General features: G+C 40.7%; 2 protein-coding genes, 1 long non-coding RNA gene and 1 other non-coding gene across 10 annotated transcripts; 1 reads left to right on the top strand and 3 right to left on the bottom strand.

The window, feature by feature from the left end:
* Positions 1–15174: 15174 nt before the first annotated feature.
* Positions 15175–34477, bottom strand: ZCCHC10 (zinc finger CCHC-type containing 10). Its single transcript, XM_027097774.1, has 4 exons — positions 34150–34477; positions 20170–20331; positions 16459–16500; positions 15175–15806 (listed from the first exon to the last, which is right to left on the bottom strand). The coding sequence occupies exons 1-4, from the start codon at positions 34188–34190 to the stop codon at positions 15539–15541; spliced, it is 513 nt and encodes a 170-aa protein (XP_026953575.1). The 5' UTR covers positions 34191–34477; the 3' UTR covers positions 15175–15538.
* A 275-nt stretch (positions 34478–34752) lies between these two features.
* LOC113615391 (uncharacterized) lies at positions 34753–57122 on the bottom strand. Of its 5 annotated transcripts, none has more exons than XR_003430996.1 (5): positions 56532–56832; positions 51704–51838; positions 49950–50004; positions 42951–43030; positions 34753–34796 (listed from the first exon to the last, which is right to left on the bottom strand). It is a non-coding gene; the product is annotated as an uncharacterized LOC113615391 (long non-coding RNA). The 5 variants fall into 5 exon arrangements; XR_003430988.1 differs by lacking the exon at positions 34753–34796 and adding an exon at positions 41783–42432; XR_003430994.1 differs by lacking the exon at positions 34753–34796 and adding an exon at positions 56841–57122 and having other exon boundaries at positions 42624–43030; positions 56532–56695.
* TRNAG-CCC (transfer RNA glycine (anticodon CCC)) lies at positions 48290–48362 on the bottom strand. The gene has a single exon. It is a non-coding gene; the product is annotated as a tRNA-Gly (tRNA).
* Positions 57123–57251: 129 nt separating the features above from the next.
* On the top strand, positions 57252–99944 carry HSPA4 (heat shock protein family A (Hsp70) member 4). Of its 3 annotated transcripts, none has more exons than XM_027097722.1 (19): positions 57252–57640; positions 68095–68152; positions 70214–70354; positions 72192–72314; positions 77314–77413; positions 78054–78187; positions 80866–81110; positions 85043–85119; positions 86610–86761; positions 87255–87361; positions 87781–87914; positions 89135–89316; positions 90353–90442; positions 92191–92343; positions 93230–93355; positions 94148–94255; positions 95962–96081; positions 97393–97554; positions 97737–99944. In XM_027097722.1, exons 1-19 carry the CDS (start codon positions 57534–57536, stop codon positions 97938–97940), a joined length of 2523 nt encoding a protein of 840 aa, XP_026953523.1. In that variant the 5' UTR covers positions 57252–57533; the 3' UTR covers positions 97941–99944. The 3 variants fall into 3 exon arrangements, with proteins under 3 accessions (XP_026953523.1, XP_026953532.1, XP_026953539.1); XM_027097731.1 differs by lacking the exon at positions 57252–57640 and adding an exon at positions 61892–61995 and having other exon boundaries at positions 97737–97981; XM_027097738.1 differs by lacking the exons at positions 57252–57640; positions 68095–68152; positions 70214–70354; positions 72192–72314 and adding an exon at positions 77164–77213 and having other exon boundaries at positions 97737–97981.
* Positions 99945–122923: the final 22979 nt, after the last annotated feature.

Here is a 122923-nt window from a genome sequence, read left to right as displayed (position 1 = left end):
GAGAATAATAATTTTTCTTTTTCGGCAGGGAGCGGGGATAACATTTCACTTACTTGGGATTCAAAGTTAATATTTCCTATCATCAAGTGTGATTTCAGATATTCTTCTGTTAATGTTTATCTGTTGTAAAGTTTTATGTATTTAATTTTGAAAACATCTTTTCACACAGATAGGTACTGCCAAATACTGATATCAATACACTGGCATGTGATATTAGTTAAGAATATTCATTGCTGGGAATTCCCTGGTGGTCCAGTGGTTAGGACTCCATGCTTTCACTGCCACAAAGTCCAGAAACCTCCATGGGCACTGTAGTTCAAGCTTAGAAAAAATATATGCTGCAAATCTGTATGGTAATAGACATTTTACTTATAACTTTGAACAGCACAGGAAGTATACAAAACAACTTGATATTGTGATTCAAAAAAAGTTGTTGCTGAAATGACTTGTCTGCAGTAAAATTTCACATATAAACAGTTTGCCTTGTAACTTAGGTTGAACTTGTTAATAAGCATTATTGAGTCTTCAGTAAAAGTTAATTTCCAAGCCATTTAGTGTTCAACAGTCGTTGAGGGCACTTCTTCACAAAAACTTCCATCTGACAACATTATTCCCAATAGCCAAAAGGTGGAAGCAACCCAAGTGTCCATTGATGGATGAATGGATAAGCAAAATGTGGTATATTCATTAACAAAATATTATTCAACCTTAAAAAGGAAGAGAAATTTGCATGTGCTACAACATGAATGAACCTTGAGGATATTATGCTAGGTGAAATAAGCCAGTCACAAAAAGACAAACACTGTATGATTCCACTTATAAGAGATACCAAGAGTAGTTAAATTCATAGAGACAGATAGGAGAATACAGTTGTCAGGGGCTGGGGTGGAGGAAATGAGGAATTATTGTTTAATGGGTATAGAGTTTCAGTTTTGCAAGATGAAACAAGTTTTGGAGATGGATAGTGGTGATGGTTGCACAATAATGTGCATGTACTTAATACCACTGAACTGTACATTAAAAATCGGTTAAGATGTTAAATTTTATTTTATATGTATTCTACCACAATTTAAAAAATTTCTATCTCAGTCCAGAGCTCAAATAATCACAATAATACTTTACCATTACTAAGCCATCAAACTGCTGTGTGGTACAGCAAGTCAGAATATTCAGGTTTATTTCTAAAAAAATTCCTGGGACACGTGGTGGTTAAGTCCAGAAGAGCAAATGAAATTCACTGTTGATAATGTTGGTCTGATGACACATGATAAATTCAAGTATTTGCAACAGGCTTTAAACACCTTACATTTTCAAAAGCTTTGTAAATCTGTCCAACTAAGCGTTTTCTCCTCCACACATATTGGTACCACCATCAATTATAACACATCTTATTCAGCTCAACGGCAGGTTATACTGAATTAGGGTTTCCTCAACTTCTTTGAAAATATTCTCATGTGTAGTTGTCCCACACAGACTACTCTTAGTGGTAATTCTTCAAACTCAACATTGATTTCTTGAATAAGCAACTGACTGGTATCAGTAACTTCTGTGTACTCATCAAGAGTCAAGTACATATATATGAATGGAATAGGATTGAAAGTCTAGACATAAGTCCTCATACTTATGGCCAGTTGATTTTCAACAAGGATTCTAAGACAATTCAATTGGCAAACAATAGTCTTTTCAACAACTTGTGCTGGGACAACTGGATACCCATATACAAAAGAATGACATTGGACTCCTACTTCACAACATACAAAAATCAGCTCAAAATGAATCCAAGCCCTAATTGTAAAAGCTAAAACTATAAAACTCTTAAAAGAAAACATAGGCATAAATCTTCAATGGTTTATTAGATTAGATATGACACCAAAAGTACAAGCAACAAAAGAAAAACATAAACTGGACTTCAACAAAATTAAAAAGTTTTGTGCTTCAAAGGACAACATCAACAAAGTGAAAAGACAAAAGACAAATACCCAGTTTTTGAAAAATGCACAGAGGTTTTGTTTTGTTTTGTTTTGGCTTTCCTCAAAAGGTTAAGCATAAAGTTACCATATAACCCAGAGTTTTAAGAATACACCCAAGAGAATTTTTAAAAGTCCTCAAAAAACTTGCACATGAATGTCCATGGCAATATTATTCATAATAGCCAAAAGATGGAAAACAACATCAATGTCCAACTAATGAATGGATAAACAATGTGGCATGTCCATACAATAGAATATTATTTGGCAATAAAAAGAAATGAAATACTGATATATGCTACACTATAGATGAACCTTGAAAACTTTATGCTGACTGAGAGAAGTCAGCACAAAGGACAATACACAGTATGCTTCCATTTATATGAAATGTTCATAATAGGCAAATCTACAGAGACCGAAACAGATTAGTGGTTACCTACGGCTGGGTGCCTGGGGGCGAAATGGGTAAGGACTGCTAATGGGTACAAGGTCTCTTTTGAGGGTGATAAAAATGTTCAAAAATAGATTCTGTTGTTGGTTGTACAGCTCTGAATTGTATAGTTTCAATGGGTGAATTGTATGGCATGTTCATTATATCTCAAGAAGCTATTACAAAAACATTAAAGAGTCAAGGAAAACCAGTCGATATGACTTAGCTTGTGTCTTAATTGACTATTGATGTTGCTCTCAATGTCTTCAGCTCTGAGTAACTGTTCTCACAGAAAGGCTAATAATCTTAAGTTTATTTTCTGTGGATATATTTCTTTGGCTGCTACAATCAAACATGATGTAATGAACCTGCCATCAGTCAATGACTTTCCTTGCTTGCATAATGAGTCACTCAGAAACTTGGGTTAAAGCCTCTTTTTCATTTTTTAAATTGTTTGAAGAAATTCATTTGGAATGAGATATTCCATTTAAAATTTCCAATGTCTTTTATGATCAGAAGTCCCATTCATTTCTGCAATATTCTATTGGTTGCACAAGTCAGCCCTATCCAGTGTGAGAGGGGACTGTACAAGGACATGAATACCAGGACTCAAAAGTCATTGGGAGCCATTTTAGAGGCTGCCTATGACAATGCCTTGTTAAGAAAAGGGGATCAACAAAAAATGTTGCTGTAAAAATGATCCTAATTCAAACATTAAGAAAAGTAGTTAGTACAAATTCACACATTGCTCATAGTCTCTATACATATCTGCATCCCCAAAATAAAATCCAAGTATACTATTAAGGCAAATGAGAATGTTAATGATTTTGTTATTATTAATTTATTCATTCTTTCAACAATTATTGGTAGAGTGCCTATGATACACCAGGTAGCGTTCTAAGCACTCTCGGTCTTAGGGGCAGTAGTGAACAAATAGTCCTTGTTCTCATGGGGCTTCCATTTTAGTGGAGAAGAAAGACACACACACAAACACACACACACACACACACACACAACTCTAAATTTCTGGGTATAAATGTAAAGAACAAAAAGCAGAGCAAAGGGATAGAATGAGTTCAGGGGTTATTTCAGCTAGGTTGTCTAGGAAAAACTTCTCAAAGGAGATGAGCGGAAGCTTGAATGTGGTCTTTGAATAAATGTTTACTCTAAAATATATGAGCATTAGGTTTTTAAAATTATTGCATAACAAATTGCTCAAAACTTAGTGGCTTAACACAACAATAACCAATTATTATCTCTCACAATTTCTGTGGGTCAGGAATTCAGGTGTGGCTTTGCTAGACAGTTCTGGCTTGGGTCTCTTAAGAGGCTGTAGTCATATGAAGACTTAACTCCGGATGGAGGACCTCCTTCCCAGGTGGCTCCTGGATGTGACTGGCAGGTTGTTGCTGGTTGTTGCTTGGAGGACTCAGTTCCTCTCCATATGGGTCTTTCTACAAGGTTGCTTGAGTATCCTCATACCACAGAGGCTGGTTCATCCTAGAGTGAATGTTTCAAGAGACAAGGCAGAAACTGCAATGCCTTTTATGACCTAGCCTCTGAAGTCACACACTGTCACTTTTGTACTGTTCTACTGGTCACAGAGATTAGCCCTTATTCTTTTTTTTTTTTTTTTTTTTTTGGTTAGCCTTTATTCAGTGTGGGAAGGGACTATACAAGGCCATAAACAACAGGAAATAGGATCTTTGGGAACCATCTAGGAGGGTAGTTATACCAATCCAAACCATAGTTTTCCTTCATATGATTTCAAGCAATTTACACAGGAAAAAAAACTCACTAATGAACAGTAAAGTCTACATTTTTTTTATATTGGTTCAATTTCATTTCCAGTCCTTATCCACATGCATAACCTGTGTACAATAACACTTATAGAAGACTCCACCCAACAATAGCAGAATATACATTCTTTTCATAGGGCACTCAGAACATTTACTAAAGTGTATTTACTAATGTAGTCCATATTCCAGATTGTAAAACAAGTCTCAATAAAGGTAAAAGAATTCAAGTCATACAAGATATTTCCAGGTATTATATCTGACCACAGTGGAATTAAACTAGAAATCAGTAACAGAAACATCTCTGGAAAATCCCCTAATATATGGAAACTGAATAATACACTCTATATAACCCATGGGTCAAAGAAGAATTCCAAAGGAAAAATTAGACAATATTTTCTATTTCATGTATAAATTTAAATGTTTATAAAAGTACGAAATCACATTTTTGAAAATGTGAGTTCTCTTTGTGGGAAATTTTTTAACTAAAAATTCAATTCCTTTATAAATATACAAGTATTTAGTTCATCTGTTTATTCTTGAGTGAAACTTGTTAGTTCGGGTTTCAAGGAATTTTTCCATTTTACCTAATTTATTTTATTATTTATTTATTTATTTTGGGGTATGTGGGCCTCTCACTCTGTTGTGGCCTCTCCCGTTGTGGAGCACAGGCTCAACGGCCATGGCTCACATGCTCCGTGGCATGTGGGATCTTCCCGGACTGGGGCACGAACCCGTGTCCCCTGCATCGGCAGGTGGACTCTCAACCACTGTGCCACCAGGGAAGCCCTTACCTAATTTATTAAATGAGTAAAGTTGTCTTACTATTCCCTTAGTGTCTTTTTAATATATGTGGAATCTGTAGTGATAGCATCTCTCTATTTCTGATATTGGTAATTTGCCTCTTCTCTCTTTTTGTTCTGAGCTGTCAGGCTAGAGATTTATTGATTTTATTAATCTTCTCTTAGAACTACCTTTTATGTTATTTTATTTTATCTCATTTTATTTATTTATTGGCCACACCGAGGGGCTTGTGAGATCTTATTTCCCTGACTAGGGATCAAACCCAGGCCCTCGGCAGTGAGAGCGAGGAGTCCTTACCACTGGACTGCCAGGGAATTCCCATAGAACTACCTTTTAGATTCATTGACTTTCTCTATGGTTTGTTTTCTATTTCATTGATCTCTGCTCTTGATCTTTATTATTTCCTTTCTTCTGTTTGTTTTGGGATTTATTCGCTCTTCTTTTTCTAGTTTCTTAAGGTGCAAGCTGAAGTCGTTGTTTTGAGAACTTTCTTTTTCTCTAATATTTAGTGCTATTAGTTTTCCCTAAGTATGCATCAGAAGCATCCCACAAATGTTCTGCTTTCATCTTTGGTTAGTTAAAAGTATTTTTGGGAAAAAAAAAAGTATTTGGGGGACTTCCCTGGTTGTCCAATGGTTAAGACTCTGTGCTTTCACTGCTGAGGTCCCAGGTTCGATCCCTGGTCAGGGAACTAGTATCCCACAAGCTGGGCGGAGTGGCATATATATATATATATATATATATATATATCCCACAAAAGATATATATATATATGTAATATTCCTTTTGAGTTTATGAGTTCTTTTTTTAAATTAATTTATTATTTATTTTTGGTTGCATTGGGTCTTCGTTGCTGCACATGGGCTTTCTCTAGTTGCGGTGAGCGGGGGCTGCTCTTCATTGCGGTGCATGGGCTTAATTGCGGTGCGCGGGCTTCTCTTTGTGGTACGTAGGCTTCTCATTGCAGTGGCTTCTCTTGTGGCAGAGCACGGGCTCTAGGCACTTGGGCTTCAGTAGTTGCGGCACGAGGGCTCAGTAGTCCTGGCTTGTGGGCTCTAGAGTGCAGGCTTAGTAGCTGTGGCGCACGGGCTTAGCTGCTAGGCAGCATGTGGGATCTTCCCGGATCAGGGATCGAACCCATGTCCCCTGCATTGGCAGGCGGATTCTTAACCACTGTGCCACCAGGGAAGTATGAATGAGTTCATTTTTGATCCGTGAGTTATATAGAAGTGTTGTTATTCAGTTTCCATATATTGGGGAATTATCTAGAGATGTTTCTGATATTGGTTTCTAGTTTAATTCCACTGTGGTCAGATAAACCTTGTCTGTACTGTAAACAAAGAAAAACAAAAGAGCATTTTTGCTCACCACCCAATTCTATAGGGATTAACCTGCTGCAGACACTCATAGACAGTGCAGTCCGTGCTTCAGACAGAGGAAATGACGATATCAGGATGCTCTGCACTTTTGACAAGGAGGCCCCTTAGATGTATATCTCAGGAAGAATTTTAATGAACTCAGATTCTTGCATCTTCCCACACATAGGAAAGCACTAAAATCATATAGACATCATGAGATATCTATCTTTTACCAAGATGTATACTTGAGTGCTAAAAATATCACATATAAACTGGCTTCTCTCCCACCTCTTCGGAGCAGTTTACTCAGAGGTACTGAGTAGCTGTCTGCTGGGCTATAGTCCTCAGTAAGACCTTGAATAAAACTCATAACTCTGACTCACTTTGCTGTACAGCAGAAACTAACACAACATTGTAAATCAACTATACCCCAATAAAAGTTAATTTAAAAAATTTCTTTCAGGGACCTCCCTGGTGGTCCAGGGGTTAAGTGTCTGCCTTCCAATGCAGGGGACGCAGGTTCAATCTCTGGTGAGGAAACTAGGATCCCACATGCCGTAGGGCAAGTAAGCTCAAGAGCTCTAGAGAGCAGCAACTGGAGAGCCCTCATGCCGCAACGAAAGATCCTGCATGCCACAGCAAAGATGCCGTGTGCTGCAACTAAGACCTGACACAGCCAAATAAATAAATATTCAAAAAAATTCTTTCAGTTGACTTGAATCCTTTTAGCTTTATTGAGACTTGTTTTACAATCTGGAATATGGGCTTACCTTAGTAAATATTCTGGATGCACTTTCAAAAGAATGTGTATTCTGCTATTGTTGGATGGAGTGTTCTATAAATGCTAATTATGTCAAATTGGTTGGTTGAATTGTTCAAGTCTTCTATACCCTTAGTGATTTTCTGTCTACTTGTTCTGCCAGTTACTGAGTATCGGTATTGAAATCTTTGACTATACTTGTGGATTTGTCTATTTCTCATTTTATTATTTCCATCAGTTTTACTTCACATATTTTAAAAATCTGTTATTATGTATAAATGTTTAGGATCATTATGTCCTCCTGATGAATTGACCACATTGTCATACACAGTGACTTTCTTTGGCCCTGGTAATATTCTTTCTTCTGAAATCTACTGGTCTGATATTAATATAGTCTCTCTAGTTTTCCTTTTATTAGTGTTAGTATACCTATGTGTGTGTTTATATTTAAGGTGCATTTCTGGTTGGCAGCGTGTCTTGCTCTTTTATCCAATCCAATAATCCCTAACTTTTAATTGGAGTGCTTAGATCATTTATATATAATGCGATTACAGACATGATTAGGTTTAAATCTGTCATGTTGATATTGTCTATTTGTCCCATTTGAATTTGTTTTCTTTTCCTCTTTTACTTTTTTTTTTTTTGAATTCCATTTATTTCCTTTGTTGGGTTATTAGCTATAGTGCTTCCTTTTGTTATTTTATTGGTTTATAGGGTTCATAGTATATTTAATAATTCCCCGCTAGGACTTTCCCCGAGAGAAATGAAAGCATATATCCACACAAAGACTTATACATGAATGTTCATAGCAGCTTTATTTGTAATAGCCAAAAACTAGAAACAGTCTAAATGTCCATCAATACATGAATGGAAAAACGAATCTGGTATATCCATACAGTGGAATACTACTATCAATAAAAAGGAATGAACTGTTGACAGCCATAAGAACAAGAATGATTCCCAAAATAATTATGCTGAAAGAAGGCAGACCAAAAATGTACATACTATATAATTCTATTTATATAAATTCAAAAAATGCAAACTATTCCATAGTTAAATAAACTATATTTGTGGTTGTCTGGGGATTGGTGGGGGATAGGGTAAGCAAAGAGGAATGGGTGGGAAGGATTCCAAAAGGGCACATGGACACTTTGTGGGGCAAGGTTTAATTATCTCGCTTGCGGTGATGATTTCATGAGTGTATACATATGTCAAAATCCATCAAATTATACACTTTAAACATGTGCAGATTATTGTAGGTCAAGTGCATCTCATAAAGTTTTAAAAAGAAAATTGAAGAGAATTTCCTGGCGGCCCAGTGGTTAGGCCTCGGCACTCACTGCCGTGGCCGAGGTTCAATCCCTCTTTGGGGACCTGCAAGCCACACAAGAAAGAAAAAGAGAGAGAGAGAGAGAAGGAAAGAAAGAAAGAAGGAAAGAAAGGAAGGAAGGAAGGAAGGGAGGAAGGAAGGAAGGAAGGAAGGAAGGAAGGAAGGAAGGAAGGAAGAAGGAAAGGAAGAAAGAAGGAAAGGAAGAAGGAAAGAAAGAAAATAAAATTGGAAAGTAAGGAAATAAAAAGTGTAATTTATAATCTTACCACCCAAATATGATAACTATTAGCAACTTGTTCACTATCAAACTCTATAGACACATTTTCAGATACCCAAGTGGTATCTGAAAATTTTCACAAACTGTAATATTCCATTATGTTAAAAATAGTTTGACGTTTCTCCCATTGCTAGCGTCAGTTTATATTTGCCAAGGTAGTAGTTGCTATTATTGTTATAATTATACTGAAATGAATACTTTTATTATACAGTCATCCAGACAACAGATCTTGAAACCTTCCTAGGTATACCTCTCTTACCACCAAAATCAACTGATCGCTAAATTCTGTCATTTCTACCTTCTCAATATCTCTCATATGTCACCTCCTTTCCACTCTCATCTTTAATGTGTTAAGTTAGTATAATTGTGTTAGGCTTGCATAAATTACAAACAAGAACACAAAAATCATACAACAGAGACTCTACTGTAAGGGGATGTGTTCCCTCTGGCCTTGCAGAGAGTGATGGGGATGAGTAGCTGTATCAAGGCTCTGAGGACCAACGTCCCCAGGAGTGACCCTCATTATTCTTCTGAAAAAATGAAATAATATCTCTCATTCTTTTATCATAATGTTAAAGATATTAAACCAATAAATCTAGTAAAATGTGAAAAAATCAATTTTTCTTGGACATTTAAATGTTGATTACAAGCTGATCAATTAACTATATTTTATATATCTGAGTATTAATCACACACATATATATATTTGCATGGGCTCAACAACTCTTTCTCAGCCAAATACACCTCCCTTGAAAGGCTTTACCGAACTCTCCCTGCAATTTTCTACTCTAAGCTCTCTAGTGACTTAAGTTTGCACCACTTAAGACATGTCTATAAGTGTTTAATAGCCTATGAATCCTCAGAGGACAAAGACAGGTACTTAATACTAGCTGTTAAATTTTATGTGAATGAGTGTTTTCTCCTTTGTCCACATACACACTGATTCCCCTCAAGGCAGCTAACTAGTTAGGGATGATTTTCTTTGTGCAAGTATCTAGTTGTATTGGCTTATATGTTTAGTGATCCTATGGATTTGCCTAGTACAGAACCAATCTTTTCAGAGTACCCTCAGGACTTCTTAAGGAAGGGAATTGTTTTATCAAGTGTATACCACAATGTCCATGTAAAAATGTTACCCAATAGTTCCATGGTTTTTCATTCTTGATTTTGTCCAGAATTTTGGGGAGAGTAAGATCCAGTGCTGGGGATTTATCAACGAGGTTTAATAGCATTTATTATCTATAACCCAAGTGGCTTGTAGCATATGGCAACTTGTCCTATGTCTTATTTAATTTTAAATTAACATAGTATTCATTAATCATAGCAGGTTGAACCCAGGTGTATACTACTGCTAACTCACAGTATGTCACATTCAAGTAATAAAAAATAATAATAATAAAAATAAACCCACTGAAACAGCACAAACAGGAGAGGAGTACACAGGGGCACAGTTTCTTACATAAACTTAGCACCACTCTTTCTGTCTTCGAGCACTCCCTGCACCTTGGCTGATGAGTGTATTGTACCATCAAGTTTGGAGCCTTTGCAAAGTTCTGTGGCATAAATTGGTTTGCTTACTGTTGACTTTCTGTCACTGTAGACCAACAATTTGGCCTTGTTTTGTTGTTTAAGTTGGCATTCAGGATTCTATCAACTTTCCAGCTTCCAAAAGAGTTGCAATTTCTCATGTTTCATCTCCTCTACTTTTCTCTTTGCCTTATGGGTTTATGCTGTTTGTTTCTTTTCTACCATTTTAGTTAGGTGTGTAATAAACATGGGTTCAATTTGCTATGTTTCAATGAAAGTCTTCTTTCCGTTGCTCTCAATGATTTTGTGTGTGTCTCCCCAACGGATAGTGAACTCCAAGGAAATCACTGTTGAAGTGTTATTTATACATCGTGGTACAGTACCTTCCAAATAGGAGTTATACTGTTTGTGTTTATTACTGATTACCTTGAATAGCAGGTACAAGTGTCTTTGGGGGTACACAAAAGACTTTTCAAGGACATTGGCAATTTCCAGGTCCTCAACTTCCATCTGTAACCTCTCCTAAAATTCATCTGAGAATGTCTGCAACCCAGGTATTGTACTGGCTTTCCTTTCTCTCTTCCTCTCTCACACTGCCTTTCTCCCTCTTTCACACACACCACCACCACCACCACCACCACACCTACATCTTTTTATTTATTTATTTATGGCTGCCTTGGGTTTTCGCTGCCGCGTGCAGGCTTTTCCCACTTGCGGAGAGTGGGGGCTACTCTTCGTTGCGGTGCGCGGGCTTCTCATTGAAGTGGCTTCTCTTGTTGCGGAGCACGGGCTCTAGATGCGTGGGCTTCAGTAGTTGTGGCAAGTGGGCTCAGTAGTTGTGGCTCGTGGGCTCTAGAGTGCGGGCTCAGAAGCTGTGGTGCACGGGCTTAGTTGCTCCGTGGCATGTGGGAATCTTCCCAGACCAGGGATCAAACCAATGTCCTCTGCACTGGCATGCGGATTCTTAACCACTGCGCCACCAGGAAAGTCCCCACACCTAAATCGTTTTAGGGCACAATTTTCGCAGGATGTATAAACCCACAGGACAGTATATAAAAATACAATTTGAAACATTACTTTGGGCCAATTTCTTTCAATTAAGGCACCATAACCCAAGGTCTGAATATGGATATATATTTGGCCTATGTCTCAATTTAGATATACTGTAGAGTGGGGGATGGGAGGAAGTAATGACAAAATTTTTTTTTTTTTTTGACTGCACGGTGCAGAATGTGGGATTTTAGTTTCCCCGACCAGGGATCGAAACCTCGTCCTCCGTCCTCTGCATTGGAACCACGGAGTCTTAACCACTGGACCACCAGGGAAGTCTCTAATGGCAATTTTTAATTAAAGACTTTGTCTCTTCCACCTGTTGTCAAAGAGCTTTGCTGCTGAGGAAGAGTCCTGTGAAAGTAAAAAAAGCTAAGCTGAGAAATGTTGAATTAACTAATTTCTTCCTGCTAATGGCAGGTCTCCACGTCTTAACTACCTACCTTAGAACACTATTATACAAAATGTATAAGAAACCTACTAAGACAGCACCCAGATCATGGATTCTAAACACCATTCTCCAATTAAAAACCAGGGCAGGCCCCTTGGAGAAGTGGTTGCTTCCAAAGATGGGGCAAGGAGTCCACAAGATGAACCCGGAACATCTTGTGGTCCCACAAAGTAAGGAAGTCCTAACAAAAAGATGAGGATTTGTTGAAAGAATGAAGGAGCCTACGTGAAGGAACTCTTCTAATAGCCAAAGGTGTAAGAATTTGAGCAACAAAGGAACACTATTATTGAATTTTAACCCACAGAACAAAATAAACATCCAGGAGTCCACAGTACCATTGATTAAATGAATGGGGGAGAAGAGGCAGCTCTTCCTTAGAGTATAATTCCAATTAGTGTAGAAGTAAAGAGGGAAATGGAAAATCACCATTTGCAAAACATCACAGTAATAATTGTTCTAGACAAGATCCACTAAAAGTAGTGGCTGACTGTAAGGACAATTTGCAAAGTCTCAAAGTATCTCCTCCAAGATATCTATCAACTAAAAGGGGAAAGACAGTAACTTTGCAATGGAGAAACCTGATGAAACCACCTTCACCAAGTAATCAAGGTCAACATCACCAATAATAAATGACTTATTGACATTGGGAATTCATTTCTGTGATATTCTTCCAAAAAGCATAACATGAGTTCAGTCATGAGAAAACACTAGGCAAACCCAAATTGAGGGACATTAGACAAAATAACTGATCAATACTCTTCAAAAGTGACAAGGGCATGAAAGACAAGGAAAGACTAAGGAACTCAGCCGCAGACTTAGAAGTAACTAAATGTACTTTCTGGGTAATATAATGGAACAGAAATAGAACATTACTGGGAAAGCTGATGAAATATGAGTAAGGCTTTTGATTTAATTAACAGTAGTTTATCAAATATTAATTTCTTGGTTCTGATCATTGTACTATGGTTATATAAGATGCTAACATTAGGGGAAGCTAGGTGAGGTATACACGGAAATTGTAATATTTTTACAAATTTTCTGTAAATCTACAGTCAGTTCAAAATAGCAAGTTAAAAAAGTAAATAGCGGGGCTTCCCTGGTGGTGCAGTGGTTGAGAATCTGCCTGCCGATGCAGGGGACACGGGTTCGTGCTCTGGTCCGGGAAGATCCCACATGCCGCGGAGCGGCTGGGCCCGTGAGCCATGGCCGCTGAGCCTGCGCGTCCGGAGCCTGTGCTCTGTAACGAGAGAGGCCCCAACAGTGAGAGGCCTGCATACCGCAATTAAAAAAAAAAAAAAAGTAAATAAAACCATGACTATAAAGTACACCTTCTCTGTATTTTTTTCCATTTCCAGTGCTAACTTGGCCTAATGCCATCTTTTGATCCCAAGACAAATTTACTATATTATATAGTCATACTAACAAATGTTTGTGGAGTGAAACCTATCATCTAATTATGTCTCCTTTTGATATGTTTGTGGTTGTGGTTGAGAAATAATACATTTATTACATTTGCCAGGGATTCAACATCCAGAGTTCTGCTTTTAGGCAGGATGGAGAGAAACTCTTTGGAAGTTACTCTCCACTTTGCCATTGATTCTGCTTTTTTGAGTAAACTGTGTGACTAGAATAAAGTTCCTGTCCTCTGTACTTTCCCAGGTATACCTTTTAACATCTGTAATAGTAAAAATAATTAGAATTTAAATGCTCTTACCATGTAAATAGATAAGAAGTGGCATTAAGTAAAACAGCAAAGAGATAAAAGCAGCTTATTAAGCTCGTCAGCACAAACTGAGCTTTATTTAACTGCAAGTGATGTAACCTATGTACACATTTGTTTCCCTTCCAAGTTTAACTGCTAAAATTGCCCTTACAGAGATTACATTGTAAACTGTATTTCGTTAGTAATTTATTAAATTTGCCTGTCAATTGACACATTCTGTATGGAGCCTTAAAATGATGTTTTGAGAGTTTATTTACAATCATTGAAAGCAACGGTTCTGTAAAACAGGTAATTACAGCTCTTTAAGCTCACAACATACATATACTTAAACATTTAAATAGAAGTCCATTTTCTTCAAAAGTAATTTTCTACTGCTTTTTCATAAAAATATAAAAAGACAACATCTGTAGTTTTAAAAAACCTATATTTAACCCAAATTAAGATTTTTCTACAAATGATACCTCTTTCCAAAAAGTTTAAAAGACATCACAAAATAATGTGATGTTAAACCAAATAATTTCACCATGGCCTGGTACTTTACTTTTAAGAAATACTGTGCAGTATTTCTTTTTAAACTTTCATGCTAGATGTCAACTGTGTATATGCTATGTCAACACACCAGATTAATCCAAGTCATTCATATTTATGCAGTAGACTGTCATATACGACCAGTTACCATATGAACTGTCATACCACAATTGCAAAATGGTAAAAGGCAATCTTTATGAAAACTTAATATTTTAGTAAAAGGCAACCAACATCACTCTAATTTTCTGTAAAAATTACCTCTCTTCCTCCTACCATTTTTTTTCCCCTTTGAATGGTACCTTTTATAGCATATCAACACACAAAGGTATTTATATCACTTTTACTTAAGTTAGCTTTTTTTTTCCCCGTATGCGGGCCTCTCACTGTTGTGGCCTCTCCCATTGCGGAGCACAGGCTCTGGACGCGCAGGCTCAGCGGCCATGGCTCACGGGCCCAGCCGCTCCGCGGCATGTGGGATCTTCCCGGACCGGAGCACGAACCCGTGTCCCCTGCATCGGCAGGAGGACTCTCAACCACTGCGCCACCAGGGAAGCCCTAAGTTAGCTTTTTAAATGACTGTTTTCTTTTCTGATACAATGAATTTATCAAAAGGCACCAAGATTAGAGTCCTATGTAGTTTCAGAATTTTGTTCCTTTTTAAGTTCCTCTAGAATAATTTTTGTCATAAAAGGGTAACTCTAAGAACCAGAAGAAAATGAATGATACAACACAGTAACTTAAAACTTGTACCATCAAAAAGGTATAAATTTATTAATAGATTCCTTGAACTTTTCACTTAGAAGAAGAAGTCAGAAGAACTTTCTGAACATAAACATAAAAATAGAGCACATGTATTAACAGTAGGAAAACTCTAAGCTTATAGAGGTATTAAATCTTACATAGTAACATACAGCCAAAAGCATTAGAAATTCACCGCCAGATAGATATTCTGATGCATTATCCTGAAAACGTGTCTGATACATAGCACTAACATGTAACAAAGTATGGCATTTATTTCACAGGGAGAAAAGATAGGTTTCATCACAAAAAGATTTACTAGAGGGGCCTCCCTGGTGGCACAGTGGTTGAGAGTCCGCCTGCCGATGCAGGGGACACGGGTTCGTGCCCCGGTCCGGGAGGATCCCACATGCCGCAGAGCGGCTGGGCCCGTGAGCCATGGCCGCTGAGCCTGCGCGTCCGGAGCCTGTGCTCTGCAACGGGAGAGGCCACAGCAGTGAGGCCTGCGTATCGCCAAAAAAAAAAAAAAAAAAAGATTTACTAGATTTCAGCTTTGATTAATTTTAGAGATATATTTTAAAGATAAAAAAAAAAAGATTCACCCCTAAAATAAAAAAGTCTTTATATATATAATCCATTATTAATACTCTTTATGCTCCTACAATGTAAAACATTTAGAAACTTTTGAACTCTAAAAGTTTTGATCAGTTAACCTATTTGGTCTTAACACATTCTAAATTCCCTTCTGAGAATCGCATTAACGTTTTTAGTCCATCAGTCCAACATGGATGGAACAATTCTATTTCTTTTTCTTCTTCTTTGGTGGTTCATCCTCAGAGCTACTATTTGTGCTGCTGCTGCTGCTACTGGAAGAGCTGGAATCTGAGTCTGAATCGGAGGACGAGGAAGAGCTTGTGGAGGAGGCTGAAGATGATGAACTGGAGGAGCTTTCATCAGAGTCACTGTCCTCTGAGGAGGATGAGGTAGAGGTCTCTTCACTCTCTGACGAAGAATCACTGGCTGAACTGTCACTGCTATTGCTACTGGAACTAGTTACACTCTTAGACCTATTAGACAATTATATGCATGAGAAGCTGACATTTAATAGAATGTTTAAAAGCAATTTCACTTGAGTATTATGTATATATATATACACTGAAGCTTTGCTAGCATGTTATCTCTAGATCTGATGTTTTGAGGATTCCCTAACTGTAATAACCCCACCGTGCCCACCCTCTCCCCTCAACCACAAGGTCTTTTACTACAGCAATTTAACTCTCTTGGATGGAGTCTGAGATAAGTGTATCTACTATACTATGCTCCAGAGTGAATGATGTTAGAATAAAGTTGCAGTTTAACAACTGGGTTTATTTAAACCTCATGTAGAGTGGTAAATGCTTCATAACCTTAACTACTTTATACCAGATACAGCTGGTCAATAATTTCTTACCACTCTAATAACATTTCCTAATCTAAGACAAGAGAAATTACTATTTCCAGGTATAAGGACTCTAGAAAGTTGGAGAAAAAGGATAAATGAAGGAAGAAACTCCAGATAGGTAAACAGAGGAACATATCAGAAAACAGGATGATATTTAATCATGAATTGCAAACAAGAGACTTCAGATCCAAATCTTTTAACTATTATTTTAAAATCACACACCCCATCCCTCCAACTAGTATTATATATTATCTATATAATACTAAAGCCACACATACCTTTTTTTCTTGGTCTTTCTTTCTACATTAGTTTCTCCAATGCTGATAAATGTGAAGGGGGGAAAAAGCTCCTGTTAATACAGTGATTATAAACAGCTCAAATGCTTCTGCTATCCCCAAAACTTTTTTCATTGGAAAAACACTTTGTCTTTTATAACATGTACTGAGAGTCCAGTGTTTATTGCTATAATCAAGAGGAAAGTTTCCTGTTGCAGGTGTATATGGTACATACAGTCAACTTAACCAGCACTTAAGCAAGACAAATGTTATCAACTGTACTTTAGAAGCGAGGTTAAGTTAGTAGTTAAGATGACCAAACGCACCAATTTGATTGTTTTTTAGTTTTTTCCCAACTCATCTATTTTATTTATTCATTCTTGGCTGCACTGGGTCTCCGTTGCTGTGCACAGGCCCTCACCAGTTGCAGCGAGCAGGGACCACTCTTCTTTGCTGTGTGCGGGCCCCTCACCACGGTGGCCTCCCCTGTTGCGGAGCATGGGCTCTAGGTGCGTGGGCCCCAGCAGCCATAGCACACAGGCCCAGTAGTTGTGGCTCACAGGCTCCAGAGCACAGGCTCAGCAGCTGTGGCGCACAGGCCCAGCTGCTCCGTGGCATGTGGGATCCTCCCAGACCAGGGCTCGAACCCGTGCCCCCTGCATTGGCAGGCGGACTTCCAACCACTGTGGCACCAGGGAAGCCCCTCTTTTTTAGTTTTGAACTTAGATTGACATGGCTAAATCGACTATTTAGTGAACAACAGAACAAAGCAAGTAATAGCACAACAGCTGTAATTTATAATTTGGGTTTCTAGAATGGTATTATAAATGGCCATTTCATATTAAAAAAAAGCAACCTTTAATTTAAAAAACCATTTCTTAATTGATTCACTTTGCTGTACACCTGAAACGAACACAACATTGTAAATCAACTATACTCCAATAAAAATAAAAAGTAAAAATAATTAAAAAATAATTAAAAACTATTTCTTGTGACTTCCTTGGCAGTCTAGTAGTTAAGACTCTGTGCTTCCACTGCAGGAAGCCCGGGTTTGATCCCTGGTCTGGGAACTAAGATCCTGCATGCCGCGAGGAAAGGCCAAAAAACAAAAACAAACAAACAAACAAAATACTTCTTTTTCTGCATGTCCCCCAAACGTTCAGTTATTTACTGCTTAAGAACCAGAGACTTAATACTTCAAGACTGTGTTCCCTCACATTATTTATAAAGAACAAAGTCTGGAGATTTCTGAGTGAAATACACAAATGGCTTGCTGCTATACAGCTGCCAAACAACATGCATAGTAAATCAGGCTTTCAAATTACAGATTTACTTCTATTACTATATACTGTCCTGTAAATTTAACATTTTTATATTCTGAACTTCTCTATATTTCCTAGATAACATTATATCCTTATTTCCTGGGTCCTCAAATATAAATATGTATTTATGTAAAGCTGTTTTACACGATGGAATTACTTACTGGAGAATTGTAATTTTTGCAGTAAAATAAGTGGTAGAAGTACATTTGTTAAGTCACACCACAAGAATGCAAGATCACTGAAATTCACACACTTCCGTAATTTTATCATTGAACCAAAAAATCAGCAGTCTTTACGTAACAGAGCCAAAACTAAAATTCATGTAGTTCTATGTATTTTTAAGACCAAGATAGTTGTGTAATACAACTAGAAAAACAAAAGTAAATGTTGAAATGAAATTATTCATAACTCTTGTATTTTATTCTTTAGGACAGAGGTCTTCAAACATTTTTTGCTTACATTCCTAATAAAAGAAGTTTGAAAAATTATGTTTTTCCCCTCAAAGGTTATAAAGTCTGGCATATTATATATTAAATATTGATATTTTAAAAAGAAAATCGTTACATCATTTTGGTAACTGTAAATACCACAAAATTTGATATGTATCATAATTAATTTTAAAAAAATAAATGAACAAGCTTATCTTTAACAATTGGTACTTTTACACTGTCCTTTTTCCTCTTTGAACTTGAATTTTTATTCTCCTTTCCCCACAGAATGTATCCTAATATATTTTCATGCCTGAAAATTTTAGTGATCACTTACATTTCTCTGCAGTAAAAATATAGACATAACTTAATATTGTATCTTTTAATTACTTGTGATCATAAGGTTTTAAAAGTGTTTAAAAATTCTGAGTTGAATTACTATTATCATTACTACTATACAAATTGATTAAAACAATGTAAAATATATTATAACTTTTTGTAACTATTATACATAAAAAAATTTCACTGGAACTGTACCTCTTAATGACATGGATTTTTTTTTCTAGCTTATGTATCCATGGATCTTATTGCTTGACTATGACAGGGTTCAGTATCAATTTAATTCCTATATATTTTTTTTTTGATTTAATTCCTATATTTAACTTTTACAGATTGCACCCTGAGAAAGCTTGTTAACCTGAACAGGTAGATGGGAATAGAAAGAGTTTTGCTGTAGCAATGTCACTCAGTTCTCTGAATTCCTCCCATGTTATATTCCACAAGTCACGTAACGATGTATCATTAAAATATACTTTTAAATTGACAACTCAATTAGATCCTCCTTCAATTTTGCTGAGAAAAAAAATTACAAAAGAACTTGCTCCCAATAATTTGGGCCTTTTACTTTCTTACAAACACCAGTATTTTGAAAAGTCTCTAGGATTTTATACATGAGCACAATATACCAAGGTAAGATTAGAGATAGGCGAGAGGTATGCCTTTCTTTTGTGAAATTAGAGAGGGGTAGGCAAGGTCTCATACAGATTTATCTTTGGAAGAAACATATATGAATATTGATAATCTAGAAACTGATTACCTGTCTATTCCTGTATAACCCTTGAAGAGCCTTCCTGTCCACAAACTGGAAGACTGTTGCCTGGAAAATCCAGATGTTTAAGACACTATTATATTGCTAACGGTCCTCATGAAGGTGCTACTTCTAATATGCAGCACTAAGTAGACCTGACACCTTCCTGTTTCAGTTACTCTGAAACACATAAGCTTACTTATTTCATGGGAATTTGAAAAGCTTTATTCAAAGGGCATAAAAGGATAAATAACAATTTTTCCCTCCTACCCAGTTCTCCTTCTAGAAAAGAACCACTATTATCAACCACTTATATTCCCCCCCCCAAAAAAAGCTCCATTATTCCTTTTTTCTTCCTTTTTAACATAAATGATAGTATATTATATATACTGTTCTCTACCTTGTTTATATACTTAGTATAAGTATCTTGGGTACTTACTTTGGATATCTTTCCATATCAGTTCATATAATCTACCTCATAGTATTCTGCTGTCATTTCATTGGCAGTTGAGGCAAGAAGAGCAAAGTGATTAAGAGCATGGACTCTGGAGACTGGCTAGTTGGTTTAACACTTAACTTTTCCACTCACTTGCTGTGTGACACTGAGCATGTTACTGAATCTCTCCATGCCTCAGCTTCTTCATATGTAAAATGGGAATTATAATAGTACTTACCTTAACGGTATAGATGTGATGCTGAAATAAGCTAATACTTGTAAAGACCTTAGTACGGTGCCTGGCACACAGTAACACTCATTAAACATTAGCTAATATTACAATATAATCTAAATCTGGATAACCACCGTGAGATATTTAGTCCCTTAATAAATTTTATAAATACAAATAAATACTCCTTTGGATACCATATGTAACCTTACCTTTGCTGTAATAATAATCTGTTTTCTTTTTCTTTTAAAGCTTTCTTTAGTTCTGCTGTTCTTGAAGGCCTATGTAGGTACTTTCTTTTTCCTGTGCATTCATAAGTCCAATGCCCAAATTCCAAGCATTTCTGACATCTTACATGTTGTTTATTTGCTTCACTGCAGAGTAAAAAATAGAATACAGGCCTTAAATTTTTGACCTGACATTTTCTGTCATGAGAAGCATAAACAATATAAGCATAAAATGATGCTTATGTAAAGGTACAATCCAAAAATAAGCATCATTTTACACTTTAAATTATTTGTTAGATTTAATCACAAAGCAATATAGTAAGTGGTTAAGAGCATGGACCTGGGAGTTAGACAGAACTGAGTACAAATCTTCTTTCCTCAATTCCATTCCAGTAATGGCAGACCAGGTAACTCAGACCAACTCTTCAGCTCAGAACTAGAAAAGACAGTCAAAACATTTTTAACAATGTGCTCGAGGTATCAGAGAACTAACAAGAGATTAAAGAATAACCAAGCCAAGATATGGAAGAAGCTGGAAACCCAGAGTGGTCAGTCCTACGTTTAAGTCAACTCTGGGTTTTTTTCCCAACTCAGGAGGGTAAGCAAGCATCACTTACAAGGAGCAAGGGAGACAAATTATGCATTCAGAGTTGGGACTCTGAAGGGCTTTACTCTAAGAATAAAGCAACTGCTTATCAAGTGCAGCCCAGATTCTAGTCACCTAGGAGACTAAGAAAAATCTCAGTCCCTGAAATTGAATTAAGGTGTGGCAAGTGAAGAAAAACAGATAAAGGAATTAGAAAGGAAGAAATAAAATTGTCATTCCTTACTGATGATGTATCATGTAAATGGCAAATCCAACAGACTCTACAGATAAAAAAAATTTTTTTTGGCCCTACCATGCGGCATGTGGGATCTTACTTCCCCAACCAGGGATCAAACCCTTGCGCCCTGCATTAGGAGCGTGGAGTCCTAATCGCTGGATTGCCGGGGGAGTCCCAAAACATTTTTCAATAATTAGAATTCATAAGTGAGTTTAGGAAGGTTTTATATTGGGGTCAGTAAACTTTGTCTATAAAGTGTCAGAGAGTCAATATTTTAGGCTTTGCAGACCAAGAGGCAAAATTTAATATATTACAAAGGTATTTATATCACAAGAGAGAAAACAAATTTCTACAAATATTTTATTAATGAAAATATTTCAAATAAAAGAGGTTTATTAATGAGAAGAATGGAATTCTTTTCTATAACATTTCACTCAATTGAGGTTCAAAATTAGTGTTCTCTATCATCAAATTGATCATATATATACAAACATATGTAAAAAGCATTCTTGGTTTGCAAGCCTACAACAGGCAGCAGGCAGGATTCAGTGGACTATCGTTTGCCAAACTTTCTATTAGATATTAGGTCAACACATAAAAATCAATTGAGTTTCTACTTAACAAAAACAGTTAAAAATAAAAATTTAAAAGGTGGTATTTATGGGCTTCCCTGATGGCGCAGTGGTTGAGAGTCCGCCTGCCGATGCAGGGAACACGGGTTTGTGCCCCAGTCCGGGAAGACCCCACATGCAGCAGAGCGGCCAGGCCCGTGAGCCATGGCCGCTGAGGCTGCGCGCCCGGAGCCTGTGCTCCGCAGCGGGAGAGGCCACAACAGTGAGAGGCCCGCGTACCGCAAAAAAAAAAAAAAAAAGGTGGTATTTATAACATTCTGAAAAATAACAAGCACTTATAAATAAGTGAAAGAAAATATGTGCAAGAATTCTATGCAGAAAACAAACATTACTGAGAGAAATTAAACATCTAAATAAGTAGCTAAGTAAAAGGATTACCATGTTCATAGACTGAAAGACTCAATATTGTAAAAACTGTCCATTCTCCCCAAACTGATCTATAGATTCAAAGCAATGCCAATCAGAATCTCAACAGGTGTTTGTTTGGTATGGAACTTAAACTTATTCCCTAAAATGTATATGGACATTCAAAAGGCCAAGAATAGCCAAAATACCCTTATAAAGGAACAAGTAGGGAAGACTTAGATTAAAATAAATTGACTTGTGGTGATCATTTTGTAATGTACAGAAATATTGAATCTCTTTGTTGTACACCTGGAACTAACGTAGTGTTGTAGGTAAATGATATTTCAAAAACAAACAAAAAAATCATAAAAAAAGAGTTCAGATTTGTGGTTAACAGAGGTGGGGGATAGGGGGAGCAGCAACCAGATGAAGGCAGTCAAAGTACAAACTTCTAGTTATAAGATAAATAAGTACTAGGGATGTAATGTACAACACGATTAATGAAATTAACAGCTGTATGTTATACGTGAAAATTGTTAAGAGTAAATCTTAAAAGTTCTCATCACAAGAAAAAAACTTTTTTCTTCTGTTTCTTTAATTTTGTATCTATATGAGATGATGGATGTTCACTAAACTTATTGTTAACAGTGACTTCATGACGTATGTAAATCAAATCATTATCCTTAAACTTATACAGTGCTGTACGTCAACTATATCTCAATAAGACTGAAAGAAAAAAATAAAAGACAGTGACTTATGATACAGCTATAATAACTTAGAATGTGAGACTGGAGCAAATATATACAAATATGCCAGTGGAACAGAACAGAATGTCCAGAAATAGACTAATGTATACATGAACAATTTATGACAACCATGGCATTAAAGAGCAGTGGGGGGAAAGGTTAGATTATAAATGATGTAGGGACAACTGGTTATGCACATGGTAAAAATAAGACTTAACCATAAGCCCAAAATGATTACAAACTTGGTCAAACAATAAGGTTTAAAAGATAGTATAAAAAAAGTGACATATTTGAGTTAGGAATTCTTAAGAAACAAAAACAAAGCACTAAGACTTCCCTGGTGGTGCAGTGGTTAAGAATCCGCCTGCCAATGCAGGGGATACGGGTTCGAGCTCTGGTACAGGAAGATCCCACATGCTGCGAAGCAACTAAGCCCGTGCGCCACAACTACTGAGCCTGCACTCTAGAGCCTGCAAGCCACAACTACTGAGCCCATGTGCCACAACTACTGAAGCCCACGTGCCTAGAGCCCGTGCTCCACAACAAGAGAAGCCACCGCAGTGAGAACCCTGCGTACCGCAATGGAGAGTAGCCCCCGCTCACCGCAACTAGAGAAAGCCCGCGTGCAGCAACGAAGACCCAACGCAGCCAAAAATAATAAATAAATACATTAATTTTACAAAAAGCACTAATCATAAAAGATTGATAAATTAGAATTACTAAAATTAAGAATTTTCAAAAATTAAGAATTTCTGTTCATCAAAATATACTATAAAGAGAGTAAAAAGAGAAGCCAAAGAGTGGGAGAAGATATTTGTAACACATTTTGCCAACAGCTTCATCTTAAGTATACAAAGAACTCTTATGAATCATTAAGGAAATGATGTACAATAGAAAAATAAGATAAAGTGGAAGATGGAAAGGCAGTACAAAAATGGGATTGGGAAACAAATTAATAAACACATGAAAAGGTGCTCATTACTAACATAAGAAAAAGCAAAAACCACTATAGTTGAAGAAATGCATACCCCACAGTCCAGCAATTCCACTTGCAGGTACTTACACAACAGAAATCTACAAAAAACTATACCAGATAACATGTGTAAGAATATTGGAATATTGCTTTCCTTTACGTAGCTTTTAAAAGTTTTGAAATAGTCACAACCTTATAGAAAAGCTGTTAAGTACAGTTCAAAGAACTATTTTTCCTAAATCATTTGTGAACTGTTTTTGCTGAGCCATTTGTAAGTTGCCAACCTGATGCCTCATCAAACCAGAATACTTTACTGCATGTTTTCTATAAACTAGGACATTCTCATATATACAATGTAACCATCAAAATCAAGAAGTTAATGTTGATACCTTCAAGATCCCATTTAAGTTTAATCTTCAGACCCCATTTAAGTTTCATCAAATGTCCCAAAAACATTCTCTCTAGCAAAATCCAGTTCTGCATCAATGTTGCACATGTTGTCATGTCTCTTCCTTCTTCTGGAAGAGTTCCTCAGTCCTGTGTCTTGCTTTACATGACCTTGACACTTTTTGATGATTACAGCCAGTTATTTTGTAGAATGTGCTTCAATTTGAGTTGGAGGATTTGCTTCCAAGTTCACTCATGTGGCTAACGGGAGGCTTCAGTTCCTTACCTGCTGGCCTCTCCATCGGGCTGCTTACAACATGGTTTTACCCAGGGAGAGTAACCAAGATAACTCAAGAAAGAAGTCAGTCTTTTATCACCCAATCTTGGAAATGACATACCATTACTTTTGCTATATTCTACTGGTCATACAGACCAACTCTGGTACTCTCTGGAAGAGAGTACACATGAAGCAGGGATCACTGGAGATCATCTTGGAGGCTGGCTACAACATCTGATATCTCTATATGATTAGATTCAAGCCATGTATTTTTGGCAGGAATATAACAGAAATGTGCCGTGTTCTTCTCACTGTATTCCTGTCAGGTGACACAAGACTACAATTTGTCTTGTTACTGATGATGTTCGTTTTGATCCCTTCATTATGGAGGGTCAACCAGATTTTGCAATATAAAGGTATTTTTTGTCCTTTTGTAATTGAGGTGGTTTTAAATTATGTCCACAAATTCTATGATATCCTTACTTCAAGGGTTGGAGCCTAACTACCCTCCCCTTAAGTGTGGCTAAGACTTAGTGACTTGGTTCTAACTAACTAACTTGCTTCTAACTAAAGCAGGGTGATGGAGCGTGACTTTAAAGATTAGCTCATGTAGCTGCCATGTCATGAAAACACTCAAGCAGCCTCTAGGGAGGCCCACGTAGTGAGGAACTGAGGCTTCCTGCCAACAGCCCTGTGAATAGCTATCTTGGAAGCAGATCCTCCAGTTGTGGTCAAGTCTTCAGATGACTGCAGCCCCTGGCAACATCCTGACCACAAACATGTGGGGAGAACCTAAGTCAGAACCACTCAGCTGGGACTTCCCTGGTGGTCCAGCGGTAAAGAAGCCGCTTTACAATGCAGGGTACGCGGGTTCGATCCCTGATTGGGAAACTAAGATCCCACATGCCGCAGGGCAACTAAGCCCGCGCGCCACAACTACTGAGCTCCTGCGCCTCAACTAGAGTTCGCGAGCCGCAAACTACATAGCCCATGTGCTCTGGAACCCACGTGCCACACTACAGAGCCCATGTGCCCTGGAGCCTGCGTGCCACAACTAGAAAAGAGAAAACCCACATGCCAATAGAGAGAAGCTCACACGCCACAACAAAAGATCACGCATGCCTCAATGAAGATCCCGCGTGCCACAACTAACACCTGAGGCAGCCCCCCCTACAAAAAAAAAAAAGAAGAAAGAAAAAAGAACTACACAGCTAAGTCACTCCTGAATTCCTGACCACAGAACTGAGATGTTTATTGTTAGAAGTCACTAAATTCTGGGGTAATTTGTTATACAACTATAATTAATATCTAATAAAGCAATTAATAAGTATTTTGTGGGTTGGTATTTGAAAGTACATAAATATCCTGCTCATTAAATTTTTAGTTCATTTATTCATCTATCAGTATGAAGTCTATTTTTCTATTTTATTGAATGAGTTACTATCCATTACCATGATTTATTTTGATGCTCAGATTGCCCTAGATTTGGTCAGTGGGAATCCCTCCAAGTTGGATTCTGTGTTCTTTTGACATGGTTCCTTCATTCTTTGAGCACTTCCTTGCTTTCTGGTACAACAAAAAATTCCAGGCTCATCTTATACTTTCCCTGTCCTAAAATCAGGCCTTTCCAGGCCTGAAATCAGCCTGATGGAACCCTGATGACATTCAGAGTCAAGATCAGGGCACACATGTGCTCACTGTAACTGGAATGTTGCTGCTCCCAGTTACCCTCAGTGGACAGAGCTAGGGAACAACACACACATTACTATCCATGTATCAAATACACACATCTACAGCTATATTTAACTATATATTTTGAAAACCATGAATTCATACCGATACCTTTAATTCCAATTCAACTTCACAGAATTTACTCTATTTTCTCCTTCCCCATACCTCCTCCTCCTTCAGTGAGAAATCTGGCTCCCATTATCCTTAACAGATTTAGTTATTTGGTCAATCTGTCTTATGAAACCAATTGCCCATTGTTGCCCCCTCCCCCTTACAGATGCCCTCTTTACTCCATGTGGGCTCTGGTACTCTGCCCTTTGCTGTCCTCCCACACTCCCCATGTGAACACGCTCCTCACCCTGCTTGGGCTCTGACTTCCACTGCCGGGCCAGTCCACCTCACATGAACTCATTTCTCTTTCTATTTAGACTGTGCCACCCCACATCAAATTATACCTCCCCTCCCCCATGGAGACATTCTCCCCACTAGGGTGTCAACTTGTGTTAAATGGCCCTCCCTGTGTGGAAACCCCCCTCACTCTGCTTGGGATCTGGTGCCCTGCATTGGACCTTCACTCAACTGGATGCCCTCTGCACCCTGCTGGCACTGCACGCCAGTTCACGTCCCTATGTGGATGCCCTAGTTACTCCCCTTCAGCTCTAATACTCCAGTGCCAAGTCAGTCCTCTGCATGGATCTATACCACCTCATGGCTTTAGGACTGACTTGTTCAAGTAGGGAAGAGGAAAAGGAAGAACTATAGTAATATTCTTAACAACAAGATTTGTAAAATCCTCTAAATTGGAAATAATATCAAAGAAGAATGGATGATCTGTGGTATAGAATACACTGGAATACTTCATAGTGATAAAAATGAACAAATTCCAGCTTAATATAACTCAGATGGAGCTTAGATATAAGAAGCTAAACTCAAAAGAATCTAAATTGTCTGATTCTGTGTAAAGGTTAAAGACAGGCAAAATTAAACTCTAGTGAATAGTTAGATGGTAAAAGCACAGAACAGAAGCAAGTTAGTAATTACCATAAATGTTGGGATAGTGGTTACTTTAGGAAGGAGGGAGGAGGTTGTGATTGGGAAAGCTTGGTGGCATCTAGTATATTGGCAATTTTTTATTAAATACTTGATCTGGGTAGTGGTTACATGGGTTAAGAATTATAAAAATTGAAAAAAAAAGAATTATAAACATTACCTATTAAGGACATATTTATGTTGTCTGAACTTTTTTGTAGATGTGTTATAGTTCACAACAATAAAATTTTTTTAAAATCTTGGCTCTTTCACTACACAGCTTTAGGCTCATTAGCAAGCTAGTTTTTGAACTTCAGTTTCTATTCTAAAAAATGGGATAATATCTACTTCACTAGGTTATTGTGAGAATTAGATAAGACTATAACCGTGGTTTATACTTACTGTGTGCCAGGAATTTAGCTAAGTAGTATTTATACATAAATACATCTAATCCCCATGATAACCCAATGAGTTTGAGAACAATATCCCCATTCTACAGACTGGGATGTTTGTATAGAAAGCAGTAAGGAATCTGGCATAAAGTAATAGACAAATAAATGGGAGTTGTGAATATCAATCCACACATTAGGCTAATCAATTATCTGGACTAACGAAACATGGCAATTTAAATTTTCTCAAAACATGGTTGCATGATAGGATGCTAGATTCTTAATTTCGACCTAGAGCAGTCACCTTTTTATCCCTGGAGAACACATAATTGGTGTTCAGTAAATGTTTCTAAAATGACTGACTGTTTAAATAGGCAAGGGTTTAAGAGGACATATATTGTTTATAGTATGCTTTTCATTAATGAATTCCCACATCATCAGCCAGCTTCTGTAATTTTGACAGTAATTTATTTTTAGCGTTTGTTCAAAAATTAAGCCAATCCTAACATGAAGAACTAATGTTTCAAGCAAGGAAATACTACTCAGTAGTAGTTTCTTTTTTTAAATAAATTTATTTATTTTTGACTGCATTGGGTCTTCGTTGCTGAGCAGGGACTACTCTTCGTTGTGGTGTGCAGGCTTCTCATTGAGGTGGCTTCTCTTGTTGCGAGCACGGGCTCTAGGTGCACAGGCTTCAATAGTTGTGGCACGTGAGCTCAAGTAGTTGTGGCTCGCTGGCTCTAGAGCGCAGGCTCAGTAGTTGTGGCGCACGGGCTTAGTTGCTCCGCGGCATGTGGGATCTTCCCGGACCAGGGCTCGAACCCGCGTTCCCTGCATTGGCAGGCGGATTCTTAACCACTGCGCCACCAGGGAAGTCCTGAGTGGTAGTATTGAAAGATAATAAAGAAGAGTCAGCTTTTTACCATAATAGTAATAGTTCATAAATTTCAGTAAGCAACTGCCAGAACCACGACTATAACTTCAGAGCTTATCTGAATGTGTAATGTAGCAAATTGTTAAGGCTATCAATAATAAAACACTCTATGGACTTAATATTAAGTTGCCCACTTTTCAGGCAAAAAGAACCACTAACACACTTAATATATACACAATTGTGATATGCATTCCAGAAATAATAAATTCAAAAACATTAAAGGATAATTAGTAAAAAATGTAAAATCATGACTCTCATATAAATATAAAGTGAACACATGTCAAAGGTTTTATTTAATCATTAATTAATAAGGGAACCAGTAAGATGTTGCAGTTGGTTCAAAACAGAATCCAAACAACACACATATATGAGCAATCAGGAACACAGGAAACGAATTTACAGATAGCTAAAAACTGGTCAAAAAAAAACCAAACAAAACTGGTCAATAGACACAGGGCAAGAATCAGTTGTACTGTCTTTTCATAGGTAAGAATCTTTTCTACCAGCTTTCTACAATTTACAGAGTCATTTTAAAATAGCTCACAGAGGGCTTCCCTGGTGGCGCAGCGGTTAAGAATCCGCCTGCCAATGCAAGGAACACGGATTCGAGCCCTGGTCTGCAAAGATGCCACATGCCGCGGAGCAACCAAGCCCGTGAGTCTGGGAAGATCCCACATGCCGCGGAGCAACTAAGCCCGTGGGCCACAATTACTGAGCCTGCGCTCTAGAGCCCGTGAGCCTCAACTACTGAAGCCCACGTGCTTAGAGCCCGTGCTCCACAACAAGAGAAGCCACCGCAATGAGAAGTCCGCGCACCGCAACGAAGAGTAGCCCCCGCTCGCCGCAACTAGAGAAAGCCTGCGCGCAGCAACAAAGACCCAACTCAGCCAAAAATAAATTAAAAAACAAAACAAAAAACAAAACATATATATATATATCAAAGACAGTGAGGCACAGGCCCTCACAGAGTCACTAGCCAGGACAGGGAATTAGACAAATCAGCCAGTAATCTTTATTTTTTAATCCATTTCAAAGCCTTTCACAATATTTCCTAACAATGAAAATATGGAGGAGTGTGGAAGCCTCTCAGAATCAAGGAAATGAAGTCTTCTCCAACTCATAGTTTGTTTTCCCAATATTAAGAAACTTATAACCTGAGATCACAGCCATTAAAAATATTATCTACCAGCACTGTGGAGTTTCCTTTTTGTTGTTATAAACAAAACATTCACCAATACCTAAAGCCCACCTATGATGTTCTAAACATTAACACCCCTAAAAATACTTAAATCTTCCAGATAGAATACTGAATGAGGCACACCTATAATTTCAAAATAAACACAAGACCAGCATTTATTTCTTTTCAAATGAATACCCTATTTTTTTTTTTTTTTTTTTTTTTTTTGGTGGTACGCGGGCCTCTCACTGTTGTGGCCTCTCCCGTTGCGGAGCACAGGCTCCAGACGCGCAGGCTCAGCGGCCATGGCTCACGGGCCCAGCCACTCCGTGGCATGCGGGATCCTCCTGGACCAGGTCACGAACCCGTGTCCCCTGCATCGGCAGGCAGACTCTCAACCACTGCGCCACCAGGGAAGCCCTGAATACCCTATTTAATAATATTCCATTTCTATATTCTAAGCTAAGGCTTAAGGAAGTGTTTTAATGGTACAGCCTTTTTGGGTGAAACCACCTTCTTTGATACCATTTCTGTCAGATTGGCAAAGCTGTTTTTTAAGCCGATTGTTGGCAAAGATGGAGAATGGGCACCCTAAATGTAGTAAGATACACATTCTTAATTGCTGGTAAGAATGTAAGTTGCAGATACTTTCTGAAGGGCTATTTGGTAATATGCAACAAAAATCTTAAAAATGTACATACCAAATAAACAAAAAATATAATATAAATGATGATTATCTACCTAGAAAATCCCTAAGAATCCAAAATGGAGCTATTAGGACTACTAAATGAGTTTAATAAGGTCACAGGATACAAGGTCAACATACAAAAGTCAATATACTAGCAACAAACAGTTGGACATGGAAATTTTTTAAAAATACTATTACAATACTTACTTTTACCCTTGTTAAATTTCTTCTTGTTAGACTCAACATAGAGTTCCAGCCTGTCAAGACCTTTCTGGATTGGGATTGCGTCATCCATTGTATTAGTTATCCCTCTCAGCTTTGTGTTAACTGCAGGTTTGATAAACACGCACATGTGTCCTCATCCAAGTCATTTATAAAAATGTTGACAAGACCAAACTGAGGACCAAACTCTGCAGGCCACCATGGGATACCTCTATATATTTACTTAAACCCATTAAACAATACTCGTTGTCCATGATGTTCAACTGATGTACCTAATTGTTCTGTTTTCACAAGAATATTGTGAGAGACTTTTCAAGATGGCTTTTTGAAATCCAAATACCTAAAAGGCAAAAAGGGTATCAATCTGTAATGACTTGATACCTGATGATCTTGGCTTTTCTTTCTGCACGTATTTAATAAATCGAGCCAGAATTTTGGCTGGAATGGATATCAAGTTCACTGGTCTGGTTTGTGGAATCTACCCTTCTCACTTTGAAAATCAAAACAGCATTTGCCTACTTCCAGTCCTTAAGCACCACTCCTGTTTGCCAGGGATTCTCAGATTACCAGCAGCAGTACAGCCATGTCACCTGGAAAATCTCTGTTATGCTGGGGAGCAATCACATGGGTCAAGTGCCTTAAACACATTCAGAGTGGAATAGGGCTCTATAACTCACTCCTATCTTCTCATGCTGCATATAATTATATGTGAGTGAAATCTGATTCAAAGTTAAGTCCCTGAAAGATCTGCTGAATGAAAAGTTCAAATTTCCCCCCTTTCCTCCTTTAGTCCAAAGACTTTTAAAAACAATGTCAATAGTACTTTCTCACTTCTCATAACTTGTAGTTTAAGACTTGTTCTTATGGAAGTGCTATATGCTCTTTATAAATAAAATTAAATCTTTTTGATGAATATAAAATGAAAAGTAAAGGCTCCTCGTCTGCTTTCCCCCCCCAAAATATTCCAAATTCTCCTGGACTCCCCTTGCCTCTAAAGGCCCTCCCTCTCCAACTCCCTGGGAATTGTCCCGACAGTCTGCAAACCATGACAGGTTTCATTATACACCATGTTTTCTTTCCAGTAAGACTAGAAGCTCCTAAAGCTAAGATTGTCTTTTACTTCTGTGTAGCTCATGTACCAAATACAAGCATACTGCAGAAATAGAACATTTGTTTAACTGTGTGATACTCCAAAACTTATGTTAAAAGCACCAGAAGTCTTACTTTCAGCTTCATATTTAAGTGGACATTGGTTGGTTTTGTCAATCTAGCAATCATTACCTCCTCTGACCTACCCACCCATTCATTTATTTTTATTTTATTTTTTTACCACCCATTGGTTTATAAGGATCCATTCAATTATCCTGGGAAGAGAATGAGGTCCAAGTCAATCAAAGCTTCATAATCCCATAGACATGGTTCAGGGTAGGGTATGTAACCCAACCTAGACAATGAGATGCTATCAACTTGAAGCTGAAAGGATATAAAGGACCCTAGATACTGCAGCCATCTTAGGACCAAAGGAGTGATCTAACCAAGTATGGAACCAACACCCAAAAGGGCAAACCTGAGAGAGATTAGACCCTGGTGACATCATTTACTGCACATCTATTAAGTATTACTGTTACTCCATTCTTGATCTCAGAACCATGACTTCAAAGCCTTCTTCCTCCACCAAGCATACTACTAATTCATTCTGATTCCTTAAGTCTTTATCCTTATGTTCAAGGAACCTCATCAGGCATAAGAGGTAGTCTGATGAAAGGGAGAAGAGAAGGATCAGGGCTCTTAGAATAAAAAATATAAATATAAAAAGAAATACAGGGCTTCCCTGGTGGTGCAGTGGTTGAGAATCTGCCTGCTAATACAGGGGACACGGGTTCGAGCCCTGGTCTGGGAAGATCCCATATGCCACGGAGCAACTAGGCCCGTGAGCCACAACTACTGAGCCTGCGCGTCTGGAGCCTGTGCTCCGCAACAAGAGAGGCCGCGATAGTGAGAGGCCCGCGCACCGCGATGAAGAGTGGCCCCCGCTTGCCACAACTAGAGAAAGCCCTCGCACAGAAACGAAGACCCAACACAGTCAAAAATAAATAAATTAATTAAAAAAAAAGAAATACAGGGGTTTCCCTGGTGGAGCAGTGGTTAAGAATCTGCCTGCCAATGCAGGGGAAACGGGTTTGAGCCCTGGGTCCGGGAAGATCCCTCATGCCATGGAGCAACTAAGCCCGTGCGCCAACAACTACTGAGCCTGCGCTCTAGAACCCGTGAGCCACAACTACTGGGCCCACATGCCACAACTACTGAAGCCCTCACACCTATAGCCTGTGCTCTCCAACCAGACATGCCACCGCAATGAGAAGCCCGCGCACCACAAGGAAGAGTAGCCCTCACTCGCCGCAACTAGAGAAAGCCCGCGCGCAGCAACGAAGACCCAATGCAGCCAAAAATAAATAAATAAATTTATTTAAAAAGAAATATAAATATACACATTAGAGCAGACTGTGAGCGATATATTATTAACGGGCAAATGGTGATGCCATGAAAAGCTGACAGAGTGAAAAAGTGTCGGACGTTGTTTGGGTATGCAGACTGATAGAAGAAAAAAAGGTTTCACAAGAAAGGGACATCTGGCACAAACTCCTGCATTATCTGTTCACAGAAAACCTCTTGTGCTATTCTCTCTCGCTCATTATCCACAATGGCCATCCTTCTTTTCTTAAAAACTAAGTTCTTTGCTGTCTCAAAACAATTATGCTAGTCTGGGTGCTCTTTCCCCAAATCCTCTCATGACTGGTTCCTTTCTCACATTTCCGATCTCTGTTCAAATACCATCTCTTCAGAGATGCCTTTCCAGTCCAACCAACCTAACCTGTACCTTTTTCTCTTTCCATCACCTCTTATTTCCTTCAAAGCTCTTATCATCAACTGTATTTACTTAAAATGCTTAGTTTATCGACTCTTTCCACCAATAGAATGTAAGCTTCCTGAAAGCAGGGATTCCGTCTTGAACACCTCTTTTTACTTACACCCAAATACCGGCATAGAGCGATAGGTAATGCATAAATTAATATTTGTTGGAGAATGAATGGCAGAAAGTGAGAAGAGAGCTTGACAGAAAAGTCAGGCTGTTCCTAGGGAAGGCGATAGGAATGGGGCAGGAAAAGCCAGTGGGCTGGAGGCTGCACAGGAAGCTGAAGGTTTACGTCGGCGAGAGTAGGCGGTGTTGGACGAGGGCTACAGGCTTCGCCCGGTCACGCGTGGGGTGGGCGGCCGGGTTGGCAAAGGGGCATAGAACTCTTAGCGACCAACTCCTGGGCGTTCCCTTCGCGGGAACCAAACACGAGACTCTCTTCAGGCACCCCCTAGGTCCCGCCCAGCGGTCTTACGCAGCCGTCTTCCACGAAATCGCTAATCCACAGACATCAAACTTACCGCCCCGGCCCGAGCCCCTCGCGGGCAGGCGACGTGTGAGAAAAACGGCCAACCTCCGCCTGACCACGCTGAGGATCCCACACCGACCCCGCATACCGTCGCCCGCTCACTAGCCGGCTGACGCGCTTCTCCCCGCCCCCAGCCCGCCCAGCGGCCCGACTCCGGCCCTAACTTACGCTTGTCTCCGGGCTATGAGGCGATGCATGGGAGTCGCCATCTTAGCGCGGCTGAGGCCTGCCGCGCTGGGTTTTGGGAAACTCCTCGGAGGGGGCGGGGACTTAGAACCCCGGAGGCCGTAGGCGTGGGCGGGACCAGTCGGGCCTGGAGAGTTAATGGGTCAGCTTTTGGGGCAAGTAGTGGTTAGGGCCTGGTCTGTTGTGTTTCCTGTGTGCGTCTGTAGTTTGAGGGAGAGGAATGAGGCAGGTTGATCGGTCAGAATGAGGGATTTTAAGGATGGGTCCACGTATATTGCGTGGAGAGTCAGAGAAGAACATTCTCGAATGAGGGATCCATCTATCCATCTTTATATACAAATGAATTTATATATATATATAAATATAAATATAAATGAATAAAACTGCATTGTTCAGGACACTAGAAGTAGTTTGGATAGCAAAATGAAAAGGAATGAGTTCAACAAGATTGGGACCATCAATTGAAAAAGAATGACTTTAGGACTTACCTGGTGGCGCAGTGGTTGAGAGTCCACCTGCCGATGCAGGGGACACAGGTTCGTGCCCCTCTCCGGGAAGATCCCACATCCCACATGCCGCGGAGCGGCTGGGCCCGTGAGCCATGGCCGCTGAGCCTGCGCGTCTGGAGCCTGTGCTCCGCAACGGGAGAGGCCACAACAGCGAGAGGCCCGCGTACCGCAAAAAAAAAAGAAAGAAAAAGAAAAAGAATGACTTTAGCAAATTATAAAATGCAAATATATGTTGTTTATATTTTTCATAATGGTGTTATAAGGCTATATAGGTAAAACTGCTTTTTCAACTGGAAAAAGATTATACAAATATTAATTAAGGATATTTTAGTATTTAGTGTCAGTCATAGAAATTTATTCTCTTAAATCCAGTCTTTGAAATATAGATAACTTTTTTTTAACATCTTTATTGGAGTATAATTGCTTTACAATGGTGTGTCAGTTTCTGCTTTATAACAAAGTTAATCAGTTATACATATACATATATCCCCATATCTCTTCCCTCTTGCGTCTCCCTGCCTCCCACCCTCCCTATCCCACCCCTCTAGGTGGTCACAAAGCACTGAGCTGATCTCCCTGTGCCATGCGGCTGCTTCCCACTAGCTATGGGTTTTACATTTGGTGGTGTATATATGACCATGCCACTCTCTCACTTTGTCCCAGCTTTCCCTTCCCCCTCCCCGTGTCCTCAAGTCCATTCTCCAGTAGGTCTGCGTATAGATAACTTTTTGAAATATATATATGTATGTATGTTTCTGTGTCTCCATTCATTTTTTTTAATTTATGTTTTTCAATTAAAATGTTTGAGGAACTGAAGGCAGAGCATTGAACAAATAAAGTCGTTGTACACACGGAGCTTTCTACAGACAATAAACAAACGCAATGTCCAACGTGTGTGAATACTCTAAAGAAAAATAATTTAGCGTAAGGGGTAAAGAGTGATTCAGCAATGGGAGTTAGAGAAGGTGATGTCATGCAACCTTTGTGCACATCTTGTTCCTTAAAAAGTGGAATCTTACTCTCTGTTCTGTTCCTCAGCTTGCTTTGTTCATTCCTCACTGTGTTTATGGACATCTTTTCCCATATCAGCACATGCAGATCCAATTCATTCTTTTCATGTATTATGTTATATGGATTACATGGATATTCCACAATTTATCCAACCAGTATCCTGTTGTTGAACAATTACATCATTTAACACAAAGATGGAATGAACAGATTTTTAAGCACTCACCCATGTTTCTGTAACTTGACTTCCTAGAAGTAAAAGTGCTGGGTCAAAGGATATGTGTATTTTAAATTTTGATAGATTATACATTTTGCTCTTTTTAAAAAAATATTTATTTAGGCTGCCCCGGTCTTAGATGCTGCATGCAGGATATTTTAGATGCAGCACATGGACGCTTAGTTGCAACACGCGGACTTCCTAGTTGCAGCATGCATGTGGGATCTAGTTCCCTGACCAGGGATCGAACTCAGGTCCCCTGCATTGGGAGTGCAGAGTCTTAGCCACTGGACCACCAGGGAAGTCCCTATGGCTATATATATATATTTTTGTTTGTTTGTTTGTTTGTTTGTTTTGCGGTTCACGGGCCTCTCACTGTTGTGGCCTCTCCCGTTGTGGAGCATAGGCTCTGGACGTGCAGGCTCAGTGGCCATGGCTCACGGGCCCAGCCACTCCGCAGTATGTGGGATCTTCCCGGACCGGGGCACGAACCTGTGTCCCCTGCATCGGCAGGCAGACTCTCTACCACTGCGCCACCAGGGAAGCCCTATCACTTCTTTATTGACTTGAAATGCCACTCCTTCATAACTAAATATGTACAAATTTAATTTGTTTGGACATTCTGTTTTCTTCCAAAGATCTGTTTGTGCCAGAATTTGTACTGCTTTAATTTCCATAATTTTATAGAATATTTAGATATCTGGTAGGGCAAGTCCCTCCTAAATATTCTTCTTTTCCTCAGTTTTCTTTATTGCTCCTAGGTATTTATTTTTCTAGATGAACTTTATTCACAAACTTTCAAGTTTTCCACAAAACGATATTAAGATGTATTTGTCAGGTAACTTTAAAAAAAAAAAATTTTTTTTTTTTTTTGGTCACACTGTGCAGCTTGCAGGATCTTAGTTCCCTGAACTGGGATCAAACCCTGGCCCTTGGCATTGAAAGCGCAGAGTTTCTGGACCGCCAGGGAATTCCCATTTGTCAGCTAACTTTAAAAGAAATTGCACTGCAGGGACTTCCCTGGTGGTCCAGTGGTTAAGACTCCCCACTCCCAATGCAGGGGGCCCAGGTTCAACCCCAGGTTGGGGAACTAAGATCCCACATACCGCAACTAAGCACGCATGCCGCAACTACTGAGCCCTTGCACTCTAGAGCCCATGCACCACAACTAGAGAAGCCCTAGGGCTGCAATGAAGAGCCCTCGTGCCACAGTGAAGACCCACAGCAGCTAAAATAATTAATTAATTAATTTTAAAAAAAGGAAACAAATGGCTCAGGAAGAGCTTTAAAAAAAAAAAGAAAGAAATTGCACTACAGCAAATGTAAAATGGCAAGAGACAGAATAAGATATAAGAAATAGAGAGGAGGAAGCAAATGACATTTTTTGTGGTGATTTGGTTTGCACACCTGGAAAACCTACAAGAGTTAACTGAAAGCATCTAGATACAGGGGCCAGATACACACACACACACACAATACAATAATGTTTTGCTTTTTCAGGACTTCCCTGGTGGTCCAGTGGTTAAGAATCTGCCTTCCAATGCAGGGGACAAGGGTTCAATCCCTGGTCAGGGAACTAAGATCCCACATGCAGGGCAACTAATCCCATGCGCCGCAAGTAAGACCCGACACAGCCAAAAAAAAAAAAAAAAATCTTTTTTTTCAACGGCAAGACCAAGCCAATGTAGCTCTTTCCCATTGAGGCCCATGGACTTGAGGGACTCACAACTTTGTCCAGAGGGCCCAGGCTAAAATTCAGACACTAAGTACTGTAAACCTTAATGGGTAGAAGCTGAGAAAAATTTAAAATTCTTGTGAAAGTTGCAAGTAATTTCTAGCTGGCAAAAATGAACACTTTAGGAGGGAAGGGGGGAAGGGCAAGATAGAGGTAGGGGATTAAGAGGCACAAACTATTAGGTTTGCTACAAGGATATATTGTACGGGACTTCCCTAGTGGTCCAGTGGTTAAGAATCCACCTGCCAATGCAGGGGACATGGGTTCGATCCCTAGTCTGGAAAGATCCCACATGCCTCGGAGCAACGAAGCCCGTGCACCACAACTATTGAGGTTGCGTGCTGCAACTACTGAAGCCCGCGCCTAGGGCCCGTGCTCCACAACAACAGAAGCCACCACAATAAGAAGCCTGTGCACTGCAACGAAGAGTAGCCCCCACTCGCCACAACTAGAGAAAGCCCGCGTGCAGCAACGAAGACACAACGCAGCCAAAAAAAAAAGGATATATTGTACAACAGGAGGAATATAGAAAATACTTTATAATAAGTATAAATGGAATATAACCTTCAAAATTTGTGAATCACTATACTGTACACCTGTAACATATAATATTGTATATCAACTATACGTCAATTAAAAAAAAGGAAAAAAATGAACACTACTAAGACTTAAGCAGACTATCCTTTTATCCTAGGAAAGCTTCCACCAAGTGTCTTATAGTTATGTAAGATGTGGGGGGAAAGGGGGGTTGGGATGAATTGGGAGATTGGGATTGACACATATACACTAATATGTATAGAACAGATAACTGATAAGAACCTGCTGTATAGCACAGGGAACTCTACTTCACATCACTGAACAGTAGAAACTAACACAACATTGTAAAACAACTATACCCCAATAAAAAAAAAATTAAAAAACAAAAAAAAGAAAAGGAAACTGAAATTGAAGGACTGGTTTTGAGAATTAAACCTTACCTCAGCTAATGATTTTAATTGACACTATGCTGCTGTGAAACAAAGTTGGATTTATTTCATAACTCAATGTTAGAAAACAGTAGGAGACATAGACAAAAGGCACATTTTATTATGTGGTATTTATTTTCCATGATACATTCATTTTGGGACAATACACTTTTTTAAAGCTTTATTGAGGTTTGGTATACAATAACTTGCATATATTTATAGTGTATGAAGATGAGATTTGATATTTATAAAATATTTTATATATTATAAGCTTTTTATAAGGCTGAAATCATCACCACAATCATGATCATGAACATATCTATCACCACCAAAAGTTTCTTAATGCAACACTGTAATTCCTGATTACCACCCCTCTGTCACCATCCTTCAGAAACCACTGATCAGCTTTTTGTCACTGTAGATACTTTGCAATGGGTTAAAATTTATATGAATGGAATAATACAGTGTTCTTTTTAACAATGCTTTTTTCACTCAATCATATTGAGATCCACCCAAGTTATTACAATTATAGATAGTTTAATTCTTTTTTTTTTTTCTGTGGTACGCGTGCCTCTCACTGTTGTGGTCTCCCCTGTTGCGGAGCACGGGCTCCGGACGCGCAGGCTCAGCAGCCATGGCTCACGGGCCTAGCCGCTCCGCGGCATGTGGTATCTTCCTGGACCGGGGCACAAACCCGTGTTCCCTGCATTGGCAGGCGGACTCCCAACCACTGCGCCACCAGGGAAGCCCCAATAGTTTAATTCTTAATGCTAACTTGTACTCAACTTTATTGCTATTCGACAACTTGCTTATCCATTAACTTGTTGATGTGCCATAGAGCATGCCCAGTTGTTGGTTGTTATAAATAAAGCTATGAACTTTTGACTAAAAAAAAAAAAAAAGATGTGGGGGAAAGGTGGATGTAAAAGGATGGATGTGCTGGAGGGAGATTTGCATCTCTGAACTGGGTTGCTTTTGGTCAGGATGGTTGTTTCCTGCCCTGACCCTGACTGGTTCATGAGCATCTGTGGTTAGAGAGCTGAGCACAGAACATAGCTTGCCACCTCATGAGCAGGGAAACGATACACTCCACAGGGACCTGTGCTTAGAAAAGTCCCACACTTGGCTTAATGCTTTGCTATTGCTGTCTTGAAATTCTTAATAACTTTTGAACAGGGAGTCTCACATTTTAATTTTGTACTGGGCCCTATATATTATGTAGCTGATCCTGTTACCAAGTCCAAGCTCACTCTGCTCGCCGCACGGCATGCCAATAAATCGGGAGATGAGGTGTTGAGGCAAGGAACAGTGACTGTATTCGGAAAGCCGGCACACCAAGAATACTGCAGACTAGGGTCTCCCCAAAACCATCTTATCGGGGTCTGGATGCCAGTTTCTTTTATAGAACAGAGAGGGGGAGGAGGTGAGGAAGTAAAGTAAAAAGGTAATGCATTAGTTTTATCTGGCTTGGCCATCATCGAGAAGGGGATGTGTTAATTTCTTCTTTTCTGCAGCCATTCACAGGTGGGCAGGGTCAGATTGTCTCCCTGTGACCTGAACAAAGGCACTTTAACATTCAGGCAGAGGGGCAGGGTTCCCTGTGGCAGGTCATTATGTATGATTATAATAACAAAAGCAACAGAGAGCAAAGGTTACAGTCAAAGAAACAGATCCAACATGGAGTCCGATTTAGTTCTTCCCTGTTACAATCCTGCACCAGAAGTTGGTGAATGTGTTTTCATAAGAATGTGAGACTAACCACAATGGAAACTAGCTCCACCAGCATCAGGAAGAGGGGAGAGAACAGATCCACCAACTTTAAAGGTTTTTGCCCTTTCATTATGTTTTACAACTAGTTATTGCAACTATTCAGGAAAAAGTGCTGTAAAATTGGACCCTGGTGCAAAATCAAATGTGGGTTCTTCCTTCATATGCCTTTGCGTACCACAAAAAGAGCTCTTCTCCTTCCAGTAGGATAAGAGAATTTGACTAACTTGGTTAAGTAAGGGAGAGGTTCAGAGCAGGGAGACCATTTGTTTTGTAAAGGGGAGTGGCCATGCAAGGGGACTGGTGGAAAGCCATTCGGGCCTCTGTGGATATGAGGCTCTGGTTCTCCAAATGAAAAAAAGGATGGCCCTTCCATCCACCTCTGGGCTTGTGGGTGAGAGTGGTGCCTAAAGCTCCCTGGAGTGGGCTAAGAGCTGCCTTCCTCAATTATTTCCACTTTCCAAGGGGGCTTGAAAACTAAATACTCAAAAATTGTATCGTATTCTCTCATCTTCATACACAGCTGCTCGGGTCCTTGGGCCTTGATGACATGCCTTGCTGTGATATAAAGCTGTGTGCTTTTGAGTCCAGGATTTGCTGGTTTAGGAGAAACGGAAGTTGACATGCTGAGAGAAGTAGAGAAGAGAGACAGAAAGACCTACCTAGACTTGATTGCCTTTTCCTTTGATTCTTTGGGTTATCACAGCCTTCCTTCAGTAAATCTCTTTTGTGATTAAGATGGTTCAAGTCAAGTTTCTGTGCCTTGCCCCCAGAGGATCCCCGTTTTACAAATTAAGGGACTGAGACTCAGACCTCTTTGTTAAGTGATTTATCCAAGGCCCACTGCCCTGAGCTTTTTCCATTATACAACTCTCCTTCCCCTCTAGCCAGTTTTGTTTATAGTCAGCCCTCCTTATCTGCAGGTTGGGTATCTATGGATTCAATCAACCATAGAATGAAAATATTTGGGGAAAAAATTCCAGAAAGTTCCAAAAAGCAAAACTTGAATTTGCACTGGCAACTGTTTACATAGTATTTACATGTATTTACAATGTATATTTATATAGCATTTACATTTATATAAATGTATAAATGCATAAATTTATACATTTATAATGTATAAATGTATAAATTTATATAAATGTATATATTTATATAGCATTTACATTGTATTAGGTATTACAAATAATCTACGAATGATTTAAAGTACACAGGAGGATGTGTGTAGGTTTTATGCAAATACTGCACTGGTTTGTATAAGGAACTTGAGCATCCACGGATTTTTCGGGGGCGTTGGAAAGTGTCCTGGAACCAAGCCCCTGAGGATACTGAGGAATGACTGTATTTTGCGATAATATAGAATGAATGCCCTTATATATTTTAGGATTCAATTGCAAGAAACACAAAACAAAACTTTGGCTAAATAAACAAAGACTTTATTAGTAGTTTATTGGCTGGCTCATAATTTAGAAAGAGGAAGTACAGCCTTGAGAAGGCCTTGAACCAGAAAAGTCCAGATCTTAGTCATAGGAGCTTGTGTGCTACCTTTTTAGGCAATTGCCAGCAGATGATCAGGTCCAACCCCCTGTGGTACCTGTGTGCCTCATTTCAACAGTGAAGTTCCATTGTAGGAGTTTGCTTGGCTTCTTAGTGAGATGTGCCCATCCCTCTGGTAGGGGGTGGGATCCCACAGTTAGCAAGCCACCAGAATGAAGAAGATCAGAGGAATACTTTAAGGAATGAATGCTGAGCAGAAAAAACAAAAGCTGTACATTATATCCTATAACAGGACCTCTTCATAAGATATTTCCATGTAAAATTTTTCACAAGTAGACAACAGTGGGAGAGGTAACGTGTTTTACAAAGGCCTACAGGTGGCCAAACATTTAGAAATGTCATATAGGCACTTCCCTGGTGGTCCAGTGGGTAAGACTCCGTGCTCCCAGGTCCGGGTTCGACCCCTGGTTGGGGAACTAGATCCTGCATGCATGCCACAACTAAGAGCTCACATGTCACAATTAAAAGATCCTGTGTGGGGAGATCAGCTTGGTGCTTTGTGACCACCTAGAGGGGTGGGATAGGGAGGGTGGGAGGGAGAGAGATGCAAGAGGGAAGAGATATGGGAACGTATGTATATGGATGACTGATTCACTTTGTTATAAAGCAGAGACTAACACACCATTGTAAAGCAATTATACTGTAATAAAGATGTTAAAAAAAAAAAAGGTCCTGTGTGCTACAACTAAGACCCAGAGCAGCAAATATAAATAAATAAATATTTAAATATTTTTTAAAAATAGAAATGTCATATAGCAAAAACAAAGGAAAAAAAAAAACAAAAAAAACACAAAGGAAACTAGCTGAAATGAAAATACCCATCTCAGCTCTCTTTCTCTCTCCCTTTTCTGGTGAGGAGGATATAAACTTCTGTGCTCTAAATCCAAACATTTTAATTGCAAGGTCAGATATATGATGGTTGATTTATTAAAGTTCATGTGAAATTTGGAATGATGATCTAATATTTCTTCCAGACATACCCTCATTCATCGAATGTCTCTGGTCGCCTACCCCCTCTAGTGTACCTTTTCTGCGACGTGGGTCCTGAGGCAAAAATGACTTTATCCCGGTTTGAGCTCGAGTCTTGAAACCACACCCCTCCTGCCTTTATTAAAACACAAATGATCCATTTTCATTACGGAAAAACTTAAAATAGAGATTTAGAAAACAATGCATGTTACTTTCCACTATCTACGTATAGAGATGTTTGAGGTTTTCTTTTTTAAAAAAAAAAAATTATTTATTTATTTTTGGCTGTGTTGGGTCTTTGTTGCTGTGTGCAGGCTTTCTCTAGTGGCAGCGAGCGGGGGCTACTCTTTGTTGCGATGCGTGGGCCCGTGGGCTCCAGTAATTGCAGCTCGTGAGCTGTAGAGCACAGGCTCAGTAGTTGTGGCACACAGGCTTAGCCACTCTGCGGCATGTGGGATCTTCCTGGACCAGGGCTCGAACCCGTGTCCCCTGCATTGGCAGGCAGATTCTTAACCACTGCACCACCAGGGAAGTCCCACAACTGAAACTTAACTAATTCTAACACATTTTAAAATATCATGGACAATGTTTCTCGAGAATTTTATTTATTTATTTATTTAGCTGTGTCGGGTCTTAACTGCAGCATGTGGGATTTAGTTGATGTGGCATGCAAACTCTTAGTTGTGGCAGAATTATTTCTAGACAGAATTGTTTCTTAAGTTTTTGACTTTTAAAGAAAAGTTTTACTTCTGGTAAATGTAAAAAATATGGAAAAACACAGAATTTACTTTTAGGTCCTTATGTGTACATAGATTAAACATTTGTAAAAATTTAGTATTGTCTTTGAATGTATATCTTAAGGTTTAAAAAATATGAAGTGAGTAATATTTTACCATACCAAACACTCCTTTCTGTGATAGATAAAACAACTGATAAAAGCTTTTTAAATTTTTTTCCACGTTACTAGTGCTACTAGTGAAAAAACCCAAGTTGGCCAAAATACTTAAAAATAAATACCTCTAAATCATTTTTCATTAGAATGCTAATCAGAAAAATACTAAATCAAGATTCAGTTTATGTGGTGTCTAAAGCAAAACAGAAAATAGTAATTACATTTTTTTTAATGAATAAGAGCGGCAAGATAGCCTCTTTCTAAAAAAAGCAGGTACATCCTAAGAGCACTTAAATTTTTTGTGAGAAGCACTTTATATAGTGCTTCAAGTTCAAGACGGCTCTGGAGTTGTCAACAGATCCTTTTCTTGTACTTGCTATGGGTAAATTTGCTATAAAGATTTTCTTTTTGCACCATCTGGTTTTTAGCCATCTTTTGAGAATTTGGAAAATTTGAATCAACTCCAGACATTGTTAAGAGTTGCTTCAAATTTCCAAGTATTACCAGCATTTGTGAATCTTCTCCATTTTAGGTATTATACACCTTTCCATTCATTACATGTTGAACCAGGATTATTTTTGTGACAAAACATTTATGCCCTGTCTCTGCATTTTAAAAATTCTAACTGTTGGGAGTTCCCTGTGGTCTAGTGGTTAGGATTCAGCGCTTTCACTGCCATGGCCTGGGTTCAATCCTGCAAGGTACATGTCATGGTCAAACAAACAAACAAATAAAAAAACTAACTATTCTGTTTCTTTTCCATTTTCTTCAGTGAAGTTTCATGAATCCATTTAAAAATAGATGTCATGAAGGACTTTTTTTGGGAGGTATAATTGACACGTATTACTTTCAGGTGTACAACATAATGACTTGTATTTTTATATAGTACTAAATGATCACCCCAGTAAGTCTGTTTAGCATCCATATGAAGGGCTTTTTATCATTGCTAAATCCTCAAAGTGAATTTTTTTTTTCCTTTTTGGCTGCGCTGCGCAGCTTGTGGGATCTCAGTTCCCCGACCACAGATTGAACCCGGGCAACAGCAGTGAAAGCCTGAAATCCTAACCACTAGGCCTCCAGGGAACTCCCTCAAAGTGAATTTTAATCCCAATAATTTTTACATGAAGATACTTATTGCATTTAGAAAGTGGGGCTGTTTTTAAATTATATCTCTGATTTTCTTCTTTTTTAAAAAAATTATTTTATTTTTGGCTGCATTGGGTCTTCGTTGCTGCGCGAGGGCTTTCTCTAGTTGCAGCGAGTGGGGGCTGCTCTTCGTTGCGGTGCACGGGCTTCTCATTGCGGTGGCTTCTCTTGTTGCGGAGCACGGGCTCTAGGCACGCAGGCTTCAGTAGTTGTGGCTCGCGGGCTTCAGTAATTGTGGCGCTTGGGGTTAGTTGCTCCGTGGCATATGGGATCTTCCTGCACCAGGGATCGAACCCACGTCCCCTGCATTGGCAGGCAGATTCTTAACCACTGCGACACCAGGGAAGTCCCTTCATTCTGTTTTCGACAACTTTTTTCAGAGTACTTGGCACTTCTCCCATTCTCCCTCAAAGCCCAATTTGCCTTAATGTGGGCTAGAGGTCACAGAAATCCCTGCTCCCACCATCTAAGAGCTTTAAGGCTTGAAGGTATATGAATCAGTATGGTAAGAAAATAGACCATTGTAATAAAGTTCCAGGGAAATTTGATTCCAAAGAAGCAAATATAGACTAGAAGTCTTAGAATCTAAAGAACATCCGCGAGTTTTGAAATTCCTCACTGCTCCATTTCACCAGGCCAACTGCAGAAAAAGCACAGAAGCCCCATCCTGTGAAGGATCAGGATTCTAACTTGTATTGATAGTTAGCCAGATTTAATTTAATCACAGGTTATTTAATCACGCTGCTATTGGTGAAATCTTTTGTGGTTTCCTTCTTTTTCCCTGCCATTAAAATCGTAACCCAGTTGTCACCTAGAGGCTTCAGTGCACTTAGAGAATTGGGTAAACCTGGCTTTGATATCCAGGGTCTGGGGTAATTCAAAGACTACTCTACTCTTCTAGCGGTTTAATTCCTCTTAGGTTCCTGCCCCAGGTCACACCTGGTTACGAAGTTGCATTCCCCTTTCATGTGCCCACCAGAAATCCCATCACACCAAGTGGCTCATGATTTTACTGAAGATTTATGGGCTGCTGTAAAGGGTGGTCACATTGTAGATGACATGACCACTCTCTCTCTCTGTGGCAATCAATGACCTCTCTCATTTCTTCTCAGATCCAGTTCCTTCTGCCCTTCCAAACTCCCACAGTCCCTACACATTACCTTGTGAAGCTCTCTGGAAAGTGAAGTATAGTAAATGCCCTCCCCTATATATATAATGTTTATTTCAAAGCCCACCCAGGACTATCTGGATTCCTCAGTGCTCTAGGATTCTGGGACAACATCTTCTTCCACTGCATCAACACTGTGAGACATGTGTGGGGTGCCTTTCCAGCTCATGATGACACAGTCTTCTGAGACTGGGATTAGTGACCCTGTATTCTCAGGTATACCTGACTGAACCAGTTTGACTGAGCCAAGCTGGACCATTACCTGGGAATTTTATAATAGAACTGAAGGTCTTCAGTTTTCATCTCTGCATAGGGCTGGACTTGAAACATGTACATTCGGAGCTGACAGGCAGCCAGTACATGAAGAGAGAGAAATTGGGTCTACAGAGAAAGAAGTATATTAAGATACTTTTAGCTTCAAATAATAGAAATCTGGAATCAAAAGGTTTTATACTTGCCTGAGTGTGTCTGTAAGGTTCTCTGTTGACTGTCCCTGTTTCTCTAGTCTATGCTGATGGGTCTCTGTGCTAATACCCACTGTGTGGCACATGTCCAGGATAGATGTCCTTGGAGGACCCCTCTGGGCCTCCTACTCCATAGTTCCCTGATGAGGGGATCCCAGCTCCAGCTTGACCATTCCTTCTCAACTGCTGCCTCCTGTTGCAAGGGTCTCTCCCAGCCAGCAGCTTCTTGGGTAGGGTCTGGTGAAACAGTTCAAGTTCAGCCACCTCTTCTAACGTGCGGTAGATCCAGGGGGAATACTTATTTCCTTGTCACACCATATTACTTTCCTCTCTTGGTCCCTTCATATAGCTTGCTGTCTTCAGTTTTCTTTTCTTTTGTTCATATTTGCCCCTCCTTTGTTCAAAGGGGGAAACTGGCTAGCATGCTGCCTCAGCAAATGGCCAACTAAGGCATGGAATGGAGGTCTCCCCTCCATTCCATGGAGGTCTCCCCTCCACTCCATGTACCTCTCTCCAGTCTTTACAAGAGCCTCCCTTCTCATTTGTTTTCCCTGGAGAGAGAGCACCTTCTGCCTCTCTCCTGCTGGGAAGAGAAAATCCCTCCTCATCATGAAGTAATTCTGCACTCCCCGCAAAGCAAATCACCAAGTGCCCTTCACTCCTCCTCACTTCTACAGAGACCTGGAAGGGTGGGGTGGTTGGAGTAGGGAGGAGGCTGGTAATGTCTAGCCTGTTTCTGCTTAGTCTCTTGGGGAGTTGCCTGGCTCCAATTACTGGCAATTTTCTTAAGGGTGTAGGTTAGTTTTCACTTCTTTGTTCTCACCTGTGGGCCCTAATCACCAATTCTGGGACAACTGGGAAAAATCTCACACAATATCCTATTAGAGCAACAACAGTAACGACCACCTCTAATATTTCTTGAGCATATGCTCTGTGTCAGGTAATGTACATTTTATAATAACTGTCTTATTTATGTGTCACATCAATCTCATGAGGTAGGTCCTATTATTTCCCCCATTTTGTAGGTGAGGAAACTGAGGCTTGTAGACTATAAGCCACTTGGAACTGGTATTCAAGCCCAGGCTGTAGGGTTAAGTAGTCTACTATACTCCCTCTCTTGTATTCACAGGGGAAGTATGCTTGCCCATCATTTTGTAAGGATATATTCCTTGCAGTAGAACTCTTGTCACAGAGTATGCACACTTTTCCCAAAATGCTCTCTAGAACGACAGAACCAGATCATATTTTCCCTGATACCTTTGCCAGTAAGGTGTATTGCAGTTTGTTTTATATCATAGTTTTTCCAATATGCTATAAAGAATAGAATTTCACTGTTGTTTTAATTAACATTTTAAAAAATCCCAGGTGAAGTTGAACATTTTATGTTTATTTGTCATTTGTACTTATTCTTTCTTTTAAACCATTTTATTTTATTTATTTGGCTGCACCATGTGGCTTGTGGGACCTTATGTATTATTATTTAGTGAACTTTGTTTTCTAATCTTTGGTCCATTTTTTATGATTGACTTACGACAAGTATGTATATATAAAGAATATTTGATGTCACATACCTTTTTTAAAAAAAATATTTATTTTGACTGCACTGAATCTTAGCTGTGGCACGTGGGATCTTTAATGTGGCATGCAGGATCTTTTAGTTGTGGCATGCAGGCTCATAGTTGCAGCATGCGGGATTCTTAGTTGCAGCATGCATGTGGGATCTAGTTCCCCGACCAGGGATTGAACCTGGGCCCCCTGCATTGGGAGTGCAGAGTCTTACCCACTGGACCACCAGGGAAGTCCCTGATGTCACATACCTTAAGGATATTTCTTCCCAAGTTGTTGTCAAAGAATAAAATTTTTTAATGTGGGAAAGTATACAAAACATAAAATTCATCATTTTAACCATTTTTAGGTATACAATTGAATGGCATTAAGTATATTCACAATGTCAGGCAATCATTACCACTATCCATTTCCAGAACATTTTTTATCATCCTTAACAGAAACTGTGTACCTAGGAATTCCCTGGCAGTCCAATGGTTAGGACTCGGTGCTTTCACTGCCGAGGGCGCAGGTTCAATCGCTGATCAGGGAATTAAGATCCAGCAAGCCGGGACTTCCCTGGTGGCACAGTGCTTAAGAATCCACCTGCCAATGCAGGGGACACAGGTCCGAACCCTGGTCTGGGAAGATCCCACACGCTGTGGAGCAACTAAGCCTGTGCTCTAGAGTCTCTGCTCTAGAGCCCGTGAGCCACAACTGCTGAGCCCACATGCTACAACTACTGAAGCCCACGTGCCTAAAGCCCGTGCTTGCAACAAGAGAAGCCACCGCAATGAGAAGCCTGTGCACCACAAGGAAGAGTAGCCCCCGCTCACCACAACTAGAGAAAGCCCCCGCGCAGCAATGAAGACCCAACACAGCCAAAAATAAATAAATAAATTCATTAAAAAAAAAAAAAGATCAAGCAAGCCTCACCGGCGCGGCCGAAAACAAGCAAACAAAAACAACAGAGAGCTTCCCTGGTGGCACAGTAGTTGAGAGTCTGCCTGCCGATGTGGGGGACGCGGGTTTGGGCCCCGGTCCAGGAGGATCCCATATGCTGCAGAGCAACCGGGCCCGTGAGCCACAACTGCTGAGCCTGCGCGTCTGGAGCCTGTGCTCCACAACAAGGGAGTCCGTGATAGTGACAGGCCCGTGCACCGTGATGAGGAGTGGCCCCCACTTGCCACAGCTGGGGAGAGCCCTCGCGCAGAAACGAAGACCCAACACAGCAAAAATAAATAAATTAATTAAAAAACTCCTACCCCCAACATCTTCTAAAAAAAAGAAAACAACAGAAAAACGCTACCCCCCCAAAAAAAAACCCCAAGCTGTGTACCCATTAAAAAATAACTCTGATTCACCCTTTCCCACAGCCTATGGTAACCTCCATTCTATGTTCTATGAATTTGCTTATTCTAGGTACCTCATATATGAGGAAGTCATACATTTGTCCTTTTGTGACTGGCTTATTTCAATTAGGATAATGCTCTCAAGGTTTATTCATATTGTACCATATATCAGAATTTCATCCCTTTTTTATAGCTGAATAGTATTCCATTGCATGTGTATACCACATTTTGTTTATCCATTCATCTGTTGGTGCACACTTAGCTTGTTTCCACACTTCGGCTATTGTGAATAATGCTGCTGTAAACATTGGTGTATGTGTATCTGTTTGAGTCTTTGTTTACAATTCTTTTAGGTTTATACCTAGGAATGGAATTGTTGGATCATATGGTAATTCTATGTTTAACTTTTTCAGGACAAAGTATATAATTTTTAAAAAGTTAAAAACATACAAATATATATAGTGAGGCTATGTCAGTGATTTATTTACCTCAGTGAGGAGACCAGCAGGAGAGTAAAGATCATTCAATGGAGAACTCAAGATCCTGAAGTGAAAGAAACAATGCTGAAATTAGATTGCTAAGTTAAATACAAAAGCTGTTATTGTTCTACAGGGCAATAAAAGCATAATCTTTGGGAGTATCTTTTCTACCAGATAGAAATCATTTGCATCTCTCCCAAACAAATACCATTTGTGATATCAATCTTCTACAATCTTTTACAAGTTAACTAAGTTAGCTAATTTTACAGTCTGGCGGTAATCTTTTTGAACTTTGTATTTATTGCTTTTCATTTTGTTTACGGTCTTTTCTGCATTCATTTTTCTATCTTTGCTTTTACTGTTTTTGTCTTTTGTTGTTGTCCTTACAAAAGATCATTATGTGTGTGTGTGGTTGCATAAATATATATAATGTATATATTCACCTTTATTTTCTGGTAATCATATGTTTTTATTTTATTTATTTATTTTTTAACATCTTTATTGGGGTATAATTGCTTTACAATGGTGTGTTAGTTTCTGCTTTATAACAAAGTGAATCAGTCATACATAAACATATGTTCCCATATGTCTATGTTTTTATTTTTGAAACTTAATTTGTAAACCTTTAAGTATTTGACTTATCAGGAATATATTCTTGCATACGGTTTGAGGTAGGGATCTAAAATTTTTTTCCCAAATGGTTAGCTAATATCCCAACACCACCTCTCCCTCACTAGTGTGAAATGCCAAGTATCATATACTGGATTCTCATACTTGGATATGTTTCTGGAATTTTATTTCTGTTTGTCCTTGTCTTTTCTGGTACCAGTATCACAGCTGTAATTATTACTGCTTCATTACACTGTGTTGCCTCTTATAGAGGGAACAGAATGTCTCTGCTACCAGCAACCACGCCTTTAGTCAAAGGGAGCTACTTCTCACAGAGGCAGGGCAAGTGCCCAGCCTTGCTTCACAAGCACCAGCAGCTCTCAAATATTTCAGTGCTTTAGGAAATTCCACTGAAAATTCTAGAGAAAGTAACCCACCTAAGGGATCTGAAAGTAAAGGCTGAGTGCTATGTGTGTGTGATTGAGAGGTGGGGGGCAGGGGGTGGAGTGAGGAGCTCATTCATGAACTTCCTCTCAACCACGTAGTTTTACTTTCTGTTTGTTTACATGGAGATGCCAGATTGTCACTGTGTCCTCTCTGCTTTAGAAGGGGATTTTACTTTTAGAGAAGAAGCCCTAAGAAAGAACATGAGAGAAGCCCTAATGGAGGCATTTTTGTCACTCTACTGACACTCTAAATGACTGGAAGAGATCTTTTAGTGTGATGGGGCCTTCTTGGGGCCCTGGATCTCATCTCATTTAGGAGTAAGATGACATGAGAAAGACGAATATACTACGCTTTCCTGACTTCTCAAAACAAGTGCTAGTACTATTGCAATAAAAAAAGATATCCCAAGCTCTGTTCACTGGCACAAACTACTGAATCAAGTAAGGATATTCAGCTGGGATCTTTTCATTGCTCTTTTCAAAAATAACTCTTGCCTTCAGTGGAAATGGCACAAAATATGGCCATATTTAATAGACTAAATAGTATTCTTAAAGGGCCAGTCATCCATTTCTGAAGAATGACTTATTAACCTCATTTCTACTCTTTGCTGAGTGCCTTATTCTTTCAAAGCATTTCAAGAATACATAAAGTTCTTATCATGCTTTTTGTTTCACAGTATCTCCATAGTGGAAGTTTCTTCCCGCTACCTTTTTCAGGCTTGTCTTTGTCTTGTCTGGAAGAGAAACTGATGCTTCCAGTGAGCTCAAGTCATCCCCTCTGTTGTTTCAGCCTGCTGTAGCTGTCGCTGCTGCCTTTGGCCATGGGGATGGATTCCTGTGCCACTGCCAGGAAAACATGTTAGTCACTCTCCTCTGAGTTAGAGCTTGCACTGCTGGCGTTCAAGTGTCAAACTGTAATCGTCTGTGATATATTTAGATTTTGAACTCACTTTGCATTTGAACATTAACTACATGTCCACAAGAAAATAAATGGTCCTCCTGTGGTTGTGACGCCATGCCTGGGCAGAGTGCCACATGAAATTTTTCATAGTAACACTGATTCTTTATCAAATTACACATATTCATACCCCAGATTCCTCTTTAATCAGGAAACCTGAAAAGTGAATTATTATCTGAGGCCACAGGGCCTTTTAAAATCATTGTCCTTGAGTCTTAGAGCAAGAAGCAAAGAGCATTCTGTCCTGAGACAAAGAAGCTGTATTTAGCTGAAGGGAAACCAGCACAGGATACACTGAGTCCTGATGAATTTGACACTTTAAACAAAAGATGGTAAAAGAGTTTTGTAATTTGCAGACATGAGATGGCAGGATAGCTCCCTGGGGGGGTCCCTCTGTACTCAGGAACAGGACAAGCCAGAGCAAAGCCCAGCCTAGCAGGTGAGTCTGAGCAGGTGAGAGTCACGTTTCTGGTCTCAGCAGACCAGACCAAGAGGATGGACTTTGGGGGTGGAGTTGGAATGTCAGCTGCTATAGAGGTGGAAGAAGGCTGAGTCTGGGGCTGGTTGAGGAAAGGGTGGAGCTTATAGGTAAGGAGGCTATGAATCAGGTCAGGAAAATTATCAGTGATCAAGAGACCTAGATGAAGGGGTTAAAATTTCCTGATGGTATCAGTCTGTGTGGCCTGGAGAAATCTTTGCAAAGTTCACCCAGCATTTTAAGATTACAAAGAGGGAAAGGTTTGGGATACTGATGATACTGCAGGACGTATGTATAAGTGTAATCAGCCCGAATAAAGGCAAAAGAGTGAGGCTTTGAGAAAGGACCTCAGAATGAGATCATAGTGCTACTATGTAAGCAGACGGTATAATAGTGTGAGGAAGGACACTAGGATTTCAGCGAATTTGGGGCTAGGAGTGAACTGTAATGGTAGTTTCTATATCAGAAGAGTGTTAAGATTAGAAAAATACTTGAGGGAAAAAACCAGGAGACTAAATTGTGCCCTACAACTCCTTATATTTATGCTTGTTATACTTGTACTTATAATTAAACAACATTTAAACAGGTTTTCTTTAGACTTCTCAGAGTCTTTAAAATGACATTATTATTATTATTATTTTTTTTTTTTTTGTGGTACGCGGGCCTCTCACTGCTGTGGCCTCTCCCGTTGCGGAGCACAGGCTCCGGACGCGCAGGCTCAGCAGCCATGGCTCACGGGCCGAGCCGCTCCGCGGCATGTGGGATCTTACCGGACCGGGGCACAAACCTGTGTGCCCTGCATCGGCAGGCGGACTCTCAACCTCTGTGCCACCAGGGAAGCCCAAAATGACATTATTAACCTATTCATATCTCATAGAACACAGTTTGGGAAAGGCTGGTTTAACCTAATAAAAAAGGCACAACCAAATTCAACCATCATATATACATAACAAAAACACTGAAAGTAAGGAAAGTATTCCAAAAGGTCTACAATGAATGACTAGTTGAATTAATTTCTCTTATTCTTTTGTTTCCCATATTTACTCTATGGAGCCTTTACAAGGAACATGAGCTTAAAGAAAACAGTGGTGTAGTTGTAGGAGGCCATTTTGAAATTGGAGTTTTAAAAGTTATATAACCTTGGACAAGCTCTTTAACCTCATCAGGTCTGTTTTTTCATCTTCAAAATTGGAAAATGACACCCACCTAATGGGTATGCTGTGAGGATTAAATGGATTATGATATCCAAATCACTCAGCACAATGTCTGGCACATACTGTAGGAGCTAGAGATGAAGTAATTACCATTATTATTGAGTTGTTAGAGTTTTAGAGTTTAAGAAAGGAGCGCTGGTTCTGCTAAGGGCATTGGTCCACTCACTGTGATATCAGGGAAGCCAGAAAACACCATTATCTGAGTTTGTAGCTTACTTGTGAAGCAAATGATTCCAGAACCTGTTCCAGAATATAGAACAGGATTCCACTGGACACCTGGCAGGGAAGACTATGAATTCCCAACTGACTGAGAAACTTTTGTCTTGTGGTAGGCAGGCTATGAACACTGTGTACTGAAAACAAACAGACAAAAAATTTGCTAATTGCTTAGAACTAAATTTGATCATTGTATCAGAGAAAGGCATTTAACAACTTCCTTCTAAAATGCTCAAGATGCTCTGCTAAATGAAAAGAACTTGTGCTACACCCATGGTGCCTTTGACATTAAATATTCTGGCAACTTTACTGCTTCACAATCGATTCTTGGAAACTTGCTCCTTTAGATTCTTTGGAATTCTTAAATAACCTTTTCTGACTTCATTTATTTAAATATCCCAGAATAGCCTCTTGAGCTATAAGTTTGATGATCAAATACACTATTTTTAGCAGGAAGAGTGCTCTCTGTAACTGATGTTATGCTTCATTTTGAGAAGGACAAATTGTTCAAAAGATTGATAGAACCAATGGTATTTTAAACTGAAAGCAGTGCCAAGGCAAATAAGGCAGGTAGGTATGAAGTTGGAACACAAAAAGATAGGGATGTTTTTTGCCAGTTTAGCTAAAGGCTGGGGAGGCCTCGCACAAGATGGAAGGCAGAGACAGAGTCCACAACCCAGACGTAGTGATCTTCTAGGTAGTTTAGGCACTTCAGCCTAGGTCAGGCTTGTTACCCCAAAACTGGGTTCCCCTCTTGGTGGGTGTTGAGCCAAAAGACACAACCAAGCCAAAGATATGGAGAATGAAGGATTTATTACTTGAAGTTAGAAAGGAGAACACCGGGGATCTTTCCCAAAGCAGTGTCTCCCTGAACAGCAAAACTGGGGAAGTTTTAAGCCAAGAGTACGTGCATATCCATGAAAGGCCTTGTGTGGTATATGCATATTCATGAAGGGGCTTGAGCTGAGGAGATTTTTAACATTGAACTGGGACAAAGCTTTAGGTGATTAAAGCCACAAGTGTCAGAAAAGATCAACATCATTCCATCCTCCATCTGGGTGGGGGCCTTAGTTCCTGTAGAACTTGAAGATGTGTATCATATTATGTACATCCCTTGAGGAGGAACTAGGACTCTGTTTTATTGCTGAACTACTGTTTCTTGACTGCTTTTCCTTTGTTCCTGCATTCCCTCACTTCCCTTACGATCATTAATTACTGAGACCTGTTCAACGACAAGCATTGTGGCCAGGCTCAGATCAAAAAATGGCTTCGGCCAAATATGGCTTTTCTTACGTCAAGAAAGCCATGCCTGGTTCTCTTTCTCTGTGGACCCCCTACCCTATCTGTTTACAGACTGGCTTGTTTGTCCAGTGCTTAATACCCCAGAGTAGACAGATGGAGACAGGACTCTGTCATAGGTAAAGCCAGTAACATCTTTGGTGTTATTGATATCCTCCTAGGTGGGAGAAAAATAGAAGATAGAGGAAGGAAGGTCAAGTACAATTTTTCTTTACTTTTAAAATTGTGGTAAAATATACATAAGGAAACTTACCATTTTAACCATTTTAAAGTGTACAAATCAGTGGCATTATGTACATTCACATTGTTGTACAACCAGCACCACTATCCAACTCTAGGACTTTTTCATCATCCCAGACTAAAACTCTGTACCCATTAAACAGTAACTCTCCAATCCCTCCTACCAGCCAGCCCCTAGTGACCACTATTCTATTTTCTGTTTCTATGAATTTGCCTATTCTAGGCACCTTGTGTAAATGTAATTAGTCAATATTTGTTTTTTTTGTGTCTAGCTTGACTTAGCATGATGTTTTCAAGGTTCATCCATGTTGCATCGTGTTAGAATTTTGTTCCTTTTTAGGCTGCATAATATCCCATCATACGTATATACCACATCTTGAAAACACATTCATGCATCAGCGGACATTTGGGTTGTTTCCACCTTTTGGCTATTGTGAATAATGCTGTGAATATGGGTGTACAAGCATCTGTTTGTCCTTGTTCTATTTTTCAAAGGCTTTTTCTTCCTCCCTCCACACCTCCTATTACAGCCTCAGGGAGCACTCAGTGCTTGTTTTTGAAGACAAAAACAGGTTTGATTCAGCCAAAATGTGAGAACCGTGTGGTGATTAGCAAGTTTAAAGGCACCCAACGTGGGCTTTGGGCATTGCTCCTGGAGACTGAGGTACCTTCTTAGGCAGCAGGTGTGAAATAAAATTCATATTTTATGGCAAGACTAGAAAAATTTAAACAAAAAATTTTCTCTGCCCTTTCGCCTCCGCTCCCCCATTATGTGTGGACAAACTTGCCACCAGGTACTGGGACCCCATTTACCTGTCTAGCTACTCTTGTACTGGATTCAGGTTTTGTGAGGTTGAAGCTTATACAATGCTTAAGTATTTACAAAGTAAATACTTAGAATAAGACATCACATCAAATTACTGAAGACATGGAAATTCAGATTCCCTGTCTTCTATCTTTAAGCGATTTATCAGAAATGCTCATTACAAAGAGTTGCTTCCCGATTGACAGCTGGTTTCCGCTCCACAACTGGAAGCCACCATAACTCTCAGCAACTCCTTGCTCTTCCAGGTGCCCATGCAAGCGAGGGGTCCTGATGATTCGCTAGCTTCATTTCATCCTGCCACTTACCGGCTGGTCTGAACGTACCTAGGAGCATGTCATCCACCTCAGTGTCTCTTGCATCCAGCTCAAGACATGTGCTTAGAATGGGTTGGGGATTGAAAGGCTTAAGTGCCGTAGGCTCCTCAGTCTGATCTAAGGACAGGAGTGGTTTAGAAAACGGTGCGACGAGGCTGAACGAAAAAAACAAGGCGGTGGACTTGAGGGTGGAGTCCTCCCCTCCGCCGCAGAGGGCGCTGTCTTTGACTTTGACAGCGTTTTAGCTAAGACTGCCGAAGGCCGCGTTCCAACGGCGGCCTTCTCTACCCACCAACCTACCTCAAGGAGAGCAGATGAGAGACGCCTCTGGACTTTTAAGATTAGTTTGTGCTCCCATTTCCCAACACAAGGTGTGGCGTAGGAGGTGCCACAACCAGAACTTCCTTTGAGATAAAGAAAAAAACGGAAGTAGGACAAAAGCGCTTCCTCAGTATTTTGCCTCAAACCGGCTGTCCTACTTTTTTCTGGAAGGGGAGGTGCTCCACTGCTCTTTGCCGGCGCCCTTAGCGCGGCGGCTGGGTCCGTGTACATGCTCAATGGCCAACCCCGCCTCCCAACTGTCTTTCGCCGCCCCGTCCCAGGTTCTTGGGCCTGGGAGTGACGTACACGTGTACGTAACTGGGGGGCGGGGCCTCAGGAAGAAACGCGGCTGACCCGGAGTCTCGCGAGAACATTCCCTCTCAGTTCTCGCGCTGCTTCTTTACTCTCGTAGCGACGAGACCTTTCGAGATCTTCTCCGCCCCCGCTACCGGCGCCCAGGCTGCGGCCGCTGAGCCGGAGCCGGCCTGAGTAGTGTCCTCCGCTGCGGCCCTCCTTCTAACAACCTAGGCTCTTGTGTGGCCCTCCGCACGTCTCCCACTAGCCCCAGTTTCCTGGCCCACGCGGCCCGCTTTACGCGCGCCAGCCCCGCCGGGGTCCGTGTCTTGTCTTGCCGGCCGGACCCGGGCTCGAGCCTGAGCTGTAGCCGGCGCCATGTCGGTGGTGGGCATAGATCTGGGGTTCCAGAGCTGCTACGTCGCTGTAGCCCGCGCCGGCGGCATCGAAACGATCGCTAATGAATACAGCGACCGCTGCACGCCGTGAGTGTGGGCCAGGGTAGCCGCGTGCACTGGGGGTTGGGGGGTGGTGGGGAGGTAGCGCTTGCTCGGGTCTGTGACCCTCGCGGCTTGGGGAACGCGGGCCGGGCAGTCACCTCCGTTCCGAGCCGAGGCTCCGGTGGGTAGTGGACCCCCACTGCGTTTTAGGTCACTAGGGGCCGCGACCCCCCGTGTGGGTCTGCGCCAGGGGCGAGGCCTTTTTTCTGTGGCCCGCCGGCCGAGCGAGGGCTCCGAGTGGGTACTTGGACCAGCGGAGGCTGTGGGTAGGAGCTGGGGGGAAGGCAGGCCCGGGATGTGGGATGGACCGAGATTCTCTTTTAGAGGGCACATAATAGGCCCAGGGCGTACTGACGTCTCTAAAGCCCAGCACAGAGTTGGGAGCTTTGCACACAGCAGGAGCTTAATAAAAGTTTAATTGAACAGGTCTGGCGTCTGCCGGCAGGCGGTAAGACAGTGCAGAGACCGGAGTCCCACGTGAGTGGGGGGTGGGGTGGCGCCCGGAAGAGAGGGAGTCGGAGCACCAGAGATCTCCAGATAGGATTGGCGCGGAAAGATATCAGAAAAGGATTTAATAAAATCGATGCCTTTTGGATACCTTTTGCATTCGCTTTGGTTTTTCACGTCGCTTCAGTATATTGAACTGAATGTTGGGTCATTCTTTGCTGTCATTCTTTGCGCACCTATCCCTAACAGCGTTCCGCTTTCACTGTAATACATTCCAACCAGGGTGTTGGCTGCAATTGTTAATGAATGACTCAGGGGCTCACTTTGACTTTTAGAACCTATGGTAAGTTATGGAGCCAGTATAGACACAGCGCTAAGAAATCATGACTCACCCAGGTCTTTCCTTGGATAGGGTAAGAGTCTTGTACGTAGAGACACCTTTCAATCCATTGTCTTCCTCTTGGACAGAATCTCTTTAAGAAGTTTCTGTTATTTGCTAGGTTCTCATTGTGTCTCATTAAGGGCCTCTGTTTTAAGGCTCGTTTTTCACCCTACCTTTTGTTACACTTCTTGAGCAATTTCTGGCCAACTCGATTGCTCCCTATACCAGACTGATATTTGCTACCCAGAAGACTGACAACATTTCCCTTAAACTTATCAAATTTCTATCCCTTATTTTAGACGTAACCCATTTGCTTCCCGCAAAACCCATCCCAGATCCAAAACCACAGTTTGATGTTCCTTTCTCAATTTTATTTATAGTTTTTAACTAATGAGATATAATTCACATACCATGCAGTTAACCCTTTTAAAGTGTACAGTTTGTTTTTAGTGTAGACACAAAACTGTGCAACCATCAACACAATTTTAAAACATTTTCATCATCCCACAAGAGAAACCCTGTACTCATTAGCGGTCACAGCCCAATCCCCAACCCTCCCATCTTAATAGTTTTTAACAGTGGGTCTAATTTGTATTTCCAGGGAAGTGTATTGTACAATGAAGTTTTTAAGTATTTAAGCATTAATTTCCTATTTGTTATTTTCCTCTCTGGATCCTAGTTTGCTTCATCTGTAGAGAGAGTTTTCCTCAAGAAATTAAGAGGGCTAGAGCACTGAGTTAGGCATGTAACTTTTTGGTCTTTTCCCAGCTAGAATTGAACATACTTTAGCTCCAAAGGTAAGAGAATTCCAAATATTGGAATGAAGTGTTCCTGTCCTTTCTTTTAGACTCTTATGACCCCTTTTCTCCTTTAAACAAATAGTAACTACAGCAGTTTTACCATGAATCTCATTATTTGGAACTGAAAGAGTTGTTTCAGAAAAGAATTTAATCTTCCCAGATCACAGTTAAATTTGTCCCAAAGACTATTTGATGGGTGACCAGATACACCATGTAATTGTGATAAGAATATATGTTTAAATACTTAAAAGTAATTTTCCTTACATGTTCCTATATTTCCAGGAACTTAGAGGGATGCCATACATTCAAGTATTTTTTTTTTTCACCCCGGTACACGGGCCTCTCACTGTTGTGGCCTCTCCCGTTGCGGAGCACAGGCTCCGGAAGCGCAGGCTCATCGGTCATGGCTCACGGGCCCAGCCGCTCTGCGGCATGTGGGATCTTCCCGGACCAGGGAACGAACCCGTGTCCCCTGCATCGGCAGGCGGACTCTCAACCACTGCACCACCAGGGAAGCCCCCAAGTAGTTTTTGAACTGTGATCTCGATTAGCTTAGATTTCTGTGTTGGAGTCTTTGGCTAAGTAGAACATGGTGGGCAGAAAGGTTGATTTTTTTTTTTTTTTAAGTAGTAATTATGGAAGAATGGATTTATATCTCAGAGGTACACAGGGAATGTGAGATAGGTTTGTTTTAGTGTGAGAGTGGAATGAGATGCAGGTTCTGGAGGGCTGGGTATAGTGAAAGTAACTCATTTAAAATTGTGGGTGCAACAGGATTTGAATTCCATTTTTGAGGAGCCAGTTGAGCCTTACCTAGAAGAGACCCTTGCTTTCCCACCAAATTTAGGCTTCCTTTCATTTCAGCAGATAATGAGTAGCTTCTAATATGCCAGCTGTTGTGCTAAGCACTAAAGGTACTCTGATAAACAAGTAAGATCCTGCCATCATGGACATGGCTAGTGGAGAAAACCAGATGCTAAACAAATATGTAATTACTGACTGTGGTAAAGGTCCAGATGGGAAAGTACGGAAAGCAATGACGGGGACCTAATTTAAATTGGATATGGGGTGGTGATGGAAGGTGCTTCTTAAAGAAGTGTCATTTAAGATGAAACGCAGAGGATGAGTAGGGTTTTACCATGGAGGTTCGTGGTGGGAGCGAGGAAGAGTTGTTCCAGGCAGAAGGAATAGCAAGTGAGGAAGAACTGAGGCACACTTGACAGACTGAGAGGATTATAGCCACTTGAAAAAATGCTGTGAATTGAATCTGCAGAGAAGTTAGGCAAGACAGGTTAGATTATGGCAGGGCTTTGTAAATCATGTTAAAGATTTTTATCTAGGTGCTGTGGGAGGTGATCCAATTGATATTTTAAAGATGTGATTGGCTTTTTTATGGAGAACGAATTTATTTGAGAAGGGCAAGAGAAGAAGCCGGATGATGCTTAGGAGGATATTGCAATCATTTGGTCCACGTGGGAGTTTATGTTGCTCTCCACCAGTGTGGAAGCATGGGAGAAAAGTGTGGGCGGCTTAGAGATAAACTTTGGAGTTTTAACTTATGAGTGTCGTGTTGATATTTCATGACCATAGGCTTTGGAATAAGATGGAAAGCCTATTTTTATATTTAGTTGGATTATTACACTAGAAAGAGTACAACCTTAAAGCTTCTTTGGAATAAAAATGTTAACGGACTGCCAAACATTACAGGAGTTAATTGGGCCGTACTGTACAAAATTTATAGGGTAGATATGAGTTACCTAAGAAGATAATTTTGTGTATGAATAGTTATCATTTTCATGGACTTAGTTCCTCATAAAACAGTATATTAGGAATTTGAAGAGATGAAATTGTCTGTTAATAACTGCCCTTGGGAGCAAAAGCTGAAAGTAAGGTGGGTTCTGGCTAACTGGCAGATTAATATCTGATACCTTATTTGTGCAAGAAAAGTGTTCCTCTATGGAGTGAATATCTTTACACGTTGTAGATCTAAGCGCGTCAGGATGACTGGATCTTTTGGTTTCAGTGAATAGGAAAGTTGATTGGTTAACTAAAGCTTCAGATTGCTAACACTTCTCATGTCTAATTGAGGTTATCAAAGTAGTTTCTTAGACTCATTTAAGAACTAAAATACAACTTTGTATATAGAATTGGTAGGTGTAATCTACAGGAACTTTATGTCATCAGGTTCTAAATTGGGTTTCCTAAATTAAAACTTTTTCTGACTTCATAAACTACTTGTTTGCTTTAGCAACAACAACAAAAATAAAGTGCTAAGTAAAATTGTTTCTAATTATTTGCCGTTTGCTGTCTATCCTTGCATAACTTTTTCTAGACTTCTACAAATATATGTGGGGATGTGTGTGCCCATATAAACAAATAGGATCATACTATATTTTGTAATTATTTTCTTTCACTTATATTTTAGACATCTTTCAGAGTCAGTAAATATGAATTTACCTCCTTAAGTACATAATAGTCCATACTATGGCTTTAACATGCTTTCCTCAGATGTTCAGGTTGTTTCTAAATTTTTGCAATTAGAAATAGTCTTCAACAAGTCTTTTATATTTATGTTTACATGTTAATACTTTTATTTTTGTTGGATAGATTTCAAGATGTGAAATTGGTGAAAGGATATATATGCTTAAAATTTCAGTACCTATTGCCAGAATACTTTACAAAAATTTAAGGGATTAATTTACACCAGGAACGTAAGTGATTTCTCTGTTTCACTGGGGTTTGTGAGGATTATGAGTTATATAAAATATTTAGCATAATGCCTGTTACATAGTAAATACTGCCCAATTATTTGCTCATATTGTTATTATTACCTTTTTGTATATTTTATTCTGTTCATTAATGGACCATATATTGGGACAGTAAAATTAAATCTATGGAAGTTTGCCTTTAGGGTTTATCAAATATGTAGCTTTTAATGTGTAAATCTTACTGACTCAGGAGTTTGTGGTTCTTAAGGAACTGCATATCTTGCTAGTATGAGTTGTTTGATCTGTTCGATATCAACTGTTTTGGGTATTTTCTAGCTCTGGGCTAAGGCAGTGACCGTGGGGTAGTCTGATTAACCTAATAACCATTTCCATGCCAGTCTTGCCTGCTTCTCTTATTTGATAGTCTAAATACTATTGTAGGTTCTCTGAAAAACTCATTTTCTTATATTGTTTAAGAAATTGAATTAGAGTAACAGCTGTCTGAATATTCTGAGAGCGGTCCTACACACACTTATAAACGTGAAACTGTACCTTTTAAGGATCCGTGCCGGTTGCAGCTGTTCATAACATCCTATCAGAATATCCACAAATGTTTGGTCAGTGGTATCTTTTACCCAGGAAAGAGAACAACGGCTATTCTCTGGTTTAAAAAGATGATTATTTCTAGGACTTAAAGATTAGAACAGAAAAGTTTTGAACTTGATTTAAATTAACTTTGTGTAATGTCAGCCTGTAATTTGGAATGGAGAAAAGGTAATATCAGTCAAGTAGCAAGTGTCTTGAGTACTGCCATTTTTAGCAGCATTAACTTGGCCTTGTGTAAAGTATAGAGGAAGTGTAAGATAGAGTCCTGCTGTGGAGATGTAATCATTCTAGTTGGAAATATGAATGACGTAAAGCAACAGTAAATAGAATAAGAATAGAGAGTACAATTATGGGCAAGGTTATTAAATATAGACCTTAATTATACAAGTTCAGAGGACAAGTCATATCTGTGGGAGATAGAGTGATAAGGAAAGGCAGGAGTGGGACTTGAGCAAACAGGATTAGAATACATGAAGAAAGGATTGGGACAGTCTGGTGAAGGTATAGAAGTAGGAATAAATATAGAGGGTTTGGTAGGCGGTACAAAAGTATGTATGGGGACTTCCCTGGTGGTCCAGTGGTAAAGAGTCTGCCTTCCAGTGCAAGGGTTGCGGGTTCGATCCCTGGTCATGGAACTAAGATCCCACGTGTAGTGGGACAACTAAGCCCACACGCCACAACTACTAAGCTTGGGCGCCTCAACGCCAGAGCCTGCGTGCTGCAAACTACAGAACCCACGTTCTCTGGAGCCTGCGTGCTGCAACTAGAGAGAAGCCTGTGCGCTGCAAGGAGGATGCAGCCAAAAAAAAAAAAAAAAAAAAAAGGTTAAAAAAAAAATGTATGTGTGGGACTTGGAGTTTGGTAGTCCTGATTTTGAATCCTGAGCTCTAGTACTAGTTATGTTTCTGGGCACATTAACTTGCCTTTATTCAGTTCTTCATTTACAAAATTGGGTCAGTAATAGTTCTTGTCTTAGAGTATTTGGGAGAATCAAGTGTAGAATGCTTAGCACACTGCCTGGCATATGAAGGCTCAAAAATGAAAGCCGTGGGACAAGGGAGCTTGACCTGCTTGGATGAAAGAGAGGCTTCCTACATAGGGATTGCATGCAGGCTATGTGAAAATTTGGAATTTCCTGGTGAGTGGGAAATAGTATCAATACATATTTCCGTTAAATATCTGTTCCCTATCCAAATCCTGACAGAATCATTCAGACACTGAAGATTTTTTAGAGTGTTTGTTGAGGAGAAACAAACTTAATGGGGGTATTTAGCTTCTCTTTTTAAAAGAATTACTTAATTTATTAGGATTGCATAGCAGTATTTACCTAAATAGTAATGGCCGTCTCTGGTAGGAGGGTGTTGGTTGTAGAGTTACTGATAATCCCTATGTTCTTTTTTACACTTTTCTAATTTTCTACGATGAGCTTGCACTAGAAAGCATGGAATAGGTTCTAGCGTTGGCCCTAAAATTTGACGTAATATTTTTGGGCCTTTTTCACATTTAAATATTAGATTTCTTTATGTAAGCTTTTACTTTAAAAACCCTTTCAATTTGTGCTGTTTAACATATCTACCCGCATTCAGTCGTCGTTTTTTTTTTTTTTGCGGTACGCGAGCCTCTCACTGTTGTGGCCTCCGCCGTTGTGGAGCACAGGCTCTGGACGCGCAGGCTCAGCGGCCATGGCTCACGGGCCCAGCCGCTCTGCGGCATGTGGGATCTTCCCGGACCGGGGCATGAACCCGTGTCCCCTGCATCGGCAGGCGGACTCTCAACCACTGCGCCGCCAGGGAAGCCCTCAGTTGTCCTTTTGAAAAGGAAATGGTAGAACTTTTTATTCCTCATGATTTTAAAGATGGCTGAGTGGGTTTTAGTGGATAGTTTGAGAAGGTGAAGCACAATTTACATAGCAAACTAATTGGTATATTTTTGGTTTGTTCTGGTTTTTTTTTTTTTTTCTTTTTTTGTCTGTGCCCTGTGTCTTGTGGGATCTCAGTTCCCCAACCAGGGATTAGACCCAGGCTATGGCAGTGAAAGCCCAGAATCCTAACCACTAGGCCACCAGGGAACTCCCTAGTTGGTGTGTATATATATGTGTGTGTGTGTATATATGTGTGTGTGTGTGTGTGTGTGTGTGTGTGTGTGTGTGTGTATATATGTATATATATATATATATTTTTTTTTTGCGGTACGTGGGCCTCTCACTGCCGTGGCCTCTCCCGTTGCGGAGTACAGGCTTCAGGCTTCAGGCTCAGTGGCCATGGCTCACGGGCCCAGCCGCTCCGCGGCACGTGGGGTCTTCCTGGACCGGGGCACGAACCTGCGTCCCCTGCATCGGTAGGTGGACTCTCAACCACTGCGCCACCAGGGAAGTCCCGGTATATATTTTTTGTATGAAACTCAGACCAAGGTTTCATTGGAGGTTTAGTAATATATAATGTTATTTATGATGTGCCAGTCTCTGATAAATGTCCTTTAAAAGTGGATCAACAAATTTAATCCTTATAGCAACCATATTACATAGGTGCGGTAATTTCCCCCATTTTAGAGATGAACAAATTGAATTTCAGAGCAGTTAATTAACAGGTCACACAGCTAGAAAGGTAGAGAAGGGATTCAGACAGACCCATACTGTCTAATTCTAGAGCCTGAGCTCTTTTTACTGTACATGTGTTCAACTCAATCAAATTGACCATAAAGTGGAAAAGCTAAGGATTCCTTTCTTTAATGTACTAGTTGCCTTGTTATAGAACTTTTTTTAGAATGTAAGAATTATGTAATAATATATTAATGATTTTCTATAATACGATAAGAAAAGTGTGAATTCTGCCCATACTTTGCAAGAGTTATGCCTTGTTTGAGGTGTAATTGCCATATTATGTGGTAAAGATTGATGTTCCATTAGTTACATTTGATTGCTTTGTAAGAAGTTGGGAACTGTTTGTAGTGTGTGCATATATAGACGAATAAAAGGATGAATAATTTGAACTGAGACAAACTTTTATTTAGCTTTTCAAGATATACGAACCATTTCCTATCTATTACTTCTAAGGCAGATGTAGATTTTAAGAGTAAGTAAAAATGTTAACTGACTTCAAAGAGAATATTACCTAGAGCAGCTCCGTACAGTAGAACATTGTGTGATGATGGAAATGTTCTACATTCACATTGCCCAAAGTCCAGTAAGTTTTAAGCCAAGTCTAATAAGTTTTAAGAGGTAGTAACAATTTTTACTTGAGAGGGATTGGGAAGGCATCACAAGTGTGTGATGTCTCTGGAGAATGAGTGAGATTTAGAAGGACCAGGGCATTTCAGGTGGCAAAAGTGGTAGAGCAAAGCAGGAGGATTGGAAGACTGTTTGACTTGTGTTGGGGCACTGTGTGCTTGAGATTGCACCTGGAAAATGGGGGTGGGGTTGGGATTGTGAGAGGCCTTAGGTTCTACATTACGGAATCTGGACCCTATTTGCTGGTAATGTTTTTGTTTGGAAGGTAATTAGAAGCAAGACAGATTCAGAGTTACCAAGGTAGAATAGGAAATTAACCCTTCAACAGACATACAATAAAGTTGGGAACATTAATTTTTTCATTCTTAGAGCTAGTATTGTTTTGAGGAGATGAAGGCTTGAAAACAGGGCTGCAGGAAACAATGGAAGATAAATAATGTTGGCTTTTAGTTATGTTGGGATTGAGTTATTGGTGGGATGCATGTTAGAAATTCAGATCTGGTGGCTTTTAGAAAGATGTAGGTTTGCATGCATAGGCTAGAAGGAGTGGACAGGGTGAATGGAGTAGGTAAGATTACGGTGGGCAATTTCCTAAAGGGCTGTAATAGGGGAGACATTTAAGTGGTACTCAGGATTTTTTTTTTTTTTAAGTGATAGGTATATTTGCAGAAAGGCTGAGCTTGATACCTGTGCTCTGGAGGGGCTACCCCTCAGCATGTTCTAGGCCCATAGAGCTTAGGGCTCATAGGAAATCTGATGAAATTCCAGGCTGTGTCATTTATTCAGGGCATAGCTGCTTGTAACTTTTCTGGGAGATTGGCTCACAGGGACTCTTGCACCATTGTTTGGAAAGGACCACTGAGGCACAGAGAGGCTGAGCATTCTGCCAGTTTGTACAAGGCTGGTAAGTTTAAGTAAAACAGTTCTACTTAATTAGTAGGTCATCTAGTGCGGTCAGATTTGGACCAAGGCAGTATGGCTGCAGAGCTCTTATTCTTACTCGTTCCACTAAATTCGAAGAATTAGGGGTCCAGGGGGGATAGAGAGAGGGTCAAAGCTAGCTAGAGTGTGAAGTATGGAGAAACGATCTATAGTCCTGACTCCCATTGCTTTCAGATTGTATGACTCTGGACAAATTTACTTACTAATACCTTTTTGGACTCAGTTTCCTCTCCTATAAAGTGGGAATAAGATAGGGTGCTTATGAGGATTAAATGAGATGGTGCATATAGGCAATTTATGCAGTCATTATTATTAAGTAGGAGGAAGAGAAGGCTTTACTAACCTGAGGGAGAAATGGACTCTGGGAAGAGCTTTGTCTTTTGGATTTTTTTGGGGGTGGCATGGGTGAATTTGATCTTATTTTAGCTTGAGAGAAATCAGCTACTGGAAAGGGAGATGACAAATATATCCAAGGTTCCAGAGTGAAAAACAGGGGGAAGCATGGAGGGCATGATAGCAAAAACATCAACTCCAAAATAACTGACTTTTTAAGCTTAAACACAGTGTTTTAAAGTGTTTATACCTTTAAGCAAGTTTCAATTTTGCTTTCTAAAATAAGCAGCATATACATCAAACCAGCAGGCAGTGTATGAATTGATTTGGAAGAATGTGTTCAGAAGTGGGAATGAAGTTCCTTGTCAGAAATTGAGTCTTTAAAAAAAAAAAAAAGAAATTGAGTCCTTGGAAACTAGTTCTAGAAAAATAACTTTTTATGTATTCAATATTCACAATAGGACAAGCGTTGTTTTCAGGGTTTATAGACTATTCTCTTGGTGAAGTTATGAGCTGTTCTAAACACAAAGAACATTTTATTGATGTATTGATATGAGGGTATACTATTTTATATTGGAATTTTGAACACCAGACTTGAAGAATTAGAGGACAGTGGAGACTGGTTAGTCCACCTCTCTCCAGTATTTCAGACAGATGGTCATACCAAACTTGTACTTCAACATCTAAGTGATGAACTCCCATTATTCTAAGAAGCAGCGCATTCCATGGACAGTTTACTCAGTAGAAAGGTCAAAATCATAGACTTACTGTGTGCAGTTAACAAAAATAGGGCTTGTCGGCTAAGCAGATTTTTTGCTGTGCTGCGAGGCTTTTGGGATCTTAGTTCCGTAAACAGGGATCGAACCTTCCCCCCCACTGCAGTGGGAGCGTGGAGTCTTAACCACTGGACCACCAGGGAAGTCCTTGCCTGCTTTGGTTTTGGATGTAATAATTACAGTAAGGTTTGATGTTTAAATGTTTGTTTTGTCTTCTAGGGCTTGCATTTCTTTTGGTCCTAAGAATCGTTCAATTGGAGCAGCAGCTAAAAGCCAGGTAGAACTTTGTTTTTCCCTAAAGTGACTTTCTTCTGTGGTTTGTCCATCCTTCCCATTCAGCAAGTATTTCAGTGCCCATTATGTGCCCACCACTGTGAGCCCCTGGGTGTACAACTGAGAGATGAACCTGATCCTTCTTAACGTACTTGAGTGAGAAGCAAATAGCTTTTTAAAATAGCATGAACATGTATAATCTGTTTAATGCAAAGTGCTAGGATGTTTGCTTGTTCCTGGGTATTTTATTTTTTAAATTTTTTCCTGGGTATTTTATTTTATTTTATTTTTTTGCGGTACGTGGGCTCCTCACTGCTGTGGCCTCTCCCGTTAAGGAGCACAGGCTCCGGACGCGCAGGCTCAGCGGCCATGGTTCACGGGCCTAGACGCTCCGCGGCATGCGGGACCCTCCCGGACCGGGGCACGAACCCACGTCCCCTGCATTGGCAGGCGGACCCTCAACCACTGCGCCACCAGGGAAGCCCTTTCCTGGGTATTTTAAATGCCGTTAAAGTGTCTTGTTCTGTCTTCATCTTATTCATATTTAAGGTCAGTGTTGATCAAGGTTCTCAAGGAAGGAAAACATACTTGTAGAAGCACACTTACCATTAGTTTACTTTTAAACCAGGAACCTGACATATTTGCTGGTTCCTCTGTAACCAGAGCAGCAGAACCTGAAGAGTTCTATTTCCCTGAGTGTCTGAGGTTGCTGTAAAATTAAGGAGTTGCATGTTAGATGTTTTAATAGTTCAATCTGGAGCAACATATAGAATGAATAACTGTTTCTTTTTCTGGACCAGGCAGCGCCTAAGATTTATAAGCCCAAGAAAATTGTGCTTGGCCAATTTAATTAAATTGGGTGTTTTATAATCTCATTTTCAGAAAGTTCAACATGTTTTAGGAGACAGTAGATAGCAAGTACAGAGCTGTTTTGAAACGTCTTTCCTTGTAAAAGTCCAGTGAATTCTTCCTGTTTTTAAACTTGCTTTCATTATTGAGAATAGTTATTGTACTAAACTGGCTGCCTAGTTCTAGGTTGACATAGTTATTGTGATACTGAGTTTCTACTTGGCAGCTTACTGAAACAGGGCCTGACTTTGGAGCCCTCATATTGTTTTACAAAAGAACTTCTGTTTGTGCCTTTTGACATTGCTGATGCAGAGGAGCTCTGCTGTTTTTCCTTGGGACTTGTTGCACTTAACTTCTGCATTGGGAAGAGGAGCCTATAAGTCTTAAGCAGAAGTTCATTCTTAAATTTTTTGAATGTCCTTTGCCAGCATTTTTTCCCATAAATTATAATACTTTATTCTAGAGAAATTAGAAAATATAGATGTAAAAGTGTGAAGAATTTAGAAGTTAGCATACTACCATTATCCAATAATCACTGTTAATATCTTAATGTGTAACCTTTTGTACTCTTTCTGAGCATATAAATGTTTTTCTCCCCACCCCAAGAAAGTGACATCATATCATATAGATACTTGTCTCCAGACTTCTAAAATAATATTAACCATTGTATGGATATGCCATAATTTATTTACCCATTCTCCTGTCATTTACCCTCTAGGCTCTTTGCAGTTTTCTGCTGTGATAAATAATGCTCTATCAGTTTATTTGCATTAGCTTTGTGGGCTTAGTGTCATCTTTTTTTCCATTATGGTAAGTTTTCTTCACTAGAATAACTGAATTGATACATACTGCCAGATTGGCCCCTGGAAAGTTCAAATAACAAACTACGGGTAATTTTTAAAAGATAAAAATTATTTTATGTAAATGTTTGTTAGAAGTTTAAGAACAGAGAATACTTTTATAAGGGTAATGACCTGTCTTCATGAGGAAGTAAGGCAATCTGGGCTCCGGTCCTAGCCCTGCATGTGACCTGTACAGGTCCCTCACTCCTCACTTCACAAGCTAGCAGGCATCGTTCAGAAAGGTTTAGTGCTAAAGAAAACTAACTCAGAAGGAAAATGATTCTAATTTAATCCTGAGATTGTTGAATTTTTTTTTTCATAATTTCATTGCTATTAGTCTTTCCACTCTTTGACTCTGATACACTTTTTCTTAGGTAATATCCAATGCAAAGAACACAGTCCAAGGATTTAAAAGATTCCATGGCCGAGCATTCTCTGATCCATTTGTGGAGGCAGAAAAATCTAAACTTGCATATGATATTGTGCAGTTGCCCACTGGGTTAACAGGTATAAAGGTAAGGTTTTCAAGATAATACCTTAATGATTGAAATACAGGTCATTGTATATTATACCATTCTACTTTCAAGTTGTAATGAAAATGGTTACAAATGCTTTGGAAAGTCTTTTGCTAGTAAAGACCATTGGCAGTTTTTGAATAATCTGGATTTTATTTGGGAGTCATAGGTGGCACTGTTAATAGGGGTTGGACAGATAGGTGGTAATGATGTGAAGTTGCTACTTGTCTTGTTGGCTAATGCAGCAGTCTTGCTGGTATGATTTTAGTGAATGACTTCCGGAGGAGCAGGCAAAGAAATCAACACTTTAAAGTCACCGCCAGATATGTGGTCATACTCTTGACAGTAGGATTGGAAAGGTGTTGTTCTTTTGGGGAAAATGGAGTTTAGTCTTTGCTATCTCTGCAACATCTAGGAGAGTCTCTTTGTGAAGCATGCAGTGAACTGATCATACAAAAAAGATTAGAGGCTGAGGGATGGGTACGGTGAACACATTTGTCTCTCTTGCACTCAGGTGGTAAGAGGAATCCAGAAGGTTGTTTGAGCTTTTCAGGCAACTGAGTTTAGAGAGAGGAAATGTGGTGTTTGAGACACCCCATTTGTAGAAATAAGGATCATGGGAACAGGTTCAAAATCCAAGAGATGATGAGAATTGTGGGGAAAAGGTAGTTAATTGTGCCGTTGTAGCTGAGAATTCAGTTGAATTTGGAAGTGAAGAATTTTGATAACTGAAAAATGATCACGGGTTTACTTATGGTATTTTCAGCAATAATTTTAGTACAGTTTGAATGGGCCTGCTAATGGATAAATATGGAGTGCAGAGGAGGAAAAAAGGAAAGGGAGCTGAGGAAATGGGGGATACTTATAGTCAAGAAAGAAATAGGATGCGTATTGGCAGATTTAGTCAGAAGCGTTACAAGTGCCAAAGGAGAAAGAGACTAGGGAGAAGACCTGGGAACAAGTGGATCCAAGTATGAGCTTGGAGGAATTGACAAAGACTTAAATGAGGGAAGAAGAGGTAGCTTTGAAAGAGGCTCACTGGGAGGGTTATTTTCCGATCTTTATCATGCAATAAAGTGAGACACTGTTAAATTCTAAACCAGAATAAATTATGGTTGGACTGGGGAGTGAGAAGGTGGTGTTCAGGTTGAGTTGGAGCAGGAACTAAAAGAAGAAAGTGACATTTTCTGGTCTGGGTTGTACTTGGGGAGTATGGGCATGTGGAATAGGACCTTATCTTACTTAGGCAGTCTTTTCAACATTTAAAGTTTGTAACTGTTGTCAAAGTTGCATACCTTTATCCAGGTTTAGGATATCTTGAAGCTTTGTTTGTTGTTTATTCTTTAATTCAACACGTATTTATTGTGTCAAGTTTGTCCTCCGTGTTGGGGCTATGACAGTGAACAAATCTGACAAAAACCATTGCGTTAGATTGGATCCTAATTGGGACGATGATCATAAAGTCAACACAGTAAACAAAGTAAAATACACACAGTACGTCAGATGGTAAAATAGTTTCCACCACCAGATCCCTTTATGGAGGGACAGTGTGGGTCATAGTGAGCTATACCAATTTGCTTCTGCCCAGGTAATTGTCTTCAAGTTTTGTTGGTGGTCACAACGTGCCATTTACATAGTGGTCCTCATCTCCAGGTATCATGCTTGACAAGCATATTAAAAAGCTAAAAGTGACCTTCAAGTTGTTTTCGCTTCTAAAACTAGCTTTCTTAATTCCTTCCTGAGTTAATGTTCCATTGATGATTTAGAGATTATTCATTTTAGGTTTTTAGGACATGAAGAAGTATTAAGTTTAGATCCTTTTGGTTTTTTATTGCAGGTGAAATACATGGAGGAAGAGCGAAATTTTACCACGGAGCAAGTGACTGCCATGCTTTTGTCCAAACTGAAGGAGACAGCGGAAAGTGTTCTTAAGAAGCCTGTCGTGGACTGTGTTGTTTCGGTGAGTTTGATCCCTACACATTATTGGGATCTTGCGTGAAGAAGCAGAAAGAAGAAAGCTATTAATTGAAAATAAAATTGCTTTTTGTCTTAGGTGGTAATGGTTATTTTAAGAATTCATCAAACTAGTTCTCATATTCTTGAATATTTTTTTCTGCCCCCTAGTTTTTGCTCATGATTCTGTTATTCTGTCTGTTTAAAGGCTTATCTCAGCCCACTTCTTCCTGGATTCCTTCTAGCACCTAGCATAGTGCCTGGCACATGGTAGCCACATGTTTGTTGAATTAGTTGAATACTCTCAATTAGAAATGCTGTTTTTTTCTTCATTTCTATCTCTGTATCTTTGCTGTTTTTGTATCTAGCACTAAAGGCAAGGCAGCAGTAGACTTGATCTTGTCTTTTCCATTTCCCTATTTAGATGGAAGCCTGGCTGTTTGTAGCTTTGTGCTTGTAGTATGGTGAAGTCCATAGGGACTGTTGAAATTTGGGTGGTTGTATTGGCCTTTCCAATGAATCTCCTCATTCTGCCACTGTTATCTGATATTTTAGCTCTTTGGCCTCCTATGCCTTTTAAAATTTTTGTTTATTAAAAAAAATTTTTTTTGAAGTATAGTTGATTTACAGTGTTGTGTTAATTTCTTCTCTACAGCAAAGTGATTCAGTTACACATATGTATGTTCTTTGCCATTATGGTTTGTCACAGGATATTGGATATAGTTCCCTGTGCTGTACAGTAGGACCTTGTTGTTTACTGGCATCTTTTGTCTTAATTTTGGTGCATTGGTTGTCAAAGCAAGGACTGTTAGGTGGCTTATTTCACCTCACAGTTTTTTGACTGATGGATTCCTTGGTTCTAGGCTATCTAGTAAAGTAGTACTGACATTTGTCAGGAAGAATTGGCTTATGGCTCATAACCCACATTTTGGGGATGCAAAGAATAAGAATGCTACTTCCCTTAAAGAGCTCAGATTCAATACAGGCACTGTATTTCTTAGATGGTTTCTGCCTTCCCCCAAATCTCTGTTGGACTTGGTGATTTGTCCCCATTTCCCCCCATCTACCGCCCTAACTTTGATTCTGAATTTTGCTCCATGTAGAAGTAAAAAATTTTTTTTATTTTTTTTTCCTCCCCGGAATGCGGGCCTCTCACTGCTGTGGCCTCTCCCGTTGTGGAGCACAGGCTCCGGACGCGCAGGCTCAGCGGCCATGGCTCACGGGCCTAGCCGCTCCGCGGCATGTGGGATCTTCCCAGACCGGGGCACAAACAAGTGTCCCCTGCATCGGCAGGCGGACTCTCAACCACTGCGCCACCAGGGAAGCCCTAGAAGTAAAATTTATGTAAAATGGCAAGACTGCCTGAGTGGCTTTTCCAGCTTTTGGGATCAAGTTAAAAGGTGATGAATTAAGTTATGTGTTGGGGGTCCTCAAGAGTTTTGGTGATTTGATAGGAGAATTTACAGGACTCAGAATAAAGCCATATTCGCGGCTAAGATTTATTATAGTGAAAGGATGCAAAATAAAATCAGTAAAGGGGAAACATACATGGACAGTGTCTGGAGGAAGCCAGATACAAGCTTCCAAGAGTCACCTTCCATTGGAGTCAGACCAGAAGTGCTTAATTCCTCCAGCAGCAAGTTGTGACAGCACGTATGAAATGTCATACACCAGCAAAGTTCTGCCTGAGCCTTGGAGTCCAGGATTTCTATTGGAGGTCATTCACATAGGCATGTTATGCCTTGCATGTACCGAAATTCCAGACTTCCAGAAGCAAATTAAGTGTAAAGCATAAACTACATTGTACAGTTTAGGCACAGTGAACCACTCTTATAATTTAGGGAAATTTTTCTGTTGATTTAGGGAACTATTTATCATTCAGATTCCTAGATGCAGAAAAGGGCCAACCTTGCCATCGGGCCTAAGGATAGTGGTCTCTGGCCTCTGTGAACTCTTTTCTGCACAGTCTTCTCTGCACAGTCATTGCTCTAGATTTTGGTACTATGGTATATCTGATTGCTATGTAAATAAGGCCTGGGTGGATTTTGCTTTATTTATAAACTGATTATTGTTAAAATATAAGCTTTATTTTTGGGGGAAGGTAATAGTAGCCCTCGTGTTCAAATCAAATGAAATGTGTAAAAGGGTATATGGGAAGCTTTAGCACATCTGTTACCTAGTAAAGTAGATTTTCCTTCCTAGAGGTTACCAGTTTTACCACCCTGTTACAGATCTTTCCAGAGGTTTTTATGTACCCAGGCAAATATGTATAGGTCCTTTTTTACTTTCATTTTTCTTTTAGTATATTTTGGACAATTTACCTTATATATGTTCCATAGCAGTAAAGAGGTGCTTCGTTCCTTTTAGTGGAGCAGTGTCGCAGTTTATGTGTACCATAATCTGTTTAACTAGTCTCTTTTTGTTGGACATCCAGGTTGCTTCCAGATTTTTTTTTTAATTGCAAAGAATACTACAATGAGTAAACTTTAACAAGTATCATTTTGCTCTTATGTGATAAGTTTGTAGGTTATAGGCTAAATTCCTAGAAGTGCAATCGCTGGGACAAAGGATATGTGTATTTTAAACTTCAACAGCTGTTGTTTAATTGTCCTTTAGAGAATTTGTGCTGATTTACACTTATATCAGATGCCTGAGAGGGCTTGTTTGACCACAGCCTCACCAGCACAGCTTATTGGTATATTAAATAATTCTGAAGATAAATAATCATAGCAAAGTGTGTGTGATTTTAATGCTGATATTTTACTCTTTAGGTAAGCTAGAACATTTTAAAATTTATGAACCATTTTGTATTTTGCTTTTTGTGAAATGTTCCTATCCTTTCCTCATTTTATTTTGAGTGTATGGTCTTTATTTTGATTTGTAGTTCTTCGAATATTAGAGAGTTTAACTCTTTGCTGTTTTATGATGTGAGTAGCAAATATTTTTCCCCATTTGGTCATTAGAATTTTTTAATGAGTCAAATGTATCAACCCCCCTCCCCGCCTTTTTCTTTTCTTTTCTTCCCCAGCAAAACATTCTCTTATTTTTATCTCAGCAGATGTTCTCATTTGGCACCTGACATCAAACCAAAGACCTTAGTTCGGTGGGCTGAGACCATTTGTAAACTTAGTGTTTGTAGGTCTCAGTGCCTATGAGCATCAGAGCACCTGCCCTCCCTCTGATCCCTTAGGGATGCCTAAATCTGTCTCAGTGTGCTAACAGTGCTGGCCACAGGGTGGTGGAAAAGTCGTGGCACTGCCATGTGCTGGGATAGGAACCCAAGCTGCGCCTTGAAAGCAAGTTCTTTTCAAGTCTCCAGAGAGGGTCCCAATTATGCTTATTCAACATACTCTTGTCTGCCTGGGCTGGAATGAAGAAAGGACCATTTTCCCCAGTGGCACAGGGGAGGATTCACAAGCTGGTTTACACTTTTTAGAGCTCAAGCATCTAAGGAAGTCTTGTCTTGGGGGCTGGAGCAGTGCGCTTCCAGGTCAGTGCTGCTACCCAGGGGAAACCCCAAGTCCAGCTTGGCAGCCTTTGCACAATGGGTACTTTCCCAGGATCCATGAAAATATTCAGAGCTCATCAGAACATTTTACTTATATGCAGTTTACAACTGTCAGAGGAGTTCAGGACTGTCTGGCCTGGGACTCTTATCAGGATCTCATTTTAGGATTAGTTATTCAAAGCATGAAATAAAGGGGAATACTTTTTTTTTTGCCATACCATGTGGCATGTGGAACTTCCCCAACCAGGGATCGAACCTGTGCCCCCTGCAGTGGAAGTGCGGAGTCTTAACCACTGGACCACCAGGGAAGTCCAAGAGGGAATACATTTTAAGGATCAAGGCTGCTCTTTGTAGCCCTGCTGAGGCAACTATTTCAGACATGATCAGTACAGAGAAAAGTGGGTACTCAGCAGGGCACAGCTGGCTTTCAGACCCAGACTTCTTCAGTGGTGTGGTTGAAGAGGGACTTCAGCTTGGGCATTCTATCAATAGCTTATCCTCTGCAAGGCTGGTTGACCCAGCAGGTGCAGGTCAAGAGCAGCTTCAGGAGAATGAAGACCAGAGACTTGATCAGGTCAAAGGAGAGCTCCCGAGTCTGCTCCACCAGCTTCTGGCATAATAACATCTTGAAAATGAACTTGAGGCTAAGAACTCTGAGGACCCAGAAAAGGCTGAGCATGGCCAGCTGCTTCTCTCTCTCCGTCCTGGAAGAGATGCACGGAGATGATAGTGGGGAAGTAGGTGCTGAGCCTGTTAGCGGCGAAGAAGGGCACAGACACGTTTCACCAGGAGAGGCTTGGAGCCAGGCTGTCCACACGCAGGGTCAGTAGCACAGAGAACACCAACAGGGCCAGCCAGGTGCACGAAGATCTTGAAGGTAGTGAAACCCAGCCACTGTTGGCGAGAAAAGCATCACGCAGGTTGAGCGAGCCAGGGACAGCTGTACGTCCCACCCACCGGGCTGCGCCTCCAGTCCCCACGGGCCTCACTGATGTCTGCCGTTGTTGCTGCCAGGCGAGCGAGAGGCAGCGAGCAGCCCTGCCCGCTGCAGCCCTTGGCCCAGGTGTGCCACTGATCTCCCGGCCCTGGCTTGGGACCCAGCACTGGCCACCGGCGGACTCCCGCCTTGACCTGCCGGTTCTTTTGGGTTTTGTGTTATATTTAGAAAATTCCATCTTTTCTTTGACGGTAAAGATTCCCTTTTATTATGGTACTCATGATTTTTAAAAAACATTTAAAATTTTGATTTGAAATATATTTTGGTATTAGGTGTATAGTAAGGATACAACTTTATTATTTTTTCTGTATGGCTGTCCATTTGTCCCAAGACCACTGAATAGTCCAGCTTTCTCCTACTGGTTTGAAATACTTCCTTGGTCATATACAGAATAAATTGCTGTAAGTATTTGAGGACGTTTCTGGATTTTACTGTTGTTTGACAGGTATATTTTAAATGAGGGATCTCCATAATACAGTAAACTTTCAAATTTTTTTATAGGTTCCTTGTTTCTATACTGATGCAGAAAGACGGTCAGTGATGGATGCAACACAGATTGCTGGTCTCAATTGCCTTCGATTAATGAATGAAACTACTGCAGGTAAGAGATTATTAACTGAAATTCTTGACTTACTCCATCTTGAAGGTTGTGAAATCTTAAAACCCTAGGGTTTCTTGTTCCCTGTTTTGCTTGGAGCACTTACCACCTGTGTGTCATAGTATTTTTGGATACTCTGTCACATTCTGTGAAGAGTTCACCTGAGAAGTGCTTTTTCTGTATCCTCATAGCACTTACTTTGGTATTTAATTGCATGCTTGTTTGGGAAGGAACGCATTTATTGTGTGTTTGGAGTATTGCTTTGGTTTAAATATTGGGTTTTTCTCCAGCTTGTGGATTGGTGGAGTTACAGGGGTGGGGTATAAAGCAACATCTCAGGGGGTACAATATATGGGAATGTTGAGATGGCACAAGGATAGTAGAAACATGGGAAGAAATGTTTGGAGAAGTGGTTTTGGGAAAAATTGTCAAAGTTGTTGGAATTGGAAACGTAAGGAAGCCTAAGTGAATGTCGGCATTTAACTATTTGAAGTTAGTGTTCTTCATGAATAAATCATGCAGAGCTTATAAAGATTTTGAGTCTTTCATGGATCTGTATACAGAGTCTGTTTTTTCCTACTTAAATGAATTTTAAGTTTAGTACTTAAATGATAACATGTTGAATTTTTTTCTTATTGTGTAGTTGCTCTTGCATATGGAATCTATAAACAAGATCTTCCTGCCTTAGAAGAGAAACCAAGAAATGTAGTTTTTGTAGACATGGGGCATTCTTCTTATCAAGTTTCTGTATGTGCGTTTAATAGAGGAAAACTTAAAGTAAGTATATTTTTTCCAGAAGACTGTATTACAAGTGTATGTTAATTAGGAATTTATGAGAGACAACTTAAAATAATTGGTTAAAGAATTTTGTTTCACTAGTGGAAACTTGGTATGAGCCATCTGAACCTGGAATTAGGTAGGTAGGGGTTGGGTGGAAGTTGTAAGCCCAAAATAATTTATCAAGAGTTGACATGGTATGAAGCAAAGAGCATAGACCTTGAGGAAGAAACTCTTAGAGTCCTGAGCCTATTTTTCTTACCTATAATGTGGGGAAAATAATGCTTGCCTTGCAAGCTTACTAGGAGGAATCTTTAACATGTAGTCCCTTCATATATCTTACACTGAGGATTGAGGAGATGATAAACGTATTCTCTTAAGGTTTTGAGTGGTCTGGGAACAGGATGGAGTGACTAGAACTTGGGTGGCCGAAAGAAACCAGACTAGGAGTGATATTCTAGATGTCTGGAGACATTAGAGCTCTGGAGAAAGCAGTTTTGTACACAGAAGTCTAGCAGTGTTAATGGCAGAGAGGGACCAGAGGGTGATCATAGTCACAGTTGAAAAAATTTTTAAAAAATATGTATACACATTTCCTGTATTAGTCTCTTTATTAAGGTCAAATTTATATAGAGTAAAAGGTATAGATTTTAGGTGTTCAGTGAGGGTTTTTTTTAAATTTATTTTTTAAAATTGAAGTATAGTTGATTTACAGTGTGTTAGTTTCAGGTATGTAGCACAGTGATTCAGTTATACATATATATTCTTTTTCAGATTCTTTTTCCCTTATAGGTTTTTACAAAATATTGAGTATAGTTCCCTGTGCTATGCAGTAGGTCCTTGTTGGTTATCTATTTTATTTATAGTAGTGTTAATCCCATCCTCCTAATTTATCCCCCCGCCCTTCCCCTTTGGTAACCATAAGTTTGTTTTCTATGTCTGTGAGTCACAGTCAAATTTGGTGGTATATGCTAGTTCCTCAGTGGGATATAAAATCAGTTCTCTGGCTTGGTGATTTTATCTAGAATTTGCTTAAGAGCCAAGGATATTTTGAGTATTTAATTATTTGGGTTCTGTATCAAGGTTCTTAGTGCCAAGTCTAATTCTGCTTCCAATTTAGGAGTTGGTCGAGTGGACTACCTATCCCAAAATAAGTACTTGTTAGGTTTGGAGGGCATTTTGAGTTTCTGTTACAATCCTGCTTCTTTGAAAACTGGGCTTGCCTCTGCTTTATATTCTGATTTGTTTCTATGGTTTATGTTTTTTTTTTTTTAATACAAATCTTTGGGATGGTTGGGAAATAAGAGGTTCACGATTTTTACAGATATGAATGATGGACCAAGTGTTATTCTCACTGTTTAAGCTTTACTTTTATCCATAATAGGATTATTTCTAAATTCCATTTTGTACTCTCATTTTTAAACTTTAATTATTTATTTTTAATTTTATTTATTTATTTTTGGCTGCATTGGGTCTTCGTTGCTATGCGCGGGCTTTTCTCTGGTTGCGGTGAGCGGGGGCTACTGTTCGTTGCAGTGCACGGGCTTCTCATTGTGGTGGCTTCTTTTGTTATGGAGCCAGGGCTCTAGGTGCACGGGCTTCAGTAGTTGCGCGGCATGTGGGCTTAGTTGCTCCGCAGCGTGTGGCAGCAACATTGGCATTGTTGCTCCCTGCATTGGCAGGTGGATTCTTAACCACTGCGCCACCAGGGAAACCCTCTCACCTTTTTCGACAGAAGATACTGGCCATAATTTAGTCTTGTCTTTGAGTCAAAGTGATGTGTATTAGTTTCTGCTTCATTATCAGCTGTTACTTGTCAGTTTTCCAATTATAATTAAAACTTAATTATCAAAATACTTATTATAAAATCAAATTTTGGAACATTTATGTATAAAGAAAAGACATTCATGATCTTACTACAGTTTGGTGTGTTTCATTCTAGTCTTTTATGAAAACAAAATTGGAATTACACAGAACTGTGTCTTGTCTTTTTTTTTTTCTTTCCTCTCCTATGAGTTCACTTATTAAGAAAAACTTCCTGAGGACATTTAACATTCTTTGAAGAGATTGTTTTAAGGGTGTGGGTCATCACTTATTTAGCCAGTCTTCTATTATTGGATCTGATTAGATCTAGTTTGCTTCTGATCTGCCAGAGATTTGGAAAAGGATAACCTAACCTAATTAGTCTTCTATGTTGAATAGAAACAGATAGCTGTGACTTCGGACTTTAGCATATTTTCTGGTAGTAAATTGCGTAGAACTAAATAAGCCTTTGGTATTATTCACAGTTTTGTGGTAGCAATAAAACTAGAACTGTACATGACATGTTAGTGTATTGGGCCTTGAATTATAATTGTTGCTTGGAGTCAGATTGGTGTAGTGGAGAAGGCATAGGTTTTGGAATTGAGGTTGGGTTTTGAATTCTATTTCTACCACTTAATAACTTTGTGACCTGTGACCTATCTGATCTATCTAGGTCTTTGTATCATCTGTAAATTGGGGATTGCAATGTCTCTTTCCATAGTGGTTGTAACCATGATTAAATGACACATGCGCATTGCCTTGTTTCAACCTTAATGTCCCTTCTCGCCTTTTTATTACAGTTTACCAGTTAAATATATACCATGATAAAATTTTAAATTGGTTAGTTTTTGAATTAATTATCATTTTTTTCAAAGGTTCTGGCCACTGCATTTGACACAACACTGGGAGGCAGAAAATTTGATGAGGTGTTAGTAAATCACTTCTGTGAGGAATTTGGGAAGAAATACAAGCTAGACATAAAGTCCAAAATCCGTGCATTATTACGACTGTCTCAGGAGTGTGAGAAACTCAAGAAATTGATGAGTGCAAATGCTTCAGACCTTCCTTTGAGCATCGAATGTTTTATGAATGATGTTGATGTATCTGGAACTATGAATAGGTAATCATATTAATATTTTGGTGGTAAACTGAACTGTGATGTTTCTCTACTTATATTAGCCTTAATTAGCTAATTGTTGAAATTATATGGATGTTATATAACTTCAGTTCTATAGGTAAAAATCAGAGGCCATTCAGGATCTTGCCTTTATTTTATTTAAAAAAAAAATTTATTTATTTATTTTTATGTTTGGCTGTGCTGCATGGCACATGGGATCTTAGTTCCCTGACTTGGGTTCGAACCCGCACCCCCTGCATTGGAAGCGCAGAGTCTTAACCACTGGACTGCCAGGGACGTCCAGATATTGCCTTTGATGTGAAGGCTGGGTTTGGTTAGTCTAATAATGTAGACTATTTCCAGGAAATTGGCAGTTCCTTTACATGTGCATGTATTACACGTGAGTTACCAGTTTTCATAAATGCAGGGCAAAGTGCTTTAGTGCAGGATTAAACTGAATTTGCTTTAGTCATTGATTCAGAAATTGGTGGTTTTGAGTAGTTCAGTATCACTTGAGGACAACGGGTCTTTTTGTATAATACTACAAGAATTCTGGGTAACTGACATTTCAGGGCTATCCTCAGAAATACCCAGAATGCTTCTGTTATCTGGTTAGGTTGCTTGGATGTTCTTTAGTATGTGAACTCTACTGGTAGAATTCAGGCAAGACTGATGGCTTGTTTGGAGAAGGGTGGCCTGAGCCATCTTCAGAAAATTGTGATGGAGTCAGAATTGCTTTTAATCTGCCACAATTAGATTACTGTGCCTAGTAACCAGATTTGTAGTCACCTCTCTCTTCTACTTGAAAGTGATGGTTTTCATTATTATTAAACAGCAACTTTTTGTGTATCTATGATGTGTTAGGGGGAATCATACAGTATGTGTTTGGTTTCTTTTGTGTCTGGCTTCTTTAACTTAATGTTTCCTAGATTCATGTATTAGTACCTCATTGCTTTTTATGGCAAATAATACTACATTTGTGTGGGTATATCACATTTTATTTTTCCATTCATCAGTTGATGGACATTTGGGTTTCCACCTTTTAGCTATTGTGACGAGTGTTTCTATGAACATTCATGAACAGGTTGTTTAAGTATCTTGTTTTCAGTTCTTTTGGGTGTATAGCTAGGAGGGGAATTGCTGGGTCATGTGGTAATCATATGTTTAGCTTTTTGAGGAATCACCAAGCTATTTTCAACGTGTCCAGTGCATCTCTAGTGGCAGTGCACACTTCTCTTCTAAAAGCTCAGAAGGGACTTCCCTGGTGATGCGGTGGTTAAGAATCCGCCTACCAATGCAGGGGACAAGGGTTCGAGCCCTGGTCCGGGAAAATCTCACATGCCGTGGAGCAGCTAAGCCTATGCACCACAACTACTGAGCCTGCGCCCTAGAGCCTGTGAGCCGTAACTGAGCCCTCATGCCACAGCTACTGAAGGCTGTGTGCCTAGAGCCCATGCTCCGCAACAAGAGAAGCCACTGCAATGAGAAGCCCATGCACCGCAACGAAAGGGTAGCCGCCTGCTCCCTGCAACTAGAGAAAGCCTGTGTGCAACAACGAAGACCCAATGCAGCCAAAAATAAAAAAAAATAAATAAATTCATTAAAAAAATAAAAGCTCAAATACTTATTTCACATAAAAATGAGTAAAATACAGAGTTATCATATGATTCAGCAGTTCCACTCCATACCCAAGAGAAATGAAAGCACATTTACACAAAAATTTATATATAAATGTTCTTAGCAGCACTACTTATAATACCCCCAAAATGGAAATGACCCAAATGCCCATCAACTGATAAAATAAACAAAATGTGATATGTCCATACAATGGAATATTATTTGGCAATTAAAAAAATGTTGTACAGATGCGTACTGTAGCATGGATGAACCTTGAAAAGTTTATGCTAGATGAAAGAAATAAGTTAAACTGGACTACATTTTGTCTAATTCTGTTTATATGAAATGTCCAGAATGAGTGGTTGCCTAGGGCTGTAGGGTTGGTGGGGGAGTTGGGAGAATAATGTTAATGGTGATGAAAATACTCTTTTTTAGGGTGATGAAAAGGTTTTAAAATTGATAGTGGTGATGTTTGCACAATTCTGAATATAGTAAAAGCCATTGAATTGTACACTTTAAATGTGTCAGTTCTATGGTATGTGAATTAAATTTCAATAAAACTTTAAAAAAAGGAACCACCTCTACTGCTGCTGCTGCCATCTTTCTAGAATGCTCTCTGTACCTTTGCTTTTCATGTTTTTATTTTGGACATTTTCAAATATGCAGCAAAACTGAAAGAATTTTACAGTGAACATCCTTATCCTGCCACTTAGGGTCTACTGATAATATTAACTGTACTTGTTTTTTCCACATACCTATTGATCTGTTCATCTAGCCATCCTTCCATCTACCCATCAATTTATTTATTTATTTAGACAAAGCTAAGAGTTTTAAAAAAATAATCATTCATTCATTCATTCATGCATCCTGCTCCAGGTCTTAGTTGCGGTATGTGGGATCTAGTTTCCCCACCAGGGATTGAACCTGGGCCCCATGCATTGGGAGCGTGGAGTCTCAAACACTGGACCACCAAACCGTCATTTTAAACTGTTTCAGTTGCTACACATCCTCACCAAATATTGGTATTAGTGATCTTGAATTTTTGCCATTCTGGTGGGTGCATTCTATACCTCCACTATTTTTCTTTTTTTTTTTTGAGATGTAATTCATAAAAGTCACGCATTTAAAGTATATAATTCACTGGGTTTTAATATATTCATGGAAGTGTGCAGCCATTACCACAACCCAATTTAAGAATATTTTCATCACCTGATAAAGAAACTCTAAATGAGCTATCATTCTGTGAAGAGACGTGGAGGAACCTTAAATGTATATTTCTAAGCAAAAGAAGTCAACCTGAAGAGGCTGTATGATTCCAACTATATGACATTTTAGAACTATGTGACATTCTATATGACAACTATATGACCTTCTAGAAAAGGCAAAACTGTGGAGACAGTAAAAAGATCAGTGGTTAGCCAGGGTTCAGTGGAAGGGAGGGATGAATAGGTAGAGTACAGAGGATTTTTAGGGTAGTGAAACTATTCAGTATGATGCTGTAATGGTGAATACTTACACCATTTGTCAAGTCATGTAGAACCCTAATTTATACTATGATGTATCAATATTGGCTCATCATTTGTTAGAAATGTATCTTACTAATGCAAGATGTTAACAGGGGAACTGGGTGTGGGGGTAAGAGGTGTATGGGAATTCTCTGTACATTTTGTTTATTTCTCCGTAAACCTAAAACCAGTCTTAAAAAATAAAGTGTATTAATTAAAGAGAAAAAAATATCTGTACCCATTAGCTGTCTTTCCCCATCTGTTCTTCCTCCCCCAAGCCCTAGGCAGTGGTTAATCTACTTTCTGTCTCTTTGGAGTTGGCAGTTCTGAACATTGCATATAAATGGGGTCAGTCATATATAACGTGTTCTTTGTGATAGGCTTATTTCACTTAGCATATTGTTTTCAAAGTTCATCCATGTTCCAGCATGTATCAGTCACTTTTATTGTTTTTGTTCCTTTTTGCTGAATACACTTGATGGATAATAGGGTTTTTCACACTATTTTGCCTGTGAATAATGCTGATATGAACATTCATGTGCAAATTTTGTGTGGTCATGTGTTTTCAATTGTCTTGGATAGATACCTAGAGTGGAATTGCTGGGTCATATGGGAGCACTATATATAACATGCTGAGCAATTGCCAAACTCTTGCAAAGTGGCTACACCAATTTTACATTCCCACCAGGAATGTGTGTGAGATCCAGTTTCTCTCCATCCTTGCCAGTACTTGTTATCTGTCTTTTTGATTATAGAGATTTATTTTACATAAAAGTGGAATGTGATTTAACCTATTATTGTTCTTTTCCATAGAGGCAAATTTCTGGAGATGTGTGATGATCTCTTAGCTAGAGTGGAGCCACCACTCCGTAGTATTTTGGAACAGGCCAGTAAGTATTATTGTGACTGTTCATCTTGGACTCTTTGGAAAATGTTAATTACTTTTTTTTTTTCCAGTTTTACAAATTTTCATTGTATGAACTACTTCAGTGCAATATGAAACTTCTTTTTATCAATCTCGTCCCCCTGGAGGACCTCCAGTAGTGTCTAGGGAAATCTGATAGTTTTCCCAGGAAATGTAATTCAGATTCAAAGATGGATTTAAAGTCTCAGGTATTTCATGGTGGTAAAAATTGTCTTTAGCAGTGTTGCTGTGGTAGTCTTGTAGGTTTTTTTTGTCAGTGAATCTTTTGTTGAAAAATAAGTAAAGGGAGGATATGATAATCACATATTTAACAGGATGCTTTAATTTTATCTTGGGCTAAAAGGTGGAAGTTTGATTTAGGAATGCATTACTAATGTTCTGCAAACCTTTGACAAACCTTTTCCTAGAGTCCACTCTTGTGTTGGTTGCTATTTCATGGTGTTGAGATGTACTCTAATCTTGACACAGGCTCAGCTCTTAAATCAGAATGATTATCACAGATGGGCATGTTCTTTCCATACTGGGTCAGCCCATTTCTTTAAATAGCCCTTCTCAACAAATTGTCAGTGTTTGTTGCACAAAATGTGACCAGGAAATCAGGTGGATTTTTTTTTTTTTTTTTTAATTTTAATTTTTGGCTGCGTTGGGTCTTTGTTGCTGCGCGTGGGCTTTCTCTAGTTGCGGCTAGTGGGGGCTACTCTTTAGTTGCAGTGAGTGGGCTTCTCATTGTGGTGGCTTCTCTTATTGCAGAGTATGGGCTCTAGGTGCGCAGGCTTTAGCAGTTGTGGTGCACGGGCTTAGTTGCGGCATGTGGGATCTTCCTGGACCAGGGATTGAACCCGTGTCCCCTGCATTGGCAGGCGGATTCTTAACCACTGCGCCACCAGGGAGTTCCCAACCAGGTGGTATTAAGAGGTGTTTTATGAGTGACAGCAGAGCCTTGGTGTGTACCTTCTCTCCTTCTGATATGAGGAGATTGTACCTGTGTTATAATCTGGCCTATGCTTATACTCTGGCTGGAGTGCTGGAGTGACTAGATGTGCATCTGCATACTTTTTTTTTTTGCATGCCATGTCAGAGATAGTCCAATATTTTGAGGCCCTTTTATTTTCCTTATGGCCAGCTCAATTATTGATGTTTTAACATTTATTTGTGTGAGACTGTTTCCAAGATTGTAGGATTTGTGTACTGTAGGACATTAGGTATTCCTGACTCTCACCTCTTAAGTCCCAATATTGTCGTGCCACTCTGCCCTCATTATTTTGAGCGTGCACCTGTCTGTGTGTGCGCGCTCACGTGTTATTGTGGAGGGGATTAGGGGTGGTGGGGCTTTGTTATACATTTGTGAATTATTTTGTTGTGATAAGATGTTATATTGCTCTTTTTATTTCACTGTAAAATACTAATTAAAAGATTCTTTTAATATAAATGTCTATTCTAATTGTTTTTAAATAGAGTTAAAGAAAGAAGATATTTATGCAGTGGAGATAGTTGGTGGTGCAACACGAATCCCTGCAGTGAAAGAGAAAATCAGCAAATTTTTTGGTAAAGAACTTAGTACAACACTAAATGCCGATGAAGCTGTTACTAGAGGCTGTGCATTGCAGGTGAGCTTGCTTTCTTTCACAGGTAGCCATTTATAGGTCATTGTAAATACAGCAGTGGTTTTATGTATCCAGCTAGTCTGAGATCAGCTCAGTGATCTTAAGGTCTAAGATTCTAAAACTTCTGTTTTAAAATTGGTATCAGAAGTTGTGTTCATAAATGGAATTGTTTGTACTATATAACATGTAACAAGATGAAATAAGTTACTAGAAACATACGTAAGCCTGAAATACCACTAGAATTTGACGTATTTGTTGCATGAAGTAGTGTTATACATCAGTTAAATAAAGGTTGAGGTTAATGGAAAAGTAATGAGGAATAGCTAGATTATATGGGTGGTTTGACAAATGATAGACATTTATAAAACCACTTATTTAGGTACTATTAAGTTATTAATGTAAGTAGATGTCTTCTGAAGTCATTCTTTATAGGTATTGTAATAATTAGTTCGTATGTCTACTTGCCAAATGGAATTTTTAAAAATTATTATTCTAGTGTGCAATCTTATCGCCTGCTTTCAAAGTCAGAGAATTTTCTATCACTGATGTAGTACCATATCCAGTATCTCTGAGATGGAATTCTCCAGCTGAAGAAGGGTCAAGGTAATAATGTTTTTTAATCATTTTTTACTTAAGTGTTAAGTCTTAGAAAATACTCTCCATTTCAAGTTATACACATCTGTAATATTTTGCCGTAGTGCATGAAGCAAAGTGATTATTTAGTCATTCATCAGAATAAGTTTGTGTCCTTACTAGCTTCTTTTATTTGATCCTGCTGAAATAATTGGTGGCTTTTATGTGCTGATTGAAGTATATATATATGTTTAAAACTGACACTAGACACACACACACACACACACACATACATATTTTTTTTCTTAGGAACTCCTATAATCTGCAAACAGTGCCAGTTGAGAAGAGTAACTAGAGCTATACAATGATTACAAATCTAGAATACATGGGTAAAAAGTGTTAGCAATGTCCTAAATTTGTGTTTTTGTCTTTTTCCTCTCTCTGTTCAGTGACTGTGAAGTCTTTTCAAAAAATCATGCTGCTCCTTTCTCTAAAGTACTCACATTTTATAGAAAGGAACCTTTCACTCTTGAGGCCTATTATAGCGCTCCTCAGGATTTGCCCTATCCAGATCCTGCTATAGGTAAGTAAAGAATTGGGAATTAAAAAAAAAGAAAAAAAAATTATGTGTGCTTGGGAGAACTGGAATAGCAAAGCAAGTAGAGTATGCTGAAATTTAGGTATTTTAGATCACACGCACAAAAAAACCACTTGCAGTCGTATTACCAGGTTTAGAACCAGCAGGATGGTCATTATTTAATTGGATCTCCTATTGTGGGCTGTAGTTCTTGTTTTCTTTTTTTTTAATTAAAATTTTTTTAGTTTAGTTTTTATTTTTATTTATTTATTGATTGATTGATGCTCTGTGCGGCTTGCGGGAAGTTAGTTCCCCGACCGGGGATCGAACCCACGCCCTCGGCAGTGAAAGCACAGAGTCCTAACCACTGGACTGCCAGGGAACTCCCTGGGCTGTAGTTCTTGGTTAATGCACATTATTGTTATACCTTGTGCATAATGTGGTGCTAGTTACTGAAAGGAGTTGAAGAGATTCAATTCTGACCCTAACATAGAGTTAGGTGTACACAGAAAATCATTAGAAAATTGTGATGATCAGTATCACAGGTTATGGAACCATGTTGGCTTGAGTCTTCATTGACTCTGAGAAACTTAGAATCTGGATATAATACCAGTCGAGGAGAGAGAAACTAGAGTTAATATGATAATTATGGAACTAGAATACATGGGTAAAGTATTAGGAATATCTTGAATGGCACTTAGAAGCTTGGAAAGTTAACCTACTCTATTTTCCTCATTTGTAAAACAGGACTAGGTGTGATAATTCATACTTTACAGAGTTTTATGAATTAAAAAACATAAGCAAAACCCTGGTGTAGTAATTAAATCTAGAAATGTCAGTTTCTTGATAAGTGACAAGCAGTATGGAATCACTGGGGTTTTCAGTAGAGGAAAGTGGGACAAATCTATTCTAGGAATTTATCTGGCAGTAGCTTATAAAGATGAATTGGAGTAAGGCACTGGAGGGAAGGACATGTTTGAAGAGTTAGGAGGTACTTGAGTCCTTAATTGAGACAAGATAAATAAGAGTTTGACTCTTTGTGAGAGAGGAAGGAGAAATCTGATGATTTAGTAAGATTCTAAGAGTGCCCACTTCGCTTATTTGAAGTATCATGTTACTGACCTTTCACTGAGAAATGGACATAACCTGGCAGTATGGGCATGTATTTGTGTTTGAATTCATCCTCTTAGGTTATGTGTTCTCTTTTGTCTTTCTTATGTCCTTAGCTCAGTTTTCAGTTCAGAAAGTCACCCCTCAGTCTGATGGCTCCAGTTCAAAAGTGAAAGTCAAGGTTCGAGTAAATGTCCATGGCATCTTCAGTGTGTCCAGTGCATCTCTAGTGGAAGTGCACAAGTTTGAAGAAAATGAGGAACCGATGGAAACAGATCAGAATGCAAAGGAGGAAGAGGTAATCTAGACAATCTTATACCATTTTAGGCCATTCATAATGGCTCAGAGGTGACACTTGTCTAGAAATTCTAGCAAATAGACTGGGTGACAGAGCTGCTGAGAGTAGGTTTGCATACGTACCCCATCATATGTGAACTAGCACAAAGTCTTTATACAGAATTTGTATAGAAGTGGGACATAGTTGGCTTCCTCCTTCAGACCATGCACCTCTCAATTTGACTTATTCTTGGTTCTTTCTGATTACTGGGGAATGCTGAGTCTCAGTTGATTATTTCCACAGGTAGCATAGAATTCACTCATTTGTTGGAATCATGCACTGGGTCTTGTACTTACTGTGTATAAAAATCAAGGCTTTATAAAACTATAAATGTTTGGGGTCTCATCCCCACAGATTTTGTTCGACTTGGTCTGGGCTAGAGCCCAGGTGTCAGTTTTAAAAGCCTCCGAGGTCATTATAATGTGCTGCAGGCATTGAAAGCCAGTGTGATTCAAGGTCTCTACAAACTTCTCCCTTCTTTGTCATTTCTGTCAGCCTTTGTTCTTTTAACACCTTTAACAGAATTTTCAAGGTGTCCACCTCCCCTAATGTACACAGTGGTTGTACTTTTGAGGATGGAAAGGCTGATTTAAAAACTGCTAGAAAAAGTTAAGACTTTTGAGAGAAATGTATTCATGAGGAAGCTAGGAGAAACTCATGCTTTCTTCGGATTTTATTGTGTTAAATATTGCCACGCTGTTTGCTTATAAGTACTGCTATGGTTTTACAATGTAGTTCTATAGCCGCTCCTATTTATATAAGGACAAGGCAAGAGTTATTTCCATTATACAGATGTAGTAACCGAGATCCAGAGAGGAAAACTTTCATGTTCTAAGTGTAACATATGTGTTATAGCTGGAATTTGAGTCTGGGTTGTCTGATTGTTGGTAATTAGTAGGAATTCCACATCATGTGATTTTGCCAATGTGTCATGAAGGTTGCTTAGTCTTTCATTAGTATTTCCTAGTTTCAGGATTTGATGTGACCTGTTTTTCAGAAGATGCAAGTGGATCAGGAGGAACCACATGTTGAAGAGCAACAGCAGCAGACACCAGCAGAAAATAAGGCAGAGTCTGAAGAAATGGAGGTATGAATTGTGTTTTAGAGTATGATTTGCCGTCTTTTTACATAATGGTTTTGGCTGACATATTATGTCTTGGAAGGGAATTATATTAGAAATCTTCATTTATCTGAACAGTCTTTAAAGCAAGATTTTGTAGTATGGTTGGAAAGTGTCTTTGGCAAAATGGTCTTTGAACTTCAGTCTGGATGGTTTGTGGGAAGGAAGCACTCAGAAGCCCTAGTTTTACTAGGCTAGTGATTGGTTCATGCTGGTTTCTGAATGGCTGTTACTAATAGTCATCCTATCCATAATTTATTCTTTACTAATAAACAATGAAAGATGTTTCTTTCAAGTTTTGTCAACTCTCTGAAACTTGTCTTTTTGTTGAAATACAGTTTTCAATAATAATGTTTTGAAATATATTTTGTAAATAATGTTAATATTTATCCCAAGTATTTAAATGAATATGTAGCATTTTTGGATCCTTTACAACCTGTTCTTTAACTTTTGAGTTTTCATGTTTAAATTTTGTCGTCAGCATTGAAAACAGCTTTTCTTTCAAATTATTTGACATTGCAGTGTATAATTTCACCTTCTAATGTATTTCTGATTGTGGCATTTAAAAAAGTTTGGCAGAGCCTTTAGGAGGCTTAAGTCTGGTACCCATTTTCATGTCAGTTAACAAATTTTATTCCTTTAGCTGTGCGAATAATTGTAAAAAAAAAAAAAAATGCAGAGGAAATCATCCTCATAGATGCTTTAGTGTACTGTAGGCCTTTTCCAAGGTGGAAGACCTGTTATTGCCTGGGTTGGGGGCAGCAGTGGGCAAGAGAAGTACGTATTTTTCTGTGTTTGGGAAGGTCGGGGAGGAGAAAGGAGAGAGGTGGACCCGCCTGCCTTCCCCACCCCCCCGCCAATTTGTGGATCAGCAAGAGCTTTCAAAGCGTAAAAGCAATGAAAGTAATCACAAAGGAAAAGGTGAATAGATTCAACAATAAAAGCTTGCATAGACAAATAATAGAAGATTAGAAAAAAGCTAGAAGAGTCAATCACTTGGGGGGAAGAATCACAAAGATCCCAAGAGAACGCTGGATGAAATATGACTAGGCTATTTGAAGAAATAAGTATGCCTTATAACTTTGTGAAAAAAGGTTATTGACCCAACGAAAATAATAGATCATGGTAAATGAATTCCTTTTTTTGGCCGGGGTACAGTGGAATGGATTCTGTTACTCCTTGTGAGAATGTAAATAGGTGCAGATACTCTGGAAGTCATATTAGTACTGGATTTCTGATCCTTAAAAATTTCATACCCTCTCCCCACTAATTTCCTATGCATGTTCATATGTTTAGATAAGAGTGGAAGAAAATTAGAGAATATTTAATAGTGATTATATGTTGATAGTGGGATTATGGCAGGTTGTTTTTGTGTGTATGTATGTAAATAAGTGTATGTGTGTGTACAGATCAGTAGTGTTAAGTATAATCACATTGTGCTACAATCTTTTTCATTTCGCCAAACTAAAACTACCTATTAAGCAACAATTACCCATTCCTCTATCCCTCCTCCCCCCGTACCCTGGCAACCACCATTACTTTCTATCTCTATGGATTTGACTATTTATAGTCAAAAATATTTATATTTTTAACTTTCCAGATATTGTAAGAACACAAACTAAGTTAATAAAAGAGCAAAACCAGCTTTTGAAACATGACTCATTTGGAAGTTTAAGAGTCTGTATAAGTGTTCTTAATGATTTCTGTTATTTTAGACCTCTCAAGCTGGGTCAAAAGACAAAAAGATGGACCAGCCCCCTCAAGCCAAGAAGGCAAAAGTGAAGACCAGTACTGTGGACCTGCCAATTGAGAATCAGCTGTTATGGCAGATAGACAGAGAGATGCTCAACTTGTACATTGAAAATGAGGTGGTTATTTTAAGTCTTCTAGAACAATAAGCTAAAAAGTTAACTTGACCGTAACGTTCAAACTCTGTATCTAGTGACCTTCATGTATTTTAGGTTGTATGGGGTTTGAGAACAGTTTTAGGTTTTGGGGTAGTGGAGGACAAGTTTAATAGATCCCAAGACATAACATCAAAATTCTTTTATGGTGATATTATGTCTTTATTGCTAAAAACTCTGTTTTGAGATCTTTGACATTTAGGGGAGGTATCATTCATGTTTGGGTGTGTGAGTTTGATTGTTCACTAGCGATTGGGATGTTTGAGGCCAGGGTCAGGGAAGTTGATCAGCAGGAGAAATTACATTAGCCTTAATATTTTGTTTATTAGTTCCTTTCCCTGTTGCCAGTCAATATGTAACTCTAGTTATGGTGAGCGATGCAAGGTTTGGGACCCTGGAGCACAGTTATTCAATTAATTATTGTCTGTGAGGTTTCTCATCATATATACATTGGATCTTAGAATAGTTTTGTTTCATAGACCCTTTAGCCTCTATACTATATGAATAATTTGATTTTCCTGGGTATGTAATACAAGCAGAGTATACTCACCTTGTGACATTGAGCTAATAGTTTCTTAAAGTTCTCTTGTCTTAAATTCTTTTCCTTATTTTTGCTTTTGAGTTTCAACATCTTGATATTTCTTCTATTGCTCTTTTTTTCTAAGTACACCCACAGAACTCTCACTTGATCTTAATAATTTACTAAGGACTGATGCTTCCAGCTCTCTTTCCGTGAATGATTCGCAGAACTAAAAGGATTTGAGGAAGAAGGCTTTTCTACTTTTATATTACTTAATAGTTAAGGGGAAATTGTCTCAGTTTTCTGAATGTCTAACTGTACTGTTCACAGGGTAAGATGATCATGCAGGATAAACTAGAGAAGGAGAGGAATGATGCTAAGAATGCAGTAGAAGAATACGTGTACGAAATGAGAGACAAGCTTAGTGGTGAATATGAGAAGTTTGTGAGTGAAGATGTAAGTATGTGCTGCAGTGTGTCTACTTAGTGTGCGTCTTCCGGCAGGATCCTTAAATGTAGTTAACAAGGGGAAGTTTGTATCTGTAGGTATACAGAAAAATGATTAAAAATGCACTTTTTTGGGGAAAAGTTTTATATCGTTTTATTTTCTATTGATGGAGTGTTTCCCACAGGTTAGATGTTGTGCATCACTCTTTTTTTGGTGTGTCACTTTTTGATACATTTTTGCATGCTATTATTTACCTAGTATTTTTCTTTAAATCAGTTCACTTTTCCCTGATGTTTATTTTAACTCACTTCTTAAAAAAAATTCAGTATAATTGACATATAACTTTATATTAGTTTCAGGTGTACAGCATAAAGATTCGATGTTCATATACATTGTTAAATGATTACCACAATAAGTCTAGTTAAACATCCGTCACTACACATACTTAAAAAAATTTTTTTCTTGTGATGAGAACTTTTAAGACTTATTCTCTTAGTAACTTTCATATATGCACTACAGTATTATTAACTATGTAACTCACTTAGTTTTAAATGTAGTTTTTAATTCTGAAATTTTCAAACATATTCATATGTCCCCTACAGCGGAGAAAATAGTGTAATAAACCCCTTTGTACCTATAAAGCAAAATAACATTTTGTCAGTCTTGTTTTCCATATCCCCATCTCTCCACTCCCCCATATTTTAAAGAAAATCCATATATATCATAGTTTGTGCCTGTTTCTTCATTTGTGAATCTGCTGATTTTTGACTGACTAAATTGCAATGTTTCCTTCATCTTTAGGACCGTAACAATTTTACCTTAAAACTAGAAGATACTGAAAATTGGTTGTATGAGGATGGAGAAGACCAGCCAAAGCAAGTTTATGTTGATAAATTGGCTGAATTAAAAGTGAGTGACTCTTGAAAGCAGAAATGCTGTAGTTTCCATGGAGAGTATCTCAAAATTGAGAGTAATTCTCATGTTAAGTAATTGAAGGCAGATTGAAAGCTATACTTTTTATCACTTAGGTTCACTTTCTTTCACAACTTTGTAACAGCAAAAGAATTTTTTTGAAAATTGAGTTTAGCCCTAAACTGTTTCACTGAATTGGAGCTTGACTATGTTCTTGGTGTCAAGAGATTGAAAGACTAGCAAGATGCATCCCTGTCCTAAAGGTACTTGCAATGCAGTTGGAGCAGGGCTGCGTGTATACAGCTTTGATTCTCAGTAGAGCAGAAGTGTCTGGTTTTGTATTTAAAGAAGCTGATAGTTACACCTTAGAGTTAAAAGTACAAAGAATTATTTAAAGCTGAGTTGAGGCCTTTTTTTTTTTTTTTTTTTTTTTTTGTGGTACGCGGGCCTCTCACTGTTGCGGCCTCTCCCACTGCGGAGCACAGGCTCCGGACGCACAGGCCCAGCGGCCATGGCCTATGGGCCCAGCTGCTCCGCGGCCCGCGGGATCCTCCCGGACCGGGGCACGAACCTGCGCCCCCTGCATCGGCAGGCGGACCCCCAACCACTGCACCACCAGAGAAGCCCGAGGCCTTTTGTTTGGAAAAAGATGCAAATACACAAGAAGAACTTTTTGCATTTCTCTGGATTACTTAGTTTCTTGTCAAACTGGGCCATTGTGACTAACCTCTGGAATGGAATTGCTGAAGGACAGTGCCTGCAGTTTCCTGTCATTCTGGCAAGAATATAAAGAGTCTCCAGTGAGATCCTTGCCATTGAGGTTTTTGATTTACTTTTTATTATGGGAGATGTCCAACACGTGAAAGTAGACAGAATTATAGCTTCAACTGTTGTCAACTTATGTCTGGTTTTGTTTCATTTCTGCTCGTTTCCACTCCCAGTTATTTTAAGCAAGTCTCTCAGGTTATATTTAATCCAAAAATATTTCAGTGTGTATTTAAAAGAAAATGTAGCCTTAAGCTGTACCATTATCACATGCATAAAAATTTCTTAATGTCACCATTAATATCACCATATATTCAGTCTGTTTTCAGGTTCCAGTTGCTTCATAAATTATTTTTTAGTTTGTTTGACTCAGGATCCAAACAGGGTCCATACATTCTGTTGATATGTCTCTTAAATCTGTGTCTGTACTTCTCCTTCCACCATTTCTCCTCCCTTACTTAGTTGATGAAAAAACTTGATCATTCGTGCTCGAGGATTTATTCCTGGTCTGGATTTTGCTCCTTTTCAACTCTGGTGTTTAATCTTATCTGGTAAATTGATGGTTACAGCTGGAGGCTTTGTCAGATACAGGTTTAAAAGAAAATTTATTTTTTATTTTTCCAAGTGTACTTCATATATGGTGAAGTATACCATATCACTGTCTGGAGGCACCTAATTTTTGGTTGTCTCCCTAATGTATTTTGAGAACTAGGGTTCAAGTGACAAGTTGAAGTGGCTCCACTTGGAACAGTATTGAGGTATATTCTCATGTAGACTGAGGATATATTTCAATTGGCTGGGGAAAAATATTCAACTTCTTATATATAGAACATGGAGATTAAACGTATTTTAATTCATAATCAGTCTTAGTAGAAAGATAATACTCTTAAAGTTTAAACTCCCCTGTGAAGAATTTGTATATTCTCTCTTCTGTTAAGAATCTAGGTCAGCCTATTAAGATACGATTCCAGGAATCTGAAGAAAGACCAAAATTATTTGATGAACTAGGGAAACAAATCCAACAGTATATGAAAGTAATCAGCTCTTTCAAAAACAAGGTATCTTTTTTTTTCTTTTTTTTTTCTTCTCCTCTTCCCTACTGTTGTTTCGGTAGAGTTAAGTATTGAGACATTTACGTAGCATTTTTTTGTCTTCTTTTTAACAGTTGTTTAATGATAGTATTTTCTTTTTGGATGTTAATGTAATGTATAATATTTTATCTAATCTTACTAACAACCCTGGGATTTGCTGCTTCTCTTTAATAAGGGGACTATGGAATTGAGCAGTATTATTCAGCTTCCTTTTCTTGTTTTGAAATGTTTGATCATTGACTTAACTTGCTCTATTTTGGTGTTAGAACACATTAGGCAAATAATTTGGTTTGTTATGCAGATGTAGGACTGTCTCAACAATAAACTACTTTCATTATTTTTGAGCACTATATGATATATACTCCATAAATATATTATCTGATTAAATTTGCACAGTACCCTTATGAAGTAGGTGGTAGCATCAACATTTATAGATAATTTCTAACATCTTTAATCCTCACCCAGGGTTACTATTGGGGGAGCTGGGATTTGGCCTGAGGTCTGATTCCAGAGTTTTGATGGCTCCCAAACTTTGGTAAATAGTTTGGTTAAGTCCACTACTATACTCAAGGATCTTGATGTATTGTCAGTGTAAGAAACTTTAAGACAGATAAATTGAGCTTTCTAAAAAAATTACTTTTAATTAAAAAATGGTGCTTCTTTCGAAAGGACTCTTTTTTTTTTTTTTTTTTTTTTTTTTGGTTTGTGGGCCTCTTACTGCTATGACCTCTCCCGTTGTGGAGCACAGGCTCTGGACGAGCAGGCTCAGCAGCCATGGCTCACGGGCCCAGCCACTCTGCGGCATGCAGGATCCTCCCGGACCGGGGCACGAACCGGTGTCCCCTGCATTGGCAGGCGGACTCTCAACCACTGCGCCACCAGGGAAGCCCTGAAAGGCCTCTTTTAAAAAACTGTACTCATTATTATTTTGGTTCCTAACAAGGATGCCTAAATCTCAGGTCTCATACCTAATGACATGTAATTTTTTTTTTGCATTGTATAAGGTTTTGTGTAAAGCATGTGCTATGTATACTGCTGAAGCATTTTAATTACCACCTTGTGTAATTTTGGCCTTTAAATGTATTTCCTCTGTGTTTTAAAAACTGGGGTTACTTTTCTGAATTCTTCGGGAATTGAATGTCTATGTAGTTTGCGAGGCTAGATGGGCTTCATTTTGGGAAAGATTGTAACTTTTTGAAAGATGGTGAAGAACTAGGCAATGTTTGAGTAGGGACAGTATCATCCTTTGACACTTGTCTGGTTGGCTACTGGTTGCAGGAGGACCAGTATGACCATTTGGATGCTGCTGACATGGTGAAGGTAGAAAAAAGCACAAATGAGGCCATGGAGTGGATGAATAACAAGCTGAATCTGCAGAACAAGCAGAGTCTGACCATGGATCCAGTTGTCAAGGCAAAAGAGATTGAAGCTAAAATTAAAGTAATGTATGATTTTAAAGATTTAATAGTCTTTTCTAGTCAGTCTCATTATTATATTATTAATAGGAGAGAGTTTCATTATTGCATCTTTGCTTCTGGCTTGGGGATAGGGTGGACTTGGATTTTAGTATGCCATGTAAAATTTGTTACAAGAAACCACAGTTTTCTCTCCTGTTGTTCTAGGAGCTGATGAGTATCTGTAGCCCTATAATTTCAAAGCCGAAACCCAAAGTGGAACCTCCAAAAGAGGAGCAAAAAAATGCAGAGCAGAATGGACCAGTGGATGGACAAGGAGACAGCCCAGGCCCTCAGGCTGCTGAGCAGGGTACAGACACAGCTCTGCCTTCGGATTCAGACAAGAAGCTTCCTGAAATGGACATTGATTGATTCCAACAATTGTTTATATTAAAACAGACTATTATAAAGCTTTAAGTTGTCAACTTTGTTCTAAATATCAACTAGAGCAATTAAATACTGGAGATTTCTTAGTTTTTAGGGGATTTGGGTGGCGGGAGATATAGGTAATGTATGGAGCATTTTGACTTCGAAATAGTTAGATACAGAAATGAAGTGCATTGTATCTTTTTCATAATGGTACTATTTAGAAGCCCAGTTAGTCTTACTGAGCTTATGCTTCACTCCTTTTATGTTTAATCATGCTTATACAAAGAGAAGTTTGTTTTAGAAAGTTGAGCTATAGCACAAGCTATACCTAGCTATCAAGCAGACTTGTTATGACATATATGGCAGGAACTCTAATTGTGCTTCACAGATCTGCTGTGGAGATTGCCACAAAGGCTCCCGCTTGGTGTGGGGATGGAGGAGGGGTCTCCCTCTGTTTCTGAGGACTAGAGAGCATGGCATGGATTAACAGAACAACTAAAAGGTATGCTCTGAGCTTCATCACGTGTCAGTCAGCTCCGCTGGGACTCCCACCCCGTCTTCCTATCTTCCCATCTTCCCCCAGTTAAAGGAGCTCCTATTACAAATGCCGTGTGTTGCTCCTGGGAAAATAGATCCTTTCACCTGGAGCAAGTTGTTAACTGAGGATTTTAGACCTGCAGGCTCTTCCTAAGAATGTATGTTCCTGAAAGTATGTCCACTAATATCCCAAGTATCAAAGTCTAAATAATTTTCTCTTCAGAAGGTTAGAATTGGGTAGATGTGCTGTTGGATATAGGCCTGGTAAATTTAACTGAGGGACTGATTCTTGTTAATTATGGTGTGAAGATTTGTATCCTGGCCTGCTTATTCAGGTGAGATGTTCTGTGTAAATTTGAGGTATAGCTTGAAGTCTTACGACAAGAGTTAAAAGTTCTTTTTTGCTCATTCACAATCACTTATGTGTTGTGTTAATATCTGTCATGAATCTGCCAATTTGTATGTGTTAAACAGCAGACAGATCATACAGAAAACTAAGATGCACTGGATTGTACTGGATGAGTCTGAAATAAGTGTTAAAGAAGTGTGGTGCTGACTTTAGCAACACCTCATTCTTACTGTGCAGCCAGTGTCAGGAGCACCACCAAAGCATTCCCTGTGACTGCCCTTTGGGCAGTGTTGATAAGAGTGAGGCATTTTGGAAACTAAGGGAAACCTGTAGTATTAGAGGCCAGAGCTGGTACCTGCCCTAGAAACTGTTACAATCTTTGTTGGTTACTTTTTGGACCTTTGTAATTGTTAATCTGTATTAACAGAGAGCTGCTCTGTTAATTTTGGCCTATGTTGTTAGAAATAAGATTATACCTTGCATATCTAGAATATGTTTCTGTCCATCTCATGCACTAAAATATTTAGAGTGTTACAAGCTCTAAAGTGCTATAGAGAAACATCACTTAGAGGAGGAAGGTGGAAGTGTATTTATGTTGGAGTGTAAGCATGTGTGGAAGCCTCGCAGCACCAGGACTTTGGCCCTGTTCTTAGAGCCTCCTCTATCCATTCTCTACCTGTCCTGCTTCAAGAGTTCCAGCTGGCCTGCTGTGAGGCCAAGAGCTACTTAGGAGTGCTGGCTGCAGGATTAAGCCAATTCTTAGGCAACTGACTCAGTTCCTAATGGCCATTTCTTCTAAAAATTTTCTTTTGTGTGTGGGGGAGGGTGTGGGTCTTGGGATGGGGGTGAGGTTGAGGTTTAAAGTTTAAACTAGAAATAAGATGATGTGGTCTGCTTGCTCTCTGTTTAGATAGGCTTTAAGACCAATTGGATTTACATGGAGGCCAGGCCAGAGAATCGTAATCAATGACTTGTGTGCAGACAAGCATTTATCCAGGTTGCATTGTCCCAATTGGTTTGTTAAAGCTCCAGGTTATGTTCTTACACAAAGAAAAACATTCAGTAAACATGAGACAAGTTTTAGGAAAACTTAATAAAAAGAAACCTGTCTTACACTCAAAGGAATGGTTTTCTTAATTTCATAATGAAGGGTGTGTATGTGTGTGTTTGTATGTTTTTGTGTTTTAAATAAAAACTCTTCTCTAGAGGTAAGAGTCCTCTAAGCTAAATTCCAAGTAGTTAACATTTGTCAGAGACCTCCATTCTGAAGAACATTTGAGGCTTAGCACACTGGGTGGTAAAAAGTAGCTCTTTCCATACTTACTCTCCCATGCTGAGTCTTGGCCCAGTTCTCTGACTTAGAAATCCTTACCTTGCTCCTGTGACTGGGCCTTTGAGGGTTTTGGTATTAGCAGGAGGTGGGTTACGGCCCTATAAAGGCCAGTGCCAGGACTGATGACTGCCCCTTCAAAGAACAGGACATGGCCCAGAATGTGCTAGTAACAGTTGTTACCAGTGACAGTTCCAACAGTATGTGCATGTATGTGTGTCTTGGTGTGTATGTGGGGTGGTGTTGAGTGTTGAAAGGGGGTGAAGCCACCAGAAGAGACACTAACTACACAAAGCATAGGGCCTAGATGGGGAGGGGTCTGGGGCCTTCCTCGCTGTAGTCCTGCTACTTAATAGTCCCGGTGCCAGGCCTACCAACGGGGCCTGTGTCCACCACCTTCAAGAAGTGTCTGGAGTAAAGTCTTTTTTTTTTCTGGGCCTCTGTCTTAGGGAGAAAAGTGGACACCTGGTAATATGAGTGGGAAGCCAGCTAGCTAGTGATTATCCAGAGTGTAGCCATTTTATAGGGCTGTTGGAATCACCTGGAAAGAGTAGCATACCTGTTTACCCAGGAGAGATACCAGCATCCCCGGTGTCACTGGGGAAGAGGGTGTTGGAGGCAAGCCAGGGCTGTTGGGACGGTTTTGCAGTGGGGCAGCTTCAGCTTAACGTGAAGAACTTCTGTGGCTCCCGTCGGGTTGATGAGAATTCACACAGAGGCTTTAGACCAGTGGCCTTTGACATGCCTATCAAACATCTTGAGGGGTTTTTGTTGGGGTGCTGTCAGAGGTGGTAGGGCTGAGAGACTGGAGTCCTGGTGTGGAGCACTGGGGCTTTTAGCCTCACCTGAGAGTGACAATGTTTTAGGGATGCTCATGTGATATGTGCAGGGTGAGTGGGGCCTGGGGGAAGTTGGAGGTAGTGGAACTTTTAAAATAATCCACGTTTTAGGGGGATGAGCCAAATGAAGGGGGAAGTGGTAGGTCTTGGTACAGGAGGAAGGGGGAAGATGGAAAAGTAACTAAAACAACCATGCTGTTAGAAGTAGAGGAAGTAGTTAACCTTTACGGGGTAATGACAAGGCAACTCAGGCTAGGCTTCAGGGGCCTACTGACATTTTATATTGAGCTGGCTTTTGGTAGTACACTTTGTATACTTGATTGATTTCAATCATTCTTCTTTAAGTAGCTTAACAGATCATTTCGTATGTAAAATTATAATACAGGTTATAAAACAATACGCACAGCTTCCCATGTTTGGAAAGAACATGGAAGGTGTTTGCATAAATATCAAAACTGGATAGGTGTTTCAAAATGAAATGGTTTTCTCCCAGTTGTGGGATTGTGAGTGATTTCTGTTTGTAAGTTTTTGCTTGTTTGTATTTTCTAAGATTTCTGTAATAAGCATTTTGGGATTTTATAATGTTAAATTAAAAATATATTTCAAAAAGAATGGCTCCAAGGTTTCAAACGTGGAATAAAAGACATAATAGACATGTGGAGCTTCCGGTCTGCAGGAGTCAGTGCAGATGTTTGTGAGAGTCTGGGTAAGATTAGGAAATTGTACAGACATGGAATCGAGAGATCCTGAAAGCTGCAGTTGGGTGTGGAAGGAAGCTTTGGGCGTCAGGGTGTGTTCTTCCTGCTTTAGAGAGTAAAGGATGGTGTCTGGCTGTGTCAGGAAGAGGAAGTGGAAGCTTTGAAGGAAACGAGCAGCTGCCAAAATGATCATCCATGAGGCATGTTAGGGAGGAGGGAGATTTGAGAAGTGAGAGGTGGCAGTGGCCAGTGGGGTTAGATGCTGAGAGGATGCTTTAGAAGGGTAGCTGGGCTTTGTGGGCGTGCAGTGAGGCCTCAGGTGGAGGAGACTATCTGGTCAGGAAGCTTGGCCTAGTTGAAATGAGGGATCTACTTGGGGAGGAAGGAGGTGGGCAGCATCCTAGGCCCGCTGTGTTGTGTGCAAAAGGGGATAGTTTCCTTCAGTTACCCGGAGACCATGGCATTCCTTTCCTGGGTGGTGCTCCCTTGCCTCTGGCTGGAGCAGCCCTGGGATATGACTCAATGCCCTGGTCCTCTGAGCTGGATTACTGCAATTTGGAGCAGGTGCCGTAACTGTAGAAATCAAGGAGGTGACCTCTTAAGCAGCAGGGTAGGAGGCAAAATGGAAAAACAGCCATGTTGTTGGGATAGGAGCAACATTTCCAGGATGGTAACGGAGGGAATACATTTCTGGGGGATCAGGGAAGGGAAGATCTCAGAGGATGTGAAAATACAGACTGGTTTCTAGATCCGTCCAATAACCATGAGCAAGTGCCATGCTAATCCTGACCTTGTCACTCCAGTTTTGACACATGCTGTAAGGGCAGGGAGGGAGAGAAGGGGAAATACTTCTAACCTGGGATTTGCCAGGTTCAAGGACAACAAGCAGAAAAAAAAATGGAGCTATGTTTGGGGCCATTTCCATTAGTTGTGTCTGTGTGTACATCCTTCAAAGTCCAGGTAGACTGGTAAGATATGGAGTCCTGGATCAATGGAGGGAGAGAGCACTTAAAATTCTTATCACAAGTAAGCAGGCCCTTACCCACCGCATACATTGTTTTTTCTACCTGCACATTATTTTAATTAATTTAGTTTTGGCTGTGTTGGGTCTTCCTTGCTGTGCGCGGGTTTTCTCTAGTTGCAACGAGCGGGGGCTACTCTTCGTTGTGGCGCACAGGCTTCTCGTTGCAGTGGCTTCTCTTGTTGCGGCGCATGGGCGCCTGGGCTCTAGGCGCACGGGCTTCAGTAGCTGTGGCTTGAGGGCTCTAAGCGCAGGCTCAGTAGTTGTGGCTCACGGGTTTAGTCGCTCCACAGCATGTGGGATCTTCCTGGCCCAGGGATCGAACCTGTGTTCCCTGCATTAGCAGACGGATTCTTAACCACTGCACCACCAGGGAAGCTCCCTCAACATGCACTTTAAAATTTAAAATAGACTGGTCTACTATTTGGTCAAGACTTGGCTAAATGCTCAGGGGAGAGAAAGCTAGAAACACTTGGGAAACCGCCTCAATGCCTCAGCTTCCAAGATGTAAATCCCAGCAGAGCATTTCTGAGGATGAGCAGGATCAGTAGATGTTCCAGAAAAGGATGACCCAAATGATAGGGTACCTTTCAGCAATGCCGGTAGGCAGTCTTCTAGAAATCATGTGAGACTGCCATGAAGACCAGGAGGGTTGTGTGTAACAGAACTTAGAAAATTGAGAGGGCCCATGCAGTCATAAACAAAGCCCCAGGCTGGGTGAGGGGCCTTTCCTCTGTGACGGGTCCTGTCTGTGTTTATTCTATATCTTTCAACTGAAGGATGGACTCTGCCTAGTTCACAACTGCCCCCTGCAGCCAGCATGAAGCACGGGATACTTGAATACACACGTGCAGTATTTTCAGTGAATAAAAAACTCAGAACATGAGAACTATTCTTGAAAACATATTCAACTCTCCGCTTTGTGGATGAGGAAACAGCCAAAGCAGGCGAAGCTGACAGAGCAGGTGAATGGCAGAGTCAGGAATCCCTATTCCAGCTATTTTGAAAAACGTTTATCTTCTGGAAAGGCGTGTGCCTAGAATATGGGGCTTTTGCCCCCCAAAACAATTGCTCTGCATATTACATCATCTGGCTCCCTGAAGATACGATGGCCTTCCTCCAGTCAGTTCTGATTTGGTGTTGTGTGAGCTGCAGTGTTGAAGCTGCCACTTGAGGGCGGCATCGCTCTTCGTTTGCCTGGGGTGACACCAGTAAAGGCTTTATTCCTTGAGGAGTCCCAGAGTTCAAAGAATGCAGACCTCCATCTCCTCTCCAGGGTAGCTAAGAGCAAAACAAGTGTGGTTTAACAGAGCCCCCAGGCGAGAAAGCAGAGAACTTTTATGGACTTTTGCTAGTAAAAGGTCCTTATCACTCAAAGTGTGGCATCACTTGTTGTAAAAGAATATTGGGGACTTCCCTGGTGGCCCAGTGTTTAAGAGTCCACCTGCCAATGCAGGGGACACAGGTTCGAGCCCTGGTCCAGGAAGATCCCACATGCCACGGAGCAACTAAGCCTGTGTGCCACAACGACTGAGCCTGCACTCTAGAGCCTGCAAGCCACAATTAGTGAGCACACATGCCACAACTACTGAAGCCTATGTACCCTAGAGCCCGCAAGCCACAATTACTAAGCCCACCTGCCACAACTACTGAAGCCTGCAGGCCCTAGAGCCCATGCTCCGCAACAAGAAAAGCCACTGCAATGAGAAACCCGCACACTGCAACGAAGAGTAGCCCTGGCTCGCTGCAACTAGAGAAAGCCTGCACACAGCAACGAAGACTCAACACAGCCTAAGTAAGTAAATAAATAAATTTATATATTAAAAAAAAAGAATATTGGACTGGCCCCAGATCTTGAGTAAGTACCCAGCCCAGTGCTTCTCAAATTCAGGTGGGGCTCTTGCTAAAAGGCAGATCCTGATTCTGTAGGGTCTTGGGAGACTACAGTTCTAACAAGCTCCCAGGTGATGCTGATCATGGACCATATTTTAACTTGGAAAAAGACCTCTAGGAGCCTTAGTTTCTTCATCTGTGTAATTGTGATCACACCAGTTCTGCCCATTACATGAAATGATGGATGTGGAAGACATTCTAGACAAACAAGAGGGATAAAGGTATTGTGAGCACCAGGCATGTAATTTGCCTTTTTATGCCCTATTAGCAGTGCAAGGAGCAGCTGACCCAGGTATAAGCAGTCCCAGGGCTGTGGAGGAAACTTCTTTCTTGCCCTTGTCCTGCCAGTAGCCCAGATTCCTAAGGAACGTTGTTGATGGGCAGCCTAGGGAGCTGAGAGGCACTGACCTCCTTCTGGGGGGCATGGTCACTAGCCCCTGGGTTGGAGAGGGAGTGTTGCTTCCTGCCCCTGAGCTGCACGTGAATCCATCCTACCTAGTGCCAGAGGACACTACTTATGACTTGAGCCTATCCTGTTGACTCGGTGTGATCCCACTGGTAGCCCCAGAAGGGGGTTGCTCCTGACCTCTGTAGAGGTTAGGGTCTCCAGGTGTGCATAGAGATTCCCAGGAATCAGCTGTATGACTCTGAATCCTGGGCTCTGCTGCAGAGGATTAAGACCAGCTTCAGAAGAACTGGGGTAAATTTGAGCCTCCAGACACCTAGTTTAGTGTCCCCTCCTTGCCTCGTGGTAGGTATCCCCGTTTGAGTGATATGAAAGACACAAGGTTCCCTAGTGTATGAGGGTCCCCAGGCCTTCTCCTCCACCCCCAACCATTTAAAGAGGATTATCTCCTGCCATTGCCCACCCTCTGTGAGTTCTGTCTTGGCTACTTGTTCTCCAGATTTCTTTAATGCCAAATCAGGAGAACAGGTACAAGAGACTGAACTGAAGCAGCAGGGCAGAGAGTGGTGGGGAGGATCCTCCCTGTGGATCAGCTCCTGGGCTCTCCTCTGAGGTAAAGCAGTGGCTCAACTGTGCCTCTGAAAGCCTTGGGGAGCCTGTTAAAACCCAGGTTACTGGGCCCTACACTCAGAGTTTTTGAGTCAGAAGGACTGCTGTGGGGTCCGAAGATCTGCATTTCTAACAAGTTCCAGGTGATGCTGATGCTTTTGTTCTGGGAATAGAGAACCTGGGTAATGGGTGAAGGGGAAGTGAATGAGGCTGTTGATTGACAGAATCCGCAGTTGAGGGTGAAGGTGGTTGTGGGCTGGAGGTGGAAAGGGAGAGACTGGAGGAGAGTCGTGGGAAGCAGGAGGCGAGGAAGGTGCAGCGTTCCTCTGGAAATGCCAAGTCAAGTTTGGAATTTGTTTGAGACTACTTGTGATGGCAGGGTGATGCGTCTCTTTGGACACAACATCTAGTTTACACTTGTCCTGGCGTGACTGGGGCACTAGAGTGTGGGGCTTCTCTTCTCCAGGACCAGTGGCCTTCGGCCTATCTCCACGGTGCATCTTACTTCCCTGGCCCTCACAGGGTAGGTAAGTCTTGTGATTTCTTACTCTGCGTGTGTCTTTCTCCTGGCTGTAATAAGAGCTTCTCCGGGGTGGAGAAGCATTTGCTGGGTTGAGTTCCCTTCTCGAATTGGGCCCACAGGCTCCAGAGCCTAGCTTCATGTATGCACACCCCTGTCTACCCCCTCCTCAAACTGGAGGAGATATCTGTAGCTTGGAGGGGTCCTCACAGTTCAAGGGAAAAGCCTCGGCATTTCGATATTCTCAGCTGAGACATAATATCATGCGATTTCCATTAAATCAGACTCAGCTCTTCAGCCTGCTCCACACAGCTTTTAAGGACACTTTAAAAATAAGCCCTGAATTGGAATGAACTCATCAAGCAGCACTATCTGTTAATGAAATTGCTTCCTGTTAATTTGAGTTTACAAAATAAATGGTTCCCGACAATCTGGCATTGCTGTGATGGCGCCCACCTCTCAGACTAGGCTGCCGGCAGTGGCCACCAGAGGACAGCACCTGGGAGCCATGGCAACCGCCGCAGGAAACCTGGAGGTTGCAACAAATGGGGAGCCTGGACTTCATTTGTTGGCTCACTGGTCCTTTCCACAAACATTCTCTGAGTAGCCCTGGGGCTCTGCCCTCTCCCAGGGATGTAAATACTACAGGGCCCAGAGCTGTCTTGCTGTAGCCCGTCCTTTGCTGGGGCCTACAAATAAATAGATAATTGACCATCAATCCCAGGGTGGGATTGGAGCTGAGAGGTAAAGGGTGAGTGGGCGGCAGCTACATAAGCAAGTAAAAAGGAAGCGGTTGGTGCAGGAGCCCTAGACAGAGGAGAAAGAGTGACCAAAGGTGTGCAGGGATCGACAAACAGCTCTGGGTGGAAAGTGTGGGCAGGGCAGGGAGTGGTCAAAGATGAGGGGTGGGGGGCCACTGGGTGGAATCACATAAAACACCCCTCCCCACAAACCCTTTTTGCAGCCATTATTTTATATGGGGATTCGGGGCCTTTTGAAATTGAAGATGATATATACCACCAGAGATGGGGGTGGTGGTGAGCAAGGTCAGATTCTAGGAAAGGCCACAGGGACCCATGAGAGGGTCTATAAAGCAACCAGGAATCCGGCCTGGTGATAGAGGAGGGAGGAGAAGCACATCCTCACCCTGCCCGCTGCAGCTTGAGGACACCTGGGTGTGTGTGTGGAGACAGCTGGCCCCCAAGCCTGCAGTGCCTCGGCCCCAGGCACCTTTGCCTGAGTGTGGCTCTCTTGAACAGGAAGGACAAAGGGGTAGGTGGTTTAGTAGGTGTCTCACGTCTGGGGACTGTCTGTGGCTACAAGCACAGCCTCTGGGCCTGTGCTGATGTCTGGCACCCCTTGTAGGACGTGGCAGGTAAGTCACCTGTGCAAGCAGCATCCTGGGAAGTCCTAAGTACTTGGGGAGGGAATTCCTGGGGCTTGGATCCTTGTATATTTCATAAGAGACAAAAACGGCCTTGATTTTCTCCTGAGGGTGTTGATGAGCCCTGGTAAGTTTCTAAGCAAGGACACAGTTCGTGGGATTTGCATTGTAGAGAGGTCCCGCTGTTTGGGGGTAGGGGGGAGGAGGGGACGGACTGGCAGCAGGGAGGCTGGTGAGGAGCTGTGTGAGGCCAAGTGGTTGGCTGTGGGGTCATGGCAGAGGGCCTGTATCTCTGGGAGATAGTGATCCTATGGCTGGGTGGTTCACTGTGGAGGAGGGTGGCCAGAGATCTGGCCAGGTTTCTGTGATTAGGCGGGGGCTCCCGTGTGCTATGAGCAGAATCAGAGGGAATCAATCTGCTTTTTAGGAAACACACAGTTTCCATACGTTAAGAAAGGCACGGCATGTGTTCAGAGTGGGGATCCCGTGAGCACAAGCAGGACAATCCGTTTGGGATGTGTCCTCTTTCCAGCCACCACTTCCTCCAGCTCCTGGCCCTTCGGCAGGGGAAGTTGAGGGTGAAGGATGAAGGCTGGGGGGCTCTGCAGGAGGAGAGGCCTTGGTGAGGATACAGGTGACTTGGTGAAGATGGGCAGGTGGAGCTCAGGCCCCAGGGGTCTCTGGAAGTGCTCACTCGAGGACACACTGGCCATTTGCTGTCCTTGTTCAACCCGGCTCCTGAATTTCCAATGTTTAAAATGGACTTGGCTAAGGTTTCTCCCCCCACTCATAATTGCAGTGATCAAGGTCATTCCTCAGCTCCCTGACAGCTGGGTGACCTCATCTTTTGCAAGGGAGGGGGAAAGAGGAACACCTGCCCTGGATCTCAGAGAAAACGGCCCAGCGTGTGGGTGTCGGGCATCACAATTGCCATTCCCAGTTGGAGGACACGTGTAAGTCATCTTTCGGGACAGTCATTTGTGTCTTTTTTTTTTCTTTTTTTTTGTGGTACGTGGGCCTCGCACTGTTGTGGCCTCTCCCGTTGCGGAGCACAGGCTCCGGATGCGCAGGCTCAGCGGCCATGGCTCACGGGCCCAGCCACTCCGCAGCATGTGGGATCTTCCCGGACCGGGGCACGAACCTGTGTCCCCTGCATCGGCAGGCGGACTCTCAACCACTGCGCCACCAGGGAAGCCCCCATTTGTGTCTTTTCTGTTTGGCCCTCTCTCTTTCACGTAGTGACCTATGTGACTGACTATCAGTGGCAGTTTTTGTCTCCTGGAGAAAAGGTAGATGGATGTTCCTGCCTTCTTTTCATACTGGGCTCTTGGGGAACAAGCTGGGCAGTATTTGAGGGAGCTTCCGTGGAGGTTCTGGTGATGCCCCCTTCATGCCATTTTTGAACCTTTTTCTTCTTATTTCATAGGCCCACTGGTGTTGATGAAAATTCCTTTCTTTTCAGCCCTATTTGTGTTAAAATGGCCCAGTTAACAACTTCACCAAAAACATGGGACCACGTGAACACCTTAGTAGGGCCTTTCACAGGGCCTGGAGGAGGCTCATGTTAGGGGGGGCCCGCTTCTGCCCTGTCAGCATCCCAGTGACAGTGGGGTGTTTGTTTGCTGGGGCTGCTGTAACCAAGTCCCTCACGCCAGGGACTTACACAACTGAATGATTCTCTCACAGTTCTGAGGGCCAGAAGCCTGAAATCAAGGTGTGGGCAGGGTTGATTCCTTCTGAGGCTGTGATGGAGAATCTGCCCTTGACTCTCTCCTGGCTTCTGATGGCTTCAGGCATTCCTTACCCGTGGATGGCGTTCTTCCTGTGTCTTATCATCGTCTTCCTTCTGTGTGGGTCTGTCTCTGTGTCCAAATTTCTCCTTTTCATAAGGACACCAGTCACACTGAGTTAGGGTTTACCCTAATGAGCTCATTTCACCTTGATTAACACTGTAAAGACCCTATTTCCAAATAAGGTCCCATTCTGAGGTACTGGGGTTTAAGACTTCACCCTATCTTATTGTGGGGGAAACAGTCAACCCATAACTGGCCCCTTTATGTGTGGGTTTCTCAGAGACTTCAGGGCACACGTGCTCAGAGACGAGGGTGGGTCGGCTGAGTTGCTGGGATTGCCCTGTGAGCAGGTCCAGGGGCTGGTCTGTCAGGAAGGGCCTCCGGGTTTGAGCAAAATGTCGAGAAACTTTGCTATTGAGAATTCTGTGCAGGGAGTTCCACTTTCGCAGACTCCTTTTTCTGTGTCCATCCTGCATCCACTCCTCCCACTTCCTCTGTGGGCAGTTGTGTGAGGAGGCACGTGATGTAAGCAGTGCTGGTTGCAGTGCTGGCTTCCTGGAGTCCCTGCTGTGGGTGGCCCAGGGAAGTCCCAGAGGCCCAGGTATAACCTTAAATGCTAATCACATGCAAATGTGTAAGAACTCACCTTCCTATTTGGCCCGTATAAATGTGCCGAGAATCAGGCTGATTTGGGTTCTGGAAGGGTGGTCTGCTGGACCAGGTTTGGGTCACCTAAAGTATAAACTCCAGAGGGCAGGGGCTGGTGACCCCTTTGACCTGTACTCTGGGGTCATCAGAGGTGAGCCCTGGGGGCCTGTCCTCTGCTGCACTTCGTGCCAGTTTGTTTCTGTATGTTGTTCCTGGGGTTTCAGAGTAATTACCAGGACACCAACTCCAAATGCAGCCTTGGCTTCAGAAACATGGGACAAAATGGCAACAACTGAATTTCAGATGTAGATCTTGCCGCATTTAACATTTATGTGTGGCAATAAAAGGGAAGGTTGGAATTGTATCTGCAGTTCTCAACCACAAGCCATAATTTTACACACTCCAACATCTGTTTTAAGATCATAGCAGAGAGTGTCGGGTAATTGGCTCCCTTTTGCCCTGGACCCATCAGTCAAGCCCCATCAACTTCGTTATACATTCTCAGGGATTTATTAGTAAACAACATTTAGGGAGCCTGATGCTGCCACACTGCAGCCAGGGAGTTTGAAGCATCTGAGCATGGACCTGCCAGTCAGTGCTTTCCTGGGTAGCCCAAGAGCTTCTAACCTGGGGAGCCCCAGGACAGGAGGTGGGGAGAGAAGTTAGAAGGTACAGCTCCCTGGGAAAGAGGCCGTGCAAGCGTGGGTAGTGGTGGTGGTGGTTCCCACCGCCTGATGCACTCTGGGGTCTGGTGCATTGGAGATTTGGGTGCAGAGAGATCTCATAGGGCTGGAGGCTGAGGGAAAAGGTGGAAGGCTTTGGAATTGGACAGGCCTGGCTTCAGTCCCAGCTCTACCATGCACCAGCTGGGTGACCCTGGCAAGGCATTTAAGTCTCCTCATCTATAAAATGGAGATGATGCTATAGTCCCACCTGCGAGGATGATGAAGAGGAGTAACAAGACTGCGTGTGAGGGCTCAGCACCATTCTGGGCACACAGAGAGATCCCACAAAGTGGGATATTAGTACCAGGCAGTGAAGGGAGAGGGCTAAACCAACGAGCTGGGAGGGTGGGCAGCTGGCTGTCCACAGGAGCAGTTGAGGGCGCTGGGTTTGGTGGGTTCTGTATGGCTGCCTTCCTTATGGCAGGTGTGGGCCTGTGCAGGAGAGGGAGGAGGTGCTGACTGCATACTACTGCCTGGGCTGGGAGAGTGGGCAGCGTCTCTGTATTGCAAGGTCTTTCCTGGCTCATCTGGGCCTCCATCCTAGCTGTCACGTTGTTCTCCTAGTCTTTTGGCCAGACTCATCTACCTATGGGTCCACCCACCCTGCCTCAGCTCCTATGGGAGCAGAGGTGCCGAGCAAGGCCCAGTAGGAGTTGTGGTTGGGTGTAGGGGACCTGAGGTGGGGTGGTCCTCAATGTCCTTTGTCTGGGGGTGGGTTCTGGCTTAACTTCCTCTCTGTGTCCATGTGGTGGGGCATTCCCAGGACACAGGGATGATGGGGACCTAACAGGTCTGCAGACCTGCACTCCAGGGTTTGAGGTGCCATAGGGCAGAGGGACTGGCTGGCTTGGGGCTTCTCTTTTGACCCAATGGCCTTGACACAGCTCGTCTGGCTGACCTGCCTGGAAGAGCTGGAGCTGGGCAATTTCTTTGGGGAGGACATAGCCCAGGATAGCTGCTCCCAGCCTGGCCGCAGACAGGCTTCCCTCCCCTGCAAACCCCAGTCTGGCCTCCTTCGCGGCGGGCCGGGGGGTGGCAGTGATGGTGACAAATCCCTGACTCAGTCTGCTCCAGAGCACTCCAGGGTGACGGGTTCCCAGCAACGAACCCATGACTGGTCATGTAGCTCACACAGCCCTGAGCCCGAAGCCATGCCCCTGCCACCCAGCCCTGGAGCCTGCAGTTAGCTTCCTGACTTGTGAAATGGGGTAAGGACAGAATCTGTCTGCGGGGATTAAACAAGATACTGTGTGTCAGTGCTTAGCGCCGCACCTGGCACCTAGTAAGTCCTAAATAAACGCTAACTCATCTTATTCCTCAGGGTACACGAATCATATAGGCATTCAGTGTGGGATAAGCCCACCTGGATCTCGGTTGTGAAAGTAATCCTCTTGATGAGGCATAAACAATACAGACTCTGGAGTCGGGCAGGGCCCAGTTCAAATCCTGTCTCTGTCACCTGTGTGACCCTGGGAACGTTACTGTCCTCTCTGAGGCTCCACTTCCTCATCTACAAAATGGGCATAAGAACATTGCCTACGTCATTGACTTGTTGTGAGGATTAGATGAAACATGCTCAGTAAGTGTCTGGCTCAGTGAATGTTGGTTTCGTTGTTATGAACATGTTTATTCACATTAAGGGAACAGTTTTTTTTCTGAGCTGTGCTCTTCCTCCTCACGTCACCCTGGTTCAGGGCTCTGATGTACATGGAGGTGGTGACAGAGGGGAGAAACCCTGTCAGCATGTGGCACAGACGGTGAGGATGGGTTGGGGCCCAAAAATTCACCCCGCTTTTCTCCATGTTCAGCATACATCCGTATTTTTCTCACCCGAACTCTAAACTATCAAAGAAAACCTTGGATCTCATGGCACAGGACTGTGGTTGTAATTAGTTTTCAGGTACTTGCAGATCTGGGAGGGAATAAAAAGACTGTTTTTGCCCCAGATGGGAAATGAGTGGCAGGAGAGGCCAGCTTGGCAGGGAACTCATGCCACATTGTCTGCCAGCTGGATTCTGAGGTGCCCTCATGGGCAGCTGGGGCTCTGGCCTCACCCAGGAAAGGATCCTGCCCTTCCCATCCCTCACCCTGGGGCGGCTCCATGCTACTCTCCGGAAGTTTGGCTCCCCAGGGGAGTGCATGAGATCTCTGCTTTCTATCAACAATAAGACTTTATCTTATGTGATCTCCCCAAAGGCCCCAGAACGTGCAGGGCCCCCTGGCAGATGAGGAAATGGAACTCAGTGTCAGGGCCCTGTCCCGCGCCCCCGCCATCCAGTGGGAATCAGAGCCCTCACTCCACTGGTTCAGCGTGTACCCGCCATGGACTGGCTTTTCGTGTGCTTTGAATCAAAGCCTCCCTCTTTCTCAAGGAGATCTGGGTCTGGTCTCCTCTGTAGCCCCATTAGCGCCCACTGCCCTCCTCCTGCTCTGCATCCAGCCTCAGCAGCCCTCCTTTCATTCCCTGATCGCGCCCACACTTGGTTTTGCATCTGGAGTTTGTGGTGCAGTTTCTGCTGCTTGGCAGGCTGCTCCCCAGGTGCCCCCACCGTTCCTTGCTTCCTCAGGTCTCCATCCCTCCTCAGAGAGGCCGTCCTGGGTTCCTGTAAGTAAAAATGTCTCCCCCCAGTTGCTCTTTCCCGTTACCCTGTTTGTCTCCTTTATGGTCTTATCACAAGAGACGCAGAGTGAGGGGGTTGAGAGAGAGGGCTTAGAACCAGACACATCTGTGTTTGTGGTTCATGACCCTCCATTTCTGGGCCTGTGTGACCTTGGATGAGTTATTTAACCCCTTTGTGCCTCCTGTGTAAAATGGAGATAATAATAGAACTTTCCTCATAGGATTAGATGAGTTAATACATGTAAAATACTGAAAATAGTGCCTGCCAGTAGAGTCAGGCTTAGGGAGTGTAAGCTTTTATGATTATGATTACAGTCTGTACTTGTCCTATTTGCTGGTATCATAGCCACTAGACTGTAAGCTCAGTGGAGGAACCACTGAGCCATAGTCTTCAGACGAAGGCAGGAACCACGTCTCACCTGTTCATTGCTGTGTTCCAGTGCCTATGACACACCCAGGATGTCATGGGTGATCCATAAATGCTCATTGAATAAACCAACAGTACCAAGGCCGTCTCAGTGGATGGCAGAGTTCAGGCCCTGGAACGGGCCTCAGGTGAGAGAGGGCCTGAACTTTGTTCCCTTTGTTTACCCTACACTGACATTCCTAGGTAAAAACATTCTAAATTATTTAAACTCAACTCTTTTGGTTCAGTTTTATGCCTTCCCTCAGGAAAGTAATTTGTAAAGGAAAATAAAAGGGTATCTTTCATCGCCGGCTGGAACTGTGCTGTAGCAGGAGAGTGGCTCGGTCACAGTGGTGTGGGTGAGATGGGAGCAGGGGGCAGGCTCGTCCTTGCCTTCCCTTCCCTTCCCTTCGTTCATCACAATGGTCATCTGTCCCAACAAAAGACCCACAGCGATGCTGGGGTGGGAGCGTGGGGTGTTGTCTGCCTTGTCCTCAGCCCTCTGGTGCTAGGATTCCCATGGGGGTCTGTAAAAGGCCTGGCCTTTATCTGGTGTCCACTCCAACCCAGCCTGGCGCTTGAGTCTGGGAAGAGCAGTGGGGAAGCGGAAGAACACTGGGGAGAAGGCGCTTGGGCAAGGATGGAGGGGACTTTGGGGAGTGGTCCCACGTCCAGTTGCCCTCAGGGTGTGCTTGGTCCACGTAGAGGGACATTAGGGGAGATGTTGGCATCTGCCACCTAGGCAGGAGGAGAGCCAGGCGGCTGAGCTGACCCAGCTGCCTCATCTTGGATTATTCACGTAACTTCTGGGAGCCTCAGTGTGTAAAATGGATATAGGAATTCTGTCTTCTTCTTCCCCTCCCCTAGGCCACACTTCTAGGGCTGTAGTGCCACCAGGACTTGTGAGTCCACAGTTCAGGAAACATATAGGGGGATGAGCTTGAATCTCCCTCCTCTCCCGAAGTTTCCACGCAGACTTGGGGGCCGAGCATCCTCTCTGCTCCTCCTCTGGGAGGGGACCTTCCACAGTTTCTGGGCAGGAGGGGTGACAGGGTGTATAAGGGCCTGCTTGGCCATGTCTTAGTAAGTGGGCAGAGCTGTTCTCTTTGAAATGTGTGGGCCTTTCTTCATGGTGTCCTGAGCTTTGTGGCTCAATCCAAACTCCAGCCCGGGAAAATCCCATCGACAGAATGTTCTCCTCTTCCCCAGGAGATCGGCCTGCTCCAGGAACAGCTCTTTCCGGGGCTTGATCCTCCCTCTCTCCGGACCTGGCTGGGCACCTTCATCATAGTTGGCAGCTATGAGAACTGCCTATTGCATCAGACCTTACTCTACTCAGCACACACTAGGAACCAGATTGTTTCTGCCTCCCGAGCCTGAAGTCCAAGGGCAAAGGATTGAGGTGGGTCTGGTTGGGGTGAGGGGAGTGAAGCTCAGGCCTTGACCCTTCCCTGTCCCCCACCTGCTCTGAACCAGTGTCCCTGAGATTTAGGTGCTGCTGGCCTGTGTCCATGTCTCATTACAGATGGGGCTGCAGGCTTATTTGTCTGATTTATGTCTAATAGTCTCCTGGTTCTCATCAGTTTAATAATGATCCATAAACCTGTCTCCCTGGACTTAGATTTGGAAGGTCTGAGTCTCTGGGGACCATTTTGATTTTATACATTTTGTAAAGTAACTGGGGGATTTAAACTCTCTCCTGGCTGGCCCACCTTCACACACATTTCTTTGACTCTCAGCTCATCGGGAACCGCTTCCCATCATGGTCTCCCCATGTATTTTGTGATTGCCCTTTATGTCCTTGAACAGGTTGAGTCCGGGTTCATGGTGGTGTGTCTGGGTTGTGTTCTCCTTATTTGTTCCAGGTCCATCAGCTGGTCTCTGGTAGGTCCCTTGGGCCCTCCTGACTCTGGCTAGGTCCTCCTGGTTCTGAAGGTGCTGCTGTCTCTCCCTGGAGCCTGTTTCTTGGGTATTTCAGGTTCATGCATATAGCCCTGAGCTTCTACAGAAGTGAAGAGAAGGTACATCTTTCTCTTTCATGTTTCCTCAGCTGGAGGGAGTGTAGTGCAGCCAGACTGCTGACGTTCTGCAGCACTGCAGTGTTTGTAGGAGAGGGGCTGTTGGTTTTAATTTATAGCCCTCTTCTCTCTTACACCCAGGTTGAATCATCAGGGACAGAGCTGGTCACATCATCAGGCTCGGTCTCTGGGTTAAGTTCGTCAGACTTGGTCATTTTTCTCTCAGGACAAGTCCTCTCCTGGGAGATGCTTCAATGTCTTAGCAGATGGACACCCAGGAAGCTCATTTTACTCTGTTGTCAAGCTTGCTGGTCATGAGCCCAGCCCGGCTTAGCCTGAAGTGTCTCCCCATACACATGTTTTTTCCTGGGGATTGTTTAGGGATGATGTTTTTCTCTGAAGGATGTTGAGAGGCCTACAAGATGAGGGCTGCATGCGGAGTGGGGACAGACCAGGGAAGATGGAACTGCCCATGAGGGAGTAGGTGGTTCCAGTTTAGTGGACCCCAAATTTCTGAGAGAGAAGCCTATTGCTTCTTCTTTTTAAATTTAAATTAATTAATTTTGGGAAGGGCTGATGGTTTTTATTTTATTTAATTTATTTTTTATTTTTTTTATTGAGGTATAGTTGATTTACAGTGTTGTGTTAATCACTGCTGTACAGTAAAGTGAATCGGTTATGCATATATATATACACAACTATATCTGTATGTGTGTGTGTATATATATATATATATATGTATATACACACACACATTCCTTTCTAAAAATATTCTTTTCCATATGGATAATCACAGGATATTGAATATAGTAGGAACTTGTTGTTATCCATTCTATATATAAAAGCTTATATCTGCTAACCCCAACCTCCCACTCCATCCTTCCCCCAACCGCCCCCCCCCACCTTGGTAACCACCAGTCTGTTCTCTATGTCTGTGATTCTGTTTCATAGATAGGTACATTTGTGTCATATTTTAGATTCCACATGTAAGTGATATCATATGGTATTTGTCTTTCTCTTTCTGACTTCACTTAGTATGATAATCTCTAGTTGCATCCGTGTTGCTGCAAATGCCACTATTTTGTTCTTTTTTATGGCTAAGTAGTACTCCATTGTATATATGTACCACATCTTTATCTGTCCATTGATGGACATTTAGGTTGTTTCCATGTCTTGGCTATTGTGAATAGTGCTGCTATGAACATAGGGGTGCATGTATCTTTTTGAGTTATAGTTTTGTCCAGATATATGCCCAGGAGTGGTGTTGCTAGATCACATGGTGTTCTGACTGGTGTGAGGTGGTAACTCATCATAGTTTTGATTTGCATTTCTCTGATAATTTGCGATGCTGAGCATCTTTCATGTGCCTGTGGCCATCTTGTATGTCTTCTTTGGAAAAATGTCTATTTTGGTCTTCTACCCATTTTTGGATAAGGTTGTTTTTTGTTGTTGTTGTTGAGTTGTATGAGCTTAATATTTTGTAAATTAAGCCCTTGTCTGTTACATCATTTGCAAATATTTTCTTCCATTCTTTTTTTTAATACATCTTTATTGGACTATAATTGCTTCACAATACCGTGTTAGTTTCTGTTGCACAACAAAGTGAATAAGCCATATGCATACACATGTCTCCATATACTCTCCCCCTTGAGGCTTCCTCCCACCCTCCCTATCCCACCCCTCTAGGTCATCGCAAAACACCAAGCCGATCTCCCTGTGCTACGCTGCTGCTTCCCACTAGCCAACTGTTTTACATTCGGTAGTGTATATATATCGATGCTACTCTCACTTCGCCCCAGCTTCACCGTCCCATCCCATGTCATCAAGTGCATTCTCTATGTCTACCTCTTTATTCTTGCCCTGCAACTAGGTTCATCAGTGCCATTTTTTTTTTTTTTTAAGATTCCATATATATGCTTTAGCATACGGTATTTGTTTTTCCCTTTCTGACTTCACTCTGTATGACAGGTGCATCCACCTCACTACAAATAACTCAATTTTGTTTCTTTTATGGCTGAGTAATATTCCATTGTATATATGTGCCACATCTTCTTTATCCATTCATCTGTTGATGGGCATTTAGGTTGCTTCCATGACCTGGCTATTGTAACTAGTGCTGCAATGAACATTGGGGTGCATGTCTCTTTTTGAATTATGGTTTTCTCAGGGTATATGCCCAGTAGTGGGATTGCTGGGTCATATGGTAATTCTATTTTTAGTTTTTTAAGGAACCTCCATACTGTTTTCCATAATGGTTATATCAATTTACATTCCCACCAACAGTGTAGGAGGGTTCCCTTTTCATGACACCCTTTCCAGCATTTATTGTTTCTAGCTTTTTTGATAATGGCCATTCTGACTGGCGTGAGGTGATACCTCACTGTAGTTTTGATTTGCATTTCTCTAATGATTAGTGATGTTGAGCATCTTTTCATGTGCCTCTTGGCCATCTGTATGTCTTCCTTGGTGAAATGTCTATTTAGGTCTTCCGCCCATTTTTTAACTGGATTTTTTTTTTTTTTTGATATTGGGCTGCGTGAGCTGCTTGTATATTTTGGAGATTAATCCTTTGTCTTTTGTTTCATTTGCAAATATTTTCTCCAATTCTGAGGGTTGTCTTTTTGTCTTGTTTATAGTTACCTTTGCTGTGCAAAAGCTTTTAAGTTTAATTAAGCACCATTTGTTTATTTTTATTTCTGTTACTCTAGGATGTGGGTCAGAAAAGATCTTGCTGTGGTTTATGTCAAAGAGTGGTTTTCCTATGTTTTCCTCTAAAAGTAGTATAGTGTCTGGTCTTACATTTAAGTCTTTAATCCATTTGGAGTTTATTTTTGCATATGGTGTTAGGGAGTGTTCTAATTTCATTCTTTTCCATGTAGCTGTCCAGTTTTCCCAGCACCACTTATTGAAGAGGCTGTATTTTCTTCACTGCATGTTCTTGCCTTCTTTGTTGTAAATTAGGTGCCCATACGTGTGTGGGTTTATCTCCCATTCTTTAGGTTGTCTTTTTGTTTTATTTATGGTTTCCTTTGCTGTGCAAAAGCTTGTAAGTTCGATTAGGTCTCATTTGTTTATTTTTGCTTTTATTTCTACTGCCTTGGGAGACTGGCCTAAGAACACATTGGTACAATTTATGTCAGGGAATGTTTTGCCTATGTTCTCTTCTAGGTGTTTTATGGTGTCATGTCTTATGTTTGAATCTTTAAGCCATTTTGAGTTTATTTTTGTGTATGGTGAGAGGGTGTGTTCTAGCTTCACTGATTCACATGTGGTTTCCAAATTTCTCAACACCACCTGCTGAAGAGACTTTTTCCCATTGTATATTCTTGCCTCCTTTGTAGAAGATTAATTAACTATAGGTGTGTGGGTTTATTTCTGGGCTCTCTATTCTGTTCCATTATACATATGTCTGTTTTTGTGCCAATACCACAGTGTTTTGATTACTGTAGCTTTGTAGTATTGTCAGAAATATGGGAGAGTTATGCCTCCTGCTTTGTTTTTTTTTCTTCAGGATTGCTTTGGCAATTCTGGGTCTTTTATGGCTCCAAATGAATTTTAGGATTATTTGTTTTAGTTCTGTAAAAAATGTCATGGTAATTTGATAGGGATAGCATTAAATCTGTAGACTGCGTGGTTAGTATGGCCATTTTAACAATATTAATTCTTCCAATCCAAGAGTATGGGATATCTTTCCATTTCTTTGAATCATTTTCAGTTTCCTTTATTAATGTTTTATAGTTCTCAGCATATAACTCTTTCATCTCCTTGGTCAGGTTTATTCCTAAGTATTTTATTTTTTATTTGGTATGATTTTAAAAGGTATTGTTTTTTACATTCCCTTTCTGATATTTCATTGTTGGTATAAAGAAATGCGACTGATTTCTGTATGTTAATCTTGTATCCTTCTACCTTGCTGAATTTTTTTTATCAGTTCTAGTAGTTTTTGTGTGGAGTCTTTAGGGTTTTCTATATATAGTATCATATCATCTGCATATAATGACAATTTTACCTCTTCCCTTCCAATTTGGACACATTTTACTTCTTTTTCTTGTCTGATTGCTGTGACTGGGACTTCCAATACTGTGTTGAATAGAAGAGGTGACAGTGAGCATCCCTAACTTGCTCCAGATTTTAGCAGGAAGGCTTTCAGCTTTTCACCATTGAGTATTATATTGGCTGTGGGTTCGTCACAAATAGCTTTTATGATGCTGACATATGTTCCCTCTATGCCAACTTTAGTAAGTGTTTTCTCTTGAATGTGCGCCACCAGGGAACCCCTTGAATGGATGTTGAATTTTGTCAAATGCTTTTTCTGCATCTATTGACATGATCATGTGGTTTTTGTCTTTTGTTTATGTGGTGTATCACATTGATTGATTTGTGTATGTTGAACCATCCTTGTGAACTTGGTCATAGTGTATGACCTTGTTTATGTATTGTTGGATTCAGCTTGCTAATACTTTGTTGAGAATTTTCACATCTATATTCATCAAGGATATTGGCCTATAATTTTCTTTTTTTTTTAACATCTTTATTGGGGTATAATTGCTTTACAATGGTGTGTTAGTTTCTGCTTTATAACAAAGTGAATCAGTTATACATATACATATGTTCCCATATCTCTTCCCTCTTACGTCTCCCTCCGTCCCACCCCCCATCCCACCCCTCCAGGCGGTCACAAAGCGCCGAGCTGATCCCCCTGTGCAATGTGGCTGCTTCCCACTAGCTATCTACCTTACGTTTGGTAGTGTATATATGTCCATGCCTCTCTCTCGCTTTGTCACAGCTTACCCTTCCCCCTCCCCATATCCTCAAGTCCATTCCCTAGTAGGTCTGTGTCTTTATTCCTGTCTTACCCATAGGTTCTTCAAGACATTTTTTTCCCCTTAAATTCCATATATATGTGTTAGCATACGGTATTTGTCTTTCTCTTTCTGACTTACTTCACTCTGTATGACAGACTCTAGGTCTATCCACCTCATTACAAATAGCTCAATTTCGTTTCTTTTAATGGCTGAGTAATATTCCATTGTATATATGTGCCACATCTTCTTTATTCATTCATCTGATGATGGGCACTTAGGTTGTTTCCATCTCTGGGCTGTTGTAAATAGAGCTGCAATGAACATTTTGGTACATGACTCTTTTTGAATTATGGTTTTCTCAGGGTATATGCCCAGTAGTGGGACTGCAGGGTCATATGGTAGTTCTCTTTGTAGTTTTTTAAGGAACCTCCATACTGTTCTCTGTAGTGGCTGTACCAATTCACATTCCCACCAGCAGTGCAAGAGTGTTCCCTTTTCTCCACACCCTCTCCAGCATTTATTGTTTCTAGATTTTTTGATGATGGCCATTCTGACTGGTGTGAGATGATATCTCATTGTAGTTTTGATTTGCATTTCTCTAATGATTAATGATGTTGAGCATTCTTTCATGTGTTTGTTGGCAGTCTGTATATCTTCTTTGGAGAAATGTCTATTTAGGTCTTCTGCCCATTTTTTGATTGGGTTGTTTGTTTTTTTGTTATTGAGCTGCATGAGCTGCTTGTAAATTTTTGACATTAATCCTTTGTCAGTTGCTTCATTTGCAAATATTTTCTCCCATTCTGAGGGTTGTCTTTTGGTCTTGTTTATGGTTTCCTTTGCTGTGCAAAAGCTTTGAAGTTTCATTAGGTCCCATTTGTTTATTTTTGTTTTTATTTCCATTTCTCTAGGAGGTGGGTCAAAAAGGATCTTGCTGTGATTTACATCATAGTGTTCTGCCCATGTTTTCCATTAAGAGTTTGATGGTGTCTGGCCTTACATTTAGATCTTTAATCCATTTTGAGTTTATTTTTGTGTATGGTGTTAGGGAATGTTCTAATTTCATTCTTTTCCATGTAGCTGTCCAGTTTTCCCAACACCACTTATTGAAGAGGCTGTCCTTTCTCCACTGTACATTCCTGCCTCCTTTATCAAAGATAAGGTGACCATATGTGTGTGGGTTTATCTCTGGGCTTTCTATCCTGTTCCATTGATCTATCTTTCTGTTTTTGTGCCAGTACCATACTGTCTCGATTACTGTAGCTTTGTAGTATAGTCTGAAGTCAGGGAGCCTGATTCCTCCAGCTTCGTTTTTTGTTCTCAAGATTGCTTCGGCTATTCGGGGTCTTTTGTGTTTCCATACAAACTGTGAAACTTTTTGTTCTAGTTCTGTGAAAAATGCCAGTGGTAGTTTGATAGGGATTGCATTGAATCTGTAGATTGCTTTGGGTAGTAGAGTCATTTTCACATTGTTGACTCTTCCAATCCAAGAACATGGTATATCTCTCCATCTGTTTGTTTTGTCTTTAATTTCTTTCATCAGTGTCTTATAATTTTCTGCATACAAGTCTTTTGTCTCCTTAGGTAGGTTTATTCCTAGATATTTTTTTCTTTTTGTTGCAGTGGTAAATGGGTGTGTTTTCTTGATTTCACTTTCAGATTTTTCATCATTAGTGTATAGAAATGCCAGAGATTTCTGTGCATTAATTTTGTATCCTGCAACTTTACCAAATTCATTGATTAGCTCTACTAGTTTTCTGGTAGCATCTTTAGGATTCTCTATGTATATAGTATCATGTCATCTGCAAACAGTGAGAACTTTACTTCTTCTTTTCCGATTTGGATTCCTTTTATTTCCTTTTCTTCTGTGATTGCTGTGGCTAAAACTTCCAAAACTATGTTGAATAAGAGTGGTGAGAGTGGGCAACCTTGTCTTGATCCTGATCTTAGTGGCAATGCTTTCAGTTTTTCACCATTGAGGACGATGTTGGCTGTGGGTTTGTCATATATGGCCTTTATTATGTTGAGGAAAGTTCCCTCTGTGCCTACTTTCTGCAGGGTTTTTATCATAAATGGGTGTTGAATTTTGTCAAAAGCTTTCTCTGCATCTATTGAGATGATCATATGGTTTTTCTCCTTCAATTTGTTAATATGGTATATCACGTTGATTGATTTGCGTATATTGAAGAATCCTTGCATTCCTGGAATACACCCCACTTGATCATGGTGTATGATCCTTTTAATGTGCTGTTGGATTCTGTTTGCTAGTATTTCGTTGAGGATTTTTGCATCTGTGTTCATCAGTGATATCGGCCTGTAGTTTTCTTTCTTTGTGACATCTTTGTCTGGTTTTGGTATCAGGGTGATGGTGGCCTCGTAGAATGAGTT

Source organism: Aethalodelphis obliquidens, unplaced genomic scaffold (assembly GCF_003676395.1).
Source record: "Aethalodelphis obliquidens isolate GAN/ISIS:26980383/991018 unplaced genomic scaffold, ASM367639v1 scaffold4, whole genome shotgun sequence".
In the NCBI taxonomy this organism is placed as follows: Eukaryota; Metazoa; Chordata; class Mammalia; order Artiodactyla; family Delphinidae; genus Aethalodelphis; species Aethalodelphis obliquidens.
This window is presented reverse-complemented; position numbering and strand designations above follow the sequence as displayed.

Excerpts from the sequence above, each read along its gene's own strand:
- ZCCHC10 (XM_027097774.1), bottom strand. The coding sequence starts at position 34,190 with ATGGCGACTCCCATGCATCGCCTCATAGCCCGGAGACAAGC. Across the intron at positions 16,501-20,169 it reads AGATTATTATTACAGCAAAG|CATTGGAGAAACTAATGTAG; the intron begins GTAAGGTTACAT and ends CACATTTATCAG. Across the intron at positions 15,807-16,458 it reads AGAAAGACCAAGAAAAAAAG|GTCTAAGAGTGTAACTAGTT; the intron begins GTATGTGTGGCT and ends ATTGTCTAATAG.
- HSPA4 (XM_027097722.1), top strand. The coding sequence starts at position 57,534 with ATGTCGGTGGTGGGCATAGATCTGGGGTTCCAGAGCTGCTACGTCGCT. Across the intron at positions 77,414-78,053 it reads AATGAATGAAACTACTGCAG|TTGCTCTTGCATATGGAATC; the intron begins GTAAGAGATTAT and ends CTTATTGTGTAG. Across the intron at positions 87,915-89,134 it reads CTATCCAGATCCTGCTATAG|CTCAGTTTTCAGTTCAGAAA; the intron begins GTAAGTAAAGAA and ends TTATGTCCTTAG.